This window comes from Primulina eburnea, chromosome 8 (genome assembly GCF_022965805.1).
Source record: "Primulina eburnea isolate SZY01 chromosome 8, ASM2296580v1, whole genome shotgun sequence".
Taxonomy (NCBI): domain Eukaryota; kingdom Viridiplantae; phylum Streptophyta; class Magnoliopsida; order Lamiales; family Gesneriaceae; genus Primulina; species Primulina eburnea.
In genome coordinates this window covers 39,899,248-40,012,142 of record NC_133108.1, presented here as the reverse complement: position 1 = coordinate 40,012,142, position 112,895 = coordinate 39,899,248, and the positions used below count along the sequence as shown (strand labels likewise).

At 32.6% G+C, this 112,895-nt stretch overlaps 8 protein-coding genes across 14 annotated transcripts; 3 read left to right on the top strand and 5 right to left on the bottom strand.

Annotated features, from left to right (window-relative positions):
- Positions 1 to 2,856: 2,856 nt before the first annotated feature.
- LOC140839714 (protein RRP6-like 2) lies at positions 2,857 to 13,573 on the bottom strand. 3 transcript variants are annotated; one of them, XM_073206626.1, is made up of 14 exons: positions 12,663 to 13,571; positions 11,836 to 11,991; positions 10,355 to 10,513; positions 10,195 to 10,278; positions 9,760 to 9,839; positions 9,398 to 9,448; positions 8,650 to 8,758; positions 6,969 to 7,051; positions 6,786 to 6,831; positions 5,715 to 5,802; positions 5,414 to 5,583; positions 4,252 to 4,599; positions 3,844 to 3,939; positions 2,857 to 3,751 (listed from the first exon to the last, which is right to left on the bottom strand). In XM_073206626.1, exons 1-14 carry the CDS (start codon positions 13,353 to 13,355, stop codon positions 3,098 to 3,100), a joined length of 2,817 nt encoding a protein of 938 aa, XP_073062727.1. In that variant the 5' UTR covers positions 13,356 to 13,571; the 3' UTR covers positions 2,857 to 3,097. The 3 variants fall into 3 exon arrangements, with proteins under 3 accessions (XP_073062727.1, XP_073062728.1, XP_073062729.1); XM_073206628.1 differs by having other exon boundaries at positions 3,512 to 3,765; positions 12,663 to 13,570; XM_073206627.1 differs by lacking the exon at positions 11,836 to 11,991 and having other exon boundaries at positions 12,663 to 13,573.
- A 4,122-nt stretch (positions 13,574 to 17,695) lies between these two features.
- Positions 17,696 to 21,111, top strand: LOC140839712 (probable inactive leucine-rich repeat receptor-like protein kinase At3g03770). Its single transcript, XM_073206624.1, is given in 7 exon segments — positions 17,696 to 18,718; positions 18,720 to 19,230; positions 19,371 to 19,504; positions 19,673 to 19,913; positions 20,025 to 20,358; positions 20,478 to 20,589; positions 20,693 to 21,111. Coding segments are annotated over 7 exon segments (2,451 nt in total). The 5' UTR covers positions 17,696 to 17,878; the 3' UTR covers positions 20,972 to 21,111.
- A 2,399-nt stretch (positions 21,112 to 23,510) lies between these two features.
- LOC140839713 (uncharacterized) lies at positions 23,511 to 24,283 on the bottom strand. The gene has a single exon (XM_073206625.1). The coding sequence runs from the start codon at positions 24,229 to 24,231 to the stop codon at positions 23,719 to 23,721; it is 513 nt and encodes a 170-aa protein (XP_073062726.1). The 5' UTR covers positions 24,232 to 24,283; the 3' UTR covers positions 23,511 to 23,718.
- Positions 24,284 to 25,003: 720 nt separating this feature from the next.
- LOC140839711 (calcium-transporting ATPase 10, plasma membrane-type-like) lies at positions 25,004 to 49,907 on the bottom strand. 4 transcript variants are annotated; one of them, XM_073206621.1, is made up of 37 exons: positions 49,797 to 49,907; positions 45,097 to 45,181; positions 44,311 to 44,376; positions 40,185 to 40,408; positions 37,885 to 38,001; positions 37,769 to 37,808; positions 37,372 to 37,490; positions 37,132 to 37,263; positions 36,946 to 37,035; positions 36,338 to 36,407; positions 34,888 to 34,958; positions 34,729 to 34,812; positions 34,497 to 34,574; positions 34,338 to 34,412; positions 33,928 to 34,011; positions 33,768 to 33,850; positions 33,568 to 33,676; positions 33,431 to 33,486; positions 33,078 to 33,120; positions 32,890 to 32,973; positions 32,607 to 32,744; positions 32,086 to 32,151; positions 31,906 to 32,004; positions 31,650 to 31,760; positions 31,213 to 31,383; positions 29,632 to 29,691; positions 28,540 to 28,704; positions 28,325 to 28,441; positions 27,812 to 27,910; positions 27,408 to 27,545; positions 27,174 to 27,274; positions 26,721 to 26,766; positions 26,159 to 26,293; positions 25,844 to 25,951; positions 25,632 to 25,723; positions 25,393 to 25,470; positions 25,004 to 25,287 (listed from the first exon to the last, which is right to left on the bottom strand). In XM_073206621.1, exons 4-37 carry the CDS (start codon positions 40,344 to 40,346, stop codon positions 25,263 to 25,265), a joined length of 3,246 nt encoding a protein of 1,081 aa, XP_073062722.1. In that variant the 5' UTR covers positions 40,347 to 40,408; positions 44,311 to 44,376; positions 45,097 to 45,181; positions 49,797 to 49,907; the 3' UTR covers positions 25,004 to 25,262. The 4 variants fall into 4 exon arrangements, with proteins under 4 accessions (XP_073062722.1, XP_073062723.1, XP_073062724.1 ...); XM_073206622.1 differs by lacking the exons at positions 44,311 to 44,376; positions 45,097 to 45,181; positions 49,797 to 49,907 and adding an exon at positions 40,591 to 40,732 and having other exon boundaries at positions 25,387 to 25,470; XM_073206623.1 differs by lacking the exons at positions 44,311 to 44,376; positions 45,097 to 45,181; positions 49,797 to 49,907 and adding an exon at positions 40,591 to 40,732 and having other exon boundaries at positions 25,004 to 25,277; positions 25,391 to 25,470.
- A 2,266-nt stretch (positions 49,908 to 52,173) lies between these two features.
- Positions 52,174 to 57,143, top strand: LOC140839710 (uncharacterized). The gene is made up of 4 exons (XM_073206618.1): positions 52,174 to 52,335; positions 53,244 to 53,291; positions 53,781 to 53,841; positions 56,570 to 57,143. The coding sequence occupies exon 4, from the start codon at positions 56,577 to 56,579 to the stop codon at positions 56,946 to 56,948; it is 372 nt and encodes a 123-aa protein (XP_073062719.1). The 5' UTR covers positions 52,174 to 52,335; positions 53,244 to 53,291; positions 53,781 to 53,841; positions 56,570 to 56,576; the 3' UTR covers positions 56,949 to 57,143.
- Positions 57,144 to 76,287: 19,144 nt separating this feature from the next.
- LOC140837972 (uncharacterized) lies at positions 76,288 to 76,688 on the bottom strand. The gene has a single exon (XM_073204052.1). The coding sequence runs from the start codon at positions 76,598 to 76,600 to the stop codon at positions 76,397 to 76,399; it is 204 nt and encodes a 67-aa protein (XP_073060153.1). The 5' UTR covers positions 76,601 to 76,688; the 3' UTR covers positions 76,288 to 76,396.
- A 7,516-nt stretch (positions 76,689 to 84,204) lies between these two features.
- LOC140839708 (protein SMAX1-LIKE 4-like) lies at positions 84,205 to 88,399 on the bottom strand. 2 transcript variants are annotated; one of them, XM_073206617.1, is made up of 4 exons: positions 87,767 to 88,399; positions 86,931 to 87,673; positions 85,941 to 86,175; positions 84,205 to 85,852 (listed from the first exon to the last, which is right to left on the bottom strand). In XM_073206617.1, the coding sequence occupies exons 1-4, from the start codon at positions 88,205 to 88,207 to the stop codon at positions 84,335 to 84,337; spliced, it is 2,937 nt and encodes a 978-aa protein (XP_073062718.1). In that variant the 5' UTR covers positions 88,208 to 88,399; the 3' UTR covers positions 84,205 to 84,334. The 2 variants fall into 2 exon arrangements, with proteins under 2 accessions (XP_073062718.1, XP_073062717.1); XM_073206616.1 differs by having other exon boundaries at positions 86,931 to 88,399.
- Positions 88,400 to 110,216: 21,817 nt separating this feature from the next.
- On the top strand, positions 110,217 to 112,723 carry LOC140839707 (transcription factor bHLH35-like). The gene is made up of 5 exons (XM_073206615.1): positions 110,217 to 110,351; positions 110,434 to 110,620; positions 110,731 to 110,958; positions 111,252 to 111,422; positions 112,374 to 112,723. Exons 1-5 carry the CDS (start codon positions 110,290 to 110,292, stop codon positions 112,470 to 112,472), a joined length of 747 nt encoding a protein of 248 aa, XP_073062716.1. The 5' UTR covers positions 110,217 to 110,289; the 3' UTR covers positions 112,473 to 112,723.
- Positions 112,724 to 112,895: the final 172 nt, after the last annotated feature.

The following is a 112,895-nucleotide window of genomic DNA, read 5'->3' as shown; positions in this document are numbered from 1 at the left end:
GAGTATCATATATTATACAAAAAATAAGATTTTAAATATCAAATTGAAAAAAGTTTATTAATATCAACACTTACCATATATGTTTGGGTACAAAAAAATTAGATTAAAGCACTCGATCATATTGTGTACCAAGTGACTCAAAATCAAATACATAAAATATAGTTTTCAGCGATATATTTAAGCGTGAATGCGTTATACATATTTATGGCTTAACAAGTAGCAACTGAATTAATGTGATAAATTATTGTTTGGATGTAACATAATTAACAATTTTGGTGCACGCTACTAATAAATTTAGGTAAAAAAATAAATAAATATTGATTGATTTATATATTTAGAGTATCAATGGATTTTTTTTTGCTGGGACTGAACATAAACCAAAATTCAAATTTGAGTTTGGGGGATTTAAGGGCAATTTACCCTTATTTTATCCATTTTCACTTGTCCACTTTCACACGTTTGATATAATTTATTATTTATAAATTTAAATTTTGAAATGAGATAATTTTGTCATTATATTACGACTGATTAATTATGATTATTGATTTTGTGATACTCATATCATTAAATTTTATTTTGAACGTTATTGTTTAGAAATCATAACAATCTTGATTTGATGAAACCAAAATTTGTTGTTGTGTTTTGGACGTATTTATTTAATTGTGAAGTTGCTAACCTAAGTTAGAAGCTGACACTCGAATTTAACCAAACTGAAAATATGGCGAGCTGCAGTATTTTGGTGATATCTCATAGTTCGGAGATGAAAATGGTCAGCCGCCAAAACAAATGAACATAAAATTCGATTTAGGACAAGTCGTATTTTACATTAGTTGAGCTAAATCACATGTTATCTAGGGAAACCGATGGTAGCAAGGTTCATCAGTTTGGCTGATCAGCAATGATCAGTTGGGTATGAGCAATTGAAGTATTTTGATCATTCCGATCAGCTCATTTACCCAAATGAAACGATTCAATATGTGTTATGAATCTAAGACAAAGATCTACAAATCATATTCACAAGTCAAAGTCTGAATCAAAGTGTAAAACGCTGATAAATGATGCTAAATACACGAGTTATGTGCAGGCTGAAATCAGCAAGACTGATTTCAACAGACCTTATCAGTTTGGTTAATTCTAGCTGACGAGCCCAACTGGCAGCGGATCTCAAAATCAGTTAGACTCGGGAAAACTGATCAACAAGGCGAAAATGACTGTTCAATATCAGAAATCGCACAAAAACTTTCTATATAATCATATTCTTGTGTCTAATGAGCCGATAAATACAATATCTTGGAGATCGAATACAAGTTTTTGAAGGAGATTAAAAAATATGGTCATCCTACATGAAAAAATTAGCTTGAATAAGAGTAAGTCAAGTGTGAAGATACATTTGATATATAAATACGCTGTAAAAATCCTCACACACAAACATTCGCACATATACATGAGAGTTGAGCTTCAAAGTTTATATGAGTGAGCTTCCACACAACGACATTAAAGATTTTGTTTGTAATCTTGGAACAAGAGACATTAAATATTATACAGATTATGAGGTTTGCGGTCTACAATCGAGAGTGTGCTAGGAGTTTCGGTTAGAAAATAGATAAGTCATAAGTCAAAATGATCTTGTACAAGGAGTTCTACGGATCAAAGTTTTCTAGTGGGTTGTTCCTTAGAGGAAGAATTGGTGACGTAAGAGTTGCTAATCTCATAACATCCATAAACAAATTTGTGTCTATTTATTTATTGTATTTATTTACTTGCTACTATTTTTAAGATGCATTGTTGAAGCATTTTATGTATTCTTCAAATATCAAAATATTACATACCAAGTATCTGATAAAATGATTCAACCATATTGTTTTTACATTCAACTTGCATATCTTTTAAATGATATATCAAAATATTTAATCGTTTCTATGAATGATTATTTTTTGAATGTCTTTTGTTTGGTTTGAAAACCAAATTTGATTTAATTATCTCACAATCGATCATATCAGTTATTCATAATTCAGAAGTTTTATTTGCTTCAAAATTTTTACTATTTCTGAACTCGGCTTTTTCATTTTTTAAAACTTTGTTTAATATTTAAAAAATTAGAGAGACTTATCTTATTAACAACCTATAAGTGAATACTTGTATCGAAAAAATATTTTTTTTATATCCAAAACCCAAAGTTAGTTTCTCTTAAAAACTTATTTTACTATTTTACATTCTAAAAGAATGATATTTGACATTATTTATGATATTTGACATTATTTATTTTTCAAATACAATTGACTAACTTGATTTGAATGTGTTAGAGAGAATAATTATATGAACTCTGGAATCTTCCAAAATTAATTTATGTTAAATAATTGCAAGTGAAAATTCAATTATTTAATTTCGGCCTATAATTATTTAAAACAAAAGTTATATTAATATATGAAGATGTGCAAAGAAAGATATATAATTTTTTCAATGAAAATAAAATTAATGTTTGGATCCCATCAACGAATTTAATTATAAAATTAATTTAGTTTTATCTTTTAAAAATAAGAACACAATGAATAATTTATAGATATAGAACAAAATATTTTTAACTAATAATTTATTATCAATAAATTAGAAGCATTAAGAGATAAAATTTGATAAATCCGATTTGGCAAAAATTGAAGAATGGATTTTATATACAATTTTTTTTATTGCTATGATTATTCAGATATAAAATAATCTGAATGTTTTTCCTCGGGCATTTTTTCCAAAAAAGAAAAGGGGGAGTTTTGAGCGAGTGTTTTTTGGTCCCATGTTGCTTGTCTTGATTTTAAGTGATTGTTAATAAAATAAATAAAAGCACACATTAAAAATCACATAATATTAAAATGGAATTATAGTTTTTCATGCTCAACTCTTCGACCACTAAAGTCTAAATATTTGGAGAACCTGAATAAATGAGATGTATTTTTTCTCAGGGAAAAAAAGAAGATGCACGCTAAAATATTACTATGATAAATTTTCACAAGGAGATAGATTTCACAGAAGAATTAAAATTCAGATGACATACTAAACCCGAAATTGTTGTAAACTATAGCGCATGAGAGATCAGGCGTCCACCCATTCAACGGAAAGTTGCACTGCGATTCCCGGATGCTGGAAAAGCCTGCCGTCTTCTACCCTGAGGAAGAACATCTGTTTTCTCTTCAACATTTGGTGATTCAATTGTCACAAAACTCTTTTTCCCATATGCTCTTTTAGACCTATTCCTAGCATTATCTTCGTTTTCCACTGTTTGCGTCCTCGGACTATTCCCAAATTTTACCTGCTTTCTAGCCGCTGCATAATTGAACGGTTCAAAATCAACGGAGGGTTGAGATTTTTCCACCATTTCTGAACTCCTAGGTTGCTCCTGTGATGCAAAGAACTTTTGGAAGCCTGAGGATAGGTCAGACAGTGACATGGGCTCATCCCGATCATAAATCTCTGATGCAGAACCTGCTATGTTGTTTGCTAGCTGGTTTATGTCATTGTTGGATGCAGAATCAGGGTTCCCTTTTGCTGATTCTTCCTTGTCTGAATCATCACCGAGATTGATAACGTCTTCAGTGATTGAAACAGCAACTGGTGTCGGGACTTCTTCCATGTGAGGTGGAACTTCAGTTATTGAGGAAGATTCCTGAACGGATGATTGAAATCGTTCATCCCTGCCTGAAAATATATGGAATGGGAGACTCACTGTTGATTTTATTTGCTCCAGTTTAGTGTCTTGTAGTTCCTAAAGCCAAGTAACTAACTTTAATCTTGAGACGAAGATGAAAGAAGAAAAGTAAACGAATATAGTGAATCAGGAATTGTCAATAAACTCACTATTTTATCAGGAATATACTTCCGCTTCGCTGAATTGCCAAACAATGCCTCAAAAGCTCGGCTTGGCTTCTTCAGAGTCGGAATAGTCGCTGCAGCCTAAAGTAAAGCAAGTCAATTTGCTAGAATAGATTAGTTTTTTAGCAGTTAAGGGACAATAATGCTCTGACAGGAACTTTATGCAAATAATGAACTGAAACATAATCATTAACTTCTTCGAATCAATTGCAACAACGGGGGATTTCGTTGGAGTATAGGGCGGTCTGGTAGGAATGTTCTGATTAGTTAACAGTTTTTACGTGCATGTCATATACCGGTTAGTATGTTCTGATTAGTTAACAGTTTTGCATGAATGTCATACACAGGAACCGGAAGAAGGTGCAATGACAAAAAAACAGAAAAGTAGCTTACGGATGGTGACAATTTTGTATCTGTAGGTGTATCTACGGGATGTCCAGATTCATGCAGCGTTTCACCAGGAACATTAGTAGCACAACCATCTGTCTCACTTTTTTTATTACCGTTTCTCTCATAGGAGCGGTGAGCAGATTTCAGCTCGTTTGTACTGATTCTAGCATTAGAACTTTCAATGACATGAGACTCATTCTCGTATTGAACCGAGGATATTGAGGTGGCATCTTTGCGGTCATTAGGTAAATAGCTATGTTTTATTTCAACTTCATAGGTAGTTTTTATTACTTCAGGAGCTGTTGGAGGGGACAATTCAGAATCGTCTGCCAAAGAATTTTCTTCAGTTACCTGCAAGAAATGCTCTTGTTATCAAAAACTTTACATAACAAATTAGTGGAAAGTGTAGAAAGTAAACTGATATGGATGAGAGAGGCCAGAGATAGACCTCCAAAAGAGAACTATAATGAGCCTATCAGACACAATACCACCACATATTAAGCTACGAAGGTTCGAAAAAATTAACATATACACCGATGAAGAAGAAGGGACGGGACCTCTTATCCATTTGCTGCAATAAATACAATCCACAAAATTTTACGAGATACAAATGTATCTATATTTGAGAATGAAACGTAAGATGCTTCCACACAAAATCTGTTCCAAATCAACGGCGATTTCAATTTGCAGAACAAAATTGAAAGCAACTTTAAGTAAAATAATCACCAAACAGCATGCTTTCCTGGTGCGTTTATGCTAGCAATTCATTATGGTAGATTGTTATTCCTCGAGCTCACAAATTTTATCAGGTCCTCTAGACTCAACCAACACGTTGCTCGGTTTTTCCAATTTAAATTTCATAATATCTGTGTCCTCGAAGCAAAAAACCAAAGACGATAAGTGGGCACAAGTAACTCCAAAAGTTAGTCTCCTGGTTTGAGAGTTGATAAAAACTTTATTTTCCATTGTGATAAGATACTGGAAGCAATACACTCCGTAAAACTTCAAAACCGAAGGTACATACACAAAAAAATCAAACAGAAAGTCTGACAAAAAGCAGATAATTTTCCCCTTTTGACCAGAAATTAGCAAGTTCACAGAGACGTGTTAGATATCTGTACATAGAAAAAGAAAGAGAAGATAGGATAATTAAAAAAAAACATACCATTTCCAATCGCCTCGCTTTAAGATGTTCAACGGCTTCCTCATATGCAGACGCATTTCGGATGGCATGTTTTATTATACTAACAACAGAACCAATATTTCGTTCAATATACGGGTGCTTGGATCTCAAACCATGACGTAATTTGCTGGCAGTTACAGGCATCTGTTTAGCTTTTAATCAACAAGCATAAAGAAAGAAGAATATGGAACGGGTGAGGAGGCAGAGAAAACAGTATGTAAAAAAATGTACATTGGAACTAAAAACACTGGAAGTAGTTAAATTTAGAAAAGCTAGCAAGTACCAAGTTCGAGAAGAGTCCTATTTGGTAAAACATATCCAGTGCTCTCATCTTCAGCACGAGCAACAACATCCCTCCATTCATAGAGTCCCTACATGCCATTCAGGAGTTACTGGAAAAGATAGATTGGGAGTTTATGCATGGGCATAACCAGAAACTGTTAATTTGGTGGGCAAAAATATATTACAAAATATACATGTACAAATGGGGAAAAACATATGCAAGTATCTAACACATTATATCAACGCTAAGAATGAAAATTAAAACTATTAACAAATATAAAATAAAAGCGTATTAAAATTTTATTCAAGTCAAAACTAGCAATTTTTCAAATGACAATTGTCAATGATGAACTCTGTGCTGAAGAGAATTATGGTTCTAATATTACTTTTCAAGATTTTTTCCCAGAATACAATCAGTAGCCATATAAAATAGAATATTAGGATTTACACAATACACGTTAAAAATAAGCAAATATCACAGTCTCGATGAAATATACAGTTGGGTATACATGTAAGATTCAAACTTATAAATATTGAACTGATAATTTATTCAGGAGAAATAAACGTCAAATTTTGGCTCTTCCTTTGGGCATTCACACACTATTCTTATTTTTAAGGGGAAAATTTATAATAAATGAAACACAAAATTAGTTACGGAGTAAAGTACTCCATGATTATGTTTTTATATGACAATTATTGTTCACAAAATTTTACTATATATTACGAATCAATCGTAAAAATGAATTCTTTTCTTAAATTAGGAAATTTAAAATATTTCTTACATTAAAAAGTCAATAAATAATATGTGTTTTTATTACATTAATATAGGATATTTTCAGACAAAAACATAGCATCCATATAGAGTTTAATTAGATGTAATATGAGAAATTGCTTGCTTATTGAAATTCCCATTAGCTTGCATAGTGACTGAAGCACTCTAACAAATGGGTAATAACTAGCCAAATACACAAGACGAACAAAGATAATGTGAAAATAGTATACAGAGAAAGAAAGGCGTGATAAATTAAAAATGCATACAGGAAAAAAGACCGGCATGAATAAATTTACTTACAGAAACAACAGCTAGCTGCTTAGCATTGAGGACAGCATCCTGTAACCTGGTCATTTTTTAAACCACAAATAAGAAAAGCAGAAGAGTAGAAAAGAAACACATGCCAAGAATGCAATCTGAATGATCTATGGATAACAAGGTCCGCGATTAAACATAGCGACAAAATGATAAGGGGAGCAATACCCATAAATGTAAAGATACGAGTTATCGGTCAGAAGCTCCTTTTCATAGAGTTGACAGCATATATCGTAACTCCGTTTATAGACCTGCCAAAACACCACATGGTACAGTTGAAACAAAAGTTTAGTTATGCATTAAATTCTGTAGCCCATTTATTTGGTTAACTCACCTTCTGCAGGAATATAAGTAAGAGAACTGTAACATATTTTTCTCCATGAAAAAGTAAAAGATACTGTCAAGGTATATAAGCAAGAAAAGTGAACATTATTTTTCCACAACAAACATGAAGGAGAGTTTCGGTTAAAAGAACAATAAGGTGCTAATTATGATGAGACCACAAAGCAAATACGCCTATTCATCTTGTTTCTAGATTTCAAATGGACTTAGTTATTTTATTCAAACAAGTTTAGACATCCCTCTCTAGAACGAAATATCCTTTCTTATAAGAAACTAAATTCATTAATGATCAAGTAAATATAACTCTGGAAGATGATCTCTCCCAGTACAAATTTTCAGGTATTAAACAAAAGCCAAACTTGCTCTCCTAAATATTATAAATGTACACACAGCTCATTCCATATTCTAAAATATGGCCGCTATCCAACTTTTAATCAAGAAATCAGGTTCCTTCAAGGTCTTAATTTAGTCGTCCCCGTGGTGCAAAGAAAGAAATATATCCTGATTTTTGAAGTGTGTAACAGTGTGCTATGCAGGCGCCACAGAGCCATGCTCAGTACATTTAAAAAAGGCTTGAGCTTGGAATTGAAGATCTCTAATTGTAAAGGTTCAAGCTCGAGCCAGGAGCAGCAAGCCCGAAAATCAAAGTTAATTTTTTATTTTTATAAAACAAATATATAACATTATAACCAATACATGTTAAAGAATAGTGAAGTAGATATATTATAATATAAAAATACAAAAAAAAAAAATTAAAGAATTTTTTGACAACATATAAAAACAATTTTTAGTATTAATCTAATGAATAAGTTTAGGGATCAGACTTTGATATATAATATAAAAATAAGAAACAATTATTATACTAAACAATTATGTTTGAATTTGATTCATGATTTTTAAATAAATGCATAACGAGGTTACGCTCGATCACCTTCCGTTGCTAATTTTAATCTTAGAGTAGAAAAATCGGAAATTGTGTGCAGATTGTTCCCCAGTCCCCAACACACAGGAAACTTGAATATCAGGACACTGGCATTTTTATATGCCACCACTAATCACATTAAACTCTTGAGTTGATTGGATATCCTTAACGGCCCGGAGGAGTCAAGGTGAATCTAAGGGGTATAGAACCAGGTTTTAAATTATCCATGTCACAATATTAACAGTGTAAATATCCCCATAACACGGATGTGTTCCCTGCTGAGTTTGACAGCTCTTCATTTTGGTACAGATTGGACTATTTTCTCTTAATCGAATCAAACAAATCCCCACACCTTGCTGACTATAGTTTTATGAAAGAACTTCAATGTTTTACTTCAAATAGTTTTTTCAGTCAGCATTTAAAAATTTCATGTTCGAAATTAGGAAATATTTTGGATCTGTACTTTAAAAATTAACCTTTGAAATTAGGAAGCATTTTAAAGTTTTACCTTTTAGTATTTTAGAGTCAAAGTCATAATTCTGATTAAATACTGAATCCAATGAACAATGAATTTAAAGTGCTTGCCTCAGTTAGAGGAGGATCGGAATTTTCAGATTCAGCAGCTGACATTAGCAATTTTTGCCTCAGCACGTCATAAATGTACAGCAAATAATGTGTGTCTTCTCTGGCATATCTGTGAAAAATAGATCATAAACTGACACGAGAAGATGACCACACAGTAACAACTGGAATTTTATACTCTTAGCAGATGAAATTATAAATCCTCTCATCTAAAGTCTCGTGATTCCTGGTTGTCAAACTTTAATGTTTCACGTTACTACACAAACGATTCACATTCTTCACCACCACCTTCAATTATTTCACCTACTAAACTTGATTCACCTGCTAACTACCTCAGGTCAAAAAAATAACATATGCATGTGTACATAAGGGAGAAATTATGACCACACAGGGAAGTGTCACTATCAAATTCAAGCTTCAACATTAAATCATCTAATCACACAGGTGTCAATTGGGCACTCTCATGTTGGTTTAAAGGCAGTGGGTACTAGTTGTGCAACTCAAATTTCAGAGACAGGAGACAACCATCTAGACTCTAATAGAATTAAATATTCAGTCGTCGACAAGCATAATTATGACAAACCTCTCAAGTACGTGAGCAAAACAAATTCCCTATATTGCATTAAATGACAGAGACAATACTATGAACAGAGTCAATAAGAGGCTTCTTATCTACAAATCCACAAGTTACATCATAAATTGATCAATGCAGGAAAGATATAACAGAACACGAATTTAAGAAGAAACCTACGCAATCATCTCATGGGGAAGTGGACGTAGTCTCCAATCTGCATTCTGGTATCTGCAGAAAGTAGCTGGTTAATCCAATAATCCGCTTCAACTATACTCTTTCCTTTTCTTCCATTTCTTTATAACTTTTCCTAGGAGTCCCAGTATGTATAGTTGGTGCTTTTTTATTACATTGGGGTGGGAGGTTTTGTTGTTACTAGGTTCGAACCCTGGCCTCTCCCACAATGGAGAAAGGATTATGCCACCAACCACAAGGGCGGTGGCGTGTAGTTAGTGCTTTTATATAAGGGGTGCGACATTATAATAGTTAAATCATATGGACCACCATATTACTGGAAAATTTATTACAGGTAGAGGTCATACTCTTTGTTTGCTGCAACTCCACAAAAATGATTCAGCAGGTACTCGAGGCTGTTCCTTTCCATTTTCAATACCCTCGAGGCCTGTCAGCGAAGAACAAATGTGCTCAACCCCAGAACCAGAAAAAGAAGTATGGTAAATTCAACCATTGTGTTTAAATGTGTGATTAATATAGACATCTACTTTCAATGATATAGAATGCAGAGAAAATCCATTTAATATGCAGAAACACGCCGAAAAATGTAAGAGTGTTGTTACACATGGAAAACTTTAAATGGTTCAATCTAGTAAAATTAATTACGTCACGGACCACGGTGTTAAAAAATACGACATGTAAGCTTTGACATAATTTGGGAATTTAGGTGTGTTTAAACGATTAGCATAGCTAAAAATTTGCGTATGCAACATTATCTAAACAAATAGGTTTAATTGGAAGACCTGTCCTGTGTCAAACATATTGCAGACATATATGCTGAAGTCCCGTTGGAGCCACAGAATGTCCCGATCTGCTCCATGCATTACCTAATCAACCCAACAATTACACTGATATAGAGAAGCCAACATGATCACAATTATGCACAACAATCTGAGAAGTCACCTTTCTCTTAGTTGGGTCTTTGAATACAGATCTGAGATACGGGCCAATGTGCACCCGGAGTTTCAATGTGTCGATCACAAAATCCTCAGTTCTTGTGGAAATTTGCATCAAGCACGTCAAGCCTTGAAAAGACCTGTAATGGTTATGCTCCAAATCAACCTGCAAAACAGTAGCACAAGTGAAAAAACAAAAAACAAAAACACAATAAAACTTGTAGAAATAACCTTATGAAACTCGAGTATCAAACTCTCAAGAGCAAATAGAAGAGTATACACTTTTTTGGGTTCCATTGGATATCTCCTGAAATAGTATCAACTATCAACCACTGTAATAATGAATGCTACACAAGTATTTTAGAAATTTATAGCAACTATCACCAGATAAGAAAATACATACCATAATATGTTTTTACAAGACTGAGGGGTTCATAAACTAAAGATTAAACATTCTAATAGAACCAAGTGTATATTCAAAACATACACTAATTTTTTGGGTTTTTCGAATAACACCTCTCACTCATAAGGCAAATAAAAGAGCTTGAGCTCAAACTACAAACCCCGAGCTATGAGTTACACCACACTTATAACTTATTACAGTAGAAGTGATAAACATATTAACAAATAACAATGCATATACATGCAGGCGGAGGGAGATATGGAGAGCTCTAGAAAATGTAAAAATCAATAGATGTAGTTAAAGCGATGTGTTCAGTACTGAAATGGCACATTAAGCAGGTGGAAACTGAAGTCCCTACTTACAATAAAAATCACATGATCATTGGCAAATGCGTCAACAAAAAATTCTTCTAACTAGGACTTATCTGAAGCTCTCGAGAATTCTAATTAATGCGAGATCACTTGATATACACTAATTTCAGACCCACCGCCATGAATGTAAAAGTGATTGATAAACCTTACAAAACCAAAATACTTCATACATCATGACTTTTAGAACATGAAGCCTGGACATCTGAGCAAGTGCTGTCTCATGCATTAGAGAACATAGCGGAGGGAATAAGAACAAAAAACTGTTCAGGAATAAGAACAAAAAACTGTTCGGTTAAACCTTTAAAGTCTAGATGTTTCTCCTTTTGGGGAATGTGTCAAACCCGAAGGTGAGACAAAGTCATGATAGTGCTTTAAACATATTAAAACATTAGAAGAAGTTCTGGCACTTAGTGACTCTAGCAGGAGATGTGATTCCAGACATGGGTGAAAACAACTTTAACACGAAAATTGGAAAGCAGCTCTAGGTATCAACGAAGAAAGGCACCATAGAATATCGACTACAACAAAGCCACTGGACTATTAAGGTGCGAGATTTTGTGGTTTTCGGCCTACAGACATCAATCGTCAGATTCATGTGCTCCACATGTTCCACATCAGATTTTATGAACCAATAATTGATGTAGATACGGTCAAACCAAAATATCAAATATACATGTTTGTGTGTGTGTTATCAATAAACAGAACATGATTTACCGCAAATTCCTTCACGTTAGCCAATTTCAAAGCCAGCCGTCTCAACTCATTCACATCTTCAACAAGTTTGAATGGGGTAAGTGCTATTGGAGAAGGTTTAATAGCCTCCGCAGTGCTGTCATTTTTATCAACAAAGTCAATGACAGAGAGCTTTTCCTGTTGATATATGATAAAATTAAGTGAGCGCGGTTAAAGACTTTTGTATTATGTCTATTAGATGGTGCAATTAATACATGTAATGACCCATGAGAATCATCAAATCAACCAATCACTGAGAAGCTAAAGTAAATATAAGCATTCGATGATCATTTCCATGCCCACGTGTGAGCGGAGATATAGAAGTATGTTGTTACAGTGTGATTTCAGAAGTCTCGTTTTTCTCCCAAAACTTCAGAAAAGCATTCACTATATTCAGAAAAGTATTCATGGTTCGTTCAAACATTGTCGTCAGCTAAACACATTCAATTTTCGACAAACTTCCTAACTTCAAATTTTGTTAAACTTCCTAACTTCAAATTAAACAAAATGAGGGTTGTGACTTTGGCATGGCAGATGAATATGATGGGGAATTATTTGAGATGAAATTGAAAAGAAAAATGGCAAAAGCAAACAAGAAACTTACTATAGCCAATAGATAAATAATCTGAGTAACCCAATCTGGTTTTCTTGTAAACACGTAAACACAACAATCATCACCAAGACAACAAATTCTAAGGCAATGCAAGAACATAAGCATAACCCAGACAAGCAATAACAACGCAATAAACAAACAAACACAGACAAATGCGAACAGAAGAAAGAGGAACAAATGAAAACCAGTATCCAACCAAGCAATGTACGAAGGTAGACCCATCTTCACTCCTATCCAACCAAACGTGCTCGAACGGCTGATTCAAATTATTTACAATGATTTTGTACTCGTCTTGCGGCCTGGGTATCGTAGGTATGTGAAACGGAACCTTAGGCTTCACCTTTTCTGCTACCCTCACTTCTTGACTCTTCACTCTGAATTCTTCCACATTCGCATCCAAACTCGAAAAAAATTTCTTACTCTTCTTCCCACAAACCATCTGAAACCCACTTTCAGAATCATCATCAATAGCATTAACTCGCATCTTCCTGACACCACTCTCCTCTTCCTTCTTCCGCAACTTCTTAAACTCATCCAGTGACACATCGAACTTTTCAAAAATATTGTCATTCACATTTTCAAGCCAGTCGTTCGCCACATCGTCATCCAATTCCATCTTTTCATCAGGCGGGAACATAACCGCCTTTCCTAACAGATCTTCAGATGCCCCAATCTTTATCAACATATTTTTCGATTTTTCGCCGGTTTCTCTGACGGGGTTCTTGAATTCCGGAAAATTATTATAAAAATGAAAATCCTTCTGCGAGGATATGATTCTCGATGATCCTGAAAGCTTTCCTATAGACGTTCGTAGGGAACCCCTCGCTGCCAGATCCCGCAAAGTCCAGTTTTTTCCTGGAGTTCCTTCATCAGTTTGATCAATTTCCATGATTTGTTTCTTTATCCCCTCGAAAAACGCCTGTGCTTAGAGTTCTGAGTTTGGAATTTCAGAGAGGGTTTTTGGGACTGGGTTTATAGGGTTTTTAAGAACGCCCATTTTCACTTCAGAGGTTTCCGGTACACAACAGAAAGCAGAATGTACAACGCATGAATTAGTCATTTTTCGTCCTTTCTTGGAACGCAAAGTTGCGTGATAAGTGAACGGTCTCGATAGTGTGTGTGAAATATTTTGCAGAAAATATTTGATAAATAATAGAAAATTCCTCGCGAAATATATGATTATCAGCAAATTTACTTTGCTGTTATTTTAGCGATCCAAATAGGGGCAAAAAAAACATTCTAGTATATCGGGTGTATTGGTTATAAACTTTTAATGACTTTTATGGAGTTTAAAAGTCTAGAGGTATTCAAACTAGACTTTTATATACTCCATAAAAGTTTAGTGGTATTCAATGTAAACTTTTGTAAAATTTTAAAAAGTCATGTGGTATTCAAACTTAACTTTTAAAAACTCTACAAAAGTCTATAAGTATTCAAAATGTCAATAGACTTTTAATGACTCTATGAAATTCTATTAAGTACAAGAATTTTAGCTTAAAGTACAACAATAAAATGTCAACAAAAGTTTTGATTCAACATACAAACTTTCATTCTTTTCTCATCTATTTATTTTTCTTTTATTTGTACTTTTTAAAAACTAAAATTTAATTTTTTTATTAATTATTATATAACATTTTTATTTTTAATTTTAGTTAATATATCTTAAATTATTGTATAAGCAAATTCATACCGATACTATACCAAAATTTTCGGTACTTCCGAACAAAAAAAAACCTTACATTTTACAAAAAAAAATTATAATTTATTGTTTTAAATATTATATATTTTAAACTTTTTGTATATTTTTCCGGTATTTCGGTATATACCAAAATTTTCAAATTGGATATCGTTACCGTACCGAAAAATTCGGTATTGTTACCTTACCGTACCGAAATCTTCGGTATACTTAAAATTCGGTAAATTCAATATTTTTTGTTACGGTAATCTCGGTATACCGAAAATTCGGTATTTTTTCCCACCCCTAACATGGCTTGTATTGGGATGTGCTATATTACACAATTTTTTTTGAAAGAAGTGTCAATTTGATGAATTTCAAATTGAACTAGATAATGAAGCTCAATTGTCTTCATCGGCACAAGTTTATGAAGATGACGACTTTGATCAGTTATTTAATACTCAAAAGCAACAACGGGCAAATGCTAATGCATGGAGGGATATCATAGTCAATGGAATGTAGAACGATGTTGATCAAATTGTCAGTAATAATTAGATTTTTTTATAAAAGACTACTCATTATTTTGAGTGTTCTTTTAATAAAATTTTATTATTAACTTATAAAAATATTATTCATTAATATATTGAATTGACATAAAGAATTGAAATTTTGATTTCAATAAATTGGATAGTTCATTTGTCGTTTTTCACAAATTAAATTAATTTAACTTTTAAGTAAGTAAAATTCATTTGCATTCATAAATAAAAATAATAATTTAAAATTGAAGAGGTTATCTATGTCCAATAATTATTTTAAAAAAATTAATAAAAAATAAATCACAATTATAAACTACAAAATTCACATAATTCTATGAAAAAGTTTACAAAAGTGTCTACAAAAATCTTGAAAAAAAGTCTATAAGAGTCTATGAAATTTGTTTTACAATTCTATGAGATTTCATAAAAGTCAATAAAAATCCATCAACTCCACAAAAGTTCATCATTTAAAAAAAATCATTAAAAGTCTTTGAAAGTATAGAATGAATACACCCCCCTTAATTTATCGCAAAATATCATGCATATCGGATTTAACGATATATCGTAAATTTCGCTACAGTTGAATTTTTGATATCGATATGACTTTCAAAAAATTTCGGTATATACCGAAAAAAATTCATATGTTTTAAAAATTATAACTATAATATAATGTCAATTTTGGTAGCATGACATTGAAGAAATTTCGTTATTTCGGTATGATATTAAAAAAAATCGATATTTCAATGTGAATAATAATTTTTTTTTTTTAAATTTCGATATATACGATATTATACTTATACCGTATTAAAATTTCAACTTACCAAATTTTTTTAGAAAAAAAAATTAACGTCTTACCAAAATTTGGTATGAATAGTGAACCATATTTTGCCTTTCTTGAAATACTCTTATTATTTTTAAAAGCAAAAATTTGTGTGAGACGATCTCTCGAGTCGTGTTTTGTGAGACAAATCTTTTATTTAGGTCATCCATGAAAAAAATATTACTTTTTATGCTAGAGTGAGTCTCTTGTGAGAAGATCTCACGAATCTTATCTGTGAGACGGGTCAACCCTACCGATATTCACAATAAAAAGTAATACTCTTAGCATAAAAAGTAATATTTTTTCATGGATGACCCAAATAAGAGACTCGTCTCACAAAATACGACCCGTGAAACCGTCTCACGTAAGTTTTATGATGTATACAAGCTAAGGTACTATACTAATCAAGATGTTACCATATGTTGATACCGATAATAAATATGCGATACACACTAATTCATACATATACTATATTATTACATTAGAGTTAAAAGAAAGTAATTGAAGAAAGAGCCTAAATATTCTCGTGGCTCATCCCTAACCCAAATGAAAGGCAGACTCATGTATTTCCCTATAAATATCAAGTTTGAGTGTATAATTCATTCATTCAATATATTATTTTTCAGCAGCACCCTTAGTTGCTCTCTCTTATATCTTCGGTCTCTTACTTGAGCGTCAGAGGGGCTACGCCGGGACACCCTCCGGCCACTTTCTAATGGTCTTATTCGTGATTTAGGCTCAGGACAATCTCGAAACCCGCGTCTGAATAGTTACACTTGCTGGAATCGAACCTTAAATTGCTCGTGAATATCAGACAATATTCCAAAGAAACACCAATTTTCATCCATCCAATTCATATTTCATATCCAACAATCCCACAATGTACAAATCGCCAACTTAGCGATAAATCCAAGCATGAATTTCTAGAATGGACTAGGAAAAAAACCCTAGAAGAAATGAGGAGAATAAACTGAGTAGGCAATACAAAAGAAAGGACGATTATCATTTCAAATTTTCTAATTTAATTAATATTTCAGCCTTTGCTAGAATAAGGAGTAGATACAATGAGGGGACTGATGCAAGTGATGATACCTTCAAATTTTAAAAATAGTAAGTTTCATTTTCAAGAAGTGTATGAAATCATCATCGATTATTATGCCTCACTTCTATTTTCTCAAATACCTAAAATTATTTTAATCACGGAAAATAGAAGCCTCTTAAATTAATTGTAAAAGTTATTTGATTATTTTCTGAATAAATTGTAAAAATTATTTAGAATTCCACTGGTAGCAGAAAAAAAGTGCAAAAGGCAAAATGACCAAGCAGAATAGGGCCACAACTATGCCAAGGCCAACCACATTTATAGCCACCAGACTAAAAGCCAAAGCCCCATATGCTGATGACACACTGAGAGCGAAAGCTCCCTGTCCAAGACAAACAACCATTAATTTTATATTTTTCATGAAGAATGACTCAATTTATATAAAGAAAAGTTACCAAAAAAAAACTTGAAATACTGTCAAAATTCCACCATGTAAAATAGTAAGATGTGCATGGAGCTGATAATGAAATCTCCCCTACCGCTGAAGAAGAATAAAGGGTCAAGAATCTTTCTTTCTTCTTACGATTTTGCTTTTCCTTTTATTGTTCAGTTTGCTTCAAAAGTATTAAATATTACTACTATGAGCAACATAAAATTTGGAGAAAGACAAATATATGAATACATAAAATGTGGGTTTGTTTTTTTCTTAAGAGTGGTTGAAAATGTAGTTTAGCTCAGAATTTGTCACTTCAGTCGTCATGATCTGTGTTTGCTATGTTCTTGAACTTTGTTAGAAGCCTCCAGATTTTAGCAGACTTGTAATTTGAGAGTAATGTGAAAGATTTTAGATGGTTTTTGCTTTGGATAGAAGAAAATTGCGGCATTGGGATCTTTGTTTAAGTCTTATGAAGACTCAATTTTATTTAATTTTTTTGTTTTAAGTCTTATGAAGGCTCATTTTGAAGTTTATGGTTGCTTCAATTGAAGGTTAGTACTTGGTGAGGTGAAATATCACCTGATTTTTGGAAGCTAACTTATTGGGTATTTTTGTTGGTTGCTTCATATGTGGTTTGCTTCTGTGGCCAAGAAACGCATCTCTCTGAATCCCAAAGTGAAAGAAATGATGATAAACTTGTACATATTTTAGGACTATGCTCATAATATAATCCCAAAACATTTGCCTTATTTCTCATGTTAATTCAGTTTTGTTCTCCATCATGACAAATGCAGGGCACTTGTGGACAGCTTATAACACACACACACACAGAGCTATAGCTGAAAGAATCTTCAAAATTTCCTGCACTTCTCACCTCAAGTGGAAACTCTGTTGATTCAGCTGATGGCGCATAATGCAGAATGGAGAAATGTTGGCCAAAATGCCTTCCCAGTTCTGCTTCTCCTGTTGATTTCAGTCATACACACAGAGCAGCTTGAATCATCCCAAGTCCGAGCCCTTCTAAAAGTTCGACAGATTCTTGGGTTTCCACCCTTCTTGAATAGCTGGAATAAGGCAACAGATTTCTGTAATAGTGAGCCATCATCGGATCTTACCATTGTTTGTTACGAAGAGAACATAACTCAGCTGCATATTGTGGGAGAAACAGGGGCTCCTCGATTACCTGAGAATTTCTCTATCGATTCTTTTGTTGCCACACTTGCTAAGATTCCAGGCTTGAAGGTCCTAAGATTGGTTTCTCTTGGTTTATGGGGACCATTTCCTGGTGAATTCACAAACTTATCTTCCCTGGAATTACTGAACTTAACTTCGAATTTCTTCCAAGGCAGTATATCGCCAAGTATATCATCAATGACACGGCTTCAAAGTTTAATACTCGATAGCAATAACCTCATTGGTGGGATGCCAGATGGGATAGGTTCACTTTCATCTTTGGTTGTTTTGAGTGCGAGGAACAATTCTTTAAATGGGTCATTGCCTCATTTATTGGGAAACTTGGGGGACCTCAGAGTTCTTGCATTGTCAAATAATAAATTTTCTGGCGATGTGCCGGGTCTTGGCGGGTTGACAAATCTTCAAGTGCTTGACTTGGAAAACAATGTTCTCGGGCCTCGATTTCCAGAAGTTTGCGACAATATCGAGAGCATTGTGCTTCGGAACAACAAATTCACTTTTGGAATTCCAGATATAGTCCGATCTTATTATCAGCTCAAGACTATTGATCATTTCGTCCAACAGATTCGTCGGACCATTTCCAGTATCTTTGCTATCTCTGCCACGTCTCACTTATCTTGATATAGCACAAAACAAGTTCACAGGCATGCTCCTTGAAAACCTACCTTGCAGTGACGAACTTAGTTTTGTGAACTTGACTGCTAATCTGTTGACTGGAAAATTGCCCAGCAGCTTGTTGTCGGGTTCAAGAAAAAGAGTCGTGCTGTATGCCGAAAATTGTTTGTCAACGGGAGATCAAAATCAAAATCCGATTTCTTTGTGTACGAATGAGGCTTTAGCTGTTGGAATTTTACCTAATTCCCAGAAGAGAAAGCAAGCTTCCAAGGTTATTCTTGCTTTAGGCATATCTGGAGGAGTTATTGGGGCAGCCATTTTAGCTTGGGCAACCTTTCTGGTTGCAAGAAATTTTCTTGACGAGAGCCAAAAACAAAAATCTCCTCCTAGACTTGTATCAGAAAATGTACCAGCTGTATACACCTCAAAGTTGCTTAAAGATGCAAGTGAGACCTCTCTCTTCTTTATATCTTGTTTTTAGGTGGAACGTTTTAATTGATTTAATGAATTTCATCTTCTTTATATCTTGTTTTTAGGTGGAACGTTTTAATTGATTTAATGAATTCCATATGTTTATTCCTCGTAGGATACATAACTCAAGCCATGAAAGTAGGAGCACTTGGCGTCCCTTCCTATCGTACCTTTTCATTGGAAGAGCTCAAGGAGGGAACTAAAAATTTTGATACGTCAACTTCCATGGGAGAAGGATCTCACGGTCAGGTACATTGCTTTTGGTTTTCGAATAAAATCACGTTTTTGCAAAACATACACAAAACATCATGAGTTTGTAGAACATGTCTAATGAAGAAAATGAACATCTATTCAATTCAATAATCTAAAATAATGCTTGGCATCATTGGTGATGAGCTGCCTCTACATAGGACTCAGATGTATAGAGGTCGTCTAAGGGATGGCTCCAATGTGGCAATTCGATGCCTGAAATTGAAGAAAAACCACAGTACTCAGTACCTAATGCATCATATTGAAACGATAGCAAAGTTAAGGCATCACCATTTGGTTAGCGCTCTTGGGCACTGCTTTGAGTATCACTTGGATGATTCATCTGTGAGTAGGGTCATTCTCGTCTTTGAATATGTGCCAAATGGGACTCTAAGAACCTGGATATCAGGTAAACTAAGTAGACATAATTCTTGAGAATTCACCTGTGTTTTTATGTTAAGAGCTAAATATTAATCAGCATAACAGGCTAACTGCCACAGTGCATTGTCATTTCTGGCAGACAAGCGAGTTAGCCGAAAGCTTACCTGGGCTCAGCGAATAGCAGCTGCTACAGGGGTAGCAAAGGGTATCCAGTTCCTTCACACAGGAATTATGCCCGGTGTCTTTTCTAACAATCTGAAAATAACAGATGTTTTATTGGATCAGAACCTAGTCGCAAAAATCAGCAGCTACAACCTGCCATTGCTAGCAGAAAACACGGAAAAAGTACAGATAAATAGCTTTCCAAATTTGTGTCTTCACATCATCTTTGCACAATCCGACAGTCTAAATCTGCTCAATTTGACAGGACCATCTCCAAAATTTCCTTGGATCCAAGAGGCCAGGAATGCAAGGTTGGTTATCATAAGTACAAGCGGATGTATGAAATTCAAACACACACTTACTAAGAAAATGCTTCTTCAGGAAAACATTTTCTTCAATATTTAGTAGGTTATTATTGATTGATTCTCAGGGCAAAGCATCAAAACAAGTTGGATATTTATGACTTTGGAGTGATGCTACTAGAAATCATCTCAGGGGAGCCCATAAATTCCAGAAGTGAAGTGGAGTTTCTAAAAGATAGGGTATTCACTAAACTAAACTACATTTCATTTTTCGTTCTTCATCCCAAAGCACCAAATGATGCACGGAATTCATCTATTGATCGGTGATATTCTTTTTTTGCAGTTCCAAGCCAGCACAACAATGGACGATACATCAAGAAACAGCATAGTTGACCGAGCAATAAGAAACTTATACTCTGGTGAATCGATGAAAACAATGATGGAACTATGCTGTAGATGTTTGATAAAGGATCCAGCTGATAGACCTTCCATTGAAGATGTACTATGGAATTTGCAATTTGCTTCTCAGGTTCAGGATGCATGGAGGGGTGATTCCCAAAGCAGTGACAGCTCTCCAACTTCGCCTCTCAAATTTGCAGGCTTAAAGCGCAGTATCAGATAATAGATTAACAGCTATTCAGTTAAAAGCCTTGACCACCTAGAAGTGTAATCTCCACCCTTTTGTGCCAGATCTTTGAGGTTTCAGCACTTTATAAAAGCCTGTTCAGAATAACAAAGGAAAAAAATGAGGTTATAAACTGAGTGATGCTGGTATCATTTTGCCTTTTCATCTTAGTCTCCTTTTGTAGAGATTGCATTTCTAATAAGAAAATACATCAAATATAATACCTAAATTCGTATGAATTTTTTTTTTTAAGAAATAAAACATTTCAGATAAAATATTTTTTAATAATCTCGTCAGTGCATGATTTTCTTTTTTTTGAAAATATTGCATAATAAATTTTGAATAACATAAATTGTGATTAACGAAGACCTTACGTAGTGCAAAATGAGAAGGGCCACAATTATCCATTAAAAATATATATTTTAGCATCTTTTATTTCACTTCAATCTTACATGTCTAAAATTTAATTTAAAAAATCTTATAAACTTGCTGCTAAAACAAGATATTCTAGCAACTTCTTATAAATCCTCATATTTTTTTCTTAAACTTAATGGAATTTGGATACTAAATTTTTTTCTAGACAGCAAATTCATTATTCAGGGTGAAGAAAAACAAATCAATGATGTGGAGATGCTAATTGTAATTATGATTAAAAAAATGAGCATGTATTTCGCAAAACGACCTCACATATATTTATTCGTGAGATGAATCAACTTTGCATTACAATAATTAAAAAATAATATTTTTTCATAGATGACCCAAATATAATATTTGTCAAACAAATTTGATCAATAAGACTATATCACACGATTTTTTTTTAAAATGAATACACCCAAACCCCGTCATAATGTAATATATATAACATCAAATTGCATGCACCACCAACAAGATCCAAACATCACTCTCCAACACCTGCTCAGAGTCCCCTTTCTAAACTGCTGAGAACGCATACAATCATTCCCGTGCATGTGAAAAGATTTTCGCTTGCTAGGAAAATTATATCTAAAATTATTAGATCCCGTACACAAGATTCATGAAGGATGTAATGTAACCATGTTAAAATTCCTTAAAATAACGAAACCTAAAAAAACAATACTTCTAAAGCATGATAAAGAAAATGGAAACAAATAAACCACAAGAGAAAACTGAATGAAATAAAGTAAACAAATGGCCACTCGAACTTAGAGTGTAATACTAGCAAAAAACAGATATGACTTCAAGGTCTCCCGCTTGCAGGATAAAATATCTGCAGCATCTAATTTGAAGATCCGTGTGCTCGCATGAAAAGTCCTTTCTAAAACAAATCTTTCAACTTCATTACCACCCTTGAGAGCATGTTCTAAATTAATGCAATCCGTGTTTTTGACCAACTGATCGCAATCTCAGTGGAATCAAATAAAGACATGATAAACTGTTAAGGTTCACATCACATACTTAGGAACTTACAGGCCTAGTTATTCACACGACAAAGCAACAAACACGAATAAGTAAAACATGGAATTACGAGGTGTCCGCTTTTACACAAATGTCACAGCGCATCTAATGGAGCCATCACACAAAGAAACCAGAATAAGGATTTCTGTTCCAAAAATGCAAAATCTTCAAGAGATAAGCTAGAAGTTAAATTTTTAATGTCCCACCAAATTTTTATTAAGATCCATTTTGTCTAAAGGGATCATTTTTTAGTTTGGTTCAGTACTAAATTGTCAGGTAAGTTACCATCAATGAAATATACCAAAAGCATATCTTTGTGGACCTCACGTACACTCACTCGATCTCATATATGCTCTATGTTATCAATTTGATAGTGCATCTTAAAGAGTGTCATAGTGGATGTCCTCACGAAGTCTAGCAAATTTCGCCAGACAGGTCAACCATAAGACACATCCTAAATTATTCCACAAACCCCAAAAGAAGTCCCAACAAAAGTTCTTACGTTTAACCTCAATCCTACTGGACACTCTTTGCTAGTTTCAGACATAAACACATTCAAAAGCCGCTTTGGAACCTCAACTGTTCTTCCACACAAAATGAATCATGATCAGTGTTTTACAAGTAAATACCAGTCTTTCATGTGGTCTATGTAGTAAAGACGCTTCAGGAATCAGTAACTAAAAGCAACACCCATACAACAGAAAAGCCCAGTTATAAACAGACATTAAAACAATAAACTTAAAAAAGGACTTGGCAAAGCTAAAAACTCGGATAAATTCAACAAGGATGTGCGTCGTCCAAACAAACATGTAGAATTTATTATATTCACCTTATGACAGGCTAAGGTGCTCACTTTCACACAAACACGCTCTGCATCTAATCTACATTACACAAAAGAACCACATTAATCATTTCTACTTCAAATACACTTTCAATGACAAGCAACAACCACAAATAAAATAAGGTGCACCGATGACAAGATTTGTACTAACTTTACTTAAGAAGTAAAAAGAAAATCACACATTTCGGTAACAGGTTCCCAACCATTCAAAATTTTCAAGGAGGAACATAATTGATACTTAAATCAAGCATCAGCACTGAATTGAGAAGAGCCTAGAAGATGGAAAATGTTGCTAATGAATTTCCATCAGGCCTTTCCTTTACTTATAAATTGTAATACAGCTAAGAAATAACAGTGAAACAAAAGGGTTCCTCAATCATCCAATTCTCAGCGCATTACATTATAAAACCCCAAAAATTAACATAAGCTAATTTTTCGTATAATAAAACTGTAAAGAATAATCGAGGAATCAGCGAAGGTACGCCGGGATCTTAATGCGAATAAAGAGCATACTCATAACATAAGAAATCACAACAAAAGCAACTCCAGCTGACGCGTACGACACCTTCACACTCTTCGCCCTGTTCTTATCCAGTGCCAGATCCAGCAGCACGATTCCGATGCCTCCAAGAACAAACATGAACCCCGATGAGAGACCCTCGATAATGTACTGGCCATTCACCCGACCCGGAAGGAAGACCACAGGTCGAACCAACCCAGTGAAGCGATCCTGGGTGGATCCGATGCCCGGTGGCTCCACAATGACGTCGTAGACGATACCGGATACGACCATGAAGTATGTGAGGAGGACCAGGGAGAATACTGTCATGGCGGAAGGGAGAGTGAAGGACGGCAGCTTCAGGCGGAGTCGCGGCGGCCGGAGGACAGAGAAGGGTAGGATCCGGATGAGATGGAAGATCGGATCGATGGAGTCGGACGACAGATCGGGTTGGGTCGCAGTGCCGGAGCTTGAAGTTGACATTTTCGCCAGCGAGTTGAAGGACGGACCGGAGGAGAGACTTTTTATATATTATGAAAACAATATTTTTATATCCAGAATTGTTTTTTTTTTAAAAAATATAATTTAATTGTTTGGATATATGATCGGATTACAATATTATAATATTAATATAATATCATAAATAATAAATTTAAAATTTAAAAATATAAAATATTAAAATTTTAAAATTAAATAACTATATACATTCATAATATAAATGATAGTTATATTTTTTTAAAAACAAAAAATATAATAAATAAACTCTAATATTATTAAAATAATATATCTTAGAAATCCAAATTTCAAATAATCAATATACATATATATATAACACAATTTTAAATTAAAATTTTTAAAAACTAAAAAAATGGTTATTCATAGTCCGTCGCTATTCTTAACCGATTTGATCGTTAAAACGATTTTTGAGAATTTTACGAACAAGAACAACGATTAGTTCAATGTAACAAAATTATTTATAAATGAAAATATAGACAAAGTTAGAATTTTTTAAAAAATATTTCTCATTAATATATATATATATATATATATATATATAATAGATAATTTATCAAAGTATTTAATTTAATGATTGATATCAATACACTAAACATATAAACAACATATTATTTTAGACTAACACGATCTCAAAATTGAAATTGATTTTCACGCATTTCAAAGGCAGGTTTTCGTCGACGGTAGTATCAATCAAACATAAATTCCATAAAACGTTCCGACCAAAAATGAAAAATCACGATGAAAGTAACAAATATCAGACATTTTTCCCTACAAATGAATGAAACAGTCCGATCTCCGGACCTAAAATCCAGTAGTGGCTCGTTTCACAAACTACCTAGGAATCTACAAAGAAACAATCTCACGAAGAATAACAATACTTCACATGAAAAACATTAAGCCACTCCGCTACCCAGAGACCAGAATCTTAGCATCGTAAAGTTAGTTAAAGTCAGCATTAACTTTATGAACATTTGAGTTAGCATAAACCACAGCAATTTTTAAAGGGATCCATTTGACATTAACCTGTAAAACCATAGAGATAAAATATATATATATATATATTAATATCTCGAAACAGTTTTTTAAGGCGATTAATTAAGACCAAAGATATCTCAGATTTGCCATCACCCGGATTTCTTCTTGAAGTATTCGCCAAAAGGTCTTTCAGGAACAGGTATCAGTTTTCCAACAATAGCAAGAGGCCAGCTGGCAATCAACAAGTAAAATTCAACATAAGCTTCAATCAATATCTCATGAAGGTGATAATGGGACTTATCTCTGCTGCCGCTAAAGAAAATAATAATCCTAGCATTTTATATATGTTGCTAATGAAGAAGCGTGAGACTCGAAAGTGCGGGCGATGATACCTGACAAAACCAATGGCAACGGAAACAATCCACAGTTGCCAACTCAGGCGAATTGTTGAAGCAAATTTCCCCAGGAAAAAAATTATGACGACCTAGATAGCAAGGTGTATATAGACATACATGTTAAGGCTTGAGTATAAAACAAGAGCGAAGATGACAACGCTACAGGAAATAAGACAGTTATCTATTACATTTTGAAAGAAGAAGAATACCTGAAGCAACAGTTCGACACCAATTATTCCCATGAAGAGATGGTTCTTAGTGACTCCTCTCCAAACATTGATCTCATCTGGCTTTCGAGCATTAACTTCATTGAATATCTACAATTATAAGAGATTGATAGAATTTTAATTCGAATCGACACAGTTTTTTAATTCTGCTTATGGTTTGAGTTTGCTTGTTGATTTGTTTTGTGACCAACCCGCCCAAACCTCAACCTTTAACCCAAATGGGCTGACCCATTTAAACCCGCCTTCAAATGGATTGACAAAAATGCAAGAAATCTTTCACTAGCCTCATCAACATACCTGACAGAGGACGAATGCATTGAATATCAGTGTGTTCTTTATTTTGAAAGCACGATCCTTGGTCTCATGTTCTAGATTCAGGATCTTGTTTCCTCCGAAATTGAGGATTAAGAGGACAGTGACTTGATAAAGAGCCTAAAATAATCCGATGAGAAAAATTATGACAAAAAAATAAATATACATGTGAATAGATATAACAATAGAATATACCGCCTCCCATGGCTTGAGTAATTGGGAAGATGGTTTCAAATTTGTACCAGAGCCAAGATGTCAGAAATTAAAGACCATTTAAGTACAAGATCCCTTATATTTCATTTGGTTGCTATTATACGGCCTTTGTAGCTTGATACCGATCAACTTATACGTGTACATCTAAGTTAATAAATTCTGGCCACATATTTACTGATCTCTAGATTATCGCGCGGAGATTGTGAAAAAATTAATCTATTTATCGTCCCCCTCCCATGAATTTGAGCTTTTGGGAGAAGCGGTCTCAACAATACCAAAAGCTGTTAATCTCCACATCCAATTGGCTGTGGTCAACGACAAAAGGAAATGATACCTGAATTAACAGATTCCTCCACATGATATTGGTTATCAGAGGTTCCCTAAAACACAGTATTTCAAGATTAGTAGGCATTCGAAAAATAAATCAAATTATTGGATGCATCCAAAAGCTGAAAATTTTGGCAATGGATTGAGAAAGAAAGAACATGGAATTCTTGCAATATGCAAACTTTAGACAACAAAATAAAAATCTCAAAGATTTTGGGTTATAACATTTCAGCAAGCAGATGCTCTTTCTTTCCCCAAAAAAACAAAATTAAATTCCACATACAGTGCAAACTATTTCTTAAGGTTATTGATAGGTTTGGAAGCGAGGGAAAAACCATGTCTAACCCCGCATTTGTAAGGATGCATAATGGTCGGTGAACAGAGATGACAAAAAAGGAAACCAATTTTTCAATAACACAAACATGAGCAACCAGAACTTTGGCAAATACACATGTCTAACCTTCTACCAACTGGAGCTCGATGCATCAAATGATCCGTAGGAGCCTCAGTAGCTAGTGCAAGAGCTCCTAAAGTGTCCATAATAAGATTTACCCAAAGAAGCTGGAGAAAAGTAAGCATAATTAATGTTTTCCTGAAAACTGTTACGAACTTTGTACACCAACTAAAGTAAAACAAAGACAGAGAACACCAATGCAAACAAATAGATGGAGCGGTAAGGAGAGAGATTTCAAACCTGAACTGCATTGAGAGGGACATTACCAGAAGAAACTGCAGAGACAACATTGATTATAAGAGCTGCAACATTAACTGTCAGCTGAAATTGTATGAATTTCTGAATATTGGCATAAACAGATCTACCCCATCGTACAACCTGCAGTCGATATAGAAGTCAGATTAGCTTTGCACTGCTTTCCACACTAGTGGTAAGGATGGAGACAATGGTGCTGCACACATCACTCAGGTAGCAATTAATGCATCATACATATACACTGAGTGAAGTTTAACCGCAGCAACTTCAGATTAAAAACATACAACATTACTACAAGATCGCTAAAAAGTGAGGAGCATTCTGTAAGAACCAAACTCAAGTACTTGCACAACTGTCAGCATCAACATACGAGTGAGACAATGGCTGACCTTTACAACAGAAGCAAAATTATCGTCCAATATAATGATATCTGAACTTTCTTTAGCAACTTCTGTGCCTTGAATACCCATAGCAAGGCCAATATCAGCCTGCATCATAATTCAAGTATAAACGAGGTCATGTAAACTGAATAATAAAAAATAAAACCCAAACACAAATAGAATTAACATCAGTATAGCAACCTCACGTCTAAATAGTATCACCACCTACTGATAAGACACTGAAATTCATTAACCTAGTATGTCTATCCAGAAAGTGTCTAGCAAATTTCAGATCAATAGCGAGCCAAATAATATAAATTGATCTTTTTAGCAACAAAAAAATGCTATCACCTATCTATTACATTCATTTCAACAAATCACCAAAAATAAATAATTAATTAATTAATTAAATCACATCAATTTTTACTTGAATTAACACAGTTCAGCACATACGTATTAAAGAGTGGCTTTCAGAAGCTAACATTTCCTGTCTAATACATATCTGGGAAGTGAAAACCAGACCTCGTGCAGTGCAGGAGCATCATTAGTGCCATCTCCCGTGACAGCAACAACATGTCCCTTTCTTCTCAACGCTTGCACAAGCAGCAGTTTGTCATTTGGTGATGACCTTCCCATCACCTTTGCAAAGTCAAAACAAGAAGTTATTAGCACCACATCCTCAACAATCAAAGCTACAGAACCATCATATTAAGCACAAAGAAAATTTCAGCTCATACCGAAATCCTGTCAACCACGTCCGCTCTTTGTGTCTCGGTCATGTTACGGAATACCTTTCCTTCAATAATATTAGGTTCAACAACATCTGCCTTAGACCCCAAGATCCCACACTCTAAAGCTATCGCTTGAGCTGTTTGAAGATTGTCTCCAGTAACCATGCGCACCTACACATTGGTTAAAACAATAATCACAACATTGTGTCAGGTATCAAGCTTCAGGTAGAAGCAAAAAAGAAAATATATAGGCAACCATTCTTAAAATATGAATAAAGTAACAAAAACTAGAGGATCAAAGAACGAACTAATACATAAGTGACAATTGTGACTCAAGTATCGCACAAGCTTGTCAAACCGTAGTCATGGATGGTTGAGCAATAACAGAAAAGGCAGTTATGGACTGAATATAGAAATGTCGATGAAAAAGGACAAATGACAGTAACAATACAGATGATTTAGCAGAGCGAAAGCAGTCATACATCAAAACTCATGCGGCTACCACAGGATGTTTAGGAACTATTATCATTTAGCATAATGCCCCACTGAACTCATAAAAAAGTTACGGAATTGTTAATCATGTGATATCAGAAGACAGAAAATGCGGGTGCCATGGAAATTTTGCGTGGGCTCTGCGGCCATTGTTCTTTTTTGTTGCAATTTCAATCAGGGTGCCTCTATTTATTTATTTTTTTCAATTCAAGTGATATACTATTTCTCATCCCAAATTAAAAATCAATCAATCATCCTCTACTGCCTACTCTTGCCGATAAAAATGTCAGATTCTAAATTTCTTATTTACAATATTAATTATTATTTAGTAGTTCGCGAAATATGATTTTATTTGAATAATATTTAGTTAAAATTTACTTTATATATGTGAATTCTAAATAATTATGCCAGACGCGCTTCACTTCAATAAAGCACGCGCCTTGCCTTGCGTGGTGCTTTAGGCCACCTTGCGCCCTAATAACTATGGAGATATCACAGAATCACATATAAATTAAATAATAAATAAATGGTGATGTACGAAAAACAGAAAATAAGAAAAAGGTAATGTTTTGCGTGCACATGTATGTATTTGGCATTAATACATACCTTAACACCAGCATTAGTGCATAACAGAACTGAATCTTTTACACCTGGACGACAAGGATCCTGCATCCATGTGTTAACTATTAACAAGTACACATTGAAAACATATGCATAAAACAAATCAATTCATGTAAAACAGGAGAAAAATGGGAAAATTTCAGGATGAAAAGCATTATGTGTGAATTAGTTGTTGAAACTATTGATGATAATGCCAAGAGGAAAATTACAAAAGAAAGCCGCAAAAAAATGAAAATTAGCACGCCCAGAAAAAGTACAGAAAAATATCAAAATCACAATTCAAAAAATAAACTAGTAACAAATCAAATAATACATTTCAGAATTCAGAAAGACTGACGTACTATAAATATTTTATATTTTAATATAATTTTGTTGTGATTCAACCATGAAAGATTTATGCCATATTGAATTCAAAACTAAGAAATATTGATATGAGTTTTTACCAACTAGCATTGCCTTGAAAAAGTTAAGCCTTGATGCAAAACTACATAGATCATGTTTGTGCGCATTATCACTTCATTATCTTTCTACTATTAAAAGATACTATTAAAAGATGTCAGAGCAGGAATCCCAAATTTTTATAACTCCATGCCCAAATTTTTATAATTCCATGCCTCGTGTGTTGACTAAAAAGCTATCACTGCAGAAAATGGTGCAAGACTTCAAGAGATACTTGGAAACACAATTCTTTCTGACCATTAATTGTGCTCTACTCTTCTTGGAAAAGGAAAGCTTTCGAGTGAATGTGAACCACAAAAAGGCTCTTGTTTATTGTTCACATAAACAGAAACCATATGGCTCCATCTCTATGATCTTGAATACAATATGATGCAATATTTTCCATAAATTGCATTTTTTGCTTCAAGTTGAACAATTTAATTCAGGTTTTCATCTTTAATTTGACGGGGCTTATTAGAAATCAAAACATACAGTCTAGAATCAGAATAAATATTGTTAAACTTACATTACATCTTCCATATGATTTAATATTGTTTAGCAATTACATATTTCAATTTTATTATCCCAGACGTCAATGATATAAGGAGTATAAATGCATATCATTTAAGAGAAATTAATACGAGGGGTTTGACATTAACTCATAAACATAGGTATTCAAGGCTGATCCACACAAACCACGAGTTGTATTGCACTCTATTCATTATCTTGATATTTTTGAAGTTCAACAAAATTAACATCAGGCAACCAAAAAAAAGATAAAAGTCACCATTTCAGAAACTTTTTAGGTAACCACTGCCCGAATGATGTTGGTGGGTAGGAGCAAAATATCTTGGCCCACAAATGGTTGTTATTATTGCCATTCACGTTTGAAGGCAACAGTGTTTATTATATGATTAAACAAGAATCATTACAGAAGTTCCTATAACCTCCATTCAAAACATGTCAACTTCCACTACAAAGGAATTATAGGCTTTGGAGGTTAAAACAGCGAATCTTCCTTTTCTTCGAAGCACAAACATGCTTATACATGTGGAGAATTTCAAGTGATAAACCATTCATTTTAAGAAAAAAAATAAATATACATAGGAAAAACAAAGTGATACGCACCTTAATGCCAACAATGGCAAGTAAAATTAGGTCTTCTTCAGGTAGCTGCCAGTTGTCCAGTTCCTCGTCACTAGCCGGAACCTTCTCCAGTGGATATGATCGATAGGCTATAGCAACACAACGCAAGCTTCCTACGGCCATCTCTTCAATTGCTTTCTTAAAAAGTGACAACTGTAGAAAACAAAAACAGTCCTTTAATAGCAGCTATTAAATTTACTTTTTCAATAACGTTTATGCTTGAAGATAAAGATTGGTGATCATCATTAGGTAATACATTAACGTCAAGATTAACCACCATATCCTCAATCACTTTTCAACTTGCCGTCATGATTTTGCTGCTCAAGGCATATTATTCATGCCCAGCTCGAGAAACATTTTAAAGAAAAGGAACAGGTTAAGAACGAGCTGAAACCAAGAAAATTAGTAAACTGGTAAACCTTATCTTCATCCATTTCCGTCACTTGGTCATTTGCATCAATGTAACTTTTACAAGAATCCAGGACTATTTCTGCAGCCCCTTTCCAATGCACACGAACTTCAGAATCGGACTGCCAAAACAGCCACAATTACTATTACATAAAGAGATAACACAAATAACAAGCCATAACACAGAAAACGTCTTAACGCTCTTTGAGTTGAAGAGGATAGAGATTTCGTAAAATACGCGCCATCAGAAAAAGATTCTAAACTAACCATTTTTAGTGCAACACCACCTCGCTTTTTCTCTGAGTTGAATGGAAAAGCATGAATTATCACCGAATCTGATTGGACAGCACTAAAGTCCATTCCAAGCTACATGACAACACAAACAAACTGGAGTGAAATGCCAAAAAAATAACAGACTGTTCACTGGTGAAGAGGAATTATTATTACATTCACTCCCCATTGTAGAATGGCCTTCTCTGTTGGTGATCCAGAAATTTCAAAAGCTTCACTACCCTGTCAAAGACCAGCAACAGCAAGTGCGCAAGCTTAAGACATAAAAGTGAGTCAAATAAAATTATGTCGCAGCTAGTACTATCATAACAGTCCTAAAAGTGAGTCAAATAAAAATTATGTCACAGCCAGTAACAGTCCTCTGAACAGATGATAATCGCAACTTTCTCCAGAATTTTATACATTAAAAACTTCCCTACAGAGCTCATATGTTATACTACGCTCCTTGAAAAGATTACGGGTTCATGTTTCATTATTCACCCCAAAATCATTTTATCATTGCCAAATTCATGTGTTTAAAGCTGCTGACATAAAATAGAACACATATTTGACAACAATATGAAAGAGTGATGGAACTCATTTGATCTGTTACAAAAATCTTTGTTAAGCTCTCAATTAAAACATAAGTTTAAAACAAGCACGCAATCATTTATAAATTTCATCATACTGCTATATACCTCAGGCATAAATACACTTCCTGTTGTGTTCTGTGCAATGCCTTCAATAAGATATGAAATGACAGTAGGAGGAAGCATTGACTTATTGTCGGGAGAATCAATTTTCTTTCCACAAGCAAACACCTCAACCACGGTCATCTGTACAAAAACCCAAATAGTTGAATTTCATTAATAAACAAAATGACCAAATCTTCCAAATCATACCACAACCAGAGGAACCTTACCCACATCCCAGGTTCGCCCTCCAAAATAAGTGGAAACAAAAGGCAAGATGATAACTCACCTGATTCAGAGTTAGGGTACCAGTTTTATCACTGCAAATAGTAGTTGCAGAACCCATTGTTTCACAAGCTGATAGCCTTCTAACCTGCAATTGAGATGTTTAATATAACCCAGGGATAATAATTGGATAATGGTAAGAAAAAAAAGAACATGGTTAGCTTCACATTAACTGACGGTACATATACTAACCAGTGCCTTATCAGCCATCATTTTTCTCATTGAATATGCAAGCCTACAAAGCCAATACATATAAATTAAATATGATAATACAGAGAAATAGCCCTCAAAGCCTTCATTGAAATGGGAAAACTAAAAAAAATGTTTACATATCGCATATCAAATGAGGTGGATTGCAGTAATGTATCATGGAAACATGAAAAAATAAATAATAGGCCAAAATATGATTTGTATTAAGTTATTAATAGGCCAACATCAATCGCAGCTGTAAAAGATAAGTAATGTATCGGTATTACCATCATCATTTTTGTTTGACTCACTGGCAATCATACAACTCAATATAGAATGGAAATTCACAGACTTACGTCAGAGTTACAGCCAATGGAAGACCTTCTGGCACAGCTACAACTACTATGGTGACCTAGAAATTTATTCTAATAAGTTAACAACACAAAGATGGCATACATTCAACCAAATACCACATTTAGGAATTAATACATACCGCAACAGTAAATATTTTTACAAATCCATCAATTGCCTCACCAACTTTAGTCTTTCCACGTATGAACTGCTTGCTGCCATCTGGATTTGTGGTTTTCCCCAAAAAGAATCTGCGCAAACAAAAATTAAATTCATCTATCAACTTCTGCAAGGAAAATGATGGCTCTATAGATTTACGTACTAAATTAATAATTAAATTACCGGGCCACGAGAACACCCAGAACTAGTACAGCTACTGAAAGGCCAACGAAGCCAATGAACGTAGCAACCCCATTCAACCGTACCTAAACTCAGTAACAAGTAATTTAGGGTTATTCAGATACAGTGTCCAAACATATTTCAAGAATTTCCAAATATTTACCTGTAAGGGTGTTTCTTCACCATTGTCCTCTGATATGCTTGCCATGAGTAATCCCCATTCAGTATTAATACCCACGCTTGTCACCTAAGAAAAGAGCAGCATTCCAACATGCTATAAGATTACCACATAGAAGTAACACACAAAGAAGTGGTGATAAGAGTCTAGCATACAATTATGCATCTTAGCATCTCAGGTACTCCAAGAGGACGACGAGAATAGCATATAATAATGCATCTTAGCATCTCATGTACTCCAGGAGAATATGTCCTTGTGAACAGGAAAGAAAAGAGCCCGCATATTTAGCAACTCTCACAGAAACACTCTCACACTTGAATCGACTTTTTCTTTAAATATATGAAAATTCTCAGATTAAAATAGTAGGTAATAGATGTAAAAAAAAAGAATATTACCAGCATGGTGCCATATCCATCAGCTACCTTACATCCAGACATAAGAAAGGGTTCTCTAGTTGAATCCTTGTGAACCTAACATGAACACATTTGACAAGTGGTAAGATCATAGATGCTAGGACAACCATAAAATAGAGTATATGAGCTTATGAAGCTTACAATTTTACTCTCCCCTGTCATACTTGATTCATCAATTGCAAGGGAATGTCCAGCAATTACAAGTCCATCAGCAGGAACCTGTACATATGAAAGTGAGGACAAAATCAATTAAAATTTAAATAAACCACCTCCAAGTTCACATTCTTCCGAAAAATACTCATATGGAAACATTTTCAGTTATGTTTCAGGGAATGTGAAGTGGATCAGCTGAGAAAGATATCTTCTTATTTACCTGATCTCCAATTTTGAGGGGCAGTACGTCACCAACAACTATTTCAAATATTGAAACTTTAATTCTCCGTCCGCTCCTAATGACCTACATGGAAAACCACTAGACCTAAGCGAAAATAGAAGGAAAAGTTACAAGCAGCACTATCTGTATGATACCAACCTCCATTTGTATGTTTTGTTTCTCCTCGTTCAAACTTTGAAATTGAAGAGATTGTTTGTAATCACTGACAGCTGCAAAAAAAATTAAATACAGCATGTTTTCTAACTGCTTAAAGTTAACAATATAGGACAGAAATATACTTGAGTTTCATTGTTATTGGTAAAGGTATGTTTCCCTTTCTTAAAGTTGAGTTATCACGCCCCTGTTATTTAAAAATTTGTTCCTAATAACTCACATGGCAGCAAATGATTGTATACAAAATTACACTACTTTGAAGTTCCACTGCACCAGAAAAAAGGCCACATGGCATAGAAACAATGTTCTCAGTCACTAACTGAATTGCTCCGGCAGAAGTCCAAATCTTTTACAAGCCTGTCGTGTATCCTCCTCTCTTCCAAATCTCTCGGGAATTTTTTATTTCACGTATTTTGTGTGGACTTCTACGATGTTCCAACTTTCTACTTAAAAGCTTATTAACTTCCTCAGACAATTCTTCAAATTTAACCTCTGAAACTTTCACAATTTAGTCAAATATTATAGTCAAAATCTTCTTGTGATTCTTTGAATAGCATTCTCACAACTAAAAATGCATACTCATCTGTAATGATGTATTTAAAAAGTTAATAGATAGTTCTACTTTTGCTCATGTTGTCCCTGAATCAGAATTAATTTTCACTTACTAGTATTTTTTTATTATCCATCTAGGGATGCTCCTTTGTGGTGTTGATGAAACGAAGTTAGCTATATTTCTATCATTGACAAAACCAAATTAGTGTCCCTTGTGATTATGCATTTGGTAAAAAAATCAACAGTGCAAGCTTATTACGATCTAAAAGTTTATAATTTCAAATTGTGGAGAGATCAATAAAACAAGCAGATAAAAACATAAAGCACAACATAGCAACAGCCAGGAAAGTAATCAACTATTGAAGGATGCAGAATAAATTCGTTTGTGGTAATGATTAAGGACTTCAGCTCACTTTCTCGAATATTCTTGCAACTAGCTTGTAAACATATTTTCAAACGAAGATGAATGGTTTATCTCAAAGCGCATACATCTTTACAAAACTCATTAAATGGAATTATATGATGGTAGATAGTTTAGAAACACATGGACAAAGGCCAAGAATCTACTCACCATTCCAAATCCACTAGATTATTCAACAGAAACAAAGTCATGTCATATTACGTGCATAGGAAAACAAACTGATTAAAGTAAAATGCTAGAAACAAAATGCTAGAGCAGGAACTGGAAGCAGTAAGAATACTGGCTCAATCCAGCATCCAACCTACATTATATTTCCTGCCTTGTAACATTATGCAGCAAAGCATATATTTTTAGGAATGCTATTTATCATCAGTGTAAGTCAAGCAAACAGAAAGAATAGTAATTAAAACAGCCACAATCGGACATATGTCATATTTTAAAAACAATACACAACTGGCGCACCTGTGAATATAATGACTATAAGAACTGCAATGGCAATACTTCCTCCATCATACCAACCCTCTTTTATGCCCTAAAAAAGGAATAATCTCCCATTATATTATATCTAAAAAAAATGAAACAACAAGTATGCACACATCCACAGAAATGTTCCCTACATGATTGAGTACGAGAGCATGATGATTCATGGTATTAGAACACATTTTAAAGATCAAAACTACTGTAATATAATAAGTTCAGATGGATCAAAAGCATTAAGTTGCTAATATACTTCTTGCAAACAAATAAAAGCGAGCACATTTCAGTTTCGTTTTACGACATTGCAAGAAACTGATACATGCTAATATTATTTCAGATGAAGTTAAAATTATGACATGGTAAAAAAATAAACAAAACAAACAAATTCGCGAATAAAAAGTCTAACACAATATTAAAATAATGTTGTCATACACACCACTGCAGTTTATAATGAAATGACCAGAAAACCCAAAAGAGATGAAGGTCGTGTTTACTAAATAATAAAAATAATTATAGTGCAAGCAGAAATATCACACATACTCTTCACACAGCAATCCCACTTCATCATTCAAGTATATACTTCTTAGCCTTACCTCAGTCTTTATACCTAGAGCTAAAGAAGCTGCTGCTGCAACCATCAAGATGATTAGAGTGGTGTCCCGACATGCGTCCCAAACAAACCTCTGTAGGGTCAAGCAAACCAAAAAAGTTATGTAATCGTTAACATAATTTTGATGTACTGACCATGCAAAAGTACTGCTTTAAAATCCAAATCTCACCCAAAAACTACGCCCCTTTTTCCGAGGATATGTGTTCGATCCAAAAGCTTTCTTTCGATTAACCAGGTCAGCCTCATCTTCAGGTATACCTTTTTCCGGATTGGATTTCAATTTCTCAGCCACTCCATTAACCTGAAAACAAGAAAAGAAAAAGGAAATCAAGATACATGGAATATCGAACAAGAGAGCACAGAATTTTATTCAGAGAAGATATTTCAGATGCAACTGTGTTGAACTTGCCCCTCCAATATTCTGCAGAAGAGAAAGATCATGCTCTGTGGAAAATGCAACTAGTTCCTCAGCACTGATACCGAAATCCCCAAATCCAGTTGGGCTTGAAGGTACCTCCTTTGAAGTTCCTGGAACAAAGATGAATAAATACGACTGATTTTTAATTCTTGATGAAACAGTGATACTACAAAATGATCCTCCACAAGTGGGGCGTCATATGCCGATATATCATCCAGAAACCAAAAAAATTCCAAAACAATTGAATGAAACACCCAAGCCATTTTTATATAGACAAGGTTAGGATTATGTATTATAACGATAAAAGTGGCACAGCAGATATTATAATACAGCCACTGGTACTTATTGAATAAAGAACTTACAACGATATAATGCAAAAAATAATTACCATTTGGTCCTTGCCCGCCAGTTTGGAACAGAACTGCTGCCTGGCCACATTTATGTATATATTTAATAATCAACAAATGCTCATAAAGGAACCAATTAAAATTAAAACATAATTACTCGAAGGACTTGGGCATGCATTCTGATTTTAGCAACCAATTGCTTTCTCTCCTCTTCTTTCTTCAAGTCCAGAGTATAACGAAATCGCCTAGAAGCATTCAGTACAAGTGCAGCTTGCTGGAACGAAACGATAGGATTAAAAGAAAAATAAAAGTACCCCCAAAACACCAATAGTTTGCCACACAAAAAAAAACAAATTAAACCACATTTAAACAAGATAAAATGTAACGCACTGGTTGAAAATCCATATTAGGAAAAGAAGTAAACTATAGATAAGAAACAAATGAAAATCCATATTAGCAAAAGAAGTAAATTACAAGCATGCAAAAATTTGACAATCGGTAATGCCCCTTTATTTGAACATATAATATCATCCTTCATGGCCCGTTCTCATTCTTGTTTGAGGGAGTGCTAATTCTAAACACAAAGGTAGTGCTTGGTTATAATTCGATCTTGGGAGTTAGGAGCCATGAAAAAAGGCTGCAGACATTTAAAGGACCGGAAAGAGATCTATCTCATCTCAACTGAGAAAATTCTCAAATCTTGGTTCATCATTTAGGCACATTTGGAAAAAAACCTCAAATACTCCATTTAATTTGTTATTGTGATTAGAAAACAACCTATATTTGTCTAAGTAAATAACTATTTTGTAAGGACCTATAATTTTGTTCAAAGAAAATCCTCCACAAAAAGCAAAGTTAACCAAAAACATTAAATGAAGCGATAGAGGTAGCATAGCCGAAGAGGACCAAGAAGGCGCAAGAAGTACGAAACCACTAGAGAAATTCAATACTGGCACATGATGATCACATTTATTGTAGATGCTTTACTTGAACTAGCATCTTGCACACTCGAAATTATATGTAAATGTTGTTATTTGTTTTAGAAAAGAAAAATATTAACCGCAAACATTACAAAAACATGAAGGTTTTGAAGAACCAATGTCGTGGTAAAACTTGTGGTAAGCTTTTCAAAAATGTAATTATAAAAAAGTAATATGAGAATAATAGAAATACTAAATTGCATGTTTCATCTAATTTTTTCTGTATTGAGTTGGGAAAATTTTGGAAGTTTATTTATATATATCAAGGGCAGTTACCACACCACCCTCTTGCTTTACTAAATTAAATAGCAATAGTAATAGATAAAAAGTTCATGCATGATGATTTTACTTGATTTTGTAGGAGTGAAATTACGAGATATTTTATTTTATCTAAAAGTATAAATATTTTTATGGACTTTAAGAAAATTCAGATTATTAGTTCATAACACCGTAACTTCGACTATCTCAACATGTATAACTTAAACTGATAGTGTTCCAAGTGCAAACGACACATATCAGTTGACAATAGTAATCGAATTCAGTTTTGATCAAGAAGCAAGCTGAGGATCCCTGGAAATTGAATCATTTTTCACCAAGTTTTTGTTTTGTAATTAGACATTCGATGTAACTAAGCTAGTGCCTCTGTACTGATATTTTGATGCTTAATTTTGATGTAGTTGTGCTTGTATCAAAGATGCTGATTTCTTTCAGCTCAATCTATGAAATTTGTTATAGCACGGTAAAGCTCTATTTTCCTCTAGATAAGCTTAGTTCCATTTCCATATATTTTATTATATCTCAACTACTCTTGCCGTAGAGCGAGCATTTTGATTATGTACCGAGTAGAGATCTTTCACTTCCCTTCGCAAGTAATGCATTTACCTAGCCATCCATCCGGGAAAAAAAGGCTCATTCACAAGCCCCACGGATATGGTACAGTGACAAAACATAAGGAGATTAATGAGAGGGCAGAAGCAAGAATTTCAGGGGCATCTTATGAGAGAGACTTATTCCTAAAAGGCAGTTCCTACCAGGGGATGGACATACCCAAAAGTGTAAGTTATGTTCCATGTGCATTAATGCATTTTGAACTCAGACCAGAGGAAGTGTTTAGTTCCACTTGAATTAGCCTAAGCTAGGTTATCTAAGGTGCCCTTTCAGCTGACAGAGTTCTCAATATGCATTTGTTCCACTTCAAGCCATGTTCCATTCTCAGACACATCTTATTCCCAATTCCGATGAAGCGTAAGCGTGATAACGCTTTATCGCAGTTGTACCCCATACTTCAATTTAAATTTGTACATTTTATTTTTATGTACGAGTTTGTTTCATTTTCTTATCTTATCCTACAAAATTACCCAAAAAAAGGAAAGAAAACAACACGCAGTACCGTAAGCGCGCGCACACATACATAAAACATAATAAAATTTACCGAATAATAATTTCGAAAAAGGAATAAATAATGTGATAAACTTACCCTCCACCTACGCAACCGATCAGCCGGAGCACTTTTCGTCCGGAAAATATCGAAGGGCCCCAAACCTTCTTCATCATCCTCGGCATACTCTCGGCGACTTCCACGGGCTTCCACGTCGTTCTGGTGGCGCCTGTACGGCGAGGTTTTGTATTCACCGCTCATTCTCGAATTTTATATTAAGTCGCAGGAGAGATGACACATCTATCTCTATCAAACCGAATACACTGCAAAAACGAAAAGCCGCATATTCAACATTCCGACAAATGCAGCTACAAAATCATGTCTTCCTAAGTGGATTTGCTTCGTCCTTTTATCATTTGTCTCGACTTCATTCTCTTCGAGCAACCAAAAACGAAGCTTTTCAGATCAAAAGAAGCAAAAATACTGGACTTGATAAGATTCAAACCTGTAGAATCGATAAACCAACGGAAGGCGGCGTCGTGAACGAGGGAAGCAGAATGGGCTGTGGTGTGACAGCGGGTGAAAAGAAACTTCTAAGAAATTCCCCGTAACTGCCTTTTATTTTTTCATGTAAATCGCGAAACGTCTCTCTTATTAAAACAGATTTTATTAGTATTTATTTTTTTCCATTTTTCCAATTTACGCAAGCGGGTCCCCCCAAAATCGTTACGTGGAATTTTTCGAAAAAATCAATCCCTAAATTTATGTTCCAAACATTCCAATTATTATTTTTATATGAATTTAAAAAATATGTAAAATAATACAATATTAATATTAACCACTTAAATGTGCTATAAGTTTTCTAACCTTTTAAATATATTATCTTATAAGTATAAATATAAATAAATATATATATATAATCAAAATTTAAATTGTAACAGACTCATCCGAATTGTAACACGCGGCAACTAAAGATGGGCCTCTGCTTTCGTCGTACTTGATGTAAATTAACGTACGTGTCTAGGACACGTTGTCAATAATTAATCAGTCATCATAATTAAGTTGATGTGATTAAGTTGAAAATGACTATTTTTAAAATAAAATTAATGGGTTAATTTTCTTTTTAATTTAATGTGCTGATATTAATGTGATTGGCAGAATTTCAAAAGTACATATTATTACAATTTACGTTAGATTGCGAGATTAAGATTTCAAAGTTTGAGTAATTCTCAGAAAGACTAAAGCTCATACGTAAAATTGTATTTTACTTTCTCCTAAAATAATATATATTTATTTTCATTTTCATAATTTTATTTAATTATTTTAAAAAAAGCTCAGTTTGAGATATATATTTTCATGATTTGATTATATATATATATATGATCGTCTTAACCTAAAAAACCCTCGAAAAATATAATTAAAGGAGAAAGATCGAGTGGGGAATAAGAATTTTGGTATCTACTTTTGGGTATTATTTTAATCTTCTTTGTAAAAGTTCCAAAGTATTCTATATATTCTTTAGTAAATCGTGAGATGATCTCATGAATTTTTATATGTAAGATATGTTAATTTTACTCATATTTACAATAAAAATAATAATATTTTTTATGTATGACTCATATTAGATATATATCTTACAAAATTAACTCATAAGATCGTCTCATACGTATAATTTTTTTTTTCAAATCATCCACACAAATAACGATTTTTCTGTATAATATATTTTTATATAAACTGACAAAATATATTAAACGGGCAACTGTTGCAGGTTGCAGGACAGTAACCAATAAATCATTATTTATTAAGGAAAACCATTTCTTTATATGTTTTGTTCTGCCTTGACATCTCAAAAGTATTCACACCGTGTATATATATATATATATATATATATGTCACACTATTTGATCTACTATCAAATATTAAATACAAAATAACTTTTCCTCAAATAAAGAAAAAGGAAATAGTAATGGAAAAAGGAGCTGGAATAAAATACTTATTTTTGTACGTGTCGAGTTAAAGAAATCCGACGATAGAAGAAACTTAAAGAACATCATGCAACTCTGCCGACATATACTTGGCGTGTCGACGATTGTTTTGGACAGGTGGATCACATCACAATACAACGTATTACTGTCACACCTCGAAACATTAGTTCCACGGGCGAATGTATGTATAGGTCGATTTTTATTTTTTTTAATATATTAGAAAAACATTGTCGCTTCTATATCATCACTGAATCTATTTTTAGATAATATTTCAAAGATAGAGTCGAATAAATCTTTTTCAAGATCTAAAAATATAAAAATTGAATATAGAAAATAGTTGGTCAGAAATTAAAGACAAAAATTTGTGTGAGACGCTCTCCTGGGTTGTATTTTATGAGAATCATCTTTTATTTGAGTCAGTCCATGAAAAAATATTACTTTTTATGCTACAAGTATTATTTTTTATTGTGAATATCGACAGAATTGACCCGTCTCACACATAAAGATTCGTGATATCGTCTCACATATTATGAATTTCATTAAATATAGTTTTTTTGTTTTTTGTTTTGGGTTTTATTTTATTAATGTTTAAATTATTTGGATGTATGTTTTCGGTGGGATCATAATGAGTGGTAGGAAATTTAAAATCTAATTGTTCAAACACCAATGAATATATAACGTTGAATTTGAAATCGTTTGAATTATCCGTTTCATTATTAGTTTTTTAAAAAAAAATTGGTCAATTATTGAGATATTCGTATTCATCGTAATTTTGTTTTTGCACTGTTTTTGAAAAAGGGTTGTTCACTAATTTTTAGTAACGTTAACCTATAGATATAGAATATCTACATAGCAATAATATGGATTCAATTATTGATTAATAAAAAAAACTTTTCCATATAAATATATTAATTTTTATTATTTATGCTTAAAAGCTTAGAATGAGTAAAATTTGATGTTATTTTATGTTTTTTGATAAACCAAAGATATTCATCTACTCGAATACAAAAATAATCATTTCGTTTTAAATAACCTATTTTAATAACACTGTATCTAACCTATAACTAACATATCATAATAATTTATTTTAAAGTAATATATATTTATATTCTTTTTTGTATTATCTATACTCCACTTCATAAATAAAATATGTGTTAAATCTATTCACAAATAAAATGCAAATTACAAGAAATGAAATGTAAATGTCTTCATCACCTTAATCTTATCTATATTTTTAAAATTTTAAAATATCATATTACGTTCATAACATAAAATTAGTATAAAAACCCATTTTTAAAACCTCATAATTTTTATATGATATTTATTTTTTCACACAGAATTATTAACAGATTAAACTTTTAATCTAAGGGTTTTACATTTGGTACATGATTCTTAAGTCATGCTTGATAAGATTGAATTGAGTGAAATATGAATGAAATGAATTTTGGAATAGAATGAAGATAAGAATTGAATGGTATATCTCTTCAATTCCTATGATTGACATGAGAAAAAAATAAAAAATAAATGGAATGAAATACAATATCATATTAAAAACATTTAAATAATAATTATTCTACAATTATTTGATATTACTATCATAATTCCAAAAGTTTTAGAAAACTAAAGAATGAAATGAAATTGAGAATATTCATTTTATTCTCACATCGTTTCATCTCCCAATAATAATTTTAATCTTGTTTGTTAGTGATGTTTTAAGTTTATCCTTCAATTTTAAGCAATGAGCATCAAAATAGATAGGAACGAGCGTTTGCCGCTTTATCAAAAGTTATAACTGATCATAATTGTGTAACTCAAATATTTTTAAATCGTACAGCAGTTTAAGCACCACTTTTAGATTGTTCTGCCCAACGTGAACAATTATTGCAATCGACAATATCTCTCCCGATATTGCACTATTTGCAATCAATGAGAATCGAACCCGTGACATTGGTTCTGATATCAATTGTTGGATCAAGCGCTTTTTGTTTTACCAAGAGCTATAGCTGATGGTAATGATCCAACTCAAATCTTTTTTAACCATACATCAACTCGAACATCACGTTTAGATTGATTTATCCAGTAGGACCAATTATTGTACCCGAAAAAATAATGATCCTAAATCTAATAAGTAAAACTACAAAATTCATCTTGTTATCTAGAACCAACATACAGTCGAATAGGTAAGAGTAGGAAATAGATAAATAAAGAAGAAAAAGAGGGAAATGTGAAAGATTACATACCCATAATGAAAGCGGGAGTGGAACAGGTTTTACTTGGTGAAGTGAGCTATTTTCGGAAAGGGAATACTGCAATTTACCAAAAATGGAAATATAGTTACATTTCATATCTACTTTTCTTCACTCCAGTTCTCAAAATGAATATATAAAACTTCACAACACTCTATCATAAAAACATTATCATCGAAGTCGATCCAACGACCACCGTTGTTTCAGATTTGTTTATGTTAGGATCAAACATATACGATATATATTTGGATCAATGATAATCATTGGATCTAACGTAAAAGTAATAAGAGACCACGGTGAGATCTCATTAACAATAATATTAGGAATTCTCATTTTTCAAAATATATTAAGATAAAAGAAAAATTAATTACATACAATCAATTAATAAGAAGGATCCTCGATCGCTACGTTATTCAAAATGGTTTAGATATATTCGATCACTGGTGATGGCATAAGATGTAAAAGATTTAGGAGAGTTGAGGAGAAAGAGATCGCACGAGTTAATCAGTAAGCTTGACGAATATAAATTTTAGAATAAATAAAGTTTATTTTTTAAAAAATAAACATAATTGCAAAAAAATATAAATAAATAAATGACCACGTAGTAATTAACCCACCCCCTACAAATTCTAAAATCAAGCTAGTTTTGAAATTTTTTTTAATTAAAAAAAGCCAGTTTTGAAATCGAAAATGATAGAACCTTTTGGAAAAATGAATTTTAAATGGTCCAAATTAATTCTTAATCATAAAATTAATTAATTATAAGGAAACTTTGCTCACAAATTTGTGCGGCGACAGATCCTCAGCCAGATCCTCCAAAGCTCTATTCTGAGTTTCTAAATTCTAATCCTCGTGGCGTTTCTTCCTGCAGACAAAAAACGCGATTTTTATCACGTTTGTGGTGGTGATTGGATTCCAATTCAAGCAAAGAATAACGCGCTTAACCTGATGAGAATCAAACGCGCTTTTATCTATTTTAACATCTTTATACACTTTACTGTACAGCGTCATAATATTTTAGTTTGAAAAACAAAGTAAAGGAGCATCTTTTGAAAGATTTCGAATCGATATCGTATGATATAGTTTGTGGGATGGGTCGATTCGATCTATATTTATATTGAAAAGTATTATGAGTCATTTTATATATGTCAGCATGTGTTAAAAATTTAACATATTATACGATCTTATATGAGTTTTTATGTTTTTGAAATTAGTTAAATTGAAAAATATTTATGTAAGTAAGTTTAAATTGATTATTTGGAATATGTAATTTCAAATTTCTTAATATTATATTTAGATTGAGTCATTTGAAAAACACGACCGAATTTATTTTCATTGTTAAAAAACTTTGGTAAAAACTTGTGTGAAATGGTCTCACGTAGTCACATGTCGTATTTTGTGAGACGGATATCTTATTTGGGTTATCCATGAAAAAATATTATTTTATATGCTGAGAGTGTTACTTTTTATTTTGTTTAAGGTGTGTAAACAACGAGAATAAAATTAAAATTCATAGATTTCAAATAACTCGCTCCAAATGTACTTTAACTTATTTGGATAAATCAAATTCAAATAAAGAATTTGTTTTTGTGAGACGGTCTTACGAATTTTTATATGTGAGACATGTCAACTTTACCGATATTTACAATAAAAAGTAATACTTTTTAGCATACAAAATAATATTTTTTTATGGATGACCCAAATAAAAGATCTGTCTTACAAAATACGATTCGTGAGACCGTCTCACATAAGTTCTTGTCTCAAATAAATATCAAATTTATTCGACAAAAAATTAAAGGTAATTTGAAATCTGTCCTTCAAATTATTTCATAAAATCAAATTATCCCACCCAAATATAACTGAACATTGACATTTTTCATCAATATATGTCGATAGTTTGACAGAAGAGACATCTACGTTTGGTTGGAAGGATATGATAAACTAATGATTAGAATGTAAATGATGAAGAAAATGATTGTGATAGGATTGTAATATATGGTGTAAAATAATATTATGTTTGGTAAGATTTTTAAGTGTAGGATAATTTTGAATTTTTTTGATGAAAAGACAAAATTGCCCTTCCCCTTCGCGGCGGCGACGGCCGGCCGGAAATGGTCGACTGGAAACGACTGACGGGGGCGGCGGCCGGAAATGGTCGACTGGAAACGACTGACGGGGGCGGCGGTCGGCCGGCGGTGGCGGGAAGTTGTGGTGAGTTTGAATATAATAGAGGGGTAAAATTGGAAAAATATGAGGTATTAAGAGTTGGATGAATAATTGTAGGGGGTGAGGAGGTATTATTTTAACCTACCTAATATAAGTTAATCATTCATATGAGGAATTGATTTGGTTAAATAATCACGCGTACCAAACAGCTGACTAGACAGGATAAAAAAAATAATCCCCCTAATCCTGCCAACCAAACACTCCCTTAAATTATTTACAAAGTGCCCAATAAACTAATCAAAATAGATTTACCATTTTAATCATCCGATTAAAGTAACAAATCCGTGTCGACATGCTACGGAAGTTGGAATTCATCCTCCTTTTACATTCTGGTAAAAAATACTTTTCTTTATTTTATTTATATTACTTTATTTATTTATTTGATCTATGGAGATTACGCTTGTCATTTACTTATAAAAAATTTAAATTTTATGTACCAAATTATTTTCCTTTGGCAAAAACTTGTGTGAGATGGTCTCACGGGTCCTATTTGTGAGACGGACCTCTTATTTGGGTCATCCATGAAAAAATATTAATTTTTATGCTAAAAGTATTACTTTTTATTGTGAATATCCATAGGGTTGACCCGTCTCACAGATTAAGATCTCACATGAGACATACTATGTTCCTTTATCGCCGATGAGGTATTGATCCAATAGTTAAGGTTGAGGTCGTGAGACTTGTTGGTCTCAGTCCGTGGGTAGTTTTCCTAATTTATTTAAAGAAGGATTTTTTTGTGAGACGGTCTCACGAATCTTTATTTGTGAGATAGATCAACTCTACCGATATTCACAATAAAAAGTAATACTCTCAACATAAAAAATAATATTTTTCATGGATGACCTAAATAAGATATCTGTCTCACAAAATACGACCCGTAAGACCATCTCACACAAGTTTTTGTCATTTATTTATGTGGATTTAGTTGTTGTTTTGTATTTTATTTGTCCGAGATAAGTAACTCTTGAGTCCACGCTTAAATCCCGTCAATAATGCTGACAATTACGTTATATATTTGTAGTCTGAAACAATATCATATTTGTATTCAAAAAAAATTAATTCCTTTATCAAAATCCCGAACAAAGTATGCCATTCTATTCACAATTGCATATACAAGGCATGTTATTGACTTAAATCTGCTTTGTTTTTTACCCGAAAGTCATTAAACTCGATGGGAGATAATGGAAGTCGGTCAGGCCATTAAAGTCTAGTCCACAAACTTCTTTTTTTTTTCTTCTTTTTTTTAATTTTTATAAATAAAGATAATTTTTTTATATAAAAAAAACATTTTGATTTTAAATTTAATGCAGGAGATAAGATATTTAGACAAGATCACGTGTCTGTGAGACTGTGACTGAGGACCATTTATTCGGATGCCATTTAATTCAAATAATAAAAATAATACTATCTATCTATTCTATATGCGGTGGACCATAATGGCCTATGTCAGCCAATGCAAGCATGCAGCTTCCATCGCAAGTAAAGTGGGATCAAATTAATTAGCCGTATTTCTTCTAAAAATAAATAGCCCTATACTATATAAGTTATTGGATTATTTATATCCTATTATATGAAATTCCTAAATTGAAGGATTTCAAATTTTTTTATCATCTTTGGATGGAAAAAATTCAAATGGATTTCAAATATACTTCATATCAGGTTATGCAATTTCGATATTAATTTTGTCCGATTTCAAATATATCCAACGTGAGTGTTGTTTGGAATTCGTCCATCAAATTCCTTTCCAAATCAAATCTCTATCTCCGAATCAAATATTTAATATTATGATCCATGTAGGTTTTTGCATTTGTACAAGTGAATTTAAAGTTCATGGAATTCGATTATAGTTTTATTGTTAACAATGAAACCATAGATGAAATCTTAAATTCTTACTTTACTTATATGTACACATTAGTTACACAAAATACAATGTATTTCAAATGACTCTATTATTGGGTGAACGTGAAATCTATTTCAATTTATAACATGAAATACTGTATAAATTTGTAATTAATGAATTTGAAGTTTATGATATTACTTCTCTAAAATTATAAAAATACATTTGAATACATTTGAAATCCATCGATATAAATGCAACTTTAGAATTCCAGTGGCTTGAATATCTTGCTATTTGGACAAAAAGTATGTCACTAATTTAAATTTCATTTATAACTAGAAATAATGTTATGTTTCGATAAAACATTAAAATACAGTGGTTTATTTTATTCATTTTTTGAAATAAATAAGAGTTTGAATGATGTAAATAATGAGTTCGAGTATGATTTCTTCAAATATATATTTATGATATACATATATCTAACCCTACCCAATTTATGAAGATATTAATTTTTACTTTAAAATTGAATCATGTTAACCTATCTCACGAAAATATATACGTGACATCGTCTCATAAGAAACCAACTTTTATGGAAAACATCAAATTCTTGGGAGATGTTCGTCGAAAATATATATGTGAAATCTCACAAGAAACCTACTTTTGTGGAAAACATCAAATTCTTGGGAGATGTTCGCGCGAACATCTCTAGGCGTCCATGAATGTCCACCTAACATATATATATATATATATATATATATATATATATATATAATTAAAAAAAGACATCATTTTTTTCCCAAATTGTCCTTGAACCATTAATTATTCACAAATTTTTCATTTGCAACTTATTTTTATTTGTAAGATTATGATATGACTATTATTTTAATATAAATCAAATTAATTAAAAAAATGTTCGTAAACGTATGCAAATGCATGGGCGAGTACCCTAGTGTATATAAAGTAACCCATACTTCAACTTTCTGTCTTTCTGACCTAAAATTTTGTCATTTTTAGGCTTTTACTGTTAACAAAACCTGAAATTTACGTGGTGTGCTATCGCTAATTGTATGGCTGGAATATCAATTATCACAGAACGTAGCATATAATTATTGGTCACAAGTGTAAACTTGAAATGCTGGATTAATATATATATATATATATATATATATATATATATATATATATATATATATATATATATATATATATATATTCCTGTAAAATTCAAAGTAATTGTTATTATTCTTGAATCCTTAAGTGGACACTGCGTTCAAATTCTTCTCTAAAAAAATGCCCGACTTCTCAAAAACTATATAATATAAATCGAATCAACTTCGTCATAAAAAGGATAAAGACTGAGTTATTGCTAATTTTATGATAAGATATCATATTAGTGAGAATAGCGTCGCGTACGTACCTTTAAATGGATGAAGCAATTCCATCCTTTTCGATGCAACAAACACCAAACTTTGATATCTGTATTTAACCTCAACTTTGATCCTCTAGCTTTACTCTTTCATATTTATAGATAACAATATCGTAAAGAAAAAGATGAAATAATGGAGTTGTTGATTTGGCTTTGAATTTAAGCTATAGATATTTTTTGTTTCAACCACTTCTATAATCTAATGTTTTACGGCAAAAAAAACTTAGGTGAGACAGTCTCACGAGTCGTATTTTGTGATACATATATCTTATTTGGGTCATCCATGAAAAATTATTACTTTTTATGCTAAGAGTATTACTTTTTATTGTGAATATCGGTATGGTTATTGTCTCACAAATAAAGAATTGTGCGACCGTCTCACAAGAGACATACTCATGTTTCACGTACATGCAAGTGATATATATATGTGTTTTAAGAATTTTTTTTAAAAAATAGTTTAAATTATCATATGATTAATATAAAAAAATAAATAAATATCATTGAATTAAAATTAGGAAGTTGCCAATATACTTACGAGTTGACGCAAGTCAATAGCACTTTGTAGCGGAAATTTCCTAGAAATTTAAAGAACATGTACATGTCCCCCACGTAAATATTAATGAGGAACATGACAAATATATAAATATATATGTTACATTTGGGAGAGTTGTGGGGTTTATATGAATCTCGTAATCGAAACTTTGTCTAATATTAAGATATTGAATACCACTTAGTACTCAAGATGCATGTGGTTTATATATAGTTTTACATTTGTCGTTCCACGACACTTGTTCAATCACGGTATGGCATGTTTTAGTATTTCGCAACATATGTGCAAAAAAATTTCAACTTATTGCTTGGTATCGATGCTAGGATCCGTTCAATCACGGTACGGCATGTTTTGAGTTGTACTACAGTCTGGTTAGACGTGAAAGAAAAAGAGGCTCGGGGTAGGGATAGAAGAACTTGACTGAGGAATGAGATTGATTGAGAGACGAAAACAAATAACGGATACGTAAACATGTTTCGTTACTATCTTTCAGGACAAGGAGAAAATATTCTCCGAATACTTCAAAATTGCAAATGTTGTGAAATGTCACAAATTATGGAAAAAAAGTCGACACTGCAAAATCAAGTTGTGGCGAAGCTTGCAAATAATTTTGCAGGGCACAGATACTGAATATCAAGGTCATGGTTTCATGCAAGGCAGCATACATTAAGGTGCATGCATTGCAATTGTTACATACAAAAGTCTGCGCAGGGTTTAGCACGGTAATGAATTTGTCCCTGTGACTTTTGGTTTTGTCTTAAATTCACGTGTCATATGTTTGATCAATGTATCTAAGTGATGACTTCACGACACTGTCACTTGGCCCGACTTTGTTCCATTTATTACAATACTTGGAGTCTTGGATGCCAAGTTTGTTTGGTATTCAATCTCTATTTTCTTTTCTTTTTTTACATAAATAAATTTAGAATTTCGTAGGGAAAATATCAAGTCCAGTAAATTTTCGTAAAAACCAGTGAACTAAAAGATGAAGAAAACACAGTAAAGCGAAGCTTAAAGCAAACCAAAACCGAGGCCTGTACGAAGTACATTGTCCTTAAAGCAGATGTGTCATCTCTTTGTATGTGCTTCGAGGATCGTCTTCGACGCATGTTTCCTAGGATACAATCGCAACGGAACAAAAAACCACCGCTGACTTATCACGAAACACTACTACGGTGAACTTAAAACGTACTTTTACTTTATCACTTAAATTTAACGGAGGCCAAATGAAAAGCTAACAATATAAAATACAAGAAAATAAGATAAAATTTTCATTATTTGAAATAAGAAAATGAACACACTGTTTATAAACCCCAAGATACACACCAAGAATCATGCAAGATTTATTGAATCAATTAATCTTCTCATTAACTCAAAAATATGAAGAGCCAAAAGTCTTCAATTAACTCAAAAAATAAATTTTTTTACCCCATCGTCCCCCAAAAAACTGAAAATTTAGTTTTTGACCTGCAAATAAAATAATACGACTTGAAATCTGTATTTCAACCCCTAATCACACAATCAAATATCGATACTGACAAAAATAATTTATTTTCATTATTCAAAGATTTAATATTCTTAGTCATGAAAAGTTTCAGACTTCTAATTGAACTCCCAACACAATAAGATTACCATGTTTTAAAAATAAATTCAAAGAAAGGTTACTCGTGTACGCCTAAAAGTTTGAGATTGAAAATTATCGAAAAGTTGGGCCTGTGGCGAGTGCCCTGGGAAGTCGAATGCCGCAGCTCTTAGAATAAAATCACGATTTCCCTTCTCCAAATCCCTAAATACCCAAATTGCTAAATCCCTAAAATCGAAATCTCCGCCGCCTCCGCCTCCTCCGCTACCTTGCGCCGCCTCACGCCGCGTCCCTTGCCATCACGGAACTAGTCTCCCTCTTCCACCAGCTGCGCCGCCCTACCCCGTCGCTAGCCGCCTTCCACCATTGCGCAATAACGGCTCATTTTTGTTCCGGTAAGCGTGGTTATACCTTGATTCCAATCTCCGACCACCCGCATGAGTATTGTGCATTAGTTCGATTATCTAGTTAGTTTTTTAAATATATTTTTTAAGTTACTTACACTTATAACTATTTTGTAGGAAACATTTATACTTTTTTCGGTGAATTCATTAATTATAACTCGATTATGTTTAATCACTTGAAGCATTTTTTAAACCATATTTAACTCAAATTTCCTCTTTCGATTTTGACAAAATTACGATCAAATTCAATTATCATACATTTTTAAAATTTTAATATATCAATTCCAATACAACCAACACGATTCAGTTCATTTGCAAGTCCTTGAATAAGAGAGAGTTTTTCTTCTACTCCTCGCCCGTGTTCAAAGACCAAAATCACTTCTAATCAAGTTGCAAACTCATTTTTATCCACATGAAAAATTGTAATTTTATTTTGTAAGTTGATTTATTTTGTATTTTAGTTCTTTGATTTGAAAAACTGTAGTTTTTAGCCAGTAGTTTGATTTTTTTTTTTGTTCTGGTCAATTTTTTTAAACCGAAAACCATTAAATCTACCTAATATTACTTATTTGACATTAATGTTTTATATGAATCATTTGACAAAAATAATTTACATCACACGCATTAAAATCCATATAACCAAAAAAAAAAACAAGTTTTTTGCTGGCCGTTTTAACATAAAGCATGAGGTTGGGAGAATGTTTGATGAATAAATTTTATAGCTCAATTGGTCTAATTGTCTCTATATTCTTCAATATATATTCCAACTTGTATAGTAATCAAAATATCTTGTGGTAGCTTTGTGATAGACCTCCATAAATTATACTTAATTTTTTTTAGCATAACCCTAAAATATACAATAAAAATATACAAAATAATAACTTCTGTGTTTTAAATTGGTACGAAGGGTGAATATAGTTTTGCAAGATGTCAAAATGATCCAAGCCTAGGTGAGTGCAACCAGGCGTAGATGACAGCGTATAGAACTCAGTGGAAAGTGTTACGAATAGCACTAAAAAAAAACGGTTGAAATAGCGACGGTTTTTGATAAACCGTCGCTATAGTAGCGACGGTTTTTAAAAATAACTGTCGCCTAATAAAATAAGCAACAGTTTAACTATACACTGTCGCAATATTTGGCAACAGTTTTTTTACCGTCGTTAGTAGCCACGGTTTTGTATTACCGTCGCTAATAGCGACGCTTAAGCATAAACCGTCGCCAATTGAGATCGGCGACAGTTTAACTCAAAACCGTTGCTAATAGCGACGGTGTTTGCAAAAACCGTCGCTATTATTCTATGTATACCGAGGTTCGCGAACATTTTCTTCAGCGCTTTTCTCCTTTCTTCTCTGGTAGTAGCGAAAACTGTCGCTATCAATTTTTTCGAAGTTCCGGTTTTTTTACTTTGTACTAACATTTTTTCGTATTAATTTCGTAGATTTGTTCGTCGGTGTGATATTCAATCGTTACGTGAATCTGCATATCTTCGCGCTAGTCAGGTTTTTGAAGTGTTTTCTTTTAATATTTAATTTTAGTTTTTGCGTAGTATTTTATTTATGAAATATGTAGTATTTTGATTACAAACCGTCGCTTCATTAAGCTATTGTTTTTTCAAAAACCGTGGCTTAGTAGAGCGATGGTTTTTTCAAAAACCGTCGCTTAGAATAGCTACGGTTATGTCAAAAACCATCCCTTAATATTATTCAATCGATTTGGGACAACTAACATGTGGCACATTTCCTAGCTCAGGAAGTGATTTCCCTGGACACTACTCAAATGTTTAATGATTTTGTTCCATTTCGCCTAGGCCTTTTTTGCAAGGATTGACAAGTTGGGTTGTTAACATTATTGTCCATTAAAAAAAAAATCAAATCAAATCAAATCAAATCAAAACACCAAACAAGAACCCTAGCTAAACAATTCGAATCTTTTCATCTAGTTCTTTCACGTTCGGATCTGGAATTTCTTTGAAAGACTTCAGCCTCCAGAACCGGATTCATGTTTTGTAAATATGCAAGACGGACATAGTCGCGAACTTCATGGACAAATGAAAAGCTGTGTAGGAGGTTAAAGGTTTCATGGTTGTGTGGATTGGAAGGTGATTGTTGTTCCTTCCATATACTTTTAGATATTTATTGATTCTGTCGTGAATATTTTTCTTATTTTTGTTTGATAAATTGCAAGATTTTTAATAAGTAATATATATTTATATTTACTTGAGAAGTAGTTTGAAAAATTTGTGAAACTCAAATCTACTTCTAAAGCCATAATTAATGGCGTATAGGTGCTCCAATTGTTATTATTTTTTTCATAAGTGTGCACATTGTGAATATTAGAGGATGAACAAACAGCGCTAAACAAATATTATTAGTTGCACAAAAATCAAACTATGAATATTTATAGGACTTAACCTGAAATTGAACAAGTTTGTTGACCGATTGAAATAACTGATTCTTACTAGCTCGATTTTAATAATTAAAATAGATCGGTTCGATTGGTAGGGAGAAAATTAGTTAGTTTTGTATCGATTGCTCACCCCTAGGCTGTTCTAGCAAAACCATTTTCGGCATGATTAATTTTGAAATTCTATTGAAAAACTTTCATTTAAAAAATAGTACTAAATTTTGTAACAGATTTTAAATAACCATTACAAATTTAAAATTTAGTAACAGATTTGTTAAACGGTTGTAGGGACGACAACTTTCCCCACGGATTTGAGGTCCTGCGGGGAAAATGCGAAACGGCGAAGGGGATCCCCGATTTTTTCGGGTTTGATTTTGGGTAAAATCCCCGAAATAGTTCGGGACATGAATGAAATTACTATCCTCATCTCGAACCCGCCCAAAAGTAATATCGATAAAAAAATAATAATATTATTAGTACTAATAATAATATTTTTTAAAATATTAATATAAAATTTACATTTTCCAACGCATATATTGTGAAAATAATCCTCCATCAACCTTCTCACTCCCCCCGGTTGTTTCTCGCCGAATTCACCTTACAACCTTGCACCACTCTTGGGATACTAAACTCAAGCTTGGCAAACAAGTTTCTGAATTTTTCCATAGCGAGCCGCCGCCGCCGTCGTGTTCCGAGCTTCTCCTTCGTGCGACCGCCCCTTTTCCGGCACCTCTCGAGGTTGTTTCGATTTCGGTAGTTAAAAACTCGATTTCTCCAGCCTTGTTTGGACAGTTTATAGGCTGCCTCAGGTGAGCGATTTTCCCCATTCGAATTAATTGGATTTTAGTGTGATATTTAGCTAGATATTGATTAATTATCGTGTAAATGTTGTAGGTTCTGGAGTTGAATCGACTTTAAGGTATATAACCTAGAAATTTTGGTTGAACTAGTAATGTGATTATTTGAGATTAAATGATATCTTGATAATGCTGGAAATTGTTATGGTGAGTTTTGGAACTGAGAAATAGTGGAATTTTTTTGTGGCGAATTTTTGGAAAATTCAAAAAACTAAAATTATTATTTTTGAATTTGAGGCTTGAAGTTGAATTAGTCAACTCAAATGAGTAAGTTGAATAAATTTTGGGAAAATGATGAAAATGAAATAAAAAAAACTTATTTGCCAGTGGTTTGAGTAATCAGGGAACATTTGGAGCTTCTTAAATTAATGGTGGTAATCTAGTTGCTTGTTTGAGATTCATAGGGATTGGCTTTCTCACGATGTTGACAAAGACGTGGTGATCTTAATGTGTGTTTATTTGATATATGTTGATTTATATGCTGAGTAGCATATTCCAGCTGCTGACTGACGTGCAATAATTGCCCGCACACAAATTTTTATTTTAGTTAGACACCTTGATACCTCTAAATATCATGTTGAGTTATCGGTTGTTGATGCCTATATATATTTCGGTTGATATCCGTTATATGATATCATTTTTGTGTCATGGGATCTCTGGACACCTCAATTTTGTCCGGCTTAGATAGTTGCTGGTATCTCCAGTGGAGCCATCTTGTTAGGAAATTTTTACATCATTTGGAAAAAATCTGATGATATGGCAACAGTCATTAGTCCAAGTTTCTACAATGCTACATAAATTTTCTGGACAATGAATGCCTATTGGAGTCGCACTACCATTCCATTGTTTTGCACTCAAGAAAATGATATTGAAGTTTTGATTGCTTTTCTTAACTTGTTTTTCTATCTTGACTGCAACAAGTCGTGAGGATAATACTGATGTTTATTGACTTTTAATTGTCGGGCAGGATTAAAATGACAACCGTGCCTAAGGCCGAAGACATTCATCAAATAGTTGACCACCAGCAAGAGGCAAATCCCACAGCTGTCGGGTGGAGAGGGAAACTAGAAGAAGAATACCAAAGGATAAAGACTCATGCAGAGACATACCCCTATGTGTGGGGTTCTTATATACTTGTATATGGAGGATTTGGTCTCTGGTTGACCTACAGGTGGAGAAGGCTCCGCAATACAGAGGACAGGGTCCGAGTTCTTCAAGAGAGACTGCGTAAACTAACTGAAGCTGAACAGCCAACGAACTCTACCACGGCTACACAACAGCCTTCAAACTCTGCTTTATTGACCAAAAACCTCCCCCCTCCATCAGATGATAAAGCTACCAAATAGTATGGAAATGGTAAATGTTAAATATCATATTTGTTAGATGCTTAGCTATTATGGAGGCACATTCTTGAATACACTGTGATTTCTTTAATTTGCAATTAACCATTTTACATAATAGCTATAGGGCGTAAACATTTGAAATAATCACCTCTCCCTTCGAGTTTCATTGTATTTAATCTAATTTCTCTAATATGTGAACATCTACTTTGTAGGAGTTATCGGCTCTATTGACATCAAACTGAGATGGTGTTGGTTGCTAGTTTCAAGGTTGTAAAAAATCAAATTTTAACGAATGCTGCTCATTTTTTATCCATCGTCTAAGCTGGTGTTCGATTTTTTCGAGCTTCAGGTTCGGTTTTGCTTTATTTAAAATTGAATTTCAAAATGATTTGTTTCTTGCAACATTAATAACAAACTCTGTTAAAATAGAGTATGATCTCAAAATATTTATAAATAGTAATAAATAACTGGTTTCTTTTTCTTTTTTTTTTAAAAATCGAAAATAAATAACTGGTTCATACTTGAAAATAATTCATTATATCGATTTTGTTTAATAAAGCATCTAAACAACCCATACGTTATAGATCATTATTGAATTTTAAAGGACAAAAGTATATGTTTTTCTAAATTTGAATGAAATAGTTTAGGCATGATAATTGGCACCTGAGCATGGTTCAACCTACATGTAAACAAATCAAATCGAGTTGAACATGTTAAAAAAAATTAAGGTTCAAATTTGCTTTGAAATAAATATATTCAAGCTCAATGCGAAACTCAACAAATTTAATTTTTTTGTTCATGTTCCGTTCGAAAGATTCGAAGCTATTCGAATTATTAAATAAATAAATTTAATTTTTTTGTTCATGTTCGTTTCGAAAGATTCGAAGCTATCCGAATTATTGTTTCAAAATAAATATTCTAAACGTTCGAAATTTATTTATTTAACATATATTCATATGATATTGATAAAAGATCAAGGCTAGTATAATTTAGTTTCGAGTTCGGCTCGAAAAAAATTCAAACATACTGGAGTTCGCCTGGAATTCGAATATAAATAATATATTTTTCGAACCGGCTCAAAAAGTTAACAAATGGGCTTTGTACTTTACACTCAGGCCAACCGTATGTGGAAAACATAGTCACGATTTATTTATTTTTTGATCTAAGAAATATTTTTTGAAAGAAAAAATTGTGGGGTGAATTCGTGAAATTAAAATTCATAATAGAAATTGGTCATTGAGAGGGTATTTATTGCGTGTTATATAATGTAAAATGTCGTTTGATAAGTATTGATAAAATAGTTCTGAATTCATGCGAATAAAGATTACAATAGACATGTCTTGATATTTATGGGTTCACTAGAGCAATGCAAATAAGCCGAAGCTGTTACAAGAGAGCTCTGGGGTTAGTTTGAGTCGTACATTCAGGATTCAAGACAAGTATTCATAGTCTCTGTTTGTTTTGTTCAAGCATTGAACGCCTCTTTGATTGTGTCTTTCGAAACATCTTGGTTTCATCTTCAATGGCAGACACGGGTACTTGGTTGTCTTTTCTGTTCTTGGGTTTTCCTCCTGTTTGATTCTAGTAAGATAAGAACAACTTTAATGTCAGCATGGCTAACTCCCACAACTCTGCTTGCCTGCCCAATTGTTTCTGGCCTCACCTGTGAAATGGGATTCAAGCTGTGTGCGCCGAGGAAAAGGGATCAAGAATAATGGACTTCGGAAACAATGATCTGAATTCTGCACCCTATGAGAGTAACTATGCATGATTGGATCGTATTTCACGAGAGAAGCGACGATACCAGGTCTTTTTGGGGAATTAGGCTGCTGTCGGCATAATTTTGACAAAAAGGCTAGATTACAACCAAACTACACAGACATAACTTTGACAGCTTCTCTCGTGCTTCAATCGACAAAGTTACCATGGAATAATAATCAAGATCCACCGGAAGTCGTCTGTGTTGCTGATGAACCATCCAGAAAAAGGGAAACAAATTCATCAACACTAACACAATCATATCACATATTGCAACATTCAATTATCGAGAAGATGCGAGACTCCAATAGTATGGTATATTAATAGAGAGCCAAAATCTGGCTAATTGGAAAATCACATACGTATCATGGAATCTAGCTTAAGCGCCAGGTCTGAAGGCTTAAATCTAAGACTTAATTCTATAATTATCTACTTGCCGGAGTTGGCTTTGCTGACGCAGGATGGAGCCCTCATGCTTAATATCTATCTCTACACATTCCTTGTCGATCCTAGATAGTAGCCCATTCCCAAATCCATTCTTGTCAAAAATTTTGTATTGCACACATGCTTTCTAATGTAGATGAATCCTTCACGGGTTGACCGGAAATAAGGAGAGTGAACCAAGGTTCAAGTTAGCCTGGTGTGACCATAGGCATTATGTATCGTTATTCCCATGGAAACAAGAGAATTATTGGATTAGCCATTTGGTATCATGGTTCGCCGGAACGGTTGCGGTGCTTGGAACGGCAACGACCGTATCAGTTCCAATGTTATGTTGCGGAACGGTTGCGGAACGGTTGTATAAAAAAATTAATAAATTCAAAAAATTGGTAAAAAAATTTAAATATAAATTACATCATACAAAAAAATAAAATATATAAAGTTATTACAAATTAATATATCAATACAAAACTATTTTACAATAATAGCACAATAAAAAATACACACTAAAAATTATAACATACCAAAGCTAATACCATGAAGAGTGACGCGGATGAGCGAGATCATTGTTAGAGTGACGCGGATGAGCGAGATCATTGTTATATTATTCATCACTATCTCGTGGATTAAATTGATTTCGAACATTTGGATATTGACGTGATTGTTCATATGAATATTGATTAGATTGAGATGACGAAAGATCATTAGAATGGAATGACTGATTTTGTAATAGTATTTCGTCACGACGTATGGTCAGTACACAAGTAAATTCCTAAGCCAGCACCTGCACAACAAACGCAAAGAAAGGCTTCAAACAAGTAAAATAGATTTGACAGGACACTTTTTCAGCAAAAAATGAACTGCACATGTCGGTGATGGCCACAACACAAGCCTTAAAATCGACCATGCATTATTTGGAACATATGTAATAAACCATCGCATTCAAAAAGCATGTAACAAATATTAAGGCTTCTAATTCTGCCCATGAAGCGGAAGTACACGTAGATTTTCGTTTTCATTTTCTGAGGGAGAGCAGCATGTGGCCGAAGAAAAATAGTTGAACGCGAAAAGGAAATTTGTAAACACCACACTAAAACAACTTCTGGAGGAGCCAAACGAGAAACTAATTTCGAGCGCATACCACATCCAAGGATTATTTAAAAGATTCCCGACCCTCAATCACCCACAGTCGCTCAAGTGCATATTTCCCATGAAAATTATAGCAAGGACAATGCAGATTACAACCGTCATTAGTTCTTACAAATGATAAGATAAACCTGAAATCCTGCTAGTCTTGAGTAGCTTTCTCTCTTCTGAAATTCAAGCCTGCTTATCCTGGTAGATTTTCCAGCGGCTCTCATCTGCCAAACCAATTTCACGGCCCACAGGTGTGAGGCTGTTGTCCACATTTGTTACATTTTGAGTGAGTCAACTTGTGTTTTGAATTGTGCTCGACTCTTGTATAAAAATAATTTTTATTTTAATGATACTTTACCGTTTTATCCAATCATGACAATTGTTTTATTTTTTTACTCATGTAAGCTACATAAATAAAACCTTTGAATATCTATCTCGCAACATAAGATCACGAAACTCTTTAGAAAATGTACCATATATTTTAAACAAGTTCCTAGTCGAATCAGCCGTCTAAAATAAGGATAAAGATATCTTGATCTTGAGATTATCATCTGTCATTAAACAACATGTTTCATTGTTAAGAGCATGGGGATATCTGTTTACACAGATGAATGATCATATGATGATACACTGAATAACTCTCCCTCGGACTTTTCAAGTGGTTATCACTTATCAAGTGGAACAGTCGTCGGTTATGGTTGTATACCATTAGTCCTTTGACCCGGGACAACATTTGAGGCTATTCGTACTGACACATCACTTTGATTCGTTTATCGACTTTATTAAGGGTTATCGGGTGACGAGGTTATATATAGTTTTGAAATACGTTGGAGCCAATACATTATAGTCGAGGATCCATCGTTTGCCTACTGGTGAAAATATCTCATCTGATCTGATGAGTTAATAGCGCAAGAAGTCTCTGGCCAGAGCAAGACACGAGCTCTAAGAAAATGTGTTTTCCTAGTTACACATATCATGTTACTGTTATTAATTAAAGATACATCACCTTGTTATCGAATTCATTTGTCATTCTCGATATACCAATTGTTGTAAATTCGATCAGGATATATGGTTGTAATGTACACAAACCAAAACTTAAAATTCTTGTAGACATTATCGTTAATACCTAGAGGATCATGGGACGATACTGCTAGACGCTCTTATCATGATTCGATGGATGTGATTGAACTTGAGTTCTGACATTCTTGATCAAGGGGTTGATAAAAATAATGAGACTAATTATGACAAGCCCAAATATGAATAAATGTTATTTTGAATCACGATTTAGTTGTGAATCCAAGCTAGCTGTATCCCTGAGCTATCGAGGGACACAAATATTGTATTCTATGTTCTCGTTGAGATATTCAAATTCAAGAAGTTAAATTGATGACTGTAGTTTGATGAAGATCAAAAAGATTATTTATAAATGAGTTTATAAGTAGATTTCATGTAATGAAAGTTGTAAAAGTTAGCTTAATTGTATATTAAATGAGTAGAGTAGAACAACATGTTTTAGTAAAGTAATTCACAAAAATGCAGCTGCAAAAAATGGATGAGTTGAAATTTTGACATTTGAAAATTTTCATTTTCATTATACGAACGAGATTTTACGTCGATAAATCGATGTAGTCAGATCGTCGATTGGGGTTATATGTCCGACATCATTTATTCCAAGCACAATACCCTGTTTGTAGAATACACAAGAAAATAACAGACAGATTAACAAGAAGCATGGTACATAACCAGTTGTCCGGAGAAAAAAGTCCTTCAATATTCTTTGTCACGAAGGACCTAAAACATTGATGTGCTGGAAAGTAATCATACTCCATAGCATAAGCAGGCATCAGCATCGAACAATTCTCCGGTCCAACCTCTGGCTCTAGAATTTCTCCTTAATTATGAGTTAAAATATGTTGAATGCAATCACCAACAAACGCAACACAGTCCGCTGCCTGCACATCGAGTTCAGGTACAGTCCTATACTCCTATGGTTCTAGAAATATTTGACGCGACTCTTTTTCTTGAAATCTAACGATCTTAACGCACAAAAAATATATTAGAATGATAGAAAATATACATATTTACCTCGGCATTAAAGAAGTTAATCAGTGCTAACATAAATCAAAGTAAAGAAAATTTACACAGCATGTAGATTAATCTACAAAACCTTGTCCTCAATGGAGGGGCAATACCGAGGTCCCTTTGCTTCCACCCATCCTCCATAAGTGGTCTCTCATGCATGCAAGTTCTCTTTAATTAACTGATGAGTCTTCTTTGTAGTCCGTGTAATAAGATAACAGCACGTCTGCTCTCTTCAGAGTAGTAGTTTGGATCTAAAAGGTGCAACATTTTAAAGCATAAATATGAAAATAAAAGATAAAATTAGATACCGAAATTTAAATTGAAAACTCGTAAAAAAATTTATGGTTAAAAATATGGACACACATTCTCTTGATAGACGAAAACAAACCACTCACGAATAATATAAAAATAATTAAGAAAAGAGAGAAACTTTAGAATTAATTAAGATTCTCAAGAATAGGATACTTCCCCATCGTGTAAAATGGCGCTTATTAAATTTCCTTCCAACTTCATATGTCAAGTCGTCGACAAAGTTATCAGATTTTCCTCACGTGATACGGCATCTTCGCATCATAATTAACACATGCCACCTTCCTAGTTTCCACTTTGTCAACCATTCACACCTAGCTTTCCACGTTTGCTGACCAACTCCCAACCATTCACGTCCTCACATGTTAAGATTGGAACTTGGACCTAACTCAACCTCAAAAGCTAGCTCAAGGGGGGAGGATTGTCCAAGCCAATATATGCAACTCCCAGGTTATTTATCCTACCGATGTGGGACAATTAACACACCCCTCTCACGCCCAGGAATGAACATCTGGAGCGTGAAGTTTACAAATAACCCAATTATGGGCAGAACAGGTGGCCTAATTATAGGCAGTCCAACACATAACGGTGAAACCCGGGCTCTGATACCATGTTAAGATTGGAACTTGGACCTAACTCAACCCCAAAAGCTAGCTCAAGGGGGGAGGATTGTCCAAGCCAATATATGCAACTCTCAGGTTATTTATCCTACCGATGTGGGACAATTAACATCACACCAGCTTATATGTAAGATGAATGAGGAAAATGAGTATCACACCTCAAAATTGCTGTAATAAAGGTGATAGTCTCAATAAGGAACGGGTCATAGTAAAATTCAGGCAAGCAGGTGTGCATGATCATGAACTGCTGCCGATACATTTAAGATTGTTGGAATTAAGTCTAACTGTTTAATTGGCTGAACAGCAACAACATATGACCAATATTAATGAATGAATTTTACACGTTAATTCCAAACTTACACCCTAAACTGATCCTGAAATTGACAGGTTCATACTATGGCAACCAAGATCTAGAGAAACAACATAGAACCAATGAAACTCAAACTTTAGAAATTTGGGATTCATTTTGAATAGTTAATTTTATACAATGAATCGATTCTTGAAGATCAACCTCCTTTCGGGCTATTGACAGACAAAAAGTAGACATTTTTTAATTCGAATGACATTCACATCCTCAGTCACGTTGGAACTTTTCAGGTTCTTTTAAACTAAACGTAACTCTAGGTAGCCTCCATTGTGGATTCGACACAATTCCACGATATATATTTGAAATAGAGATAATTATCATTTTATTTTATTTTTATCCCCCAATTATCATTTAGTTTCGCTTCATGAATTACTGATTAATTTCGGAGGCATTACAGGTAAGAATAGCTTCCCCAATATATATTTTAGCACATTGGTTGCAACGGCGAGCCAAAAATACGGTCCTGCATCGAGCTAAAATTTTAAACTCTAGAATCTTTTAAATATTTTAAATTGATCTATCCGAACTAATATCAAATTAATCTAAAATTATACAAAATTTACATATATATTTGTTTAAAAAAAAATTGGGTAAACCAGGCTAAAACTCTCGGGTGCCCTTGAATGTGACTCAACTAGTACTGATTGGTTGTGAGCATTAAACATCTAGCTACTTCGAGGAGATGTCTATTCTTCCTCCGATCCCATTTCGTCCAGGAATGTCAAAATACAAGAGCTTTGTTGAACTATAAAAAATGATCCCAAAATCTTATTGCCATTTGAAACATAGACAAGTCAAATAAAACCATCTCCCGAAACGAGTTTTCAAGCATATATATTCTTTTCATGGATTCCGTACAATGACCTTAATTCTCACAAGTAATTGCATTTGCATTTGATCATATTTACATTATTGCAGGCTGTCAAAATTTAATTTTAACATCGATCTGCATAAAAATTAAATTAAGCCCAGTGAATCATTTATAATTTGTACATGAAATCGATTAAAAATTTACAAGAATCAGATGGGATGCAGTTGGGAACACAGAACCAGACGTTTAGAACACACGACGCAGAAAAATTTCTTCTTGATCCTGAAACAAACTGGGAGATGGAAGAATTTTCCTTTGCTTTGCGTGTATACTGCTTCCACTTTGCCTCCACAATTTGGGCAATTTCCTGGGGCTTTTTCTTTCATAATCTCATCGTCTTCTTCCTCACAAACATAAACCATCCGCATCCAAATTGATCTCCTTGTCTGTTTGCCTATTTGCTTTTGTTCAAAGGGTGGTATTTGTTGGAGTTCTGGGGTTTGCATGGAATTATGGAAGGCCTGGTTTCTGCGTCTATATATATAATAATATGCGGGGATGTGTCGATTTATGTAGAAAGAAGGCCAAATACATATTTTTACTTTGAAAAAAAAAAGAGTCTGAAAGACGACCAGCATTTCAATTAAGGAAATAAAAGAAAGGTGAAATTAACATACACGTTTTTCATTTTTAGTCATTATCGATAAATTTATAGTTATGAACTATTTATAACATGTACATTTATTTCTAGTAATATTCACCTTACTGATGACATGATATCGGACATATTATTAATCCTCGTCACCACATCATCATTTTTTCGATACTTTTATTCGAAAAATGATTATAAAAATTGAAGAAAATTGCAAATTGATAGATTAAGACCGTAAATTAACTGACGAGACGAGAAAAAATATAATATTTCTCGAAAGAAATTACTTGATTATAAATGTTTCTCTTTTCCTTGGTTAATGTACTATCTAGAAGAAATTCAATACGTAGATGAATATGAATGAAAAATGGTAAAAGCACACTCGAGTTCGTAATGTTTCGGCCAATTTTGAAAGTGTTTCACAAATGAAATTGACATTGAAAAATACAATATGCATGGGTCAAACTTTATGGGTGAATAAAGCTTCGTATGAAAACGCGACTTGTACCAAAATTTTAATTAGCACAATTTTCTCGTCTGTCAATGTAGAGGATAATACCTCCTCTAAAACCATATAAACAGTATTTTTAGATGTGTCACGCCATCGGTAACGATTACTCCCGATTTATATTCTAACCGACGATTATATTTTTGATCTTGTAATTTATATATTTATTATTATTATTGACATGTTATCGGTCAATTTACAATAAGTGTACAAATTTGCATTTTTTTCCTAATGATATGTCAGGAGTTTAATGAAAAATGACCAAAATTGAAAAAAAAATACAAATTAATAAACTAATATTATTAATTAACTAACAACATGTAGTGACCCGTTCCAGAATCACCTACTAATCAAAAACTAAGCATGCAAATAACCTAATCAACAATAATCAGAGATAACAGCGGAAAAAGTCAACAACTATACCGATTATACAACCCAATCGAAGTCTATAACAACTCAAAATAAGGTAAAGAATATCTGGTACAACCATATCGAAATCAAAACAATACCGATAAACTAAACCAACCAGCTACTCAACGTCCTCCTCCTGCTCCTCCTGAGCTGTCCAACCTGAGGCCTGCCCCGTGGGAATGGGGTGTCCAAGAATAAACAAAACCGAGGACGTGAGCGATAAGAACGCCCAGTACAAAAGTATGAGTATACAAGCCTATATGAAATGCACATGCTATGATATGATACCAGGGTAGTCAAGAAACAGGAATCACAAAAGGATCTCAACAATGCTCAGTCTAGAGGCGCCAAGTGGATAGTGCCGCGCGGTCCAACCTCTGGGTCACTGCATCCACTACAAGACAGACGTGGACCTAAAATGTCCCGGACCACCGAAGCCCTCCCGACCCGTCGGCCACTGTGTACTCTCGGTGTCCATGCGTCCACAAGACAGGGCTGAGCGGCCCCAAGATATAGCTTATCTCGAAAGAGATACAGCTCAACAGTAAAGGCTATCTCGAAGAAGATACGGCTCAACATGAAATGCAACGTGCAGTAATAAATGTGACATAATAGCATGCATCATATGACATATATCAATGCACCACATAATCATGCAACACATATATGAATGTATACTCAACCAGGATATCTCGGATAGTACTTTCGTACCTCTATCACAGTAATCCTAATCCACTGGAACCACCAGACAACAGGTCTAATCCAAGCCTATTCATCAAGTGAAAACCATCACTAAACTTATCTACCAGACTTGACTAGATAATCCTGAGATAAATACTGATAAAATTCCAAACCTTCGTCCGTCGCTAGCCCGCTGATGCCGCTAGCTCCCAACTAGAGCACAGCTCTGCTACAAGACCAGCAGCTCCCCGCTAGTGCCCAAATCTCGGAACAAGACTAGAACCTGTCAGAAACGACTGAAATGCTATGGAATTCTCTGAATTGGCGAGTCAAAATGAGGAAATCCGACCACTATTTATAGGCCATGTTCGGATCCTCCGAACACCACTTCGGAACGTCCGAACGCTACGTGTCCACTGGCTCTTGACAGCTCATGATCGGATCCTCCGATCATACACTTCGGACCGTCCGAACATGCACGTGTCCAGCTGCTCTTGACACCTCATGATCGGATCCACCGAACCCACTTCGGACCTTCCGAACTCCCACGTGTCGATCAACTCTTGACACCTAATGATCGGATCCACCGAACTCACTTCGGACCTTCCGAACTCTTCGGTGCTTCCGAACCATCTTCGGACCTTCCGATCATGATTAATCACCATTAATCCGTTAATTACCCAATTTGGAATTCGGGCTACTACATTCTCCCCCCCTTAAAAAGATTTCGTCCTCGAAATCTAGGCAAGAGAATAAAACACCATTGTAATACACTGCAAATATTCTTCATTACAACTGTATAACAATTACATCTCAGGCTGATCCTGGTTCAGCGCAAAAACCTGACCTTGGGCACGAGGTCGAAGATTCGAACTACCCACTGCCTGACCCTGTCTCCTCTGCTGAACAGTCGTCTGGGATCCAGAACCAGATCCTGCTCCACCTCGCAACTGAGGACAATTCTTCTTGATATGACCCATCTCTCCGCACTGAAAACAAGCTCCTGCGGCTACTCGGCATTGCTCCGATGGATGGTTCTTCCCACAATGCACACAAGCATCCTTCTTCTCACCAAAGCGAACATCACCGCTAGACCTTGATCCAGATCCAGAAGAAGAAGAACCTGACTTCTTGAAAGACTGAGGTCGAGGGCTCAAAGTATGCGAAGGTCTAGAAGAAAAAATAGCCCTACCACGCTGGAGACTGATCTCTGCCTGGCGACACCGGTTCACCAACCCATCGTAAAAAGTAGGATTATCACAGACGGTGACACGATCAAAAATCTCCTGGTTAAGGCCCTGAAGGAAATGATCGTACTTGGCTTCAGAACTGCCACTGATATGAGGCGCAAAGGGTAACAACTCGAAGAATTTCTGCTGATACTCATCAACAGACATACTACCCTGCTTCAGATTCAGGAGCTCAATCGTCTTGGCCTGGCGAAGGGCTGGAGGAAAGTACAGCTGCATGAACGCTGCACGGAAATCGACCCAAGTCGCTCTACCCTGCGACTGAACTATCGGCGCAGAAGTCGATCGCCACCACCTGCGAGCACGGCCCTCGAGAAGAAAACTAAGGGTCTCCATCTTCTGCTCATCGGTGCACTGGAATGCGCGGAAACAACTCTCCATGCGTTCTATCCAATCCTCAGCATCATCAGGAGTCTCTCCACCAACTAGAGGCTTAGGCCCCATCTGAATGAAACGATGCATATCGAAACGCCTAGGACCATCCCGACGATGACGATGTTCACGATGACGCCTACGATCGTCCTGGTCACCCCAACGACCTACACTTCCCTGACTACTCTCATCACCAAAGTGGTCAGCCATTGCTACAACATAGAATAGGGAAACTAGTAAATTGGTCAACGGAAATCCTAAAACAGAAATCTATATCCCAAAATCGTACGCATGCTCTGATACCATAAATGTAGTGACCCGTTCCAGAATCACCTACTAATCAAAAACTAAGCATGCAAATAACCTAATCAACAATAATCAGAGATAACAGCGGAAAAAGTCAACAACTATACCGATTATACAACCCAATCGAAGTCTATAACAACTCAAAATAAGGTAAAGAATATCTGGTACAACCATATCGAAATCAAAACAATACCGATAAACTAAACCAACCAGCTACTCAACGTCCTCCTCCTGCTCCTCCTGAGCTGTCCAACCTGAGGCCTGCCCCGTGGGAATGGGGTGTCCAAGAATAAACAAAACCGAGGACGTGAGCGATAAGAAAGCCCAGTACAAAAGTATGAGTATACAAGCCTATATGAAATGCACATGCTATGATATGATACCAGGGTAGTCAAGAAACAGGAATCACAAAAGGATCTCAACAATGCTCAGTCTAGAGGCGCCAAGTGGATAGTGCCGCGCGGTCCAACCTCTGGGTCACTGCATCCACTACAAGACAGACGTGGACCTAAAATGTCCCGGACCACCGAAGCCCTCCCGACCCGTCGGCCACTGTGTACTCTCGGTGTCCATGCGTCCACAAGACAGGGCTGAGCGGCCCCAAGATATAGCTTATCTCGAAAGAGATACAGCTCAACAGTAAAGGCTATCTCGAAGAAGATACGGCTCAACATGAAATGCAACGTGCAGTAATAAATGTGACATAATAGCATGCATCATATGACATATATCAATGCACCACATACTCATGCAACACATATATGAATGTATACTCAACCAGGATATCTCGGATAGTACTTTCGTACCTCTATCACAGCAATCCTAATTCACTGGAACAACCAGACAACAGGTCTAATCCAAGCCTATTCATCAAGTGAAAACCATCACTAAACTTATCTACCAGACTTAACTAGATAATCCTGAGATAAATACTGATAAAATTCCAAACCTTCGTCCGTCGCTAGCCCGCTGATGCCGCTAGCTCCCAACTAGAGCACAGCTCTGCTACAAGACCAGCAGCTCCCCGCTAGTGCCCAAATCTCGGAACAAGACTAGAACCTGTCAGAAACGACTGAAATGCTATGGAATTCTCTGAATTGGCGAGTCAAAATGAGGAAATCCGACCACTATTTATAGGCCATGTTCGGATCCTCCGAACACCACTTCGGAACGACCGAACGCTACGTGTCCACTGGCTCTTGACAGCTCATGATCGGATCCTCCGATCATACACTTCGGACCGTCCGAACATGCACGTGTCCAGCTGCTCTTGACACCTCATGATCGGATCCACCGAACCCACTTCGGACCTTCCGAACTCCCACGTGTCGATCAACTCTTGACACCTAATGATCGGATCCACCGAACTCACTTCGGACCTTCCGAACTCTTCGGTGCTTCCGAACCATCTTCGGACCTTCCGATCATGATTAATCACCATTAATCCGTTAATTACCCAATTTGGAATTCGGGCTACTACACAACAAGTCGATCTAAAATAAAAGACATATAGGTTACTTGATTAAAAAAAATGTGATTTTCTTTTATTTTCAGTATATTATATACATCTCTCATAAATTAATATTATAATCACACGATCTTGTTCACCTAAAGAAAAACGTGGTATTATCAATAATTGTGTCATAATTTAGAAAACGAGGTTTCACCTAATTCCGTTTAACATTCATTGTGCTTGGATCGAGTTCATCAATTATTACCCCGAAAAGTGGGAACAAGATTATATATTTCTGACTTTGTATATCATAGGAAAATATAGGCATGGGTTGATCAAATTTTATAGAGCAAATCTATTGTGAGACGGTTTCACGAATCTTTATCTGTGAGACGGGTTAACCCTATCGATATCCACAATGAAAAGTAATATTCTTAGCATAAAAAATAATACGTTTTCATAGATGACCCAAATAAAAGACATGTCTCACAAAATACGACCCGTGAGATCGTCTCACACAAGTTTTTACCTTAAGATCATAAGGACGATCATATTTAAGAGAAAACGTTAAATGGAGAAAAAGTTTAAAATTGAGAAAATACAATTATAAATTGTACAAAACTTAGTAAAACAATAAAATTTAAAATAGAGAGAGGTGTATTCAAAAGTTTGGTAGTGTAAGAAAAAAGTTGAACATATATAACATTAGTACAAGATCGAGCATTTTTTGTTTTATAAAAAAATTATAATTGGTTCTAATTATGCACATCAAACCTTTTAAATCGTACACAATTCAAACATCATGTTTCGATTACTATACATAGCAGAGACAATTATTGCACTCAACAATCTTCCTCCAGATAATTGCACTTGCTGCAATCAATGAGAATTGAAACCGTGACTTTGAATATGTTACCGATTATAGGACCGAACGATTGTCGTTTTACCAAAAGTGATAACTGGTAGTAATAATGCAACTTAAATATTTTAAAACCGTACAATATTTCAAGCATCATATTTAGATTATTCTACCTATAACGAATAATTATTTCACCCAGCAGTTATGCAAGTCTAGGCAAAATAATTGAATTATCAATTATTCAACTACGTACACGAGTTATACATAAATTGCCAATATAATTACATAATAAAATAAGCTGCAAAATAATTATATAATTGGAGAAATAATTGTGTGATAAACACAAAAAAAGGGCCACTGATTAAGTTTCGTAATAATCAATTAATGGACATTTTTATTTTTTTAACATTCGTAATAATCAATTAATGGACATTTTTATTTTTTTTTAAACAAAAATGGGCATTTTAATTTAGTCAACTTCTTTTAATTATTTATGAGACGAAATTACTAGTATGACCTTGTTTTGGTTGGATTTTCAACCTTCAATTGAATTAGTGTGAAAGGTTGAGGATGAATTTGAATTTGATTTTAAATGTCAGGGATGTATTTAAATTTTTACTCTTAATTTTCGGCGATTTACAGTAAAAGGAACTAATATTTTATAGGTATAACATTTTTTGTGAATTTTAAAATGAAAATTAGAAAAGGAAATTATTTTTTTAACTAATCACATTCAATATTAACATATAAAATGAGTATATCTATTGGGAGACGATCTCATAAATCTTAATTCGTGAGACATGTCAGTCATGCTCATATTTATAATAAAAAGCAAAATTTTGATATAAAAAATTATACTTTTTATTGGATGACCTAAAAAGACATTCATCTCTCCTTGTACATGATATACTGACCAGTCCCTAATTGTTACTCATCTAAGAGGACGATGCCATATATTGGTTATTATAATTCACTGCATCAGGGCCTTGTCTTATGTTATCATATCCTGAAAATTTCTCAACCACTTTTAATTCGAATCCTAACAATGCATGTTCAAGATTTTATAGAATAACCGAGGAGTCACGCAGAACGAACATATATGGAATCAAATGACATGAAACGACATGATCGATTTTTCAAAAGCAAAACATCATTATTTTAAAACATATATGTAAGCCCACTTACCTTCATCTCAGATTCATATAGTGGAAAACTATTATGAATCATCATCATCTATCATTAATTTCATAACATATGTTAAGAATTATATATCATAAAAATCCCTTAAATATCCACAATTATATAATACCCAATATATCCACATGAAAGACGATTATTTTCAGTGACCTTCCATCTTCACGCCGTTACTCTAATTTAATAAAATGAATGAATAGATATTAGTATGAAATGGGATAAGTTGACGATGGCAATTTGACCAAATGAAATGAATTGGAATAGCTTTAAGTAATTTTGGTGATGATAAAATAGGCAAAAACTTGTGTAAGACGGTCTAATGGGTCGTATTTTTGAGACGGATCTTCTATTTGGGTCACTCATGAACAAGTATTACATTTTATGCTAAGAGTATTACATTTTATTGTGAATATGGGTAGGGTTGACCCGTCTCACAGATTATGATCCGTGAGACGGTCTCACATGAGACTCACTCAATAAAATATAGGGTTTATGACTTCTCTCTCTACTCTCTTTGTAAGAAAAAATGAAAGTGAGTTGGGAGGATTCATATATTACAAAAAAGGGAGATGAAAGGTTGATAATTTAATTAGGAGAAATTATTATCTCATTGAAAAGAATTTATAAAAATGAGCTACAACATTTACATAATAATAATTTTATATTAAATAGAAACAAATCAATTTGTAAATTTACTTTCTCTAGAAGTTACGAAGAAACTAAATATGTGCCTAGAGCGTAGGTTTTTGGGAGATGTTAGGAATTTGGTAGGTCACGGTACGTAATTTATGACTAATAGTAATTAGGTTTTAAAGATTAATTTGAAATCTAACCAAAAATTTTGAACACATGAGAAATCAATTATCTATATGGATAATTTGACATAAAAATAAAGTTTTCACTTTATTTAGTGCAAGAATAATATCTTAATTACTTTCTGATAAGAGAAATTAATATCATGATTGAAATGAATTTATAAAATGGGTTACAATTTTAAATATTAATAGTTTCACATTAATATTGAAATTAAGATAAATCATTAATTTGAAATTTAAAATAATGAATTAACTCAAAAATAGTATGTTTTCTTTGAAGATAGAATTTATTTTTGATTCTTATTATATGTATCACGAGTGAAGCAAAATTTAGCCCAAAAATGAAATTTAAAACCATGTATAATTTTCTTCACTAGTAGATAAAAAGACATTTTTAAATACATTTTATTTATTACATCACTAATTTGATTATGAATACCACATAAACATTTTTTTTCTGTTTTTTAAAAAGAAAAATATTTAAAAACCCTGCTGAATAAATATTTTTTAAAACTAATTATGTATCCGAAATTCCAAACTGGCCAATATTTTACCTATTTAACATGACAAAAACTTTTGTGAAACGGTCTCACGAGTCGTATTTTGTGAGACGGATCTCTTATTTGGTTCATCCATGAAAAAAATATTACTTTTTATGCTAAGAGTATTACTTTTTATTGTGAATATCGGTAGGGCTGACCGTATCAAAGATAAAGATTCGTGTCACCATCTCACATGAGATCTACTCATTTAAAATATTTTTTATTATGCCGATTTTGATTTAGATTGGAATTTATACCGATATGGGCGTGAAAAATGGTTTAAATCATAAGAAAAAGGAAATGAAAATAAATGTACAAATAGAGCATTTGCGTGCTAGTAGTAATTGTTGACCCCCAAAGATGAATTATGGAATTGCAAGTGCAAAACTTGCCTTGGTTTGCTACAATTCAATGTTGACAACTCCTTTTCGATTTTCCTTTAAATCATGTAATCAATTAACATATCATGTTAAATTTTATAACTGGTGGTTAAAAAAATCGACGTATAATGTACATGTGACTAACAATTTAATCATGCGTAATATGTACGCCCTTAAACGCCTACAAATCTCGAGGATGAGATTAATGTTTGTAATGCTGTAACATATCCCAAAGTTTTTGTTTTGATGATACCAAACTTGGCTTAAAAATGTACTAAGTTTTATTGGGCATCAGGAATAGACAAGTTACTTCGGAGACCGATTGGTTCGACGTTCCAAAATCTCAGAAGCAAGTCTCGGAAGCTCGAGGACCAGTCGGACGGTCCGAAGAATTCGAGTCGAACACAAGCAATCAATCATGAATGCGAGACAATGATCTGACTGTTGATTGAGTAAGATTTCGGACGCTACGAAGGACATGATCGGACGCTACGAAGTGTTGAAGATTTCAAATCTCTGAAAACGCGGGAATGTTCGGACGGTACGAACTTGAGTTCGGACCTTCCGAAGCTGTCATACACTGTCTGAAAGAACTGTTCGAAGAAACGAAGCTGGATCGGTCCCTCCGAAGCATATGTTCGGACCCTACGAAGTCAAGAACGGACGATCCGAAGTCATCCCAAAATTACGCAAATTGATTTCAATCACATCGGACGTTCCGAAGCATAAACAGAAGATCCGAACCTTGGCGTCCAAGACTAGTATAAATAGGCCTTTGAGGATGCATTTTCAATCATCCCACTCCACTCTCTCTTGTCTCTTACAAAGCTTTCTACTATCTCTTGTGTGCGTTGATTAAAAGAGTTGTAATATCAAAAGAGTTGTAGAAAAAGAGTAAATACTCTCGAGTGGGTTGTAAAGTTCGTGGCTATCCTTGGAGCCCTCAAGGCCAAGTAGACGCATCGAGGCGTGGTTGTAAAAGCTAGCTTGGAGCTCCTAAAAGCCAAGTCGATATAGTGATACCTCGATCCTCATCGAGAAGGGGAGACGTAGACGATTCTTCGTCGAACTTCCATAAACATCTCTATCCCTCTTTACTTTACGCATTTACTTTACTACGCATTTATTTTACGCACTTACTTTACGCATTCATTTTATTTGTGATTGTCCCTCAAGTCTTCCGCTTGCAATTTTTGCAAACTCGTTTTAAAAACGCTAAAGGGCCTAAAAGAACCTATTCACCCCCCCTTTAGGTTCTTCAGTATATATATATGTATATATATATATATATATATATATATATATATATATATATATATATATATATATATATATATATATATATATATATAGCATGTGTGTTTGTGTGCGTGTGTTAAATTAGAAACGTGTAACTCATGCAGTTCACGGTTGGAAACAACGGGGAAAATGTTCACTACACGGCATGTAGTAATTATATTTTTCCTAAATTATTGTCATGAAAATCGTGAATTTGGTATTTAAGAAAAAATCATAGCTTCTCATGGTTGATTTCATTCTACATGTAGGAGCACTACCCCTATGATAGAATGAAGGACCCAAATTTAGCCACATATATATGAGGTTCACTAATTTTTTTTAAATCGGATATATGTGTGAATCTTGTCCATCCAAATCATGTTGGGGCACTGTCCCCACATGTAGCATCGAATCAACCGCATCTCATTGATCAAAACTGCAAATATCTTATTCCAAAGCCAGGACTATTAATGCTAAAGGAAAAATTAATACATTAGATAAAATATGTGGAAATTATATATATGGATTGGGGCAATCTTTCTCGTTTAATCTAACTTCTGAGATTGAGATATATCTAAGTTTCAATCTTAATATGATATCAGGATTCAAGTATTCACCGTTATGTACTGGACTGTCCATAGTTGGGCTACATGTTCTGCTCATGATTGTGTCACTTGTAAACTTCATATTCCAGATGTTCATTCTTGGACGTGAGAGGGTGTGTTAGCTATCTCACATTGTTAATTGTCTCACATCGGTTGAATAAAATCACTGAGAATTTTGTATATAGACTTAGACAATTCTCACTTGGCATACTTTTAAAGTTGAGTTTGGTTTGAGTTTCAATTCTAATAGTCATAATTAAGTATGGTGATTAATTAAGATAGATGAAAAAGACAAAATGTCAATTTGACATTTTTACTTCTAAATGTTTTGTTAGATCATTTATAATCATATAATTATGTTTTTTTAATTATCAATTTTAGTTATTATTTCTAAAATTATGTAATTAAATGAGTAATATTTTACTTAAATTTTTCTAAGTACGTAATTAAAAAAATTTCTTGAGATATATACTTGTGTTTGACAACGTAATTATAAAATTTAGTAACAATATTAGTCATGTAATTATATGATTTTATTGAAAAAGAATAAAATCGATATAAAAAATATAATTACACGACTATAAATGATTTAACAAAATATAGCTAACTAAAACGCAGCCTTAATAATCGTACAAAACCAGACGCTTGGAACAGTGAGTACAAAAATATTTGCGTTTGAATCTGAAGCAAATGGGGAGGAAACACAGTCTCAGTTGGCTCCCGACGTCCACTGCATGCACCTTTCCGCCGCAGTAGGGGCACGATCCCGGCGCCTGATGCCGCCCCACCTCCGTCTCCTCCTCGTTGCATCCCAGAAAACACATGCTCGCAATCTCTGGCGGAGATGGGATTGTGGTATATTTTTTTCCAAAAAGTTTTTGATTTCTTTCCACTGTAATGTTAATTATGCTGTGTGGGTTAGGGTATTAGGCACATATATAAGGAGGAGAAGGATCGCTCAGGAAAACTCGGCGCAGCGCCAACTGGGGATATTCGAATGGGGTCGTGGTTGACGTGCGCGTAAGGTGCTGGTTAAAAGGTGCGCCGTCATGTGACTTTCCATGTCATCAGTCTGTCCCACGCGGCCTTTATGGACAAGTCGGATTCCTTTAATTTCAGGAAAAATGGTATATGTTACATCGAATACTATTTTTTAAAAAAAAAACATTTTAATATTTGAATTTTGTGGAGACGCGATGGTCCCACATAATTTAATAGTTACCTTAATTTTCTAATGTCCCTCAAATTCGTTTACGGGGAAACGAGGGAGTTTGTTATAATTAAGTTTCAAACTCAATAATTCGATGCCATACGCGTATATGATATCGACATCTTGGTCATATAATTACCTTCCAATGAATTTAGACTTCTTTTTCGGAGTGCAAACTTTAGACAACATGTTCCGGCTTAATTCTCACATCCCTTTTCGGGTGTGAAATGTTGAAACTTGAACCTAAATTCAAGTTCAGTTTTTCTAAGCAATTGTGGCATATCTATAAGTCTATATATTTATTTTTTCAAGCAGGCTAGGTGCTTTGATAATTAATCTATTCTAATCTATATCTATATAAATATATGGATTGAATTGTGAATTTCCTCTATTGTCCCCATTAAAATTGTATTCTAATGACACTTTATCTTCCTTTTATGTAATTAGTTAATTATTATTATTAATCCATTGACTGATTATTATTTATTACTCTTTCACTCACTTTCATGGCATGACTACAAATAATATCAAAGTATTTATTCAACAACTAATGATTCGAAACAATATGTAATAATATTATTTATAAAATTTATTGATTTTGTGAAAATACCTTACAAATAATAGTAATAGTGTTATACATTCTTTTATTAAAATAAATAATACAAAAAATTATGCTAACAGAGGTTTCGAACTTATTTTTTAATCTTAGTTTTTTTACAAATAATACAAAAAAAAATTTATGTTTAACAAAACAGAAAATAAGAAATTATAAATTTATATGTCGATGTTTAATCTATATTTATATCTATATATATACTAATCTAAATATATGAATGTGAATTGTGAATTTACATAAATATCCTTACCTTCATTTAATAATAATAATTTAATTAAATATTCTTACCTTCATTTAATAATAATAATTGAAACATGTTTTCTTTTTCATATATTCTTTTAATAATAATCATTTCATTAATACATTTTTATTTTTAAATTTAAAATTAATTAATTTAATATTTACATTGACATCAAATTCACAGAAAATCACTATCATAAATACATGTTTATTTTTTTGTTTGTTTTTCATCTATTCATTTTATAATAATCATTAATATATTTTTATTTTAAAATTTAAAATTAATTACTACATATTTTCTTTTTCATATATTCTTTTAATAATAATCATTAATATATTTTTATTTTTAAATTTAAAATTAAATACTTTAATATTTACATTGACATCAAATTCACATAAAATCACTATCATAATTACATATTTATTTTTTTTGTTTTTTTCATCGATTCATTTAATAATAATCATTAATATGTTTTTATTTTTAAATTTAATTATTTACTTTAATATTTACATTGACATCAAATTCACAGAAAATCACTATCATAATATTATAAATTTAAATAAATTTTTAATGTTATGAACATTAATGTAATAATGGGAAAACAAATAGAGATGAGTGTGATTGAATAAATTAAATTATTAATAAATATTAAGTTCATATAAAACATTTTTTTCCCATTTAGAAGGTAGATATATATAGATTACTTATGTATCAACAAAATACGTGATTGAGAGAAAATGCTTGTATGTAAGTGATTTCATTGCAAACATTTAAGTTATTTAATCAATTTTCAATATATGATGCTAAATACATATTACTAAATAATATAATATCTATTAATTAATCTATTAAATATATGACTTTCATTTGTAAGCTTACTATTATATTATTTTTTTTGTTTTACAATTTGTCATGTTAATGTTGTTATTTAAGTCATTTTTTTATCTTAGTTTAATAAGATCATTAATAGTGTATTTAACTCAATCAAACTAATTATTATTTTAATTTACTTTTAAATTTAATTTTAATTATTTAAATTTATATATTGCCGTCAAATAATAATAGGAAAACAAATGGAGATGAGTCGGACTGAATAAAAATAAATTATTAATAAATATTAATGTCATACAAAATTTCTTTCTCCCATTTAGAATAAAAATATTTTCAAACTATTTATATGTCAATATAGATATGTGATTGAGAGAAATGTTTGTATGTAAGTGATTTCAAATACTGTTTTTAAGTTATTTAGTCAATTTTTTTATAAATGCTGCTAAATAAATATTACTAAATAATATGCTCCATTTGATCATTTTGTGTTCTTGCAATGAAGAGTTTTTTTTACCATAGCGTTAACATATTTGATTGTTATATGTCATTTGTATTGATCATGTAATTGTTTTTGGATTGTTTATGTGATTTGTTGTTTGCACGAAGAAAAGAGAAACAAAATCAAATATCCAACAAAAATGGTTATTTTTCAATTTTTTATTGTGGAGATATTTTGTTAATTTTTAAACACATAATGCATGTTTTCTGTTTGCTTAGATTACTTAGTTTGAAGTGACTTATAAAATATTAAAAAAATTGAAATATTTCTTCGTTTTTACGTTATGTCTCAGAATATCAAGAGATAATATTTTTTATTTATTGAGACAATTGTATTTCCAAACTTCTGTCCATAAATCAATATTTAATTTTTTTACGACATTATTATATTCTCTAATCATTTTTTTTTACTTAGATTGATAGAAGACATTTTAATTTGAATTTTTATGTTCTTGCTTATATTATTTTTGTAATATTATTTATTATGAAAATAATAGGTGAACTACAAAATTTGGTAGGTCTAAGAGTCCTCTGATGAACGACAAATATGGATAAATTATTAAAATATATAATATCCAGTAGATTTTTGGCATGCGATTTTGTTCTAATTCAATGATTATGCAAGATTCCAAGTTTTAATTATATCACAAGTTAACACATGCTTTGTTGTTGCTAGATATATTTTGTCAATAGTATAATATTTTTCTATGGTTTAAAAAAAATTGTGTGACTTTGTATTATATTTTTACGGCTCATTTTCTAAATGGTTTTCTTATGATTTCAAGGCACCATTTTTCATTTGTGTTTTTTTAAAGAAGTGGAATGAATATCTATAAAACGATGACATTAATAAGGCGTCTTCTCTTTATTTGGAAAAAATATTGGAAAATTTATACAAATTATGAATAATATGAGTTAATATTTAATTTGAGAGTGATTTATGCTTTTTATTGCTCGTATATACTTCAATTTCTTTGTTATTGTACTAAATAAATTATTTTTAAACTTTGAGTTATCATTTTTTCCTTATTGAGGTTGTTTGTGTTATGATTTTTTTATTCGTTTTGGTTAGTATTGTTGGCGGTAATTGATTTTTCTGATATTATATGATGTGTCTTGTTGTTTATAAAAATAAGTATGAGAGTATACCAATCAAAGCCACGTATTTTGGGTCTTCTGTTCTACGAAGAGAATAATAAATGGTTTCTGTGAATTATATAATTTTTTGGTTTTTCATACATATAGTCTACGAAATGCGTCAAATTTTGAACAAAAAAGTTAAGACAAACATAGTGAATGAAAAAAAAATAGACATGTTAAATAAAAAAAATAATGTTGTGTATTACTATGTTGGGTGCAATAATTGTCCCTGCTTGGTAGAGCGGTCGAACCGTGGTGCTTGAGCTACTGTGCGGTTTAAAATATTTGAGTTGCACCATTACTACTAGCTATAGCTCTTGGTAAAGCGGCAAGCGCTCGGCCCTACAATTGGTATCAGAGCCAAGGTCACGGGTTCGATTCCCATTGATTGCGAATAGTGCAATTATTGAGAAGGAGATTGTTGGATGCAATAATTGTTCCTGCTTGGTAGAGCGGCCGAACCGTGGTGCTTGAGCTGCTATGTAGTTTAAAAGATTTGAGTTACACCATTACTACTAACTATAGATTTTGGTAAAGCGGCAAGCGTTCGGTCCTACATACTATGTCCTAATTTCTGTATGATATAATTCAAGCACATTTTTTTTATAGATATTTGAAATTAGGTTCAACTAAGTAACATGAAACATATACATATATATTAAATCATATTTAAAGCAAAATATTAAGATCAAGAATGATTCAGATTTAAATTTAAACGAAGCACAATGAAGAAGAAATTGAAGAATTGTATGTGTACATTAAGTGTTATATAATGATTATGTTGTTACTTCATTGTTGTCCGACATATGAATGTCATATAAAATGTCAATATTTCTCAATAAAATAGTTTTTCAAAAAGAAAAAATTCTTAATTCAGAAAAAAATACATAAAAAACAAATTGTGCATAATTCTCATTCTATTTATAATGGTATGAGAACAATTCTAAAACTTTGTTGACACAATATAATAGATCAATTTTGTGCATTTTATTGAGACATTAAGCCAGTTTCACTTTATTTCCTCCAATATTATCTCGATATATTTCGATGTGACTACGAGATTGTTTTTGTCTTTTTTTTTAGTCAAAGTGTCTAACCAGTAATTCATAACATATATGATGGCAGCATAGAAAACTCCTCGTCCATGAAATCTAAATGGTTATATTATTAAATGAGATATTGAATAAGAAAAATACTTTGACATATATTTGAATGATATCTCATATGCATAAGAAAAATACTTTGACATATATTTGAATGTTATTGTATTATTAAATGGTTATATTATTAGATGAGATATTGAATAAGAAAAATACTTTTACATTATTCGTATCTCTTCTCAAGATTTTTAAAATACAATAATTAAGTTTGTATATCGTTCCACGAGATATAAAATATTATAAAACAAAATATAAACTCGATAGAAGAAAATTTATTTTGTTTCAATGAATAATATAATATTACGTTCTAAACGCAACAAATGAGATTGAAACTATATCATTCTCATGACATGATGCACACAATCATTATTTCAAAGCTTCCAAAAAATGACGATGAAGATGACTTTCTTGAATTGCGTCAAATTAAATGAGGACACAATTTAAAGATATAACCATTTGAAGAGATTTCAAGTATTTTTCTCACAGTGATTGAGAAATAGTTGTTAAAAATTTATTAACCTTATAGCTATATATTTATAATATTGATACTAAATATATAAAAATGATATCACAAATATCACAATATTTGAAGAAGGTGCAACACCATTCATTCGTTATGTTGTTGAAGAATATATAAGTTATACATACTTTTAGTCACAGTGAAAACTTATCGCGAATAAAAGCATTTTTTCTTAGTTGTTATAGTTGATGATTGTCAAAAACTGAAAAATCATATAACAACAAAAAAATAGCCAGAAAAATAAGATTATCAGATAAAAACAATGTAGAAAACCGAAAAAATGTCGTGATAAAGAAGCAAACTATGAGCATGTCAGATCCCGGATAAGGATTGTAAATAACATAATATATGTTAAAGACGATCAGATATTTGCTGAGCATATCAAAATAGTTATATGCATATTATAACAAACTACGACAAAGAGTTGTTGAGTTGTCAAATCAACCAAGAAGAATATTTGAAAGTGTGTCAAGTGGATAAGATAATTTCTCTTATTCATATACCGTCTATGGTCATGATTTTTTTATTTTTTATGGCTTAGTTTGTTTCAGTTGATAAATGTTATTAGTCATGTTTTAATTCATTTAAATATTATCAAAATTTCGCACATATATTTTCAGCAGTTTAAGTTTTTACGTGGAACGCACGTGCATTTTTCTAGTTATACTAAAATTATCTATGATATTTGAACCCTTGCAAAACAATGTGTTTGATATAAATAAATATTTATTAGACTTGTACACAATTAGGGACAGTGGACAAATTTTCGTTAAATCGAAATAAGCGACCGAAACCGAATAAAATCGATTTTATTTCTAGGTAAAATTTAATTTTCTATATGGGTCATAACCTCTTCAATTGATGTTGGGCCTTAGCTGGGGCCTTCCCGTGTGAGAAACAACTGAAGTGGGAAAAAGTTGAAGAACTAAACGGGCATCGTTCCATTCAGAAATGGAGACAATTTTGATTTTGTAAGTTCGTATTTTGTTCTTCCTTTTTTTTATGTGTTTGCAGCTTTGAATTTAGAGGAAGTTGGTGAAAAATCTTCAATCAAAACATTTTTTTGGGTTCACTCCTTACCCACTAAATTGTGGTACTATGTCATACAAATGTGGTACATTTAATGTGAAAATGTGATACTAAAAAAGTAACCATGAGACCAAACACAAAAAAATCGGCGGCTGGAACTGAAAACCAATTTCCCGTTGAATTTATCGTAAGTAAAGAAAATCATTTTGCGACTCGGAAAGTGGGAAACCGGCGTGACAATCATTTCCTTATCATATTAAAAAATTTCTTAAAGTATCAAAAGCACTGATCGGAACCTTTTTACAGAATCCATCATTATGTTAAGGCATTATTTGTCAAATTTTAAAATCAAACGGACACACCGCCGCTTGCTGTAATCATATCATGTCTTTATATTCTTGATGACCACAATGAGTCAAACAAAATGTTTCTAAATTGCTAGATACAATAATTTCAAGTGGAAAGTCCCTTTGTCTTGTAGTGGTGAAGAGTATGATTATAATTATTACAAGGTTACATGAAGGATGAATTCTTTATCATTCGCCACATATGAATGGCAACTTATGGAAGTCAAAAGTGCACATTTTGGATTGTTTTTATCTATGTTTTTGGATTGCAATTCTTGTGAGGATAATATTGTTTACAAAAGGGTCTTCAAGAAACCATTGTGGCTAGTGACTTACACCTCCTCCTTAATCTCAAATCTGCTTTCTAATGCACAATATTTATATGTGCATATCTCATCATGAAAAAACCTACTTAGGTGATAGGTCCCAGTTTTAGTGTTATATATTCTTGGCAAGATCAAAAGATGGTACAGTTAAGTAGTACTAGTCTTTTGCATTTTCTGTTGTTAAATATGTTTTACACTTTCAAGGAACTTTAACTTCTTCATGCTCTTGTACCTTTTGGCTTGTTCGGTCTGGCGATAGATGCCAATGTCATGAAAACGCCGATACGAGCCTTAGTCGAGTCGCATTTATAAATGCAGCCCATCCAACAAAGGCAAACATGCAACCGTTGGCAAATTTGCCAGAGGAGAGTTAAACTTACAAAACTGGTCTAACAGATATAAAGAAACTCTTCGATATATCAACTAGTATATAATTTCAGTACTATATCAACAGCATTGATGAATGATAGACTTCGGCATTTTACTTGTTCAATTACAGTTGGGGACAAATAAAGTCACAAAATGTTGATTTAAGAAGGCGATATTAAGTTATAGAAACTGTGCTGTTAAAACAAACCATGCAATGTATTAGAAGATCAGTAATTACAAACCTAAGAACGTGAACATCTCACATGTCCTTTTAAACTATGAAAGAAACTTGGATTCCATTGGGAAGACTTGTGCCCAAGAATCCATCGTTTGAACAATATTCCCCCTTTCCTCCTAAACACAGCCTAACACTAAAATCTCCCCTCTCCCCAGTATTAACCATGTGTAAACTTCTTTGAAAAACATCGTTTAACCATTGATCGAACAAGCTGTTAAGATAAAAACCAGACCCTTCAAAAACTTCTTCCAAGACCATCTCATCGACGTTGAAACTGCTTATGTTTCTACCCCCACAAGCCTCATGGAAAGATCTTTTGAACATGGACAAGAACATATCCTTTGCTTGGTTTTCTTGATCCGTGCTTCGACTGAAAACGAAGCGGTTCTTTATCTTTTCAAGAAACTTTGGAGAATTCCGTTGATCCGTTGTGATTTCACGAGTCAAATCACTTGAAATCGGGCTCAAGTCTCCAGCCTTGTCTTCTCCTTGCTCAGGCTCATCAACTTTTACGTTGAGGTCGAGCTCGTTAGAGAAGACCTCTTCAATTTCACCGTTCCTTCGACTCTTGATCCTGATCGGTGAATCCCAATCCGATTTACGCCTACGATCAATAGACACCACCCCTGAATCCAGTTTGGATTCACTGACAACTATTTTCATCTGAAGGACAGATCCTGTGATATCCGTTTTCTTGTTAAAACTCAAGGAATCATTAGTTGTTAAGATCATTATGTTGTTTCCTGAATCCCGTTCTCTTTTCATCAATTTTCGCATGTCTCCCCTCTCAAAACCATCATCAAGAAACTTAACAAACTCAGGATCAGCACAATCTACATCTTCGACAAGAATTACCATCTTTTCATGGTCTTTCAGTGCCTTGTGGAGCATTTCACAGTTCTGAGTCGACGTTCTTGTATTTTCCCTCATATTCATGCAGAAGACCAAATCTGAAGAACCCAGTACGGATTTTGCTATGCCAATTGCCAGTCGTCTCTTTCCAATAAAATCGTCTCCTTGAATTAGCAACCATTTATCTTGGTTGAATCCTTTAGGATCCATCAATGACTGTAGAATCGAAGGAATAATTTCCTTTTGCCATGGAAAATTTTCTTGAAATGTTTTACATATTTCAGCATTCAATCTAGTGTTTGGTGCAGCAGCAAACATGGAATTCCCAAGCGCGAGAGTGATCTTTACTTCCTTATCATCCATTCTCTTAAGTGAATCCAAGTTCGGTTTGGCCGATTGGTTTTTAGAATTCCCATTCTCAAAACTAAACTCGATATGGCAAGACTGCTGCCTCCTAAATCGAGGCAGAGCGGTGGAGATTTGATTAGGCTTGACAGAAGGATAACCAAACGAAATTGTATCCGAATCACCAAAGATGTTCGTATTTGGCCAACATGGATATGATGAAGTATTGAAGTGACTTCTTCCAAGAAAGCTCTGGTTTGTAAAGTTCGCACTCGAATTATTCGGAGTTTGACTTCCACCGTGCAGATTCTGGCATTGTCTGTTATATTTTCTCCTAAGCTGAATCAAATCGTCCTGTAAAAATTATAACAGAAAATGAACCATGATCAAAACAGATTCAAAGATTTTAGCATTTTCTAGAAGAAATATATGTAATTGTTACCTTATCCGATGTTTCAATGCCTGGTGACTTGAGCCAACAAGGTAACTGGACGGAAGCATTCTCTGTTTTTTTGTTTAATGATAAAGAATCGTGCTGGCTGCCTTCTTTTTCATAGTTGGATGTGCACTCTGGGCAGCAATTCAGGACATCTTGGTCTTCTTCCTTTCCAAAAAATGGTCTTTTGTGCATTACATCTGGTGGATTTTCATTAAAGGTGATTCTTGAGTCCACGCCGCTGCATTAGGGACGTAAGTTTTTAAGATAAATTTGCAAAATAAAAAAAAAACTTCAATATACCTTTGTTTTTCTTTGTGCCAAAAGATCTGAATAATGTTAATAAAATTGAGTAAACTAAGCAGACAGTACAGCAAGGGAAAAAATGTGTACTCTTATTCAAACAGGCAGCTTTGACACCATTTGGAGCCAAAACATTCAAAGTACTTTTGAAATACACCAATAAAATCATTCAAATTTCACTAGCTTGCGTCCGATCATATCAACATCTCACATATGGAGACAAACTTAGTTAGAAAGTAAATAGTACGTCTTCTTAACAGAACTTTTTCACGCAGCTATGTACCAGCATTTCATTAGTTCAGACCATGAATAAATTATTCACAAGAAAAGAGCAAATACATAAAACAAAAAGCGCTTTAAAACCAGCCAAAAAGTGTCAATTGACTCTACAAACAAGCATAATTCAAGAATCTTTGGTTATGGTTTGTATTGGTTTCTCAGAACAATTACCATCACAGTACTAAACAAAAAACAACAATGCTCTCTAATTTATTTTCTTTATTAGAAACTCATTCTCATCATTTATATTTTCGTATTTGGTTAAAATACCCATTTACCATATCGTATTTACTTGGTACTATACTTAGTTACGGATAAAAACTATAAACTCAAAATAAATATCCGGAAAGAAAATAAAAAACACAGTCTTTTCTTTCTTGGAAAACGAGAAAATCAAGAAATTTGAGCACTCACTTTGTAGCAGTAGCATTGAGACTCAACCCCAGTCCACCGGAAGGAACAGACACAGCTTGTAAACTCCATTGAGCATCCAAAGGAGGTTGCTTCATTTGACACTTCATGTAAGTCTGGTAACTTGCAGTAGCCATTAACCAAACTCTTGTGTTTAAACTGTCATTATTATAACAAGAAAGCAATTTTGCTATCTCAGAAACTAAGTGATCAATAGGGCTGTAAACCGTGGCGTCCTTACCATCACACAACACTTCTTCAACAGTCCATTTCAAGTCACCAGTGTAGATTATAACTCTACCATTTGACGCAAAAGATTCGACCTTTCTTTTCAAATCACCAATATGCATGTCAACTTCTTCTCTTTTCATGAACTGGAGTGGCACTGATGAGAAGTGAAGCTTCACAAAGTACACGGATTTTAACTCCTCAGGCACATCTCCTCTCTGTACTTTATTCATTAGTTCTGCAACAAGAGCTTCGTTCAGGTAGAAAGAGTCACCGACTATTACAGTGTTTCGTCTCTTCTTTCCAAGCAAAACCTCGAAAACCAACTTGATATCTTCCTTCAGAGAGGAGGTATTTGCGACGGGTTTGCTTAAAAAACTCTTCTGGGGTGAAAAGATTAATGGGTTTTGCTCAGAAACATAAGACATCACATTGGAATGCCAGAAACTATTAGGGTTTTGATAATTATTTGGAGGTGAACTTGGAGTTGAGTAAATCCCACCAGAATAATTGTAACACTGAAAAACAGAAGAAACGGAATTAGTAGACTCCTCCATGTTATTTTTCACTGCAGTACTTGAGAAACCAGCCTCCCTCATAACCCTACTCACACTAGGGTCATCCAAGATTGACAAAATAAGCTGTTCCAGCTCAACTTTGACACCAATCAACGGCGGCGGTGACTGCTGCTGCTGCTCAATACAACCTCTCCTCTGGTGAGCTTGAGCCCTTTTAAGAGCAGCAACAAGGGCATTAGATAAGGAAGGCTGCGCGTGAAGAAGAGGAGCAGGGGTAGCAGGAAGACGATTAAGTGCGACATTGAAGCACAGTTCTAGAGCTCTGCATTGAAGCGGATGCGAGTGTTGGTTAGGCTGAGATTTAAGGCAAGCCCTTCTGAGAGGACTGGCTCTAGAGCTCAGCAAAGTGGCGGCGACATGCAGTGGAGTGACCTGAGCGTGGCCGCGCCGCCTTGCCAGGCTAAGAGAATGCTTCAACACGGAAGCAGCCTCTGCGGAGAGGGTCTGTTGAGCTGCACAAACTCCTGCACGCATAACTTAGAACACACCCCCACCCCAAACACCCCCCCGGAAAAAAGAGTGAAGTCTCTCTTTTCTCGCCGAAAAAAATTGGAAACCTGCTTCTTGGTTCTCCTTCCCCTTCAAACTATTCCCTCCCCCCCAACACTGGTCAGTGTGTGCTTCTGTGTTTTTCTTCTGTGTGATGAGAAATATGGGACGTCGTGTTTGAAACGGTGTAGTAATATTTCCTTCATATGGAATAAATAGGTGATGTGTTGTGTTACTGTTCGGACAATAATAGTTTAGGGTGTGAATAGGTCTATTTGAAAAGGTGTGTGTTAGGCTTATGATGTTTTTCCAGTAATGGAGGCACAAAGTTTTAAAAGAAATTATAAAATATGGAAAAAAAATTATTATTTTTTATTTTCATAAATCATAGAGAAATAATTCAAATTATTCTTAAAAAAAGAGAGGAAATAATTCAAATTCACCATGCATTTTGTATATTTTCTTTAGTTTCTATCTTGTACACAATAGTTGATTCTTTTAGCATTCCATTTATAAATTATAATTACTAAATAAGTTTAGAAAGAGAAGTTATTTATTCAAAATTAATTTTAAATAAACAGTAGTATAGCACAAAAAAATTTGACGTTCAGATGTAGAAGTTTTCTTTTTTTTTTTTTTATAGCTACATTTTCTTAGTTTTTCTAAAAATTATTTTTAATCATCTTTTTTTTTTAGTTTTTCTAAAAATTATTTTTAATCATCTTTTTTTATATATAAAAAAAAAGATGAAAAAAGATGATTTAAAATAATTTTAGAAAAACGAAGAAAATGTAGCTTTGGACTTCTATTTCAATCTCTCCTTATAAAATAAAGGGCCATTTGATTTATCCAAACATACAAACTGCTTGAGAGTTGAGACTCGAAAATCCTATATTAGAAAAGTAATTCTTTTGGCTTGTTTTTCCAAACAAGCTCGTTATGCTTATTAAAAAAAAACCTTTATTTTGAATCTAAGAACTCATTTTTTTTTTTTGTAATAATCTATTTAAATACAAGAATGAATCTATTTTATTCTACATGAGGTTATTGTAAACAGATAATCAAAATCCAGAAGCTAAAAAACTGCGATTTATTGCTGGTTTTTTTTTTTTAGAAAAAATAAAACTATTTTTGATTAATTTATAGAATATTAATATTAATTCTATGTTTTTGTCAAAAAATTGAAAACATCCCCCAACTTAGTAATTAATTTTCGAAAAATAAGTTTGTCTTTATATTTTTTTTTTATTGTAAATACCTTCCTTCACTTGTGTTTTTGGGATTTCTTGCAAAATCGATATTCTTTGAAGAAAAAGAGGACTACTACGTACATCTCCTGGAAATGTGTTATACAATTTGACCCGACTTTTAATTATTTATTCTTTTTTTAACTTTTAATTTTCCACATCACCTCTTTGAACGAAGGAGTGAACAAACAGAAATTCAAATAAAGTGGTAAAAAGAAAAAGGTGGAAAGGAGGCAGAGAGTTTGTGAAGAGAGATAAAAGAAGAAAAAGTGACATGTCTGCCTTTTCATGTTTAATCATTTAATTTGTTCTCGGTGCTATTTGATCGGTCTTGTTTTTTTTTTTTTTTTTTTTTAATAGTACAACAATTTAAAATAAACTTTTCTCAAATTTAATATTTAACTAGTTAAAATTAATGTTATATATAAGGAGATCATCTTAAAAAAAAAAAAAAAAACTAATAAATAGTTATGAGAAATGTAAATGACAGAGAAATTTAAGCTGCCTTAAAGATTAATAATAAAAATGAGATCTGCTGAAAAATCAATGAACTTCACATGTAGTAATAAATATTTATTATTATATGAAATTTTGAGACTTAAGGTTGTTAGTTGTCTAACAAAATCTCTCAAGTTGGATATATGGATTTGGATAATCTTCAAGTATGTTAGTTATATCAAACAGGAAGACGACTCTAACGTATATTGAGTGGAGTTGCCTACCCTCAGGTCAGTCGCTGCCTTAAGCCTTGGATAAAATATTTGGAAGTTGTATATATGGAATTGAATAATCATCTGGTGTGTTAGTTTGCTCACATCTGTTGGATAAAATCTTTGGTAGTTGTACATATAACTTGGGATGTGAGATATCTAAACAACTGGAGCGTGGAAACATTAACAGGTGGCCCCATTATTGGCTTTCCAACACATAACAGTGAGTTTGGGCTATGATATCATGTTAAAATTGATGCTTGGACCTAATCAACACGAAAAGCTATCTCAAGATAGGAGGATTGTCTCAGTCTGTATATAAAACTTTTAGAAATTTTATTCAATCAATGTAGGACAACAAACACACCTTCTTATGCTTAGGAATGAACATCTGGAGCAAGAAATTTACAAGTAACTCAACTTGGGGTATAATGGGTTATCCAAATATTGATAGTCCAACACATAATATTGGAACTTAATTCTGATAACATGTTAAGATCGAAACTTGGATATAACTAAACCTCATAAACTAGTTCAAGTGAGAACATTATCTAAGTCTATGTATACAATTTTCAGAGATTACATCTCACCGATGTGTGATAAATAATGAAGATATTACCCAAAATATAACATCTATGATCTAACTACTTTTAAATGACATAGGCTAAAAAAAACGTAAATAAATAACATTAAATATGTTTGGCTATCGATATTAATTATTTAGCTATCAATTTTCGTGGTAGAGAAAAAGATAATAGCATTATGTCACGCCAATCGTCGTAGAAAGACTGTTTTATTCTTCCCCGATTACCCAAAAAGCAACTCTCTGTCTTTCCTACGTAATATATATATATATATATATATATATATATATATATATATATATATATATATATATATATGAGTGAGTCTCATGTGAGATCGTCTCACGGATCATAATCTGTGAGACGGGTCAACCCTACCCATATTCTCAATAAAATGTAATACTCTTAGCATAAAAAGTAATATTTTTTCATGGGTGATCCAAATAAGAGATCCGTCTCACGAATACGACCCGTGAGACCGTCTCACACAAATTTTTGCCTATATATATATATATATATATATATGTGTGTGTGTGTAAAGGCCCACTTAACAATTTTTTGGTAAATCAAGAAAACAGAGCTACGTTCTCAAGAACAGTAATAATATTGCATGCCAACTTTTGTCACTGTTGCTCGTAAACTAATTTATACGAATTGTTATATTTATTAACATTAAATAACACCAAAATTTAATTAAGATAATTTAATAGCCATCAAATCTTGCATGAATGGAATCGAGATCTCGCATGGATAGAATCAAATTTGAAATGAAGGATCCGAAAATATCTTTATATATATGTCTGTAAAATTCTTTTTTTAAATTTTGATCAGTCAGAATTAAGTTTGTATTTATCATTGTTCCACATGAGAGTACATTTTAGTAATAAAAAAAAAGTATTTGGATGTTTTTTTAATATAAAGGATATATTAAATACTTGCAAGAACGTGTGGTTTTTAATACTTCAATTACAATCTCTATCTTAAAGTCAAAATTAAATAAAAGGGTTTTTTTTTTAGTTACTTTATCCAATTATACAATAAATTTTTAAACATTACTAAAATGATGGTTAATAAAATACGTTTTAAGCAAGATGCTAATATTTGCAATTAAAGTAACCTATTATTTGTTGTTTTTTTTATATTTTAATCATTGATGATTTACGTTTTGTCTCTGTTTATTATTTTTCTGGTACATCTATATATTTATATTTCACTATTATATGATGAGTCAAATTATACCTTGCGATTATAGGGTGAAAAAAATATCAAATTTTTAGTATATCAAGATTATCGTATAAAAAATATCGAGTATCAATATTGAAATTTTCGGTACGATAACGATATAAAATTTGTAATTTTCAATATATACCGAAATATCGAAATAATATATAAATTTTTAAATATAAATGTATTTTTCTACATAAAAAGATATACATCGAGACCGTACCGAAATCTCATTATACAGTAATATTTCAATATAATTGATATGCTAATCGTACATATTGAAAATTTCTATTTTTCGGTATTTTAATGGTATAAATATTTTTTAATATCGTAATTTTTTGTGCGATATACGATATGTACTTTTATATATGAGAAGATACAATATTAATGTGTTTTTCGATTCGATACGATATGATATACCATCTTTTTAAATATGATACGATATGTATTCTTCAATTCAATCTTCAATTCAATACGATACGATATATCACGTTTTTATGATACAAAATCGACCCGTAAAATGTATAGCAATTATACGAGATGGTACCCATTGAGAATAATCAAACAATTGCTTAGTTGAGTCAAAGTAAAAAAAGATAGCATCTAGATTATATCACGCACTGTTTTTACGATTAATGGATAAATTGTCTCTTATGATCATTACCATTTGAATTAAAAAGGATTTCAAAAAAATACAAATTTCAAAAAGGGTCAAACGTGATAAATGATTAATTGTTAATTAGTGGGACAATTCAGCCACCTGTAATTGGTATTAATTTAGGATCACCAATAAATAAAATCATTATAATTCAATTAAAAGCGAGAAAAAAAATCAAATAATTTGAAAATTATGCATGGCAGTGTTTTGCAATCACAAAAAAAAAAATTTATTATTGGTTTTTGGCTTTAAAAAAATTGTATTTCTTGAACCCAATTTTTGTACTAGCTTCTATTTGATTTAATTAAAATCCAAAAGTTGGTGGGATATTAATTCTGATTCTACAAAAGAGATTCTAATAACAAGTTAATATTATAATCCATTATTTATCAGACAATACTCACATATGATTTTTATTTTTTCACTTTTGTTTCCAAACACTATCTAATTCTGATTTTTCTCTACTTTTTCATAATCTATAAATTTAACCAATTATTTTTATAGCACAAGCTATTACAAATACTCTCTATATATCTTTCATCACTTCATAAAAACTAGGAGTGGATAAAGCAAGATACAAGAACATCTCAAATAATTATTTATAATTTTTTTAAATAAATTTTTCCATTTAATCTTCGAAATCTATAAATTCTTTATGCATCATACATCGAATTTTGTACTTCTATTATTTAAGCAGCATCTAAATTTACAACTTTTGTCTGCTGTTACAAAAAGTTTATATAGAGATGACAAAATGAATAATCGATTGCTCTTATTACAAGAAAAGTACCCTCTTTTAATTTGTTTGAAATATTTGATTTGGTTTGCATGTTTCCTAACAAATATTCAACAAAGTTTCATTTGTAAAAATTCACAAACCAGGAGAAACGAAACATTTCGGGCCATCCCCGATAAAGTAACGAAAAAACAAAAAACAAATCGTCGTTAATTGTATTGGAAATGTCTTGCCTTTAATTTATGTACATAAATACCAAGAATTCATATATAATTTGTGGGTAAATTAGTTATTTATATTTTTTTCGAGATCTAGAATTTTAATGAAAGGATTCAATAAGTTATGAAATCGATGAAAATTGGGTTCCATTGTAATGATTTTTCAAGTGCTTTTTAGGGTTTTTTGAGATAACATATTTACAGCTGTTATTTTCGAAAACATTAACTTTACTTAATCAAGCATTTAAATGAGACGACAACTAATTAAGCTTTCCAGCGGGATAAATATAATCATTAATAGTAATAAATGACCATATATAAATATTGAGATTTAAGTACTACAATAAATTAGGAAAATTTAAAAAATATAGAGACAAGGTGTACTCAAGCCAAATCGAATTCTGGTCGCGCTCTAGTCGAGTTTGAGTTCAACTTGACAAAAAAAAATTGAATATGCAAACTTAAGCCATGTCGAATTCTGGTGATACGCTACTCGAGTTTGAGTTCAACTTGACATATATATTACAGATGTGAACTCGATCGAACTTATTTAGTTATTGAGCTTAATTCATATTCAATAAGGATAAGAAACAAGCGTGCTTTGCCCATTTTAAAAAATGAATGTGTTTGTTTCCCTGCAATCATCTTTTGCTTTTGCTTTCTTTTGTTTTTCGTCGCTCACTTTTTTCTATCATTTACGTACTCTCAAACATTCATATCTCCATTTATCGGCTTTCGGGATTATATTCATTCAAAGTCCTTGACTCAAATTTTCCATTTCGATATGTTTTTATTTTTATTTTTGCTAGTTATATAAAATATCGGATTTTGATCATGTTGGGATAAGCTACAATATATGGTGCTGTGTAATTTTTTACACAATTGATCAAATCGAGACCTTTCATATTGTCGGTTGAGTTGAGATGATTGATCGATCATTTTATATTAAAAAAAATATATAACACCACATGTTATGTTTATCCCACGAGGATCCACATCCACAAATATCACGTAAACATGAGTCCATGACACATTTTGATTTATACATTCCATTTATCTAATCGAATACAAATTTAATCTAAACTTTACTATTTTTAACCAATATTTTAAATTCCGTATTAAATATTCGTAAAAATGATCTTATCGAAATTTCTAATTCTAACGGCGGTCAATGAATGGGTAATTATTAAAAGGGGAATACATAATTTTTTTTAAAAATATATATATATATATGTGGGATGCTCTTTCTGCCACTGAAATCTAAGAGTGGTGGGTGGTGATTAAAGGTCGGGAGTGACTCGTAAAGCAAAGAAAGTGAGAGATAATGAGAAAAAAAGGGGAGAAATAAAGTACGTTCTTTTGTTACTTTATTATAATATTGTTATTATTTCTCGAATTCACATTGTATGTATTTTGCATGCAAATCGATGACAGCCATCATCATTGCTGCCCCCTCCTATCTTTATTTTTTTGGTGGTTCGGATCCCAATAAATATACATGAAATCATTCACTCCATCTTTTATTTCATTCTCTCCACAACCATACGAGACAGCTTTTTGAATTTAATTCTCATCTTTTGGACCCCATCAACTTTGTGGGAATTATAAATCCAACATTCGGATTTTTAAATTTATAATTTGACCAAAGAAAAGAGAGGACATGTATATCGTTACATGGACAAGTGGAGCATGCCATGCAATCTAGTTATTTACATTCTATTTTGTGTTGTATGTAAATTATATATAAAGCACTAAAAATAACAAATTCAAAGTTGAAAATTTTGACAATTACTGTTGGAAACGAAAATTCCACATTTTGGATGCCAAATTCCGATGCCAATCAAGCTAATATTCATAAACTAGAGCAGCTGAATTGGTGCTGCAGATTGAACCTTTACAGTGTGTTTGACAACTAGGATTTGGGTGGATTTAATAGGATTTGGAATTAGATTTGGAAATTCAAGAATTTGAAATTTCATTTGGTGTTTGGTTTAAAATTTAAAAATGATATTTACAAATCCATTTCTTGTTTGGAGGAAAAAAAATTCGAATTTGGAATTTTATAATTTTACTAAGCTACCCTTATAAATCATCTAAACATAAATATCCTTAAAAAGTTTAGAAATTAATAATTCTTCTCTATTATTTGTGTATGTAAATTCAAAAATTAATTATTATTTATTAATCATAGTGCACATAAAATAATAATTAAAAAATCATCAAACAAATTCAAAATATGAAAATTTAAATCTAGAAAAATTATCAATAAAGAAACCAAAACAATCTAAAACATTAATAAATTCATCAATGAATCTAATGCATAATCAAATTCATATTTTATCCTAAGATGAGTTCTTCATTTTCCAATTCAACCAACGGAGACGAGCATGATGTGGAATCCCCGAGAAAAAATCAGCTGCAGTTGGATTTGACATAAGATAATCACTTGCTGCAAAAACGAAATCTTCATCTACTCCATTAAGTTTTGACAGTTCAGTGTATACTTCTTCACATCGACGCTTACTCTGTTCATTGACATTCATCGCCTTAGCCATTTGTGAGATCGTGTTATTCAAAGTGTCAAATCTCTCATTCATTTCATCAAATTTTGACATTTTTTTCTTGCCAACTTTAGAATTATTATTTGTGGACGATGAATGAGGAACAAATGTTTGTTGAACATTCTCCTCCTCAAAATCATCCAAAATTTCTAAATGTATATGTTGGTCGGCTACCAACCTATCAATCTCTTCTATTCTTGAAGATTCTCCATAGCTCGGCTCTTTCCCCTCTCTTGCCCAACGACGTGTCTTCTCTTTTCTAGTTTCCTGCTCCTTTTCCAGTAGCTCTATCCTTTTCAAATATTTCTCGAAGCACAGGAAAATAAGGAATTGCAATATTTCGAACATGTTTAGCTTCAGGATATACCTTAATTACATTATATTAATATTTTAAGATAATAACAATGGAAAAAAATAAAAACAATTAAAAAATGAACACAATAATAATGCATACCTTGATTAATGTATCCCAAACCTCCTCTGGTGCTTCAATTTGTTTTGTTATGTCATTCTAACCAAACTCACTACCTCGTTTGAAGACTTCCAAAGCAATGGTCATCTTTCTTTTCAAAGTTTTTAATCTATTTTGCACGTTATCTTTATTTACTTTCATAGTGAATTTAGAATTAATAGCCTCGATAGCAGCATTGTATGCAGCTTGAGAAAAATTTCTGTCTGGTTTTTGTCCTTGATTCTTTTGTTCAAGTAAAAGATCAAGCAAAAACTCATCCATCTGTTGGATCCAACTTTTGTAGTGGATAGCTTCAATAGTTGGAGCATCGGTACTCATTTCCTAATATGTGATAAACATTACAAAGCTCAAATCATAAAAAAAATAATTAAAATATCTAATGATAAGACAATTACGCAATTAGTTTGTTGAGTACAACAATAAAAAATATAAATTCATAAAAAAGAACAAATTTTACATAGAAATCAAACAACTTTAATATTATTAAATTAAAATTATAGGACGACCAAAATATTCTAAGTAGGACCACACTCATAATCTTCCCACATTTCTTGCGCTATTCTATTTCTTATCATTATTCCACGCCTACCACTTTTAGATCTACCACGAGAAGCTGTATTTTCTTCAGTCACAATATCTTCATTTGTTAGTTCACTATCGACTTCAGCAATCAATCTTTCATCAGGATCTACTCCCATGAGAAAATTATGCAAAATGCAGCATGCTAATATAATTTTGGAATGTGTCTCTACGTTGTAGTTAGGCTCGGACACCGCTAGCTAAAATTGAAAATCTTTTCTTTAAAACACCGAATGCTCTTTCAATGGCATTCCTCAAAGATGCATGTATGTGATTAAATATTTCTTTTTGGGATTCTGGCCCACGATTAGTATATTCTTTTAGATGATATCGAATTCCTCTGAAAGGAGCAATGAAACCATCTCTTAGCATAAATCCAGCATCGACAAGATAAAATTTACCTACAAAACATAATCGAGGATTAATAATATTTTTATGTACCATTTACATTTATTAGTATATGTATGATGAAATACCATTTGGAATTTTTAGTTTATCTTCTCTTTCGAGTACATCCTCAAGGACACGTCCATCAGCTGCAGAACCTTCCCATCCAGGTAACACATATGTAAACCTCAAGTCAAAGGTACAAGCAGCTAGCACATTTTGTGTCGGGAAATCTTTTCTTCCTCTATATCTTGCAACATGTTCTTTAGATACTTTAACACGAAAATGTGTTCCATCGATTGCGCCAACGCAATCCTATTATATATATCAAAATTAAATTATTTTTTAATCATGTATGGCTTAGATTTTAATAAAACAATAAAAAAAAGTTTTATTTATATATTTTTACCTTGAAATATGGATAGAATATATGATTATGAAAGATTTCAGGTGGGACCTTGTTTCCATCAGGTTGGATCATGAATTGATCTTGAAGAGATATGATCGCTTTCAAGATATTGTGAAAATTTCAACTGATGATTTCTCCAGATCGTAAAGATATAAATCCCATAGAACGAGTACTTTCATTTTGCCCAACAACATACAAAAATTTTGCAAATTGTTCTTCTATGCTGCTGTAAATAGTATCTTTGAGGAAAGTTTTCTCTCGTAATAGTGTAACAAATTTCATAAATAATGTTGGCTCCATACGAAGCACCCCACGAATTTTTTCATCATTTTCAATACGATACATTAACTCCTTTCTAACTACATGCATCTCTTTTTGAATCTTTTTCTGATATGATGCTATTTATGTAGCTCTTATTTTTATGAAATAACATATTCAAGTAAGCAACACAAGCTACTATTGCTACAACCGCAATATGTGATCGTCGAGTTGATTCTTTGACTCCATCCATCTATAAAATAATTTTTTTTATACAAAATAAAAGAACTATTGCAAAAATTCAACATGTATCATAACCAGAAATAATAAAATAGTAGCACACAAAAGCATGATGTACTTTTGTTAACAAAAATATAACAAAAACAAAAAAATATAATTACCAGTATAAAGATCAAGCAACAAAAATTGATTTTGGACATAAACATGCACTATATTTCATATGTTTAATCATAATCAAATTTCACAAGAGGTCAAACGCATGAAGGTGATGAAATTTGTAGTCAAACTTTAAACTTTAACATGAAATTAATTATTAAACGTAAAAAGAGGTTTTGATAATTACACACGAAACTTATAAAATTTAAACGAAAGCTTTCAACTTCTAAAAAAAGTTAAAAGAAAAAAATGTCTAACCATGTAAGTAGAAACTTTTGGTGGAGAAAGTTGACCGATGAGAATGATGTGTTTGTGAAGAATGATGAAGAGAAGAAACAAGATTTTTACATAATTTCTCAAAAATAAATAGAGATACGTGAAATCTTTTTCTCGAATATGCAAAATATTATTATAAATAAGAACCAAATAAAAAACGAAGATGATTTGAAGAATTGTATATTTTGGGAAAGACAATATATATGAAATTATCGTTTGAGTATATATATAAGTTAATGAATTATATTAATACTACCTTGATTATATATAATATATTTTATTTGGATAAAAAAATAATTGTGTGTTTTTAAATCAAATCCACATATGTTATCAATTGATGGGATTTGGATATTCTTATGGAAATCCCATGAAATCTCATGAATTCCCATAAAATTTTACACAAATCCGAATCTTTTTTTTTTATTATCTTGCCAAACAATAAAAATAGGATTTTGAAATCCAAATCCCATGGAATCCATCCAAATCCTGATTGCCAAACACACTGTTAATGCAAGGCTCTATGAAGGACCTATCATTTATAGCTCCTTCTTCCTGAATTATATATACATGCCTCTCATTTCTGAATGGAAATACACCAAAATCTGCAGAAACGATCCATATTTTCGAGCAACTAGCATCCAAAATTGTTGAAGGTTGTAGCAGCATATTCGTCCAGCGAATTTCTCTCCAAAGTGTTGTCCGAATTCAAGCAAAGTTTGATCCAAGTTCGAGGGTTTTCTACGCGAGTCTTTTTGGAAACCTTGGTTCGATAATTTCAGCTAGCCCCTCTTCATGTTTTGAGCAATTTACTGTAAACGAACTTATACTTTTAAAATCTCTGTATGTATTTGAAACTTCGGTCGACATGATATATTCATAATTTGATATATGACTGCTTTACTTCAATTCGGTAAGATATATTTGTTACATTTGAAAGCATGTTTAAAATTATTTAAAGATACTTTGATGATTTGCCGATGAAATGGTAAAAGAATTTCCGACTTTTGATATTTGATTTCTTATGGCCATGATACAATGAGATATAATAATCGTTGACATGATCTCGTTCCTTAGAGGTTAATAGTTAGAGACTAATCAGTGAACCATGAAGAATACGACGACTTTCAATGTTATTTGTATTTCTCTGCTTTGATTATTGAATTCGACATGCTATTCTTCGAATTGTATAATATATGTATATTTATTTGTTATTCGTTATGATCAATCGTCCCATATCTACTGATTATTTCACAAAATATTCACTATGACTCTCATTTTTCAAATAATTAGAACAAAGAACAACTTGATAAAAAACAAGAAATGTTTTGGGGACAGTGATTAATCTTAGAGTTCTATTTCATTTTTGCCTTACTTTGTTTGTAATTCGCTTCCATAATTTTCGTATTTCATTTTCGTACCATCATAAAGACAATGTTTCATTAAAAAAAAGACTAATTTGATTGTATATTGTACTATAAAGTTTATTATTTCAATTATTAAATTCGTTTGTAATTCGCTTCCATATTTTTCGTATTTCACTTTCATCATAAAGAAAATGTTTCATTAAAAAGAAAAAACTAATTTGATCGTATATTGTACTATAAATTTTATTATTTCAATTATTAATTGTCAAACATTATCATCTCGGGGATACGACAGTCACCAGTACTAAAATCAAATTCATACTAATTTCTGATCAAGACAAACATATGTCATCATCATTGACAGTTGTGTGAAATTGTAAACTATTTATCAAACATGTTTTGATTATTTTTTTTCACAAAAAATATATAATAATCAAATCTCAATCAAATATTACTTACGTTTTTCAAGAGAATATGAAGATAAAGTGTGAGAACATTAATTTCCAGCAGCAGTTAGTATTTTTTAGCAGCTAGCAATATTCAGTAGCAAAGAAAATTCTAGCAGAAGCTAACAATTCTAGCAACAGTTAATATTTCAGAAGATGATATTTTCCAACAGACAGAATCCAACAGCAGAAGAGTACAGTAGCGAGATTTCAACAGATAGCTACTGATTCTGCTTATGACTTTAACTGAAACATTTAACTAAAGGTTATTAATGGCACATCATGGCAGATTATGGCCATTAATAGGGAGTCTAACAGTCAAGATTTGGCTTATAAATATCACCCTTAGATCTCTGAAATTGGAAATTGTGGTTACACAAGTATTGAGTTATCACTTGAAATTAGAGCTAAGAGAGTGCCTATTTTCGAGCTGTAAAATCCAGTAGCGAGGCAAGCAGATTTCCAGACTTCAACCGAAACACTTTTTAGCAAATTACGGTAAGTGAGCTTATATATAAATATCTTGAAATCAGTTTGATAATTCTATTTTAAAGAACATTTTCTGTATGTTTAATTTTTGATATCTGATTTTTGAAGCACTGAAACCAGCTAGTGAACTAATGGTAGGAATATATATTCTGAACATCTCTGAATTCTGATTTCTGATTCTGGCGTCACCCCTTAGAGGAGAGAACATATAAGGGATTGCTATCAGTTTAACCATGAAATTCACGTACGTGCTAAGTGCTTACTAATTCTGATTTCTGTTCTGAAATCTGTTATTTCTGAATTCTGATTTCTGTTATGAAAATAACAGTTTTCCGTATATTATTGTATTACTGCTTCCGTTGAAAACGATTTCGAAAACTGGGAGTTATTCTCGCCCCTGATTACGAGCGACAATCATATCACTCACCTACCAAACTCATCTCAGATAAGAACGATGAAGAAAATTTAGAAGAAGAAGAGCAGATTCAATTCTGAGGCTGGTGAAAAACCCGTTGTTTATTAGTCCTAGTTTATGTTTATTCCGCTGCATTTGTTGAGACGTTGTATTTGGTTTTACATTTTCGCTGTAAAACATTTGGCATTGAGTTTGTATCAGACATTGAAATATTCAGTATTTATGAATAAAAAGACTGGTTTAATTTCTGAATTCTGTACTTCTGAGGCTTGTTGTTTTCGAATGTAAATTTGAAAGCAACGCCAATGTCAACCAATCTCCGTCCCGGTACGTGACATAAAGTATAACTCACATGATCCAACGACGGTGTTGTACATCACCCCGAATTCAAATCACATACACAGTTGTTTTTTTTTTTGCAGTATTTCAAATAAACATATAAATATTCAGACAAACACTTAATTATATCAATTTAAATCAGATGTCTGTAGTACTCTGTCTTCCTTGTGTAATAATGTGTCTGAATGGTTTGTAAAAAATAGTTTCTGAATGGAGGAATATATATAATTTGATATGTTGGGATTGGAATAGACGTGTTCCCTAATCCCTGCATATTCAATCATGAAAACAAAATAATAATAATAATAATAATAATAATAATTGCGCAAAAAAACAAAAACAAAAATAATATGGACAAAAACGTTCACAGTTCTGTCCTTGGTCGATATGCTCAATCAAACAATTTAATCGGACATCATATAATATTGTATACTACTGAAAAAGTACTCAATTGCTTCCAGTATATTTTAAGAATCCATTTTCCGACATGCATGTTGGAAGACCAAAAATTAATTATACACTTTATTTTGATTGTATAAATTTTTATTTTTATTTTGTAAAAAAATAATCCAATATAAATTATATATATATAAAAAATTAATGAGAATAGAGAGGAGAGGCTGGCATTAATGTTTTCATTTTCAAGACTGTATCGTGTAAAAAATTGGAAATCGAAAAATAATCATTATATAAATAACTCAATCCAATTCATTTTATCGTTCATTTGACGGACTATTTCATATACACGCGCATTCTACCAAGAAGACAATCTAAGAAAGAATACTACTGTTGTATTATTCTTGATTTGAGAGTTTATTCTTCCCTACTACTCAAATGCAGAAATCTGTCACTTGTATTATTTGAATTTTAGAATGCATTCTGACACGAAACCGAAAACATAAATAACGATAATCAGACAACTTAAATATTTTAAATTGTATATAAATTAAACACATCATATATTTTTTTGAAGGATAATCAGACAACTTAAATATTTTAAATTGTATATAAATTAAACACATCATATATTTTTTTGAAGGACAAATATGTAGACAAATAACAAATCATAGAAAAATAGGACAATTATCACTTTTTTACAAAGACGATGGAAATATGGGAAAATGCCAAAATTTAAAAGAATCCAATTACCAAAAAAATCTCTTGGCATCTGAGAATTCTGAAGAAATAATATACAATAACAAAAACCATATGGTCTAAGATTCAAGAATATTAACGCATGCCTACATGCATGCTGACATCCATTTTTCACTCGGCTCGCCTTTTCAAGCAACCTATTTATAAGCATGGATTCTCTTTGCTGCTAATCCAAAAACTCTTCGATTTTCTCAAAAAAAAAAATTGGGTACGTGCCAGATTCTGCTCTCTATGTCAAACTTTTCAATTCATCAAGAATTAATGTGCAGTAACATTGTCGTTAAATTAGTTCATCTGATATCAAAATTCTAATCATTGAATAAATCATCAAATTCGAGACTACGATTATAATAAAACTCTCTAGTTAAAAAAATAGAATATGCAATATACTAGCTAGAGACAAATTATCTGAAAAAATTTGTATAAACTGAACTTATACAACTGACTCATTATCTGAAAAATTGTATAAACTGAACTTATACAACGGACTCATTGTAATATCTACTCTTTTTTTTATGTAGTATTTGCTTTTGGAAATTATTTATATATACATATCATTTGAAAGTTGATAATCTATAATCACGATGCTTTCAGTATCATCATTGCAGAAGATTTGGGTGTCAATTATATATATGCATAGCCATGTACGATTAGGTTTTAGCTTATTATATTTAATAATTGTTAATAATTCTTGGTAGGGACCAAGAATTTTTCTTGGAATCCGTGCTTGTGCTTTGGATTTAACATTTTTTTAAAAAATATTTTTTTATTTATTATTATCATTATTATTCTTATTATTATTGTTATTATTATTATTATTATTATTATTATTATCATCTTTTAAAAATTTCTTCTGGACATTGTTTTAGAAAACATAGGGTTCTCTAAATTAAAGTAGTAGATTAGATATACTTTGTTGAGAACTTATTAATCCGTAATTATATAAAGTAATAAGTAATGGGCCGAATTTTTTTAATTATGAATGGCCTACTTTGCCCTTCATTTATACATCTTCATAAATTATGTTTTTTTTAAATATAAGTACAATTTATAAAGAAAATTAAAATTACTATTCGTCGGCATCAAGTACATACTGTAGTATCGAACGCTTGTCGCTTTACCAAAAGTTATAGCTGGTGGTAATTGTGCAACTCAAATCTTTTAAAAACCACACAACAATTCAAGCGTCATGGTTCGATCGCTCTACCCAACAGAGATAATAATTGTACCTCGATACATACTAGTTATGATGAAATTCATACACCAATGTTATGATGCAATAATTGTCTCTAATTGATAAAACAATCGAAACATGATGATTGAATCGCTTTACAATTTTAAATATTAAAGCTACCACAAATTTATGGAGATCATCACTCTTGTTAGTTGCCGATTCTGGAAACTTCAAGTGGGCTGACCCAACAACAAGTACGGGTTTGCCAAAATGTAATAACCGCTCCTAAGCAAAGGACAAGTCAATCGGTTATGTTGGTATTTTATTAAATATTCTTGTGAAACCATTTAACAAGTCAATTTTATGAAACAGATCTTCAACATAATTTGATTAATGAAAATATATTATATTTTATTTTAAAAGTATTGTTATTTTTACTTAAAATATAGATCGAGTTGACTCGTCTCATGAAAATAGATTTGTGAGATGATCTCACAAGATACATACTCTTAATTAAGTAAACTTATATGATCTGATTTTATAATTATTTGGTATAGGATCTAGTGTTTGTCGTTTTATCAAAATCTATAGTTTGTGTCTGACCATAAAGACTTTTGGAGAGACGATCGTAGCAAAAAAAATTATTTTTTTTAGAGAAAAAAAATAGTTAGGCTAAAATTTGGCTATGTGTAATATTCGATTTTATAAGAATAGCTAGTACAAATTAAATGTATAATCCAATCCAATTACCTTAAACATAAGAATCACAACCTAGCTCCTCAAAACCCTAAGCGCGATTATAATTCGAAAATTGCCGTAACACGTTGTCTTACAAATGAAACATGCAGATAGAAATAGTTTTCATAAGTTTAATGCAAAGTATTTAATTAAACTCCTATATATATATATATATCGAGAAATTATCTCAAGCATCAAAATAATAGAGAACACACACATTTTCAACAGTCTCTAGCAACACAAATCAGAACAGCATATTTAATGACAAAAAAAACAGAGAAATGTAAATTGTATGCCCACTCCAAGTCGAGATTTTAATTGGATTATGTGAGTATTTATTTATACTGATATTAAAGGAAAGTTTTCATTTGTGTTTTTGATGTATGTTTCTTTTATGAATTTGGTCATTTTATGTAGCCAAAATTGGATTTTAGTCTTGTATGTTTCAAATTTTGGTAATTTTAATAAATTTTATCGAGAGTGCTGATATGAAACCATATACATAAACGCTAAGTCGACATCATGTAAACATTACATCATAAAAAAACCAAATCTGCGAGGGAACAAAAGCAAAAAACTAAAATAAAGATACTACTTCACTAAAATTGAAATTTTGAGAACATAGAAGACCAAAATCACAAAAAAAACAAATAAGAAAATTAGTAACGAAACATTTCCATCCCATAATGGACAAACTTTTTCAATATATAGTTCAATTATAAACAAATAAACATGATATATCTGCTCAAATTTTGGATCAAGTACCATTCGTGCTACACGTGAAATCTCAAGTCGAAATAATTTTTTTTCATCTCATTCGTAATTTGCAGAGAGGTAGGTGAGTTTCCATTTCTAAAGTAATCCCAACTGTAATTATGTGTGAACAATTAAACCATTACAGATTCATAAATTTGGAGCATGCGTTGACTTTAGTCAAAAAGCAAATAAATAATGCTGTGTGTAAACGGGTGGACTCCAAGTCCAGCGGCAAAATGAACACGTAATTCCACTATCGATTGTTTAATTGACGTCTTCATGTGTTACGCCAGCCTGCTTATGTCATAAAAAATGAGAAATAAATTTCATGATCGACGTCACTAAAAGATATATATTGGTGTGTGTGTGGTGACAGATGTAATAAAAGCAAATATTATCGTCCATATTGTGAACAGTTAATTTGAATATTGTTGGATTAAAAGTACGGGTTATGAGGTTTATGGGCTTTTCATGTGAGTGAATGGAAATGTGAAAAGGTGAGTTTGTCCCACATCGAAAAAATAAAGTAGTATAGTTAAGTTTATATTGTGTTACACTTTAGGGAGGTTAAGGAGGTGTAACAATGATTGGTCAAGAGGTTATCTCTCGCGCATGTAGAAACAGACTCTCCCTGGAACCTTGAAGCACATTTCGGAGAGGACGAATCTGTTTTAAGGAAACTGTACAAGCTTTCTTTTACACGATAGTCATACTGTAAAAAGCACACTTGTTTTGATTACTACTTTATCTTTACGAATCCATTTATATGCTATTGTTATAAGCATTCGCTTCAACAAATATTTATGTGAGTATCGAGTGAGATATAATCCAGATGTTTGATGTATTGGAGGTCAGCTCATGGATGCTTTAATAGGTGTTTGTAAAATCGATTATTAAAGTAAAACATGACAAAGAACTAAAGGCACACCCAAGGGACAGGTGGTCCAATTTCTTTAAGTTTTTTTTTTTTTTTTTGGAAATTTCCTAAACTTTGGGTTTTAATTACTACAAAGGTCCAGTTACAATTATCTTCTCTATTACATCAATACCAAATTTTAACGTTGTGTACCTAATTTTTACTTTAAAAAATTCTGGAAACTGAAATAATAAAACAAATCATATGCATCAAATGAAAATTTTCTAATGTTGCATAAACATAATTAACAGGAAGATGCGTAAATTATTATCAGAACACGCATTTACTAGCTTAGATTGTTGAGAATATAACTAAAGTTCCACATTGGAAGATTAAGAGGAAAATTATGGGTTAATAAGATGAAATGATATATTTATTGGTATGATCAGATATTTTGGTAAAGTTCAGAAACAAAAACTCGGTGGCAACTAAAAAGCTTAGAGGAGTAAAAAAAATGTGTAAAAGCTAATGTCGATCATTTATGTAGTTGCAACGAAGATCAAGACGAAACTATTAATCTGTGGATCATCGACAAGTACGTAAGGCCATGGCGCTGCTTTAACATCGCTAGCACAAACAGTTTGAGCGCAAAGCCGCGTCAAAAAGAAAAAGAAAAAGAAGAAGAAGAAAGGATCGTGGATGAGTTCATAATGGTTCTTTTTAGGAATATATCCTACGGTTTGAACAAAATTGTATTGAAGAAAACTTCTCTTAGTGATAGGTCATTTGTTTGAGTCGTTCAAAAAACATCGAAAGTTCGTATAATGTGGAGCTGTATTTTCGACATTTAATTCAACCATATATTTGTATGATGGAGGGACGGCGAAAGATTTCGAGATTCATCGTTACAGAAAATTTTATTATAAAATTTTAAAGGCTTAAGTTGAAGTAATCTTACTTCCCTTGAGATATACATGTCCATACAAAGAACAATACAAAATAATTATTTTTGGCATTGTATAAGTCGTTTTGTGGGAGAAATGAATGGCTTGAGATTACTGGTTTGAAAATTTTTGGACGGGAAAGTAATTCATAAATTTAGACAATGATTAAAAATTTGGGCTGTAATTGGATTTAAATAATCTTCCAGATATATTATTCTAGAAACAGTAATTCTAGTTAAACATAATAATTTTTGACTTCGGAAGAAATCGTGAACAATGTGAAGACCAGCAAATCCACATACTTAGTGGCATAAAAACATGGTTTAGTGGTTAATTAAACCTGGCTTAGTGGTTGGGATCATGGAGTAGTGGCTTGAGATATGAGATCATGGAATAGTAGGTTGCCTTACCAATTCTCTGTAAAAGGACACAAATTACCACACATAGATCACTCCAAGTTTCTACCAATTTTCGAGTGCCAAAATTCTGCACAAATCCAGAAAGTTTTTCTCGTCGTTTTATAAATCATAATCCGATCTCCACCGTTCAAAATATACTTACACGTGTTGTGAGCAACATATCCAAATTTCAGATCGATCCAACGGTTCAATTAGACGCAAATATTTTTTCAAGGTGACTGGTTTTTGGTGTCAAACTCCAAATTGTTCATTTCAAGAATTTCGGAACAATTTCTCAAGTAAGTGGGTTTTTGCTATTATTATATAAAATTGCACACTTATATTTATTTTAAGTGGCTCTTGATATTTATATTCTTTTAATAAATATGGTCCATTTATTTAATTATTTTTAAAGTGGACTTTTGAATATATAATATTATTAGATAAAAGATTTGGCACATTTATTTTCTTTTTAAGTGAGCATGATATATTTCGAAAATAAATTAAATATGACTTTGAAAATTCGATCGGCATGATATATTCGTTTCCATTTGGTATGAAATCCCCTGAATTATTCAATGTTCGATATCAGTTATAATATTTGAAAGCATGTTGATCAGTATTTGAAATGCACTGTAATGATTTGATTTAAAAATGGTAAAGGAAATTCTGAACTTTGATATGCTTTGTTTAGGCCCTGATTCGGTGGATTATAATAACCGTTCCTTTGGCCTCGCCCTTTAGAGGAGTAAATATAGAGGACTGATCAGTAAAACCATAGAAAATGAGATGATTTTCAGTGCTATATTCGTATTTGTGTTAGTATTTGATTCAACATGCTTAATATTGAAATTACGAGAATTTATTCGTATGTATATCCTCGATACTTGTTATGCACGATCGGCCCTCATTTACTGAGTATTTCCCAAAATACTCACCCCTTACATTCCCACCCAGATAAAAACGAGGAACAAATCGAGGATGAAGCGCAAGATTACTTTTAGGGATGATGATGAAGCCAATCCAATTCGAGACCAATCGAATTATTCTGTCTTTTAGTTATATTATCATGTTTTATGCTTCCGCATTTCGTTTTAATAGCATTGTAAAGACGATTATTTAATTACGAAATAGACTGGTTATTTTGATTATTACGAGGCTTGTTGTTTATAAATTGTGTGATTTTGAAATAACGCCGGTGTCGACTAACTCCGGTATCGGGGTATGACAAACAATGTCACAAATTATAAGAAAATTTTCATGCTATCGAGTATTATCTTAAATGGTTCGTCGAACGAGCGTCGATGACACTTTATAATTGTTTGCGACAAATTAGAAGTCAACGTCTGAATACAACAAGGAAACAGTTACTAATTTATTACTTAATTTTAGCCAAATTGGGGTTGAAAAGGAGATGCTGAGTTATGAATGTATTTGGTATAATTCTTTTAATTATCACTATTTAATGTTGTCTGCTCAGAAAAATTCACAACTTTGCGCTCACGCAGTCTCAAAATAATCAATTAAGTACAACAAATTAATAATATAATATTTAAATTAAATAAAATGGCAAAGGAACTTTGGCCGAAATCTCCCAACGACCAAGAAGTTCAGAATTATTTAAAAAGTTATCAGATTTTTTTCGCAATTTTATTTATAAGGGAGTCGAAATGAATTACTCACATCACAAAAACTCATGTGAGATGATTTTAACAAGTTAATTTTATGAAACAAATCTTTAACCCGATCAATTAATAAAAAATATATTAATTTTTATAATAAAAATATTATTTATCATTTGTCAAGTCATCTACTCATCTTACATAAATAAATCATCTTACAATAGATGGTTGCATGATATAATGATGAAGACAAAAATTTGCGTGAGACGGTCTCACGGATCGTATTTGTCAGACGAATCTCTTATTTAGGTCACTCATGAAAAAATATTACTTTTTATGCTAAGAGTATTATTTTTTATTGTGAATATGGGTAGGGTTGACCCGTCTCACAGATTATGATCCGTGAAACGGTCTCACATGAGATCCACTCTATAATGGATACACTCTCAATATCCACTAGTCAAATATTAACACAGCGTCTTCCTTTTTTCTTTTTTTTCTTTTTTTTTTTTTTGATTTTTCAAAATAGTAACGAAGAAAACTTATAAAAAATATTTTTTTTTTCCACTATAAAATACCTTCTCATCACCAACAAGAAAAGCATAATCAAGCACTCTCTCATCTTTTTCCTTTCCTATCTCGAACTCATCACGAACATGGAAAACTTCGAAGATCTCTATTCGGCAAACATGTTATCCCAAATCCAAGAATCCCGCAGGTATAACGATACATATATATGTGCGTATATATATTCGTATTAGGACGTTTTTTACAAGATTAATTCCGTTCGATTGTTCTAGTCACGCCCATGAAGTAGGCTTGACGACGGCTGCTGCTGCTGCTGCTGCGTATTACGACTCGAGAGTACCATCTGATCGAACTCAGGAAGCATTGGCTTCAAGGAACGTAGCTTTAGAACGAAACAGGAGGGACAAACTTAACCAAAAGCTATGTCAACTGAGAGCCGCGGTTCCTACCATTTCCAAGGTGTTATCGCATCATCAATATATATATTAACATATATAAAAATGTGATTTATTAATTTAGAATGGTTTAGCATATACTAATCATGAGATGAAACTAATTTATTAATGTAGATGAACAAAGCATCAACCATCAAAGATGCAATTGAGTACATTCAATCACTTCTCGAACAAGAGAGGATAATCCAAGCAGAAATTTCAGAGTTGGAAAATGGGAAGCCAACTTTTGACTTTGATCAAGATGGCGCAACTTTTTGTCATAGGCCCAATACACCAACAATAATGAACCAATATTGCTGTGATTCTGCGACAATTATTTCATCCCCTGTTGAAGTTCGTGAGGTGGGTTTGTTTGATTTTTATCTATTAATTTTTGAACTATTCGTTTTAATCAGAACGGACTTCATAATTCCCCAGGTTTTTAACATTTAATTAAGAACTATACATTTGTATACATACGACTCGGTTTTAAGTATGATTTTTTTGTGTGACATCGATCGTGTCTTAATGATCGGGTGGAGCTCGAACTTGGAACGACTAATTAATAAATTACTTCGATTTATAAGTTCAAAGTCGAGTTCGAGTTGCTATATTAGAAAATTATGTTTGGGATGAACTTGATTATTGGTTTGCAGTTGAGAGTTTTGGACATGGGAGAGAAGACAGTGGTTGTTACCTTGGAGTGCAATAAAGGAACAGACACAATTATTAAGCTTTGTGAAATTTTTGAGTCATTGAAGCTCAAAATCACTACTGCCAATATTACCGCTTTTCCGGGAAGGCTTTTGAAGACTGTGTTCCTAGAGGTAATTGTTTCACTCCTTCCAATCTCCTTTACAACTCTTCCACTCCTGGATTCGAGTCATGATTTAAAATCAAAATCTTCAATCGATTGAGAGGTCGACTCAGTCCATAATTACTGGGGATGGTTGGTTTCGACATTTAGTCGCGGGGCTCTGGTGCAGTTTGAGGAAATCTCCTTAGAGATTATTGTTGATCCATTTGTGAGAAGCTATTTTCCAACTAGTCCATTTCATTGAATTGAATGAAAGATTATCTCGAGATACTTTTAATTCTAAGAATAATATTTTTTCATATTGTCTCGTGAAACGGTCTAAAAACTATGCAAATTTTGTAAAATCGGTTTCTGACTCAACTTAATTCATGAAAAATTATTACTTTTTAAGTCAAAAGTATTACATTTCATAGTAATTATGGACCGAGTCGACCTCTACTGATATAAATCTATGATATCGTCTCACAAAATACACCTACTCACACACACTTTGAACAATGATACCCCCAACAAAAGATAATATATTAATCTCCCTAAGTATCGGAGATATGGAAATTTGAGTACGACGTGTGACCGGAGGGTGATGCAAGTCCCAGCGGTCAGCACACCAAGAACTCAACCCGAATTGATTTCACTTATTTTATTTTATTTATTTATTTATTTATTATTATTATTATTATTATTATTATTATTTAAAATGATAACTGGAAAATAAATGAATAACCACGCTCATGCAAATTAAAAAATAATTATGAAAGAAACAATTCATTTGAGAAAATAGCGGACCCTTATATTTAGATTTTTCAATAAGTCGTTGTTTTTATTTAAAAAAAATTAATTTTTTTTTTCAAATTTTCAATAAAATAAAATTTACTGCTAACATGACATAATGTCACAATGAATTTCACACAGGTCGAAAATATATATATATATATCGTTCTCTTCTATTTATTTTTTTCAGGCTGATGACGAAGAAAAAAAAGTTGTGAGAGCAAAGATTGAGGCCGCCATTGCAGCTCTGAATTATCCACATAGCCCTATGAGCACTTCAAAATATTGAGATTCCTTCTGATCATATATACACACAAGCTAAAGTGGTTCAAAATTTTATTAGGTAAAAATAAGCGCCTATGATCCTTAAACGATTCTAAGATAGTGTTTACAAGATCTTATTAATTTTAAGTAAATCTAAGCTTCTGTTTATTGAAATGTTTGAAAATTGTATGTTGAAGCTGTGAATAACTCAAAATAACTCTTAGAAATACCACCTATCTATATTGTTAATAAAAGCCTCGTGAGTTGTGGCTCTAATTTTGTTCTTATACACACACTTTTACGGGAGTTTGTATCTTATCGATACTATTTGATGCTATGGACGATACAAATAAGAAATGAATAATAAGTGTCATAAAATAGAGATGATCGATTTACATGATGTTTCTTAATCTAAAATAAAAAATATTTTAAAACATAATATAATTGA

Excerpts from the sequence above, each read along its gene's own strand:
- LOC140839714 (XM_073206626.1), bottom strand. The coding sequence starts at position 13,355 with ATGGAAATTGATCAAACTGATGAAGGAACTCCAGGAAAAAACTGGACT. Across the intron at positions 11,992-12,662 it reads CTACCTTCGTACATTGCTTG|GAAAAGCTCTCTGTCATTGA; the intron begins GTTGGATACTGG and ends ATATATCAACAG. Across the intron at positions 3,940-4,251 it reads ATACAAAATTGTCACCATCC|GCTGCAGCGACTATTCCGAC; the intron begins GTAAGCTACTTT and ends GCTTTACTTTAG.
- LOC140839713 (XM_073206625.1), bottom strand. The coding sequence starts at position 24,231 with ATGTCAACTTCAAGCTCCGGCACTGCGACCCAACCCGATCTGTCGTCC.
- LOC140839711 (XM_073206621.1), bottom strand. The coding sequence starts at position 40,346 with ATGAGCGGTGAATACAAAACCTCGCCGTACAGGCGCCACCAGAACGAC. Across the intron at positions 32,974-33,077 it reads TGATGGCTGATAAGGCACTG|GTTAGAAGGCTATCAGCTTG; the intron begins GTTAGTATATGT and ends TCTCAATTGCAG. Across the intron at positions 25,724-25,843 it reads GTGTCGAACTGTTGCTTCAG|GTCGTCATAATTTTTTTCCT; the intron begins GTATTCTTCTTC and ends CTTGCTATCTAG.
- LOC140839710 (XM_073206618.1), top strand. The coding sequence starts at position 56,577 with ATGACAACCGTGCCTAAGGCCGAAGACATTCATCAAATAGTTGACCAC.
- LOC140837972 (XM_073204052.1), bottom strand. The coding sequence starts at position 76,600 with ATGTGTTTTCTGGGATGCAACGAGGAGGAGACGGAGGTGGGGCGGCAT.
- LOC140839708 (XM_073206616.1), bottom strand. The coding sequence starts at position 88,207 with ATGCGTGCAGGAGTTTGTGCAGCTCAACAGACCCTCTCCGCAGAGGCT. Across the intron at positions 86,176-86,930 it reads CTCAATGCTACTGCTACAAA|CGGCGTGGACTCAAGAATCA; the intron begins GTGAGTGCTCAA and ends TCCCTAATGCAG. Across the intron at positions 85,853-85,940 it reads GCATTGAAACATCGGATAAG|GACGATTTGATTCAGCTTAG; the intron begins GTAACAATTACA and ends TAATTTTTACAG.
- LOC140839707 (XM_073206615.1), top strand. The coding sequence starts at position 110,290 with ATGGAAAACTTCGAAGATCTCTATTCGGCAAACATGTTATCCCAAATC. Across the intron at positions 110,352-110,433 it reads CAAATCCAAGAATCCCGCAG|TCACGCCCATGAAGTAGGCT; the intron begins GTATAACGATAC and ends CGATTGTTCTAG. Across the intron at positions 110,959-111,251 it reads CCCCTGTTGAAGTTCGTGAG|TTGAGAGTTTTGGACATGGG; the intron begins GTGGGTTTGTTT and ends ATTGGTTTGCAG.